A 144179-nucleotide genomic window follows, 5' to 3' on the forward strand; every position below is an offset into this window, starting at 1 on the left:
CTTTACCAAGGGAACTGACACAGCTCCTTACCATGACAGACCCTGGCTTCTGCTGATAACAGTCCGGTCTTTGGTCAGGAGCACATGGTGTCCATTTCTTCTAAAATAGATCTGGAATAAAGATTTATCTGACCACCATACATGTTTCCACTGTGTGATGGTGTGTGAAGCTTCATTTTGCTTGACAAAGATTTGCCAAAGTAATCCCCTGCCCATGTGGTTATATAAGCTTTTGATGAGTGACGGTTCTTGATACAGTGCTGTCTGAGGGATCAGAGATTACAGGTGTTCAGCTTAGGCTTGCACGCTTGCCTTTTATGCACTGAAATTCCTCCAGATTCCTTGAATTGTTTAATGATATTATGCACTGTAGACAGAGAAAAGTACAAATTCCTTTTAATCTTTCTTTGAGGTACATTATTTTTAAACATTTTAATTATTTTCTCACACATTTGTCAACAAACTAGAGATCCTTTGGCCATCTTTACTTCTCAAAGTGTCAGCCTTTTGTGGATACTGCTTTTGCACTAAATCATGGGATTTGAACTTTCAAACTTTCAGTTGATAGCCCAAAGCTCTACCCACTAGGCTACCACTGTCCAAAAAATCAGGGGAGAGTGCGAACGCAGTTCCCCACTATCAGAAATTATGCAGTCGAGATTCCCACATTTGGGGAATTCGCAGGGGTCAGCACAACCAGAGTGCAATGGTGAACCACCTTCTTGATCATGGTCTCGCCCCTGCCAGGTAAGTAATGGATGTATATTAACAAATGAAATAAAGTTGACCAGACAAAACATAAAATATACTGCATCCCGACTGTTTGCAAAGAAATAAAAGTGAATGTTAGAAACACTGCATTTTTTTATTTGCATTTCCCATACTGTCCAAACATTTTCTGACTTAGATCATACTATGCAACACAGACCATAGTAATAATTTTGGTATACAATCTCCAATAAGGATCACTATGTGTAACAATAATGGTCATGGCCAGAAGGTGACACAGACAATAAATTAAGCATTAAAACATGGCACCAGTCTAAAAGAACCAGCTGACGGTCCTCTAATAAGTCAAAGTGCACACTGCAGGCATAAAGATTATGTAAGTAACGGAGGGTTAGTTAGTTACTTACATAACCTTTATGCCTGCAGTGTGAACGTAGCCATCATGCAGACACCCTATGGCTTGATCCTCTGAGAAATCCTGAGCATAATTCCATTAGTTTTGTGATTACAGGGTTGAAGAATATAAAAGAAAATCACAAATGCAGAGCTGTATCTGTTTGTACAATAAATTATTAATTACATGTTGGGCAGAGCACACTTCATCTCAGGACAAATGCAAAAACAATTTCATTAAGCTACAGAGATTACAAAAGAGGTGAATGATGCTGCATTCTGATTCAATGAAACACAAATGGGCAATTCATTTTTTAAAAGAACATACACTGATCAACCATAACATTAAAACCACCTCCTTGTTTCTGCACTCACTGTTCATTTTATCAGCTCCACTTACCATATAGGAGCACTTTGTAGTTCTACAATTACTGACTGCAGTCCATCTGCAGTCATGCTGTTCTTCAATGGTCAGGACCACTACAGAGTAGATCTTATTTGGGTGGTGGGTCATTCTCAGCACTGCAAGGACACTGACATGGTGGTGGTGTGTTAGTGTGTGTTGTGCTGGTATGAGTGGATAAGACACAGTGATGCTGATGGAGTTTTTAAACACCTCACTGTCACTGCTGGACTGAGAATAGTCCACCAACCAAAAATATCCAGCCAACAGCACCCCGTGGGCAGCGTCCTGTGACCACTGATGAAGGTCTAGAAGATGACCAACTCAAACAGCAGCAATAGATGAGCGATCGCCTCTGGCTTTACATCTACAAGGTGGTCCAACTAGGTGAGAGTGGACAGTGAGTGGACACGGTATTTAAAAACTCCAGCAGCGCTGCTGTGTCTGATCCACTCATACCAGCACAACACACACTAACACACCACCACCATGTCATTGTCACTGCAGGGCTGAGAATGATCCACCACCTAAATAATACCTGCTCTGTGGTGGTCCTGTTGGGGTCCTGACGATTGAAGAACAGGGTGAAAGCAGGCTAAAAAAGTATGTAGAGAAACAGATGGACTACAGTCAGTAATTGTAGAACTACAAAATGCTTCTATATGGTAATTGGAGCTGATTAAATGGACAGTGGAGGTTTTAATGTTATGGCTGATCAGTGTAGTTTAAGATTACAGATTGTGTGCATGAACAATTTTATCTCCACATTTTCAGATCTGTGTTTTTGTCTGATACTTGTTTCAGAACAATTAAGTTTGCTTGATCTCCCAGTTTCTTGCAAGCTAGTCTGGCTAGCAATATCCACAAAGTGTCTAAGTCCATTAGAGCTACTGAATGTGCATTCCAAATACTGACTGTGTAAATGTTTCCAGTCCTCAGGCAAAAGGTGTTTACAAAAATTAAATTATCTTAATTTAAAGAGAAACGAATGGAAGGTGAAAATGTAGCAACCAAAACAACCTCAGTGCTGGGAGTAAGCATTTTTAAAAAGATGTATCACCAGCGGGCAACCTGACTGGCATAGTCCTCAGTGGTGGCCACCTGTGGTTGGTTTTCTTCAGATTGCTTTTTACTCTGAAGGACCTTCTGCTCACGTTGTGTGCGGCGCTCCTCGCGTCGCTCCATCCTTTCTTGTTGGTGTGCAAACTGCACACGCTGTAAGAATAACTCCTTGGCAAACTCATAAAGCTGAACATCCATGAAGTTAAGTTTCTCAATTTGGTGGCGCACGTCCTGGTGCAACTCCACGCTGGCAGCACGTGTGGTGTTAAGCTGTGTAAATGCGGAAATGAAGCGTAGGCGAAACGTGCGCTCAAACAGGTACTGCGTCTTGCGTTGGAACTCGGTCAGGCCATAAAAGGCCATGTTCTTCAGGTTGGTCATGGCACTAGCGAGCAGAATGGCTCCACGCTCCTGCTCACCCATAGATGACAGGTTGTAGCAACCGACCAGGCTTAGGTCGGCCAGCATGCGCACCTGCCGGTTGTTGGCTAGATTGTGGGGGCATGCCATGAACTCGGCAAGGGTCACGCCTGACCAGTCGTCACCGGTGTAGCACGTGGGCAGCTCGGCCGGTGTCGGTGCACGTCCGTCGCACATGTGCAGTGACGTCTTCCAGGTGGCACCACGCTGCACGTGCTTCCACTCGCTCAGGTAGCGTGACACTGGATCACGTAGCATGGTGATGTAGTAGAAGTTCCTGCAAAGAACAAAGTAAAGTAATAAGTGTTTGGCATCTGCAATAAGTCTCAGGGCTTTGTGAAACCCTAAGGCGAAAAATTATTAATTGTGATGCGGCATGTTTTTCAAGAGCAATTCACAAACTAATTTAAAGGAGAGCAGCTGTTATAGAAAACATTTTAAACACATCATTGCACCTCCTCCAGAAATCCTTAAAAAGCTAATGAACATGAAAAGTGATAACTTTCATAGTAGTCCTTCAGCAGTGCACACAGACAGCCAAGAAGATTTTGTATATTATTATGAAGGATTTTTTTTTTTTTTGCAATTTTCCCCCCAATTATCTCGCTAATCTAGTCGTATCCAATTACCCTGATTGCATTACGCTTCCTCTGTACCGATACTACCCTCCACTGCTGACTGAGGAGTGCTGCAAGTGACACACGCCCCCTCCGACACTTGTGGAGTACCGACTGCACGAGACAAGTTCATATGTGGATCAGCCAAGCCGAATTGCATAGCCGAGATTCGAAACAATGTGTTTTTCGAAATCTCAGCTCTGGTGTGTTAATGTATTTTACCGCAGAATGCATGGGTGAAAAAGGGTTCCGTCTCTGGATGCCTATGAGCCACCCCAACCTATCAACTGCCTGTCCTCGCTGGAATTGCCCCGGCAGAGGTCAGACAAGAAGCGGCCACATTGGCCCTCGCTCGGAAGGCACAGATGAGTGAATCACACCTCCTCCACAAGATTGTCACAGAGACACCACAGCACATGCGCCTCAAGTCCCGACGCCCCTTTGCCACACATGCCCAGGAACTGCTCCTCACAACACCAGTTGACATCTTCAAGGCTTCCTGGGTGAAGGCAAGATGGAGGGACCAGTGGATGGCAGCAGGGCCATCTTCACACTTCATCACTATATTAAAGATCCAACAGATGTTCCTGGCCAGCACCTCACCCGTAAGGAGTGGACAACCCTTAATCGCCTGAGGACAGGGGTGGGACGCTTTGGAGCAGCAATTCAGAAGTGGGGTCTTGCAGACAGTGCCCACTGTGAATGTGGGGACCCATTACAGACAGTGGAACATGTGATGACCAGCTGCCCCAAATTCCGGCCACCAAATGGCGCTCGTGGGTTAATGGGTCTGGATGACAAAACACTAGACTGGCTAGCAACAACGGAGCTTAAGTTCTAAGGACATACGCCAGAAGAAGAAGAAGAACGGTTTATCGATTGGTTTTCTGTTTTGTAGTGATGCCCATATGAAGCCTTATGAAGCCTTGAAGCTTTCCATCCAGAAAAAGGTTCATTTCTCGAGGCTTCATGTGCACACAAACCCCCCTGCTGGTCAAAAACTTTACTGTCATTTCAACTATTTGTGATGGCGTCTTGGCTGTCTTGCAGTGTCAGCATAGGAATAATCACTGCCAAGAATAGAAATAAAAACACCTTAATTAGATTTTGTGTGGTTTACTCATTTATTCAAACAGTTTTTGATGTGTATAGTAATAGAGGTCTATTAATGTAAAAAAAAAACTTGTCCGTTTGATTTCAGTCAATGTTTAAATACATCCTATGTTTAAATAAATACAATAAATAATAAGAACATGAGATGTTTATGTTATGTTGCAGTGTGCTTATGAATACTAAGGTGATGGTGACTTCATTTTTTTTTAATTATTATTCATTTTATTATAACACACGCATTTTGCGGGGATCCATTGCACTTCATATATGTTCATAAATTACGCCAAATCTCGAACCACTTCTTGAACCAGCGAGGCTTCAGACGTCATCAGTGACGTCACTCGCCCTTAATGACACATGCCTCGATACGTGCTTCATAAAAGACTTCCTGAACTTCTTGACACACGCTCCAAAGCCTCGGCACAGAACGTCCCATCACTACTGTTTTGGTTTTGTCTGCTTTGGATTTTGGCCTGCCTACCTGGTCCTGACCCTGTTTGTTTGTGACTACTCTTGTGAACCAATAAACCTTTTTAATTACTATGTGCTATAAAAAAAATGTTTCTATTTACAATTTTTATTTTTTGTTGTTTTACCATATAGCATTTCAGTATCAGTTTTGTGGTACTTAACATGGTAACGGTTTTCTTGCCATATTAACAACATGTTCTTATATGAGGTTAATTACTCCTCATAAGTGTCATTGAATGAAAACCTTATTTACCACAAGAAGCAGAGGGCGTTGGGTGTGAGGGCAATATGTCGGCCACTAGCCTGTAATTACTGTAGAGCTATCTGCAGCTCTTTTCTGGTTTTTCCTCCTGGAGTGGCTGAAGTGCAGACACACTCTAATTAGGCTGTCTTGGGCACAAAAACACATGCAGCATGTGTTGTCGGAACGAGCCAACTGAAGGGAAAAAAAACTGCTGAACACCATCAGTGTCACACCACCTTAACCTCAAGCCGTTCCAGCCCTGCTGCCTGCTGGCATTTAGAATGAAGAGCAGTAGAGTGATCTCACTGAAGAGCAGTATCAATGTTTTGACAGTTAAACTTTTCTTGTGCTGATAAGTGTGCAATTATTATCTTCTAACTGTAGCTTAAAGATTTAGAAAAAAATTTTAAGGCTACATTTGTAAAAAAGTATCTGGACACTTCTTTTCATTTCTGAGCTTTGGTTTTGTAGCTATATCCATTGATAGCAAGTGTATAAAATGACATATATAATACATACTTCCAATTTTGTGGCAACCGTCTGTAGAAAAGATCTTTCCTGTTTCAGTATGGACTACGCCTCAGTAGTGAGGTCCATAAATTTATGGTTTTGGCGGTTTGATGTGAAGGAACAACAAAGGCTTGCACAAAATCCTGACCTCAACTCCAGCAAAGACATCAAGTGAGGTTCATGTCTAGTCTAGTCTAATCGAATATCATTGCCTGACCTGACAAACCCTCTTTTAAAAGAATGGGTGCAGATTCAACACAATGCTATAAAAAGACTTGACAGATGCTCATGGTTTTAGAACAGGAATTCCAACTAGCTTATAGTCAGGTATCTATAGGTATCTATAGGTATCTATAGGGCAGTGATAGCTCAGTGGTTAAGGTACTGGACTAGTAAACAGAAGGTTGCTGGTTCAAGCCCTGCCACCACCAAGTTGCCACTGTTGGGTCCCTGAGCAAGGCCCTTAACCCTCAATTGCTCATTGTGTTCAGCTCATTGTGTAAGTCGCTTTGGATAAAAGCGTCTGCTAAATGCTGAAAATGTAAATGTAATGTAAATCTATACACCGGTCAGGCATAACATTAAAACCACCTCCTTGTTTCTACACTCACTGTCGATTTTATCAGCTCCACTTACCATATAGAAGCACTCTGTAGTTCTACAATTACTGACTGTAGTCCATCTATTTCTCTACATACCATTTTAGCCTGCTTTCACCCTGTTCTTCAATGGTCAGGACCCCCAGAGGACCACCACAGAGTAGGTATTATTTAGGTGGTGGATCATTCACAGCCCTGCAGGTGACAATGACATGGTGGTGGTGTGTTAGTGTCTGTTGTGCTGGTATGAGTGGATCAGACAGAGCAGTGCTGATGGAGTTTTTAAACACCTCACTGTCACAACTGGACTGAGAATAGTTCACCAACCAAGAATAACCAGCCAACAGCGCCCCATAGGCAGCCCCCTTTTGACCACTGATGAAGGTCTAGAAGATGACCAACTCAAACAGCCGCAATAAATGAGCAATCGTCTCTGACTTTACATCTACAACTAGGTAGGAGTGTCTAATAGAGTGGACAGTGAGTGGACACGGTATTTAAAAACTACAGCAGTGCTGCTGTGTCTGATCCACTCATACCAGCACAACACACACTAACACACCCCCACCATGTCAGTGTCACTGCACTGCTGAGAATGATCCACCACCTAAATAATACCAGCTCTGTGGTGGTCCTGTGGGGGTCCTGACCATTGAAGAACAGGGTGAAAGCAGGTTAGAAAGCATGTAGAGAAACAGATGAACCACAGTCAGTAATTGTAGAACTACAAAGTGCTTCTATATGGTAAGTGGAGCTGATAAAATGGACAGTGAGTGTAGAAACCAGGAGGTGGTTTTAATGTTATGGCTGATCGGTGTATATTCAGTGTTTACAGTGCCTGCCCATATTATACACAAAACAGAATCATTGCTAAATGTCTCTTTACTCAAAACATTAACCAGGTCTGGGCTTCTATGTTCAGAGCACAAATATAATCATGAGATAGTAAAGCAAGCATCACTTTGAACCCTTCTCTGCCAGGTAAATCATGTAAACCTTGTTAGGTACAGTCATGGCCAAAAGTTTTGAGACAAGTCAAAGCAACTTTACATAACCCAGGACCAACATACCAAAAATCCCTGTTGAGCAAGCCAAGGGCAAGGGCAACAGTGGTAAGTTTTTTGGCTGATTTGCTGACCTTTTTGACACCCGGCAGTCCTCCAAAAGCCTTTGCCTCACTGTTGGTGTAGATGCACTCACACATGCCTGCTGCCATTCTTGAGCAAGCTTTGCGCTGGTGGTGACCTTATCCCAAAGCTGATTCCTCTTTTGGAGACGGTCCTGGCACTTGCTGGACTTTCTTGGGTGCCCTGAAGCCATCTTCACAGCAATTGAACCTTCCTCCTTGAATTTCTTAATAATCCAATAAATTGTTGATTTAGGTGCAATGATGACTGCACGTGTTTTCTTGGAGGTTACCATGGTTAACAGAAGAAGACAATGGCTCAGTCCTAAATCACATACTTAAACAGTACGTACTAAATTGGGGGCAGTTCACGGTCGGTAAGGCAGTACGCTCTTTCAGTACGCAAGTGTGCAGTATGCACGCAACTTCAGACGTACTACGTACGCCATCTTACCAATGTCACGTGATGCATGACATCACATCGCCTCAGTGATAACAATTTAAAAATCAGACAAAATTAGGCCGCTCAGGTGGCGCAGCGGTAAAATACGCTAGCACACCAGAGCTGGGTTTTCGAATACATCGTATCGAATCTCAGCTCTGCCATCTGGCTGGGCTGGGCGGCTGCATGAACAACAATTGGCTGTTGTTCATAGGGTTAGAGGCAAGTCGATCATGGGTCCTCATAACTGGTGCAATTACAACCCCTGCTGGATGATTGATGGCGCCTGCACAGGGCTGAGGAATAATGCTGATCAGGGTGTGGCTCTCCGTGCACAATGCTGATCAGTATATATGAACTTGACTCGTGCAGGTGAAAAATGCAGTCTGTACTGAGCATGTGTCGGAGGGGGCGTGTGTCAGTTGAAAAGCGTACTCAGTCAGCGGTGGAGGGTTGAATCAGTGGAAGAGCAATCAGGGTTATTGGACACGACTAGATTAGGGGAGAAAATTGGGAGAAAATAATGTTATTTAGGGCTGTACACAAGCATAACATTTTTTATTTTATTTTGCAGCTCCAGTTGAATTATGGGATAGATTAGTGGACTGCAAGTGTGCTGTGTTTGCATACTCAAAAATGGCTGCCCATTCAGTAGGTACAGTGGGTACTTTTCGAGTACTGTTTAATGATTACTACGTATTCGGACACACTACCTGCTCTTACGTACTGCTCTTGTGTACTGTACAGTATGGAAGTATGCGATTTCGGATGCAGTCAATGATTTCAAGCACCCCCCCCTTCCCCCAAAGCAACCAGTCTGTCCTTGTTAACACTTTTTCCTGAGCTAATGAGATCACTAATATGTTGTTAGCAGGTAATTTTGAGACAGGGCTGAAATGCAGTAAAAATGAGGTTTTTGTGATTAAGTTCATTGTTAATGGCAAGGAATGACTTTTTTATGGCAATTGATTGAAAACCATCCTTTGAATTTCATGCTATTACTGTTACTTTTCCAATTACTCTTCATATCATTGTCATCTACAGACCACCAGGCTCATTGGGAGACTTCATAGAAGAGCTGGATGTTCTTCTGAGTTTCTTCCCTTCAGATGGAACTCCTCTGACTCTTTTTGGTGACTTTAATCTCCCTACACTTCAGTCCTCCTGTCTTCTTCCTCTTCTTTCATCTTTCGACCTCCTCTTTAACCACAGCCCTCCGACACACAAAGGAGGCAATCTTCTGGACCTGGTCTTCAGCCGTCCAGCTTCTGTTCTGGACCTCACCGTCACCCCACTTCACCTCTCCGACCATCACTTTGTGTCCTTCTCTCTCTATCTCCCAACTCTCTCTACCTCCAACCACACTTACACCCTTAAAACACGCCCCAATCTTCACTCTTTATCTTCCTCCCTGCTGATCTCCAACATCCTAACTTCACTATCTAACCCTGACATGCTTGCTACCCTTCCACTCAACTCCGCAACTAATACTCTACTCTCTTCTCTTTCAACATCCCTCGATCAGCTCTGTCCTCTTACCCTCAAACGAGGAAAACCTTTTCACCCTGCTGCTTGGCTTTCAGATGCATTGCGCAGCAACAGAAGAGAATTAAGGGCAGCTGAGAGAAAGTGGAGGAAATCTAAGCTCGGCGTTGATCTCCACTCCTACCACAATCTGCTGTCCAGGTTCTCATCTGGCGTGACTGCTGCAAAAACATCTTTTTACAAAGCCAAGCTTGAACAATCTGCTGCTGACCCACGTAAGCTTCATGCTATCTTTTCCTCTCTTCTGAACCCTCCCCCTGCTCCCCATCTGCTTCTCTCACTGCTACTGACTTTGCAACATTCTTTCAGGACAAGATTGACAAAATCAACCAATCCTTCTCTCCGACTGACCCACTTTCAACTGACCCTCAACCCACCAACACACTCACCAGCTTTACCCCACTCACCATGGATGAGGTTACACAGCTCCTCTCATCCAGCAATCCCACTACATGCACACTCGACCCTATACCATCCACCATCCTCAAAGACATCTCACAGGACCTAATCCCCTTCATCACACCCATCATCAACAACTCCCTGACATCAGGTGTTGTCCCTACTGCTTTTAAGAAGGCTCAGGTCATTCCCCTTCTTAAGAAACCTACACTAGACACTACAGACATTAACAACTACAGACCTGTCTCACTCCTCTCTTTTCTATCCAAAATACTTGAACCGATGACAGTTTGGCTGCTTTGGCTGCATGAAGCTTCTCAGTAACAGCTACAAGTGCTGTTTCCGTAGAATGCGCTGCCTTGAAGCCCGACTGGTACGGATCGTGGAGGTCATTCTGAGTGAGAAAGGCAGATAGTTGGTTACCTCTGCAGCCTTCGACACAGTGAATCACAGCATTCTCCTGTCCACTCTCTCCAACCTTGGAGTAACAGGTTCATCATGGCAATGGATGACCTCCTACCTCGAAGGGCGCTCCTACCAAGTGTCATGGAGGGGATCCATAACTCCCCCATGCACTCTCTCAACCGGTGTTCCTCAGGGCTCTGTACTTGGCCCACTTCTTTTCTCTATCTACACCCGCTCTCTGGGTAAGGTCATAGCCTCTCATGGCTTCTCCTACCACTCCTATGCAGATGACACTCAGCTAGTTCTGTCATTTCCTCCTTCAGACATGCAAGTCTCAGCTCGCATCTCAGCATGTCTGCGAGATATCTCACAATGGATGTCAGCTCATCATCTAAAACTTAATCCCAGCAAGACAGAGATGTTGCTCATTCCCGGAGATCAGTCTCCAACCCAGGACCTAGTCATTTCTCTGGATGACTCCCAGATCAGACCATCTGATAAGGTAAGAAGCCTTGGTGTTGTCCTGGATAACCAGCTGATCTTCTCTCCTTATATAGCCAAAATGACAAGATCGTGCCGGTTCCTCCTGTACAACATCAGGAAGATTCAACCATTTCTCTCCAGGGGAAGCTACCCAGATTCTGGTCCAATCACTTGTAATCTCACGATTGGACTACTGCAACTCCCTCCTGGCAGGAGCTCCCATGTCCACTATTAAACCCTTGCAGCTCATTCAAAATGCAGCTGCCCGTCTGGTTTTTAACCAGCCCAAACACTGCCACATCACCCCACTGCTGCGTTCTCTTCACTGGCTTCCTGTAGCTGCACACATTCAGTTTAAAACACTGATGCGCGCCTACAAAGCCAAAAATGGACCAGTCCCAAGCTACCTTCGTGGTCTAATCAAACCCCGCTCTGTACCACGCAACCTCCGAGCCACTAGTCTCGCTCGACTTGAGCCTCCACCCAGGACTAAAGGAAGACAAGCATCAAGGCTCTTCTCTGTTCTAGCACCCAAGTGGTGGAATGAACTTCCTCTGTCTGTCCGAACATCTGAGTCTCTTGCTGTCTTTAAAAAACGATTAAAAACCCACCTTTTTACTAATCACTTAAGCTGACTTGTACTGATTTACTAAAAAAAAAATTCCATTTCCAAAAAACAAAACAAAAAAAAAACACTTTGGTTCTAACAGGTTTCAGCAGATTTGTGTTCTTTGACTGTTGTTTACTAAAACTTGAGAAACGAAATGTTTACTATGGAAGCGCTTCTGTAAGTCGATCTGGATAAGAGCGTCTGCTAAATACTGAAAATGTAAAACCAAAATTTGTATCACAACCACAGTGTTTGGTTGAACAGTCTTGCAAAGCATCCACACAAATGCAGTAATTATTGTACCACATACTGTGTGCTTTACTCAGCATGCTTCAATCCGTTCAATAAAAGCTACAGCAGATCTCAGAAACATCCTTATTATAGTAAAACAGGCATCAGTAACAGAGTGCTGTGTTTATGTGGCCTGATATGATGAACAAACTATAAAAATTAAACATTCACGAATACAGTTGAAAAAGCTTCTGTAATTATCTGTTTTACTACATTAAATGCTCATTAAATGTGGTCTGATCATGATTCTGGTTGTAATAGATGCTCTGGATAAACTAATGACACAGTTTAACTTTCATTCCAAAACTAATTAAACCCTGTTGTTCATTAATTAGTCATTATAGAACTTATTAGGACTTGGCTCTCCCCAACGAAAATGTCGATACTAAATTTTAGCTTAGATAAACATTCATTCAGCTGGACTGAAATAAAAAAATATGTGTTTTTGACATACACTGATCAGCCATAACATTAAAGCCACCTCCTTGTTTCTACACTCACTGTCCATGTTATCAGCTCCATTTACCGTATAGAAGCACTTTGTAGTTCTACAATTACTGACTGTAGTTCATCTGTTTCTCTGCATGCTTTGTTAGCTCCCTTTCATGCTGTTCTTCAATGGTCAGGACCACTACCGAGTAGGTGTTATTTAGGTGGTGGATGATTCTCAGCACTACAGTGACACTGACATTGTGGTGGTGTGTTAGAGTGTGTTGTGCTGGTATGAGTGGATCAGACACAGCAGCGCTGCTGGAGTTTTTAAATACCATGCCCACTCACTGGTCCAACTTGTAGATGTAAAGTCAGAGATGATCGCTCATCTATTGCTGCTGTTTGAGTAGGTCATCTTTGAGATCTTTATCAGTGGTCACAGGACGCTGCCTACGGGGCGCTGTTGGCTGGATGTTTTTGGTTGGTGGACTATTCTCAGTCTCAGTCTATTGCTGTGTCTTATCCACTCATACCAGCACAACACACACTAACACACTACCACCATGTCAATGTCACTGAAGTGCTGAGAATCATCCACCACCTAAATAATACCTGCTCTGTAGTGGTCCTGGGAGAGTCCTGACCATTGAAGAACAGCATGAAAGGGGGCTGTCACAGGGCAAACACACACACATTTACCCACACATTCACATATAATGCAATTTAGTATGTCCAAATGGCTTGACTGCATGTCTTTAGGAAACCCACACAGGCACGATCGCTCCGCCTGGGATTCCAACCCAGGATCTTCTTGCTGTGAGGCAACAGTGCTACCCACAGAGCCACTGTGCCACCCAGTGTGTTTTATTTAATTGTGTTTATTATGTTATTATTTATTTTATTAATCTATTAAATTGATCCTGGTAATAATGAATAATTAGAAGAGTTGTCCAAAAACTTCTGGCCATATTGTAAACTTTCAATACAATTTTAAACTCCTCCATAAGTTATTGTAGGGATTCAGGTCAGAAGAGGCAATGCAGGCCTTTATATTCTATTCTATTCTATTCTATTCTATTCTATTCTATTCTACTCTATTCTACTGTATTCTATTAATTATATTATATTATTATATTATATTATATTATATTATATTATATTATATTATATTAATTATATTGTATTATATTGTATTATATTATATTATATTTTATTATGTTATATTATATTATATTAATTATATTAATTATATTATTATATTATATTATATTATATTATATTATATTATATTATATTATATTATACTATATTATATTATAATTTATTATACTGTATTTTAATATTGTATTATATTATATTGTAATTTATTATATTATATTATATATTATATTAATGATTATTTTTATATTATATGCTTTTGAGTTATTGTAGCTTTATGCTATGTTTTTGTTTTGTTTAAATGTCCATGATTATTTTTGTGTTTAATAATACTAAAAGTTGATGTGTCTGATGTGTCCAGCTACATTTGCTTAATTCATGTTTCTTTTATCTGTACATTCTAGACCAGGAATGTTCAAACTATGGTCTGCGGGCCATTTGCAGCCTGTTACTATTTTTGAAATGGATCTCAAAGTATTTTAGAAATGAAATTAAAGTTAACCCACTATTAAGCAGGTTTTAAAAAACTACTAAAGCTATTTGAACTCTGGGTGTTGCTACCACACAAAACAAATCTAAAACGCTTTCCATCTTCTTTCTCCCAACTCAAAACATTGATGTTACACATGCACTAGTGAAGATTTCTACTCGGGAACATTTATCATCATCAAGGTTCTTCAGTATCACAATCCCATTTAACTAATAGGAAGTTAAGGCCGCTCAGGTGATGCAGCGGTAAAAACACACGCTGGAACCAGAGCTGGGATCTCGAATACATGGTACCGGCTAAGGCTGAGCGGCCACATGGTCAACGATTGGCCTGTTGTTCAGATTTGGGGGGGACTAAGCCGGATGGGGTTTCTCTCCCATGACGACCTCTGCTGGCTGATTGATGGCGCCTGCACAGAGATGAGAAAAGAGTGCTCTCAGGGTGTGTCTCTCTGTACACAACGCTGAGCTGCACTGCACTCGTCAAAGTGTAGGTGATAAAATGCATACGGCATGCTGCCCACGTGTCATAAGGGGGCGTGGGTTAGCTTCGTTCTCCTCAATCAGAGCAGGGATCAGCATTGGTGGAGAGGAAGCATGACGCAGTCGGGCAATTGGACGCGCTAAAAGGGAGAAAAAGGGGAGAAAATGCATAAACATATATATATATACAGTGGGGGAAATAAGTATTTGATCCCCCTTACAAAGACTTGAACAGTCTATAATTTTTATGGAAGGTTTATTTTAACAGAGAGAGACAGAATATCAACAAAAAATCCAGAAAAAAAACATTAAATAAAAGTTATAAATTAATTTGTATTTAATTAAGGGAAATAAGTATTTGATCCCCTACCAACCAGCAAGAATTCTGACCCCCACAGACCGGATATGTGCCCATGAGGCACACAAATTAGTCCTGTCCCTGTATAAAAGACTCCTGTCACAGAATCAGTTTCTTCCGTTCAAATCTCTCGACCACCATGGGCAAGACCAAAGAGCTATCAAAGGACGTCAGGGACAAGATTGTAGACCTGCACAAGGCTGGAATGGGCTACAAGACCATCAGCAAGAAGCTTGGTGAGAAAGAGACCACTGTTGGTGCGATAATTCGAAAATGGAAGAAATACAAGATCACAGTCAATCACCCTCACTCTGGAGCTCCATGCAAGATCTCACCTGGTGGGGTAAGAATGATTCTGAGAAAGGTGAGGTAGTCCAGAATTACACGGGAGGAGCTTGTCAATGATCTCAAGGGAGCTGGGAGCACAGTCACCAAGAAAACCATTAGTAACACACTTCGCCGTAATGGATTGAGATCCTGCAGTGACCGCAAAGTCCCTTTGCTCAAGAAGGCTCATGTACAGGCCCGTCTGAAGTTTGCCAATGAACACCTGAATGATTCAGAGAAAGCTTGGGAGAATGTGATATGGTCAGATGAGACTAAAATTGAGCTCTTTGGCATCAACTCCACTCGCCGTGTTTGGAGGCAAAGAAATGCCCGGTGGGGATGGTGTTCTTGGGGTCATATCCAGCATTTCTCTGCTCCCAGCTCCCTTGAGATCATTGACAAGCTCCTCCTGTGTAATTCTGGACTGACCTCACCTTTCTCAGAATCATTCTTACCCCACGAGGTGAGATCTTGCATGGAGCTCCAGAGCGAGGGCGATCGACTGTGATCTTGTATTTCTTCCATTTTCGAATTATCGCACCAACAATGGTCTCTTTCTCACCAAGCTTCTTGCTGATGGTCTTGTAGCCCATTCCAGCCTTGTGCAGGTCTACAATCTTGTCCCTGACGTCCTTTGATAGCTCTTTGGTCTTGCCCATGGTGGTCGAGAGATTTGAACAGAAGAAACTGATTCTGTGACAGGAGTCTTTTATACAGGGACAGGACTAATTTGTGTGCCTCATGGGCACATAACCGGTCTGTGGGGGTCAGAATTCTTGCTGGTTGGTAGGGGATCAAATACTTATTTCCCGTAATTAAATACAAATTAATTTCTAACTTTTATTAAATGTTTTTTTTCTGGATTTTTTGTTGATATTCTGTCTCTCTCTGTTAAAATAAACCTTCCATAAAAATTATAGACTGTTCAAGTCTTTGTAAGGGGGTAAACTTACAAAATCAGCAGGAGATCAAATACTTATTTCCCGCACTGTATATATATATATATATATATATATATATATATATATATATAAGCTAATAGAAGTTAAGAACCTTGAAATAGTCTTTGTGTAAAAAAGACTGTGGTCTGTGAGGCAGATTTAATTATTTGGATAATATTTGGATATTTTGTTGGTTTTGTGTGTTTGTGTATGCGTGTCATGAAGTGGTGAGTTACAAAAACGTATAATTTTGAAGTTTCACCCAGAAGATTTCAGGCACACTTGGAAATTGAGTTCAGAGAGAAGTGTGTATGTTTAATTCAAAAAAGTATAATAATCTACCCATTAGGATTATGAAATGGTGAGTGAAATTGGCAAAATCTTACACAACACTGTTAAAGATAGATCATTACTTACTCAAATAAAAATGACGTGTAACTGTTAGTAATCAAGTAGGTCTGTTATATTTTTATTTGTTTTACTGAGTCTGGAACTGTCACGAATCCAGCCTCTCTGTGCTCCTGGAGTGCCACGCCCCTCTCTCCGGGAGCACAGGTTAGGGGAGTGTGTGTTTTGCTCTCAGTCTCAAGCCAACGACCCTTTTGTGATTGGTCTCCGGTTAATGATCCACAGCTGCACCCTGTTCAGGGAAAATGCTCAGGGCATTTGAGGATCATTCAGTGGGGACTAATTTGGTATGGTTTGTTATGGTCTTGTCTAGTCCATGCTCATACTTCTTGTTTATGTTCTTGTTTAAAGTCTTGTTTATGTTCATGTTTAGCATTGTTAGCTTAGGTTCAGGATAGTTTAGTCATGTTATATGTGTTTAGATTAGCGTTAGCAGTTAGCATAGCATTTTAGTTTAGCTTTAGCATTGTTCATGTGTGTTTAGATTAGCATTAGCATTTATATTAGCAATTAGCTTAGGTCATGTGTTAGTGTGTCTTGTCTTGTTCAAATCTTTCTTGTGTAACTTTGTCTTGTGTTTTGTTATTATTAGCATCTCTGCGTGTGTGTCCACCCCCTCTTGTGACATCTGGCCCATCGTTACAGGAGCCTCTGTTTGCATATATTTTACTCCATCTGGCCCTCAACAAGAAAGGTTTGAACACCCCCTGTTCTAGACAGATATTAAACACTTATGCACATAATGTATATGCAATGATGCTTATGTGAATTGATGATAGTGTTCTATTTATACCAAATCACTTATGTGAAAGCTACAGACTACTATTATTAAACACACAGATGGCTTCAAGCTTAATAACTTTTAACAACCAAAATAAATTAGTCAGAACTTTGCTATTAAGCATTAAGATTATTACAACAGCAAGGTACTATTTTCCTCCACGGATTGGTGCTTTAATGCCAGTTATGACTGAATATAAAAAAAGGTTTAATTAGCCCTATGGAAAGTGCTAATCAAAGCTTAAAGAAACTAAGTAGTGGGTAATGTGTTTTCTTTCCTTTTCCCTTCTATAAAAAAAGGATATATATAAGTACATAAATATCATTTAGTTCCTAAACTCTTAACAACACTTAACTATATGGCCAAAGACATGTGGACACCTGACCAAAAGCTTGTGTTGTGACAATTTTTTTCTTGCTATTTTGTTTATGCATTTTCCCCTTTTTCTCTCAATTTAGCATAGTCAATTCGTCTTCCGCTGCTGGAGACTGCGGTCGTGTCCAAGGATGGTATATTCACATGCCTCACGCTCCCTCTGATGCGTGTGCAGGCCACCAACCCCTTCCTATTTGCCCCATTCTGTGAATTTGCACATGAGGCCAGTTTTCGCACATGGAAAGCCACGCACTGATTCCTGTGTTCCTACACTTTCTGTACAAGCGCCTCAGGCTACTAACCAGAGTCCTTACACAGTGGCTAAGACCCCATCCACATTCAGTCTGGTCTTTTTCCCACCCGGCAGAATCTAAATGGCCAATTTTGTCTGCTGCAGGCATTGCCAATTATGCCTGCCCAGCCGACCTGTAACAGAGCTGAGGTTCGAACTCTGGAGTTAAGAATCTCAGCACTGGTGTGCTAGCGGATTATCCCGCTGCGCCTCCCTGGCACCAAGTTTTGACAGTTTCGTTTAAAAAAAAATAATAAAGACATTTGTTAGCCCAGGCACTGATGTTAGACAAGAAGATATGGCTTGCACAGAACAGTAAAGAGCTTTCCCCAAATTGTTGCCACAAAGTTTGAAGCATATAATATATATTTTATTTATAATGGGTTTTATACACTTGCTAGAAATTGATGTGGCTAAAACACAACAACTTTTATTGTCAGGTGAGTCAGAGCTTATCTAGAAATAGTTTACCAGCAAACAACAATCAAACTGTCTAAAAATGAAACATTGAGCATTATGTTTTAGATGCCTGACCAGGTGATAGCACCACTGGAGGTTTGAACCCTAGCATAATTTTTTACTGTGATACTTGAGCACCCTGACACATAACGAACAATTCCAACCCCAAATCAAAAAAAGTTGGAACAGTATGGAAAATGCATAAATAATGAACAACATAAGGTTTCTTACATTTACTTTGACTTTTATTTAAAAGCTGGGGTCAGTCATGGTATGGGGTTGTGTCAGCACCCCTAACAATGGTAAATTAAACTTCTGTTATGGCAGCATTTGGGAATTGTTTAAAATTACCTTGATTTCTGCATTCTGTTACATTTCTTAGGAATGATATTTCAGTTTTTTCAAGTCACGCATATTAGCCTACGCAGACTGATTTCTCTTTTTTTTCATAATATTACGTACAGTAGATGGTAAAAGACTAAAATTATTTGTAATTTTGCACTGACATGTTTATTCTCAGCATATATATTATATAAATATAATATATTTATTAGGGCTGCCACACGATTAAACATTTTAATCGATATTAATCGCGATTAAAGAACCAAGTTAATCACGATTTATCGCGTTCAAAAATATCAAAGCACAATTTAAACAGTTATGCACATTTTTATTGCAAGAACATGTTTACCAATAAAAAAATCAATAAAATTATGATCAATTTATTAAATCTAAATTATTTTTAGAAAGCCAGCCAATGCCTACGTATACAGAGTTGTTAACAGCTACCCATCTTTCAGCCAGTTATTTAAAATGACAAGTCTGTTCACATTATCTGACAAAAGTGAGGATCTTTTCCTGTTTATAACCCTGCCACTGAAAACAGGTGCATATGAACCATCTTTAGATGCAACACCAGTGGCGTTAACTAGGAGCTCATGGGCCCCAGTGCAAAAAAATAAAAAATTAGGCCCCCTTAACAGATTGCATATGCTGATCAGAATGAATTCAAAGTACTCACTCAGAAGTTACACTTCAAGTCCAAAGAGAAAGAGAGGAAAGAGAGCCGCCCTCTGCTGGCTGGTCGGTGGCGCCTGCATGGAGACGGGAGGGGGTGCGGTGGAGTGTGTGATCCTCCGTGCACGGTGCTGTGCCACGCTGCACTCGTCAAGTGTGGGGGATAAGATGGTCAATTGGCTGTGCACGTGTCGGAGGAGGCGTGGAACAGCCTCGTCAGCCCCGATCAGGAGCAGGGACCGGCATTAGTGAGAGGATGATTGATGGGATGAAATTGTACGCATTAAATTTTTTTTTTTTTTTAAAGCATCAATTAATAACTGTAATTTTGTCTAGTGATTTCTCACGCTTTTTGAAAACAAAAAATATTATTTAAAATAACCTATATTTCGCAACATGAAGCAGCAGCAGCTGGAGTAATTTGTAACTGGAAAAGACCCGTGTTATCGCTACAGTATAAACACAATGTTACTGTGTTAAAGCAGCGCAAATTACCATAAAGACTGTATTTACGTGGCACAAACATAGCCCAATAAAAATAGTTTGATTAAAAATTTTAATCTTGATTAATGTTTTTCATCGCTATTAAAATTTTAACGCGTTAATCGCGTTAATTAACAGCCCTAATATTTATATAAAATATGTATTTATTATATATTTTATAAATGTATTGTGAGTATATATACAGTATATACCAACCAGGCATAACATTATGACCACTGACAGGTGAAGTGAATAACACAGTGATTATTTCTTCATCACGGCACCTGTTAGTGGGTGGGATATATTAGGCAGCAAGTGAACATTTTATCCTCAAAGTTGATGTGTTAGAAGCAGGAAAAATGGGCAAGCGTAAAGATTTGAGCAAGTTTGACAAGGGCCAAATTGTGATGACTAGACTCTCCAACACTGCAGCTCTTGTGGGGTGTTCCCGGTCTGCAGTGGTCTGTATCTATCAAAAATGGTCCAAGGAAGGAACAGTGGTAAACCAGTGACAGGGTCATGGGCGGCCAAGGCTCATTGATGCACGTGGGCAGCGAAGGCTAGCCCGTGTGGTCTGATCCAACAATATTCATTGTGTTATGTTATGTTATATTAAAGTTATCTTACTCTTTTTATTACACTACTCCTGCCTCTCGCTTTAGCTCACAACCCCAAATCTTTCCTGTTTTACAATCTGTAGCTTAGGATCCCTTTCGTCCCTCAGAAGCGCCACAGAAGTTTGCCCAAGTAATACACAAAGATGTGGAACATGGTGTGGAGTCTGTATGACTTTTTTGCTTCTCCTCCATGACAAGACAAAGCATACTGTACAACCCTAAAAACATGCATTATTTGTAACAGATCTCATCCTCTAATGGTGTTTCTGCTCTCTCTGACAGACCATAATGGAAAAGCTCTCAGTATGTTGTTCTGGCTCTTTAATGATGACGGAATGGGGACATTGTGTCACCTGGGGGAGACAACAAGAACAAGGAAACCATCTTTGTCTTGACAGGAGTCTAGTGTAGGGGGCACATAACTTGGAAAAGTCTCATGCTGGAGTCTGGACTGTCCTCAGAGTTGACTATTTCTGAAATGATTTGAAAAGAACAGCTTTGCTACAGAATTCTGCATTGTAAGGAAAAGTTTGTGAACCCTTTAAAATGACCCTGAAAAGAGTGTAGGACAAAGTATTTTGCAATTATCACACTAAAACACACAATGGGATGGGTATGCACATTCTACAGTGGTTTCCAGCCTTGCTCTGCACACACTAATGCCAAGTTCACACTACACGACTTTCGGAGCTGTCAGATCGCTGTACAGTTCAAACTACACAACTGGATCTCTTGCAATCGGGAGTCTTTTAAGTCATTGTGGTTTTTATACTACATGACTGATCAGTGATAGGGGGTCACACACTACACGATCTACAATCAGGAGGAATCTCTGATGAGTCTGTCTGGTCTCCCAAACTACTGATTTGTCACAAAACACACACGAGAAGTGACGAGGGGTTTAGTGATAAATGTCCAAAAATGCACGTCAACAATAAGCGAGCGATCAAAGTAGTTTGTGCGCTGATGTGCAGCATAAAAGCAAAAAGGAAAAATAAATGAATCAGAGTGGATTGGGCTACGCGGCCAATAGGGATTGTCTGTTCTGTAGTAAGTTGGAGGTTAATAAATATTTTTGCAATGCAGCGATGGTATTATGGTTTGGCTTGGATGATAAGATCACAAATACTGTAAAGCTTGTGTGTGTGCCGATATATTCTGATATATTCTGATATATACTCCGATATATACTCCTACCCTGGGTTTCCCCTAACCCCGTATCTTGCGTTCTCATTGGCTGTATTCCGACATAGCACTCGCTGCCACTCGTAACCTGCTCGCAACACCTAGATATTTTTTCTTGAGTCTGTTGGTGAGCCACTCGGATGGAGTCGTTGAACTGTTCACACATAGCAATTGAGAGCAGATTTTCAAGCCCCGAGCGAACATCGAGTTGCTTCCGAGCTGCCACATCTAGCAGCAACCAGTCGGCAAGGGAAAATCAGGGCAAAAATCGTGTAGTGTCAACTAGGCATAAGATTTCCCTAGACCAGGGGTGGGCAAACTTTTCGGCTCAAGGGCCACACTGGGTTTTAAAAATTGACAGACAGGCCGGGTGGGGGTTTGGAACTAATCTAAATTCACATTCAAACCTTTATTTTCATGATTAAAGGATGCATTTTTGAATATAAATAAAACGGCAGACTCATCCTATTATGTGCACATTTACACATGCGTGAATGTGATTTTTTAATGTATTTTTTTTATCTTTGTTTCTACTTGGTGTATTGCCATCCAAACAAAACCAGTTCAGCGTTTTAAGCAGCACTTTCGACATAAGTTAACGGTTTATGTGTGACATCTCAAACCAGCCAAGTGGTTAGATCACGCTGGTGCGATAGGCCACTCCAGAGGGGTAGTGGGGCTTAGTGCGTTGGCAAATGTGACGAATGAATATCTGTGTGTAGACCAGATAGACTTGGCTTTAGCAAAGGTCGGTAGTGTTTGTCGGTAGTGTTTGTTCCATCTAGTGGAATCAATTAAAACGCAGGGTATTGCAGGAAAAGGTGAAATTAATGCGGTTTTAGGACAATTTTGTAAATACTCAGTGGGCCGGATTAAATAGTATGTGGCCCGCAGGCCGTAGTTTGCCCACCACTGCTCTAGACACTTTTGTATTTTTTTTATTTATTTCACAATACAGTAATCCCTCCTCGATCGCAGGGGTTGCGTTCCAGAACCCCCCGCGAAAGGTGAAAATCCGCGAAGTAAAAACCATGTGTTTATATGGTTATTTTCATAACCCGATTCCATCAGGTTTAGCATTTAGCATCTTGTCATTAAAACCAATGGATTGAGGTAGCACAACACGCTAACATGTCAATATAACATCTCCCTTCATGTACCGATTACGGTTACATTTCCTGACAAGCCCGAACTTGCAAATAAAATCACTCGGTACAAGTTTATACAACTTAAAAATCAGTAATATTTTATTTACGTTTGAAAAGAACTCCATTTGTTTGTCCGCACCGTCAGCCATGTTTATTTTTCTGTAAGAGAAGAGCACCCGACCCGCAATGAATTCTGGGATTGCCTTGATCACTAAGGCAGCGTCGGATGCTCACTCGTTTTTGAGTGAAAATAACGTTGAAATGTTGAAGGATTTGGAACAGCCTCCTTATTAGAAGCGCACAGGATGACGTGAAATGCGTCTATGTAGAGAGCTCCCTAGCTTTTCGAACACACCCCTTGTCTGCAGAAATCCGCGAACCAGCGAAAAATCCGCGATTTATATTTAGACATGCTTGCATATAAAATCCGCGATAGAGTGAAGCCGCAAATCTTTGCTTGTAAAGACTGAGCCTTTGATGGATCCTCCTTTTACATCCAATCATGATTATGACTCTTACCTGTTTCGAATTAACCTGCTTAGTGTGGGATGTTTCAAAACACTGTAAATTAAATATTCTGTAAACTCACTCTTATTTTGTGTGCTGCAGGCATTAGATTCTTATGCCTTATATGTTTATGTACAGTGTATCACAAAAGTGAGTACACCCCTCACATTTCTGCAGATATTTAAGTATATATTTTCATGGGACAACACTGACAAAATGACACTTTGACACAATGAAAAGTAGTCTGTGTGCAGCTTATATAACAGTATAAATTTATTCTTCCCTCAAAATAACTCAATATACAGCCATTAATGTCTAAACCACCGGCAACAAAAGTGAGTACACCCCTAAGAGACTACACCCCTAAATGTCCAAATTGAGCACTGCTTGTCATTTTCCCTCCAAAATATCATGTGACTCGTTAGTGTTACTAGGTCTCAGGTGTGCATAGGGAGCAGGTGTGTTCAATTTAGTAGTACAGCTCTCACACTCTCTCATACTGGTCACTGAAAGTTCCAACATGGCACCTCATGGCAAAGAACTCTCTGAGGATCTTAAAAGACGAACTGTTGCGCTACATTATGATGGCCAAGGCTACAAGAAGATTGCCAACACCCTGAAACTGAGCTGCAGCACAGTGGCCAAGATCATCCAGCGTTTTAAAAGAGCAGGGTCCACTCAGAACAGACCTCGCGTTGGTCGTCCAAAGAAGCTGAGTGCACGTGCTCAGCGTCACATCCAACTGCTGTCTTTGAAAGATAGGTGCAGGAGTGCTGTCAGCATTGCTGCAGAGATTGAAAAGGTGGGGGGTCAGCCTGTCAGTGCTCAGACCATACGCCGCACACTACATCAAATTGGTCTGCATGGCTGTCACCCCAGAAGGAAGCCTCTTCTGAAGTCTCTACACAAGAAAGCCCGCAAACAGTTTGCTGAAGACATGTCAACAAAGGACATGGATTACTGGAACCATGTCCTATGGTCTGATGAGACCAAGATTAATTTGTTTGGTTCAGATGGTCTCAAGCATGTGTGGCGGCAATCAGGTGAGGAGTACAAAGATAAGTGTGTCATGCCTACAGTTAAGCATGGTGGTGGGAATGCAATGGTCTGGGGCTGCATGAGTGCAGCAGATGTTGGGGAGTTACATTTCATTGAGGGACACATGAACTCCAATATGTACTGTGAAATACTGAAGCAGAGCATGATCCCCTCCCTCCGGAAACTGGGTCGCAGGGCAGTGTTCCAGCATGATAATGACCCCAAACACACCTCTAAGACGACCACTGCTTTATTGAAGAGGCTGAGGGTAAAGGTGATGGACTGGCCAAGCATGTCTCCAGACCTAAACCCAATAGAAAATCTTTGGGGCATCCTCAAGCGGAAGGTGGAGGAGCACAAAGTCTCGAATATCCGCCAGCTCCGTGATGTCGTCATGGAGGAGTGGAAAAGCATTCCAGTGGCAACCTGTGAAGCTCTGGTAAACTCCATGCCCAGGAGAGTTAAGGCAGTTCTGGGAAATAATGGTGGCCACACAAAATATTGACACTTCAGGAACTTTCACTAAGGGGTGTACTCACTTTTGTTGCCGGTGGTTTAGACATTAATGGCTGTATATTGAGTTATTTTGAGGGAAGAATAAATTTACACTGTTATATAAGCTGCACACAGACTACTTTTCATTGTGTCAAAGTGTCATTTTGTCAGTGTTGTCCCATGAAAAGATATACTTAAATATCTGCAGAAATGTGAGGGGTGCACTCACTTTTGTGATACACTGTATATTTTATATTTCTCCCATTTTTCTCCTGACTTTAGTGCATCCAATTACCCAAATGCATTATGCTTCCTCGCCCTGATTGAGGAAAACAAGACTGACACACGCCGACACATGTGCAGTAGCCGACTGCATCTTTTTACCTGCAAGAGGTGAGTTCATATGCGAATCAGCTTTGTGTATGGAGAGACACACCATGATCGACGTATTATCCCATCAATCAGCCGAGGTCGTAATTGCCTCAGTTATGAGCTCCCTTCTGACTTCCACCCTGTATGAACAACAGCCAATCGTTGTTCATGTAGGCGCCCAGCCGGATGGCAGAGCTGAGTTTTGAACCGACGAGTTCGAAATGTCAGCTCTGGTGTGCTAGCGTGTTTTACTGCTCGCCATATCTCCTTAGTACTTTTATTGGTTAAATAACGATTCTTTTTACCATGTCCCAACTTTAGCGGAAATGGGATTTGTATAAATTTGAAGTATTTAAGTAATTTACTTGATCATATTAACATAACTATGTTATGTTAAGAGTTAGGAGTTAGATTACCAAACAGCATAAACACAGAGAGCTAGCTTAATACAATCAGTAAAGTTTGCTAAAGGGAAATGCATTACTAACCTAGTCTCTGCTAAAACACAGAAATGCACTTTATGGTCATGACATTATTTTTTTGGCTCAGCACACTGAGCATTTAGTAAAAAAAATAAAATTATAGCTGTACAGGCTGTACTGTATAGTCATTGCAGTACGTTGCATTACAGATACAGGGATAAACTTTAGCAGTATTTACACTGAAATGTGTGTGTGGATTTTTTTTACAATTACATATTTGTTCTGTGACTGGGTCTATTAGTTTAGTATGTCTAAGTTTGTGTGCTAGGTTAGCAGTTAAACCTACAGACCAAATGATTTTACTGAATAAATTGGGTTTAAACTTGTAAGTCGTATGACTGCATTTGTAGAACTTACATTATTCTCTATACTTCCTTAACCTCCTATAGACCTGTATATAGATTCAGCCCTGTTACATTTTTAATGCATAAATTTAATACAATTACCCCTCCAGTCATTTAAGATCATTGAGGCTGGCACATTATTCGGTTAGAAGAAATTACCCTGGCACACAGCCCAGCACTGTGAGCACTCGGTGTGATTGGATTCTCCCCCAACCTCACTTAGCATCCAAAACATACAATTTGTATTTCTTTTATTAGGCTTTAAACGGTTAGGCTGTCAGTGTGAGAATCAGTGGTCATCCCTTACACTGCCTATTAGAAATACATGCATGGAAGCTGCACTCACAGGCTGTAAAAAAGGAGTGTGTGTGTGTGTGTGTGTGTGTGTACCAAAATATTTTATCAACTACAATCTTGTCACAAAGATAAATAATAGTAGATCCTCTCATTTACATTCTTGGCATTTAGCGAATGCAGACTTACAGTCTAAGCAATTGAGGGTTAAGGGCCTTGCTTAAGGGTCCAACAGTGGCAACCTGGCAGTTGTGGGGTTTGAACCAGTGACTTTCTGTTTACTAGTCCAGTACCTTAACCACTAGGCTACAACTGCCCAACTGCAGCTCATGCTCCATCATGCATGGCTGAGCCACTCAAGGAAATTTTGAGACTTGCCCTATATGTTTTCATATGTTTTTATGTTTAGTAAGCTTTCTTTTCCTGCCTCTGGGGCATCACCCTAGAAGACCATGGGTGTGGTTTTAGCTGGGTGATTAGCCAAAGTGCTTGTTTTTTGCCAAACACACTGCTTGCTGTTATACCCAAAGAGCTTTATTTGTATTTTATCAGACCAAAGAATCTTTTACCTCATTTTGTCAGAGTGCTTTAAATGCAAACTTCAAGTGTGTTGTCATATGTCTTTTACTTAACAGTGGCTGTCATTGCCTGATATATGGAGTTCTGCAGAAATAGTTCATTGTCTTACTTTTGTCTGACTTTTGAATCTTTTATAGGGACCATTTGGTTCTTTTGTACTTTCAAATGCCCAATTTGGACAAAAGGCCATCTTTAGAAATGTTTAAAGTTTTGCCAAGCTTTTTCCATTTCAGAATGATTGAGGGCCACTGTTGTCCTGGGACACTTAAAGCCTTAAATGTCATTTTATATTCCTGCCCTGATCTCTGCCTTTTACAAATGGATGGTGGAGAACCATTGTTAACAAAATATCTGGTGGGTCAATAAAGGACTCATAAATGTAACACATTTAAGATGAAAATGAGTCATTTGGGTTGTACTGAAAAAAAAACACATTTCATGCTTAAATCAATAGAGCAATACAAGTCCCCAAGACAGCAGAGGTGCACGTTACTCGGCACAGAGATTCTGAAAGCCACACTTGCATGAACAGATCAGGAGGCCAATTCTGCCACATTAGGCAATTATTGATGTAAGCTTGAGAGAGGGAGAGAACACGGTGGCACTGACCCTTATTTATCATCATTCATGATCAAATCTGAGAATGAAATTAGTACACACAATCTCTGATGATTTATTGGTGCATTAACTCACCTCATAATCATCAAGAATCATCATGTGCATTAAAAAAGAGCATCATCTTTATCAGCATCATTAACAAGTAATACACTGATCAGCCATAACATTAAAACCACCTCCTTGTTTCTACACCGGTACCGGTCATTTATTACCGGGCCGCACAGAAAGAATAAATAATTAGAGATCGATACATCAGCAATGAAAACACTGCTTCCATTTCCAACACACAGGTGTTTATTATCTCATATCACCCCCAGGTGGAAGCAGAGTCTCTTTTCAGCGAAAAAAGCTCATTTGTGAAATTGACAGACTTTTGTCTACTTTTGAATCTGCATTCTTTGTTTTGAATGTGTATTCTTTATTTCAAGTCTGTTTTCTTCATTTCAGGTAAAAGGGACCCAAACAAACTGCTTTGTCCTGGTCAGGGTTGCACTGAGTGAAATGCAGTAACACACCCCAGACAGGACGGCAATCCTTCATAGGGCCTTGGCCATCCCTTTCTCAGACATAGCCAATCATATCTGTATATAGACACTCAACCAGGCAACTGCACTGCTGAGGATTTGAACACTGGATCCCAGTGCTAGTGCCCTACACTAGCTTTATACCCAAGTGTACATAAAAAATATAAAAATAGTTTAGCCTGAGAGTAGGCCAATTAACCAGACATTTCCTTGACAGAGTTGGGACAGGGTTGTGGTATGCATGGACAGGGTGGGTACAAGGAAGAATTTCTATAAGGTGTTTTTGATTATGCATACGCAGCAGTATAACCATTTAAATGTATTTATTTTAAACTATACAAATGACACACAGTTGTGTGTTACATTCATATGCTTCTTACTACTTCACTGGATATCCCATTCAAAAGGTACCGCTGATGAGAACAGATTATGAATGAAGAGCTGTGTTTAATCCTACAATCGATAGTGAAGTTTCCTGAAGGGCAAATGGACAGCAATCAATACAGGTTACCACCCTGTTAAGACCTGAATCACAGCCAAGCAGATGGCTACTGTAACCAAAGCCATGAAATGCCCTCAGTTAGTGAATTAGTGACTTAAGTCTGGTGAAGTTACACAACATTTGTCCCAATTACAAGGAGCACAAATTGCCAGGTTAAGGCAGCTATCAAGTAATTCATTGAGACACGCATAATCTTATGGTGCAGTGTGAATATAACATTCATACTATCCACAATGCCTAAAATGGTCAGAGACTCATGTTCCCAGCATTTGCTTTTATTCTATCACTTACCAACCTCTACATACAATTGGCACATACACTTATAGGTAAGGCCCTACCTAATTTACGGATGTAAAAATCACGTCACGGACCATGAAATTAGTCATTTCCCATTAAATATTGAACATTTTGCGTAGCGTATAAAATATGAGGCGCACTACGCAATATGAGGCGGCCCTGGCAATCATACGGCAATTACGTTATTGTAACAGACTTTCTGTGGTGTAGTGTGCTGACAATGTTTGACGTATGTGTTAACATACTGAGTGCATTTTGTCCCTTTTGGGATTCCATAGTTAAAGGAAAAGTGTGCTTCTCTACACACATGATCATCTCTGTACTGCACCAGTAAAGTATTATGCTCCAGAAAGTTTGTCTCTGTACAGTTTATTTCTTTCTTTATAAACTCAGCAAACTCTAAAGATGCTCGGTTACACTAGCAATCGTTTAGACAAAATGTCCAAGATGTCAAAGTTTAAGTCTAAAGTAGCTAAGAACACAACTTGTAACTGAGTTTGGAAAGCTCTCGACCAACTGTGTGGGCGCAGAGGGTAGGGGATGTGAAAACAAGGATGAGTATCTTGGTATTTGAAAGGGAGCTGTTAAGGTAGGCTGTGGTGTGTGTTGAAGCTTTCATTGATTCTATCATTCAATTTCTGAGTGTTATTTAATGACTGCCGTGAAATGGCACTTTAAAAAAAAAAGAAAAAAAAATGAGGTCCATAAAATTAAGCACATTTTCCTGTGAACTTTAGTAGGACCCTACTTATAGGCAAACATGGACAGCTATATGAACACCCTTTCTAATTATTAAGTTTAGGTGTTTCAGCCACACCCTTTTTAACAGGTGTATCAAATCAAACAGGTGTATCAAATATTCTATGCTTTCAAATGTGTGGCTCAACAATTAAAAACTGCCAATTTTTATTATGAAGTGTGAATTAGCCATACACATAATGAAGAGGTTTGTTTGAGTTCCCGAAGATCCCCAAGGATCACAGCTTAGAAATTGCAGACATTAGTTTGTTTTACACATCACATTCCACTAATGAAGCTTTACCTCATGGTTTAAATGGCTCATACATAGGTCCCTACTAAATTCACAGGACATTGTGCTTAAATTCACAGACCTCATTTTTCAATAATCACAGATTACACGGATTTTTTAAGAAAAACGCCACATTTCACAGCAGTCACTAAATAACACTCATTAACTGAATGATAGAATCAATGGAAGCTACAATACACACCACAGCCTACCTCAATAGCTCCGTCTCAAAGACCAAAATACTCATCTGTGTTTTGACACCCCCCTCTCTGTGTCCACAGAATTGGTTGGGAGTTTTCCAAACTTAGTTACCCGAGTTGTGTTTTTAGCTGCTTTAGACTTCAACATCTTGGACATTTTGTCTAACCAATTGCTAATGTAACCGAGCGTTTGCTGAGATTATAAAGAAAGAAATAAACTGTACATAGACAAACTAATGAAAGCATAATACTTTACTGGTTTGTTCTTTTGAACACAAACTACAGAGAGATGATCACGTGTAGAAAAGCATATATCAAACATTGTCCAAACAGCACACTTCACCACAGAAAAGTCTGTTACACTAACGTTATTGCTACAATAAGGTATGATCGCTAGGGTTGCCTCAAATTGCGCCTCATATTTCATACGCTACGCAAATGAAAATGTAAATCACTAAACACAAACCTTAAATTTTCAATTTTACAGCAAATTGCATATTACATGGGAGACGGCTCATTTCACGGGCAACGGGCCATTTCACGCTCCGTGGCGCAATTTTTTTGGCCGTGAATTAGGTAGGGCCTTACTCACACATAACATACATACACACACAGTAGCACATATCATTCACATATAATGTCAGACATAAACAACTGAATCCAAAGAGTTTATACTCATTGAAACAGCTGGCTTTATATAAACATTCATGACTTCATATCAATTTTGTAGAGAGCAGCATGCTATTCAAAGCCAAGTCAGTAGGACCAGCAATCTGATTTTGACTAACAGAAATTGTTTAGAGCTATTTACTAACAATTAATTCCTTTGGAAATGTTTTAATGGTTGTTGTCTGTTAGTGACTGACAGTTTCCATCAGCTACCTAGTTCAATTTATCACATGCCAGCTACCAATCTGGAAATGTAAGGGCTCAAATAAGGCCTGTTCAAAGGACATGAACCCAACCACCACAACTTTTTTAAATTCTACCGAAGTGTCACTATAGGTTGTGGACGAGCCCAGGTGATACTAAATATCTTAGTTTGAAATTTGAAACAAGAAGAGTTGAATCTGTGAAAGGGTGTATGTGCTGGTACATTTAGGTTATTTAGGAAATCAGCCATTTTCAATCTATAAATACAGATTTAATGGACTTTAAAGCTGTATGGGTGATGTTTTTTAATGTGAACAGTACAGCACTAGCTGGATGAACTGCAGCTCCAACTCTACAACTTTAGTGTGTCAATAAGACTTAATAACTGAACAAGGATTTATTAAAGCTACAACTAACAATCCAATCTCTGCTTTTTGCATATGATTATAATGGGTTTATAAGAAATAGTAGGGTTCATTTATTTGTTTACATCTGTTAATTGAATCATAGGGGCAGTTGTAACCTAGCGGTTATGGTACTGGACTAGTAAGCAGAAGGTCGCTGGTTCAAACCTCAACGCTGCCAGGTTTCCACTGTTGGGCCCTTGAGCAAGGCTCTTAACCCTCAGTTGCTTAGACTGTATGCTGTAAGTCGCTTTAGATAAAAGCGTCTGCTAAATGCTGAAAATGTAAATGTAAATAAATCGCAAGTTCAAATCTCAACCCTAGCACCAGCAGGCCAGGGGCCTATAATGACAATGACTGGCTTGTCCTCTCCAATGATTGGCTGTTAACTTTGAATAAAAGTGTCTGCTGTAAATGTAAAAAGAAAAATCAGTAGTGGATCATATCACAACAAATATTTGTTTCACCACTAATGTGTTACGTTGCCTAAAACAACATGGATCTTGCACATAGTCATGTGACAGAAATTGTGGGCCAAGCCTAGGTCAGCTTGCTGGTTTTAGCTGATAACCAGCCTTAGCTGGTTAGGGTGGTCAGGCTGTTTATTTAAGGTTTTACAGTAATTTTGGATGCAGGTTAAGCTGGGAGACCAGCTGGATAACCAGCAAAGCACACTACACTATCTTTTTTAGGCTGGATACCCAACCATTATAGGCTAATTAAAGTTAATTTTGAGTAGGGCTAAAGCTTGCCAGTTGTGAACGCTTGCATAAAAAGGCAGAATAATTATGCATAGATTTAATTTGCTCATTTTATGACTGAATTGCTATTGGTTTAGTTCCAGATATAATCTGATTCTCATTCATTTGATATTATTATGGTATTGAAATACAGAGTTGGACTGCTAGATCACTAGACCGCTGATGAAGGTCTAGAACAGTGGTCCCCAACCACCGGGCCGCAGACCGGTACCGGTTATTTATTACACAGAAAGAATCAATAATTAGAGATCGCTACATCAGCAATGAAAACACTGCTTCCATTTCCAACACACGGGTGTTTATTATCTCATATCACCCCCAGGTGGAAGCAGCGTCTCTTTGCAGCGAAAAAAGCTCATTTGTGAGCAGTACAGTTATTTTATTTTCAATCCCTCGGAGCCCCCAACCAACATTTCGTGACATCTTCAAGCATACCTGTGTAGCTTTGCTTAATGGCCTCTTTTTACAGATTATGCATCACTTTTATCTAACTATTTGCACTTAACCTATAAAAAGACTAACTGGTTGGATGCTGCAACACATTCAGCAGTTAATTTCCTGCTCTGCCTTGTCCTTCAGCCTGGAGCTGGGTCCTCTAAGACTAATTACTGTAGAGCTTCCATACCTTCTATATCACTATTTCTTTCCCTTTTTCTCTAATTTTTTAATCTGTTCCTAAGTTGCTTTTCCATTTTCTTTATTCTTTTCTCTCTGTTCTGGTTATTTGCTGGCTAATGTTGGACCTGTAGTTCTGGTAGTGTTTATAATCACCACTCTAATAATCTACAGCATGTGCTTCAGAGAAAGATGATCACTTTGCTAAACAGGCAGCACAAATGAATGTTTTGATAATTACTTATATAAATTAGTTTTAAATTGATTCTCTAGGTAAATGATCCAGTATAATTGAGAATGCATAGCAGTATGTTTATCTCCTGTTTATGTGTTAGGGGTGATTAGAAACCTGTGTTTAATCAGAATTTCCTATTAAGAGTTAACTTATTTTAAAGCCCATTATATTTTAAACACATTAACTTTGCCCCTACAGATGTTTACAGAGTAATTTACTGCATGTGTAAGTCTTATTATAACAGCACAAATATTTAGAGGGCATGCTTTATACATTCTTAGAATGTTCAAATAAACATCTCTACTGTGTTTCTACTGTAGATATAGCTGTATTGTACCCGGTTTCTCATACCCAGGAAAACAATCTACAGTATCAGTAAAGATGAGTAATTAGTACACATGCCAGTTAAGTACAACCCCAAATCAGAAAAAGTTGGGACTGTATGAAAAATGCAAATAAAATAAAAATGCAGTGTTCCTTACATTTACTTTGCCTTTTATTTGATTGCAGACAGTTTGAACCCAAGATATTTCATGTTTTATCTGCTCAACTTCATTTTGTTTGTTAATACACCTCCATTCCTGCATTTCAGGTCTGCAACACATTCCAAAAAAAAGCTGGGATGGAGGCAATTTAGGTCTAGTAATGTCATTAAATGATTTAAGAAATCGGGAGGAATTTCAGTGTGTGAAGGCCAAAGGCGCAAGCTTAAGTTGAACACCTGTGATCTTTGATCCCTCAGATGACACTGCATCAAGAACCGCCACTCAACAATAGCTGATATAACCACATGGGTGAGGGATTACTTTGGCAAACCTTTGTCAAGCACTTCAATACAGAGTTACATGCACAAATGCCACTTAAAACTTTACAGTGCAAAAAAGAAGCCTTATGTTAACCATGTCCAGAAGCGGCGTCGACTTCTCTGGGCTCTAAGGAATCTAGGATGGACCATCACACAGTGGAAACATGTATTGTGGTCAGATGAATTTTTAGAAAAAATGGACGCTGTGTCCTCCGGACCAAAGACTAAAAGGACCATCCGGACTGTTATCAGCAACAAGTCCAAAAAAGTAATTTACACTTCTGTGATGGCAGCATTAATGCAGAAAAGTACATTGAGATCTTAGAGCAACATATGCTGCCTTCAAGACGTCATCTTTTTCAGGGATGTCCATGCATTTTTTAATAAGACAATGCAAAACCACATGCTGCACATATTACAAGGGCATGGCTGCGGAAGAAGAGGGTACGAGTACTGGACTGGCCTGCCTGCAGTCCTGACCTGTCCCCAATAGAGAATGTGTGGAGAATTTTGAAACGAAAAATGCGACAACGACGACCCGTACTGTTGTACATCTTAAGACAAAATAAAATGGGACAAAATAAAAGCTGAAACACTAAATCACTTGGTCTCCTCAGTGCCAAAATGTCTTTTAAGTGTGGTGAAAAGGAAAGGCAACATTACAAAGTGGTAAATGCTTTACTGTCCCAAATGTTTTTGGAATGTGTTGCAGGCCTGAAATGCAGGAATGGATGTTTATTAATAAATGAAATGAAGATGACCAGACAAAACATGAAATATATCAGATTCATCCTGTCTGCAATCAAATAAAAGTCAAAGTAAATGTAAGAAACTTTGTGTTTTTTTATTATTTGCATTTTCCATGCTGTCCCAACTTTCTGATTTGGGGTTGTACAATATTTATGATACATTCCTTATTTCTGATTGGCTGGCAAGTATGTATTAATTTCTTAAATGGAACAGCTCATAATCTGAAGTGTGAAACGTTTCAACTTACTAAAACACAATATAGTTAATACACCATGATAAACATGGACTTAGGGCTGGGCAATATGACCAAAAATTTGTATCATTGTATTTTTTAAGATTCTGACAGTTTCACAGCATATCATGGTATTTTTTTTTATGACTTGGACTTTTTATATGTCTGTTATTTATTCTACTGTCATAAGTACATAGAATATAAAACAATTAAATTTCACCATGTTTATAGTAAAGGTTTTGAGGACTATAAGGTTTGCTTGGCCCTACAAAATAACACAATATATGATGGAATCAGTACTCGTGGAACAGTTGCAATAAATAAAATTTTTATTGTTTATTTAATACTTAAGTATTATACAATTACCCTTAGCTCTCCCGTTAACAAATAAAACTGACGTTTGCAAACTCCACTGTACAACTTGACCACAGGTCTGTTTTAGAAATGTGGATGACTTTAAATATCTCTGCTTTCAGTTTGCTTATAACGTTGGTTTAGTGACTGACCTGAAGTATTTTCGCCCCGTAATCCACTGTTTTAATTATTGCTCCGAAAGCTTCTTTCTCAACTGTCTATAGTATAGAGGAATCATATGTGGATTGTTACTGTGTTCGTAATGTCGTTGTTTGCAACAACTGTGGCTCGATAAACCGTCCAGTATACAGTGTTTTAGTCTGTTCTAAACTGCAGACACCGCTCATTTATTTGGCATGTTCTTCCGGTGCATATTTGGTCTTCCTCTCTTCATCCTGCATCTGTTTTTGTTTATTTTTTTCACCAAATCGAGGAAACCTTTCTCATTTGTTAACACTGTCATGCTACCTGGCTAACTCAGGAGCTGTATCTAATCTGCACAACACTCCATAGCGCCTTTAGTGGCGAACAATATTATATAATTTGCTGTCTACTGAAGCCTACAGCTGTTGCATTAACTATGCTACGGTATGGCGGTATTTGAAAAATCCATATGGTATGAGGAATCTTAAGACGGTATACCAAATGAACCGTCATACTGCCCAGCACTACATGGACTTAATGATTCTTATTATAGGAGCAGTTTAAAAAACAACATTTTGCACTACTTTGCACTACATTTTGCAAAACTAGACACAGTTGCTAGCTAGTTCTATCAAACAATAATTCAAGTAAACAAACATTATACTCTGGACACAACTCTTCATTTATTTAATGACATTTTACCTAAACCAAACGGGCAGCACGGGGGCTAAGTGGGTAGCACTGTCGCCTCACAGCTAGAAGGTCCTGGGTTCGATCCCCAGGTGGGGCGGTCCGGATCCTTTCTGTGTGGAGTTTGCATGTTCTCCCCGTGTCTGCGTGGGTTTACTCCGGTGCTCTGGTTTGCTCCCACAGTCCAAAGACATGCAAATGAGGTAAAGTGGATATACTAAATTGTCCAGGACTGTGCTCGATATAACCTTGTGTGAACTGACGAATCTTGTGTAATGAGTAACTACTGTTCCTGTCATGAATGTAACCAAAGTGTAAAACATGACGTTAAAATCCTAATAAACAAACAAACCTAAACCAAAAACAATGTATCAAAAATGTAGATTAAAAATTTTCTATTTTCTATTGTCATTGTTTTGTGATGACACTTCTTTTTTTAGTAGTGGTACTGAAAGGGATGAACGAGAGAGGGGGGTAAAAAGAGAAATAAAAAGAAAAAATTAAGTAGTGCAGGTCAAAACAACTTTGAAATTGTATGCAATGTCAGAAAGGACATGAAACACCACCAGTCACCAGAGGGCATAGTCACCAGTGTTGTAATGACTCCACCAGAACTACACCATTTCTTATCTCATTAAGGGCTAGGGCTGCAGGGCTGGGTAGCAAAGCCTTGCCATTTACACAGCAATCCTGAGCGTTTTTAATTGCCAATATTAATAAACCAATCACTTACACCTAACAATCAAACAAAGGCATCCGCAGAAAAAATTGCTATGTTTTGTTTTGGCTTTAAAAAATGCTTTAAATATGTCTATAACCACATTTTTATCATATATGCTTACTCCATTTAAGGTAACAATGACTATATTTTCACACCCAGGCTCTATAAAGCTCAAGTGACTTTTTACCAGCTGGGTCAGGCCATTAGCAATGGCTCGAATCGAGAATTATGTTCACATTTAATATAATATTTACTCATATAAAAGTACCTCACTAAACTCATCAAATACACACAGAATATTGCTAATGTAAATGAGGATTTTTCCCAATTGTTAATTGTTAAAATTGTGGACAAAACGTAATGTCCAGTCCATGTACTGTGCTGCAGCCATCCAGGAGCTGTTTCATGTTCGGGGTCAGGTCCCTCTGTGCGGTCTTGTTTGACTGGCAGCTGGGGACACGCAGACACAGCATGTTGATTCTTCAACCTCTCAGCTCACAATCGCCTCTGCCATATGCTGCCCTGTGCCATGTGTTCATAAGTATTAATTTGTTTCCTACTACAATGGCGGATTAGGGCCACTGTAAAAAATATTTGTAAGTTTTAATTTCGAGAATAAAGTCGAAATTATTTCAAGAATAAAGTCGAAATGATTATGAGAATAAAGTCGAAATGATTATGAGAATAAAGTCAAAATATTATGGCTAAAGACTGTGCAGCCGTCGTAGGTTTGTCAGTTCAGGGAAGCATTGGTCTCAGTACCTGAATCAGCATGCAAGCGCTAAGGACAGCCTCCAACGTGCATTACTGTGGTTCTCCAATAACCCTTAATTATTTTTGGGTCATTGTTTGTAGCCATACGGCTTTAGTTTATCATCCGAGTCCATATGCTATAAGGCGTTGGGGCCCTGGGTAAAGTATTGGAGACGACGCTGAGCACACCGGTGGCGCACGTTCTTCTAAATAAACACAGTTTATTGCAAAGCCGTTTTAGAATCCTTATGCTAATAACAAACTGGTGCTGATGTGCAGGAGATTGAGGATTTCTTTATTTGTGAAACCATTGTATCTTACATATTACAGCCTCTCATAATTTTATATTCATATAAAGTCCCACACAAATAGAATTAATGAAGTATTTAAAATAATAATGAACACTCTCTTTTAATTATGCTATATTTCCATTCATTTACAACATTTATTCTGTTTTTAACCTACTGTCAAATTTTTAAAACTATCAGCTACATAAACAGCACTAAATATTGTTCTTTTTAAATACACTTTTTAAAAGACAATTTACAGTTTCAAATATTGTTATGGCTGGGGACCAAACTATTTTTAGACTTTTAAATGGGATCACTGTCCAGAAAAAGATGTGAACCTTGATACAAAGATCTAGAAGGGTGAGAGATATATTCAGGACCATGGAGAGAGACTGGCAGGCTAAGTTAAAGACTAACTAAAAAAACTGAAGTTAAAAAATGTAATAAGCGCCACAGACATGATTGGCTAACATCTGCTGGGTCGGAGGGCCAAAGAGATTATTCATCACTGCTGCAATTGTGACCTCTGCTAGCTGAGAGACCAGGGATAATGGAGAGCAGAGCATGACTCTCTGTACACTATACTGGTTTCTGTGTTAACTTTCCATGTTCAGGGTCATACCTCTGTAGAGGTCTGCAGCAGTGGAGGAAAGATATAACCAGGGTAATTGGATATGACTAGTTTGAAAGAAAAAGGGAGAAATGCATAAGTACTATACTTAATAGGATTTCAATTATTAACAACATTAATGGTGGTGTAGTAATTTATCAAATTTATGTAATTGTGTTTTAAATTCACAATGATATTAGCACACATGCACATAAGCTTTGTATTATACCAACACTAAGCCTTTCTTTTACCAGATCCACAAAGTCCACATTCGAATCTAACATTTTGAAATCTAACAAATTCGAATCTCAGCTGGGTGCCTACAAGGACACTGATTGGCTTGCCTTAGGGGTTGGATGCTTGAAGGGGTTCCTCATAACTTGTGCAATTACAACCTCTAATAATAGATAATAGAGATCAGTGTGTGACTCTCCGTGAGCGAGACTAAGCCACATATGAACTGGTTTAGTGCAGTTTGAAAAGATGCAGTTGGCTTCTGCACACGTCAGAGGGGGTGTGTGTTAGTTACGGCTCTTCTTGGTCAGGAGTGTAAGTCAGAAGCAGTAGAGAGGAAGCAAAATGTAATCAGGGAATTGGATATGACTAGATTTGGAGGAAAATTTGGAGGGGAAAAGTCTGATTCTGATGTCATACACATGCTCTGTTTTTACATACAACAAAACTATCATTGATCATTCTTTACAAAGCATTTTTGCACTGAAGACCTAATTAATTTGCTTGGGTTGACATTATTATATTATACTATTATATTTATATTACAGGCATCTATCTGCACACAAGGCAGTAAGCTGTAGGCACAAAATATAGGAGCTCTGTGCCTCATAGTTTTTACCGCCAAGATCCACATGATCCGCAAATCTAAACTTTTGCTCCCCTTCTGTACACTGCCTCATATTAAAAATTAATACTGCTCATCTGCCTATTGATTTGTTAGCCAAGATTTAGTGACCAAGATTCAGTGGTCTTGCTTTGATGTCTTTGTGATCCTAATCTATAGAAGATTAGATCGAAATTTTGAGGGGTTTGCAACATAAGCTTATTATTTAAGGGGATTAACTGGGCTGCATTCACGTCTGCATGAAATGGATTAGTTCACCTCATCTTTTCAACAGCCATTAAACATCTTAAGTTTATCTTTAATTTTAAATGTAACTTTCTTTAGCATTTGGAAAGGAGTAAGTCACAAGGCTAAAGAAAAAATGCATGTGTGGCTGATTAAATGGACATTCTTATAAAATATTTTGTTGATTTATAAGAAATATGTGGGGTTTTACCGCTGTTTTGAACCAGCCAATAACTGCCATTATCTCGTGTAAATCAAATACTGTCTTAAGATGTGCAACAGTACAGGGTCGTCATTGTGGCATTTGTGCATGTAACTCTGTATTGTAGTGCTTGACAAAGGTTTGCCAAAGTAATCCCTCACCCATGTGGTTATATCAGCTATTGTTAAGTGGTGGTTCTTGATGCAGTGCCATCTGAGGGATCAAAGATCACGGACATTCAGCTTAAGCTTGCACCCTTGCACTGAAATTCCTCCCGATTCCTTGAATTGTTTAATAATATTATGCACTGTAGAGGGAGAAATATGCAAATCTTTTCCAATCTTTCTTTGAGATACATTGTTTTTAAACATTTCAATCATTTTCTTAAATATTTGCTGACAAACTGGAGATCCTCTGATCATCTTTGCTCATCAAAGACTCGTCTTCATTGGATGCTGCTTTTGTACCAAACCATGATTACAATCACCTGTTGACATCACCTGTTTGGAATCACATCAATATTTAGTTTTTTCACCTCATTACTAGCCCTAAATTTTCCTCGTCCCAACTTTTTTTGGAATGTGTTGCAGGCCTGAAATGCAGGAATGGATGTTTATTAACAAATGAAATGAAGTTGAACAGACAAAACATGAAATATCTTGGGTTCAAAGTGGCTGCAATCAAATAAAAGTCAAAGTAAATGTAAGAAACTCTTCTTTGCATTTTTCATACTGTCTCAACTTTTTTCTGATTTGGAATTATAAATAAAAAAAAATTTAATCAAAACGAGACGAATAATGTATATTTGTTGTGTCATGGGTATCTCAAATGGTATCTATCCACACTTAAGGTTTTAAAAGTGAAACTTTTTCCGATAATTAAAAATTAGAAACCCGCAGCAAACAGTAAATATTAGATTTTACCTAGAACACATACTCAAATATTGTACAAATACTGAAAATTTTCTGTACAGGTGCTTTGTTGATGCAGCGGTCCAACACAGTAGCACACCACTGCCAAGTGTTTGAACTCACAAATTTGAATTTGTGTGGCTAGGTGTCCACACAAACATAATTGGCCATGTTTGATGGAGGTAGGTTTGGGTGTGGTAAAATATGAGATCTTCATGCCTGGTCTGAGTGTGTGAGTGGGGAGGAGGAGTCACATAGTGCCTAGCATGGTTCTACATATGCAATATGGCTCTGTGTGTGAACCCAACACTGGCAGGTGATAAGGAGCGACAAAATTGGAAGCTATTACAGCCTCCACTCTTCTGTAAAATGTACTATAAAAATCGCTTATCTGATTACCTGTGTCTTGATAGCAGCAGCTAATCATCCGCCTTGGGCCTGGAGCTCTCAAAGAGCATTGATGTCATTGAGTATGAAACTCTAGTCTCATCAATAAAATTGCTGTGTTGTAGCCCTCTATGCTTCTGTATGTAAGAAACATTTAGATCTATTTCTTTTAAGCTACTCAGTAGTCCAAAACATCCAAATGCCCTCTGGTTGTGAGAGTAACTCATAAAACCAAAAAAGTGATCAGGTGTCTCATGTTGCAAAACACAATGGCTGCGTCCGAAATCGCATACTTAAACAGTAGGTACTAAATTCGAGGCAATGCGCACTGCTCGGCCGGTAAAGCAGTATGCTCTTTCAGTACGCAAGTGTGCAGTATGCACGCAACCTTGTACATACTTTGTCCACCATCTTACCAACGTCACATGATGCATGACATCACATTGCCACGGTTATAACCATTTAAAAATCAGACAAAATTAATTCTGTCATTCTCCACAAAGCTACTCATAACGTTATTCAGGGTTGTACTTAATCATATTTTTATTTTTGTCTTACTCCGCACTGTCGCCGCATGGCTCTGCGTATGTAATATGGCTCTGTGTGGGAACCCAACACTGGCAGGTGATAAGAAAGTGACAAAATTAAAAGCTATTACAGCCTCCACTCTTCTGTAAAATGTTTGTAGCGTGTCTATGAGAAGGTTTACTTATTAAATGAAATGCATTTATTTAGTGGTCCAACTCACAACAGAGTGGTTAAATGGGTCTGAGAACTGAACAATATAAACAGGTCACTTTCATTCAGAAAATCATAGTTATCATGATATATCTATATATACAGTATCTACATATCTATTTATTAGGAATTTAAAAAACAAATGACATCACTTTTCTAGAGTCACCTTCTGATGCATTTTACTAATGTCACACTAACTTTTTAATGTTATTAATGTAAAAAAAAATGTTTTTGGTTGAGCATCATCATAACATGAGAATCTTCTTCTTCTTAAAGCTTCTTTGCGAGTCCAAAAAGTTGGAAATCAGATGGCGCTAAATCTTGACTATAAGCTCTCTCTCAGTCTCTTAGACACGACCAGTTACTACTCCTCCTGTCCTCACCGCTTCCAACCAAAATATAAAAGTGTGGAAATTTTTTGAAGATCCCTCGTATATATTCAATTAAACATATTTTTCTTTTTTTTTTTTTTTACTAAATGCATATTAAGTAGATGATCTTTTAGCTTTCCTCTTCATCTCACCGTTAGCTCGCATTCTGAAAGATGTCTCCTGCTTCTCAACCATATTTGTTTTGCCCAGAAGCTGTGTCTCAAATCACTGTATTGTACAGCTGGTTTAGCATGTAGAACATCCTTTAATGTGAGCTTATGCATGAGCAAGATGTTCAATTCAATAAATATTAATTTTGCATTTCTTTCTTGAGTGGCAGTATTTAAGACCACAGCACTACAAAGCTCAGTCTACTCTAAAGAGAGTTATCAGCACTCCGGCAGCTTCTCATTGATGGCAGACCTGTTGTTTAGTGGATTCTGGGATAACATATGACCATGCCAATTTCTTCCTAGCTTTAGGTAAGAGTTTGGCTTTCTTTTTACCCTTTATACTCTTGCAATGATCTAAAATTATGTACACTCAAGCCGGAAAGTCTGCACACCCTTTTTCATCTTCTCCACATTTTATTACATTACAGACTCATTCTATAATAGATTTCATTTTTGTCACAAAATTCTACACAAAATAGCCCGCAATGACAAAGTGAAAGCAGGTTTTTAGGCATTTGTGCTAATTTATTAAAAATCTAAATGTAAAATATCATATGTACACAAGTGTGCACACCCTTTGATATGACACCCAAAAGTGAGTTGAGGTGCATTTTATTTTCACTGAAACTGCTTGAGTTGTTTCTACAATTTAATTGGAGTCCACCTGTGGTAAATTTAATTGATTGGACACAATTGGGGATTGCCAACACCTGCCTATATAAGGTCACACAGTTGACAGTGCACATCAGAGCAAACTCCAAGCCATGGGGTCAAAGGAATTATCTGCAGACCTCAGAAACAGGATTGTGTCAAGGCATAGATCTGGAGAAGGGTACATAAGAATTGCTGCAGCTTTACAGGTCCCAAACAGCACAGTGGCCACCATCTCTCGTAAATGGAAGAAGTTTGGAACCATCAAAAATCTTTCTAGACCTGGCCGCCTGGCCAAACTGAGCGATCGGGGAAGACGGGCCTTGGCCAGGGAGGTGAGGAGGAACCCGAGGGTCACTCTGACAGAGCTTCAGCAGATTCTTGGGGAGATGGGAGAACCTATCAGAAGATCAACCATCCAGGTAGCACTCCACAAATTACGCCTTAATAGTAGAGTGGCCAGACGGCACATGACAGCCCGCTTGGAGGACTCTCAAACCATGAGAAACAAGATTCTCTGGTCAGATGAATTGAACTTTTTGGCCTAAATACCAAGCGTCACGTCTGGAGGAAACCAGGCATCACTCATCACCTGGCTAATGTCATCTCTACAGTGAAGCATGGCGGTGGCAGCATCATGATGTGGGAATGTTTTTCAGCAGCGGGAGGGGGGTGACTAGTCCTGATAGAGGGAAAGATGAATGCAGCTAAGTACACCGAGATCCTTGAAGAAAACCTGATCCAGAGCACTCTGGACCTCAGACTGGGACAAAGGTTTACGTTCAAACATGACAACGACCCGAAGCACACAGCCAAGAGAACAAAGGAGTGGCTTCGGAGAAAGTCTGTGAATGTCCTTGAGTGGCCTAGCCAGAGCCCAGACCTGAATCCAGTCAAACATCTGTGGAAGGAGCTGAAAATGGCTGTGTACCGACGCTCCCCATCCAACATGATGGAGCTTGCAAGGATATGCCAAGAGGAATGGGCAAAAATGTCCAGAAACAAGTGTGCCAAGCTCGTAGCTTCTTTCCCAAGATGCTTTGAAGCTGTAATTGCTGTAATTATTGGTGATTGAGTGTAGATGTTTGAGGCAAAAAAAGAACTCAATCTATTATAGAATGAGTCTGTAATGTAATAAAACGTGGAGAAGGTGAAAGGGGTGTGCAGACTTTCCGGCTTGACTGTATACCATGATAAAGAATTAGGCTTTATTGCTTACTTCTGGGTATAATTAAACTAGCTTTATTTGTATGTGCACGTTTGAGGTCATCAGCTGCAGTCTGCATTAACTAAAAAGGAATTGGCAGGCCATGCCACACTGTGAGATTATTTTAAACCCAGCTAAATTTGTCATGTATTTTACAAAAACCTCCAACAAACACATGAAAGAACGCTTTGGATTAACAATTGTGTGTTCCAAACATCAAAGAAAAAAGAACAGTAAATCAAGGAAATTCCAAGACACCCATGACATGCATGTAAGTGTATGTAAACTTCTGACCTGACCTGTACACGCATAGCCTTACAAACATTGAAGACACACTGATATACATATGCAGCTCCACACCGCCCACACAGACCACATAAATCATCTCAATATAGCACCCTGGTTGCCGAAAAAGAGCATGACGCATGACACTAGTGCCTGTGCATCTGGTGTCTGCTCTGATTCTAATTCCACACCACAGCGTGACAGGCCGAGCCATATAACTGGTGTGTGTGCATCAATGTCTGCGCAGAAAGCCCACCAGGCCGCTCCTCCATTCTGCTCTGGTTCTTCCTTATCTCATTACCCACATCCTTCCTCCAGCTAACAGCCCGCTCTCTCCTGAAATCATGACAAGTCACAATGCCATCACAGAAAAATTTCTTCATTTTAAATCTCTGCTCCCATATCCTCCCCATGCTACATTGATTTCTAAAATATGGCGATGACTCGAGAGCACCCCTAAAGTAGTTCTTAATGGGAGCCATCAGTTGACGCTTTTAGTGTTCCAGTAATAAATATGAAATACAACATTGAACTGATTCATGAGGTCGATTCTTGAGATGGCTGTAACTACATACCCCAGGAAAAAAAAACACTGTGATCTGGATGAGAGCAATCCAATCCAGCAGCACTAAAGCATCTCAAGTATGAAGTGAATCAATATCTCGTAGTGTACGCGGGAGGATAACCCACAGAAATGACTAGGTCTGGCCTGCTGAAATGAATATGACCCAGATCAACTCTAAAAGTCAATATCTGCTGGCTTTTCAATGTTTTAGAAACAGCAGTGCAAATTACAAGGGCTCTCAGGGGGCCAAGATCTTTAGTCCCAGGCAGAGCCGCTTAGGTATCTCCAAAATTAGACTAAAGATAGTTCATGTCTATATATAGAAGACCACAGCTCTGGTCTGCAATACTCCTTGACCAGCTTGGATGTCATGCATGAGGCAGTGGTTGACAGTGCAGAGTGGGGGAATTGGACATGTCTAAATTACTATAAAAATCGCTGATTACCTGTGTCCTGATGGCAGCAGCTTATCTTTAGCATTGGGCCTGGGGCTCTCAAAGAGCATTGATGTCATTGAATATGAAACTCTAGTCTTATCAATAAAATTGCTGTGTTGTAGCCCTCTATGCTTCTGTATGTAAGAAACATTTAGATCTATTTCTTTTAAGCTACTCAGTAGTCCAAAACATCCAAAAGTCCCTTACTTGTGAGAGTAACTCATAAAACCAAACAAGTGATCAGGTGTCTCATGTTGCAAAACACAATGGCTGCATCTGAAATCACATACTTAAACAGTAGGTACTAAATTCGAGGCAGTGCGCACTGCTCAGCCGGTAAAGCAGTACGCTCTTTCAGTACGCAAGTGTGCAGTATGCCGCTCAGGTGGTGCAGCGGTAAAAACATACGAATACATCGTATCGAACCTCAGCTCTGCCTTCCGGCTGAGGCTAAGCGGCCACATGAACAACGATCGGCCTGTTGTTCATATGGGCGGGACTAAGCCGCATGGGGTCTCTCTCTGTCAGACTGGTGCAATTATGACCTCTGCTGGCTGATTAGAGGCGCCTACACAGAGATGAGGAAAGAGTGCTCTTAGGGTGTGTCTCTCCGTACACAACGCTAGGTGGCACAACACTCGTCAATGTGTGGGTGATAAGATGCATACGGCTTGCTGCCCACATGTCGGAGGGGGCGTGGGTTAGCTTCGATCTCCTCGGTCAGAGCAGGGATCGGCATTGGCAGAGAGGAAGCATGATGCAATTGGGCAAAATTGGATGCGCTAAATGAGGAGAAAAAGGGGAGAAAATGCATTAAAAAAAAAAAAAGTGTGCAGTATGCATGCAACCTTGTACGTACTACATCTGCCATCTTACCAACGTCACATGATGCATGACATCACATCACCACAGTTATAACCATTTTAACCATCACAAAATTAATTCCACAAAGCTACTCATAATACTATTCAGGGTTGTACTTAATCATATTTTATTTTTGGTCTTACTCCGCACTGTCGCCTCACAGCAAGAAGGTCCTGGGTTCAACCCTCAGGCGGGACGGTCGGGATCCTTTCTGTGCAGAGTTTGCATGTTCTCCCCGTGTCTGCATGGGTTTCTTCCGGGAGCTCTGGTTTCCTCTCACAGTCCAAAAACATGCTTAATTGGAGACACTGAATTGCCCTATAGGTGAATAGGTGTGTGTGTGTGCATGTGTGTCTGCCCTGCGATGGACTGGCACCCCGTCCAGGGTGTTACTGTGTGCCTTGCCCCTATTAAAAAGCTGGGATAGGCTATGATTGACTATGTCTGTGGTGTGGGTGGCCAAACAGCCTAGCCATCTTAGTTCAGTTTAATTTTGTGTATTTATGATTTGTGTGGATTCTGTTAATTTAAGTTGTCCTCCAGGCCGTCCAAGGAGGATGGGGTCCTGGCTGAGTCAGGTTCCTCTCAAGGTTTCTTCCTGTATTTTTAAGGGAGTTTTTTCTTGCCACTGTCACCCTCGGTTTGCTCAACAGGGGTTTTTGGTCTGTTGGTCCTGGAGCCTGTAAAGTCGCTTTGAGACAACGTCCATTGTAAAAAGCGCTATACAAATAAAATGGACTTGACTTGACCTCTTTGTTAGTGGCTTTATAGCCACAGTTTTATTCTACCTTGGTTAAAGCATCTGGGTTCTGTTCCATTCCTGCCAGTGCAGGACTTCACCTTCCACTTCAGTAGTAACCTATGACACCCATATACAGCCATTTTTTGCAGTTCCTTTTAGCAAATATTCCCATTGACTTCCAAATTATCCTCAAAACCACCCAAGCAGGGCAGAGATCCGTACTGAGTCTGGTTCCTGTTAAGGCTTCTTCCTTTGTTCACTGTTGCCCTTGGCTGCAACAAAGGTTTATGGCACAGTTTATGGCATTAAGATTATTTTTTACTGCAATGTGTCGACACACTCACAGCAATCCCATCTGGTACGATGTCCATAAGAGCTTATACTCGTGAAATTGATTACTCAGCACACTCAAGTGATTTTCTAGCTGCATCACAGACTGCAACTCTAAAATTCTCCAAAGTGTCATGGTTTTATTGTTTCCTCTTGGTGTTGTGTGTATTGGTGTGTTTTTTGTCATCTGATCTCATTTCCCCCACATTTTGTTAAAAACCCTATTTCCAAAAACGTTGGGACACTTATTTCCAATTATATATTTATATACTTATATTTCCAATGTTTTCCCTGTTTAATTTTACTCAATTTTGTATAAATAAACTAATTAAGAATTTGATTCCTGCAACACACTCAAAAAAAGATGAGACAGAGGCAAAAAAAGAATGAAAAGTTTATAAAATATACAAGTTACATCACTGCTGAGCCACCAAAGGCTCAGACTTTGCAAGTAAACCCTGGTCATGGCTAAACACTTTTGTTCATTTCATTTTTATGGAGTGTTTTATCCTGGTCTCTTTGTGCTCCTGGAGCTCATGTTTATGTGCCACGCCCCTCTTTCCAGGAGCACATGTTGGAGGTGGTCTTGTTTTTGTTTCCAAGTGGACACAGCTTCACAATGATTGGTCAAGGAAGCTAATGATCCACAGCTGCTCCTAATTTCAGGTGTACCGCTCAGGGTGTTTAAGGGAGCAGCTGTGGATCATTTGCTGGAGGCTATTTTGGTTTGTTAGGATTGTTATGGTTTTGACTTTGTCATGGCTTATTGTTTGAGAAAATTCTTGCTCTTGCTCATGCTCTTGTGTAGAAGTCTTGTTTAGGGTTGCAGTCTTGTTAATGTTTGGTGGTAGCCTGTGTTAGCTTAGCTTAGGGTCTGAAATAGTTTAGTCAGGTTTCATTCATGTTTAGTTTAGCAGTTAGCTTAGCTAACTTAGCTTTCTTGTCTTGTCTTTTGTTATTATTAAACACATTGTTAAACATCTCTGCGTGTGTCTGCCCCTCGTTTCTCGCATTAGCCCATTTGTTACAAATACTGTGAAATGAGTGATTTAATTTCAGGGAATGCCATTTCCCTTCAGACATAGCCAGTCATGTCTGTGTAGACATCCAACTGTCCAATAGCACTGCTGAGATTCGGTACTGGGCTAGTGTATCGAGTGATGTGTCGCTCCAGCACCTCAACACTTTTGTGCTCAGATGCTGGAGTGTTTTTGGAAATTGGTCTTTGTAATTGGATGTTATTGTTCTCATCTGATGTTCATAAGCTCTTCAGGTTTTTCCCTTTATGGTTAAGTGTTGGGTATTATTGGGTTATTATTATTATTAGGTGGATTTTTAAGCCATTATTCTTTTTTTAATTACAAATTGTTTGTTTTAGTCTACATCCTGGTCTTTATTGTTGTCTATTTCCTAGGTTTTAAATATGGATTTGGAATGTGCGGCTGTCTAAAATTAATTTGTAGCTTGACTATGTTTACGACTACACCATGTCTTACTTCATTCACTTCATTGCACCACATTTTAGACATTTAATCTGGAAATCTAGAATCTTGGAGCGAAAGTCTAACTCTGCCAACCAAATCCTCCCACATAATGTATCCTCGCCTAACACATTGCTTTATACCTAATCTGTGGTGTGAAAGTAACATAGACTAGATGTTCAAGCTAAAAACAGCTAAGGTGTTCCACCTTTAGGCAAAAGACTTACTGTATAGTTCCTATTGTACTGTAACCCAGTGCTGGGAGAGAGATGGATATGGGGATCTTCTCCATTTACCATTATCACCCACATTAACACAAGAACTCTTATCCCCTGTATCGTAGTTTATCACCAGTGCCTTAATGTTTTCTCGCTCTCAGCATCAACTGCACCTCACCAGGTCATGTTTCATTTCAGAGTAGGGGCTTAGATAGCGTGGGTGTAATATGACCTAAAGGAAATGGACTCTTTATGGATCCCTTTAAGTGCAGCCAGGCACACGTGGTTAAACACAAATTAATGAGGTGGAGCTGCATGTCTGAGCCAAAAGTGTTGCAATTTATGTCCACCTTATAGCGGGAAGGACCTAACCCCTAAACGTCTCCAAAGGATTGTAACATTTTATGCCCAAAATAGTGCAGTTCCATTTTAGGAAGCTCTAGAATGATGATTTCGAAACTGAATCCTATAGTCTGTGATACAAGTGCTACAGATAATATACAAATCAATCTAAGGTGACATTGAAACATCAGCTATGTGCACTGAAACAAAAGAATAGTTTTATAAAGCACAGAAGATGTTTTTATGGTTACATTTTAATAAAATAAAAGTCTTTACTGCATAATTGCTACATGATTGTTTATAGTGTATCTGATATGAATGTAAAGCCCAATTGTGAGTGAGTAAACAAACAAACCTTTTTTGTCTAAGTTGCTTATATTATTTATTTATTTATTTATTTACTTATTAGGATTTTAACGTCATGTTTTACACACTTTGGTTACATTCATGACAGAAACGGTAGTTACTCGTTACACAAGATTCATCAGTTCACAAGTTTAATGTCAAACACAGTCATGGACAATTCTGTATCTTCAATTCACCTCACTTGCATGTCTCTGGACTGTAGGAGGAAACCCACACAGACATGGGGAGAACATGCAAACTCCACAAAGAAAGGACCCGGACCACCCTACCTGGGGATCAAACTTAGAACCTTCTTGCTGTGAGGCGACAGTGCTACCCACTGTGCCGGCCCTTATTTTGTTTAACATTATTTTTAGTACCATCTATGCTGAGCACATTGTTCAGGGGCATGCAGTGCTCTTTCATGCTAACCCACCAGTTCTGAGATTTGGGTTCGATCGCCCTATATGATTGGCTATGTTTCGGGATGGAGGGGGGTGGGAGGTTACATTGATGCTCTTTCAGGGGTATTCCTGCTTTGCGCCCTGTGTTTCCCAGTGGAACCAGGCCCACTGCAAACCTGACTAGGATAAAGCAGTTAATAAAAATGAAATTAACAAAGTGAACTATTCAGACTACTATCTCTGACATCAGTGGAATAAATCTAGTATTGCATTTAAATCTAGTACCTGATATTATTATTATAATTACAGTGGACCCTTGACTTACGAATTTAATTGGTTCTCAAGAGCTGTTCTTAAGTCAAAATGTTCGTTAGTTAAACCTATTTTTCCCATAAGAAATCATGTAAATAGAATTAATCCGTGCCAGACCTCCCAAACCCCCCCCCCCCCCCTTACCTAACCTTTCTAATGTCTTAAATGGTCTTTTTTGTTATAAATACAAGTATATTTCCCCTTAATCTTAAATTATAGAATAGATAGTACTGTAATAAACAATAATGAACAACAATACACATTAGTACTGTACTGTACATAAAAACACCACATCACATTTTAGTACAGTGCGTGTGCTGTACCATACACCATAATACATTGTATCTACCAGAAACAACAATAACTCTCATATTTCTCTATTATCTCCTTCTTTATTTCAATAGTGTTGTATTTTGTGGGTGTAATTGCACGAAAGAATATCTTACCAATATCTTATCTCTCTTACTCAATGTCCCATCTGTCTGATACACAGTAACAGCTACTGGCAGGAGTAATTATACAACACAATAAATGTAATAGATTTGTTCATTTTCTCACCACTACACTTTCTCTGCTCATTCTTTGGGGCCATTTTAATATTGAATTTTACAAAATATAAAGAAAACACCAAAAAAACACCGTCCGCTGTCCGAATGTTCGCTCACTGTATATATATACTGTATATATATATATATATATATATATATATATAGAGAGAGAGAGAGAGAGAGAGAGAGAGAGAGAGAGAGAGAGAGAGAGAGAGAGAGAGAGAGAGAGAGAGAGAGAGAGAGAGAGAGAGAGAGAGAGAGAGAGACGCTCGGAGTCAACTTGTGCGTGACATCACATGTTTGCGAATTTAGGTTCGTAATCCGAAATTTGTTCGTACGTTAAATTGAAAAAGATCGTTTGTAATCCAAAATGTTCGTATGGTAAACCATTTGTAACTCAAGGGTCTAATGTATAATAATTATTATAGGTCGAATTCTTAAGTTAACTTGGCTGACTCAAACTCTGGAACACAGAAACTCTTCTCTCTAAGGCTTCAGGCTTGCCTAGTTCTTTTAAAGCCTACTTATTCAGCCTTAAGCCCAGTACATATTTCTTCCAGTTTCTACAAAAATCTCCCTGGCTGTTCTCATAAAAAGACAGAGAGGTCAGCCTAAACAGTCTTATGAGACTAAAATGAATGTACAGACTGTACAAAGGCCGGGGTATGACAGCTGCAGAAAAAACAAAAAACAAAGTTCTAGTTCCCGAAAGCGAGACAGATTTACTCCTCCATCCCTTCCTTTGGGCCTCACTTCTTTGACATTAACAACAGTAGTAATAGTTCATTCAGACATAAAATTGATTTTGTAATAACAAACAAGAGTAATCTGGTCCTCCCATGCAGTGTTAATCAAATTATTTCCAGGAACAAGGCAGGATGATGAGATAAAAAAACATTTACTACTACCTGTAAATCTGAGTTGTCAGCCAACGGGTTGTCCTATTAACACTAAACCCTGTTCAATAGCTAATTAAGGCAATTACTCTAGGAATGATGCACCATTTAATCAGGAATAGCTGAGCAACTTGCAGTGTTGGCTTCATTATCACTCCCAGATCTTACTTAGTTCTTTTCACATACAAGTGGAAGCAATGCCAACTCATATAGTTTTGACCATGAAATCTGATTAGTTAAACAACATGTCAGTAATACACCAACAAGGCATAACATTATGACCACTGACAGGTGAAGGGAATAACACTGATTATCTCTTCATCACGGCACCTGTTAGTGGGTGGGATATATTAGGCAGCAAGTGAACATTTTATCCTCAAAGTTGATGTGTTAGAAGCAGGAAAAATGGGCAAGCGTAAAGATTTGAGCGAGTTTGACAAAGGCCAGATTGTGATGGCTGGATGACTGGGTCAGAGCATCTCCAAAACTGCAGCTCTTGTGGGGGGTTCCCGGTCTGCAGTGGTCAGTATCTATCAAAAATAGTCCAAGGAAGGAACAGTGGTAAACTGGCGACAAGGTCATGGGCGGCCAAGGCTCATTGATGCACATGGGGAGCAAAGGCTGGCCCGTGTGGTCCGATCCAACAGACGAGCTACTGTAGCTCAAATTGCTGAAGAAGTTAATGCTGGTTCTGATAGAAAGGTGTCAGAATACACAGTGCATCACAGTTTGTTGCGTATGGGGCTGCATAACCGCAGACCAGTCAGGGTGCCCATGTTGACCCCAGTACACCGCCGAAAGCACCAACAATGGGCACGTGAGCATCAAAACTGGACCACAGAGCAATGGAGGAAGGTGGACTGGTCTGATGAATCATGTTTTCTTTTACATCATGTGGATGGCCGGGTGCATGTGCGTCGCCTACCTGGGGAACACATGGCACCAGGATGCACTATGGGAAGACGGCAAGCCGGTGGAGACAGTGTGATGCTTTGGGCAATGTTCTGCTGGGAAACCTTGGGTCCTGCCATCCATGTGGATGTTACTTTGACATGTACCACCTACCTAAGCATTGTTGCAGACCATGTACACCCTTTCATGGGAACGGTGTTCCCTGATGTCTGTGGCCTCTTTTAGCAGGATGATGCTCCCTGCCACAAAGCAAAAATGATTCAGGAATGGTTTGAGGAGCACAATAACGAGTTTGAGGTGTTGACTTGGCCTCCAAATTCCCCAGATCTCAATCCAATCAAGCATCTGTGATGATGTGCTGGACAAACAAGTCCGATCCATGAAGGCCCCACCTCACAACTTACAGGAGTTAAAGCATCTGCTGCTAACATCTTGGTGTCGGATACCACAGCACACCTTCAGGCAAAAGGGGGACCAACACAATATTAGGAAGGTGGTCATAACATTATGCCTGATCGGTGTATGTAATGCCAGCATGATTTAGTTGTCCATAACTGTATCACTCCGCTGACCCCTGGTTGCAAAGTAATGGTAACAGTCATTTGAACTATGGTTAACAGTATAACATAAATAATGAATGGATATGACAGCATGGCACATCCCCACCCATCCCCCCCAAAAAAAGCACATGACCATGAAATGCATTAACAGGTTTCCCATAAATTCTTTTAAGATACCACTGTAATGCTATTAATAAAAAATAACAATAACAACAAAAATAACAATGACAATAATAATAAAGTTGATTGTAATAATAATGATAATGTTTCAGCAAGATGCTCATTATACAAAAGCTATGCTTAAATTTAATATTGAATGTAACTAAATACACTATCCACTGTGCTGAAATTTTAATTCTATTGCACTGAAACACTAGCCTAGCTAAATGTTTAGTAGTTTCTTTATTAAGCTGGAAAACTCTTTCAGCAGTAATTAAATACCTTGTTCTAATAAAACACCTTTAAAATTATAAACACCCTCCTGTAAAATTAAAATAATATCTCAACTGCATTAAAATCTTTTGGGGGTGCTGAAATAATAATAATATTAATAATAATAAAATGAATAATAATAATAATAATAATAATAAAATGAATAATAATAATAAAATGAATAATAATAATGTGTCTGCAAGATGTTCATTATAAAAGAGCTATGCTTAAATTTAAAATTAAATGTAACTAAATACTCTATCCACTGTGCTGGAATTGTAATTCTATTGCACTTAAATACTAGCTAAATAGTTAATACTTTTTTTAAGCTGAAAAACTCTTTCAGTAGTAATTAAATACTTTGTTCCAATAAAACATCCTTAAAATGTTACATAAACACCCTCTTGTCAAATAAAAATAATATCTCAATTGCATTAAAATGATCTTTTGAGGGTCCAATTCACTAGAATACTTTAAGTGAGATCAACACATTTTATTTGAGTGTTTAACAGGATCTGATGATTTGTTGTAGCATGATGAGAATAGTACAATAATAATAATAATAATAATAGCAATAATAATTATAACAATGACAATAATAAAAACAATTATAATGTCGATGGATATAATACTAATAATAATAATAATAGGTGTATAATAGAGTTACGTTTGGGGCTTTATGCAGACCACTGGAGTTTCTTAATACTACTACTACTACTACTAATAATAATAATAATAATAATAATAATAATAATAATAATAATAGGTGTTTAATAAAGTTAAGTTTGGGGCTTTATGCAGACCACTGGAGTTTCTTAATACCAAACAGTGTTGTTAAAATATCATTTATTTTGGACAACTGATTGATTTTACACACCTGAACTCATGTGATAATATTGCAATTTCATAATATTGTGCAGCAGCGCTTCATCAAAGGTGTATAATAATAATAATAATAATGTTTCAGCAAGATGGTCATTATATAAGAGCTATGCTTAAATTTAAATGTAACTCTATCCACTGTGCTGAAATTTTAACTCTATTCTACTGAAACACTAGCTAAATGGTTAATAGTTTTTTAAGTTGAAATTTACGTTGTTCCAATATCTGGGTCCTTTTTGTGTGGAGTTTGCATGTGGTGAATTCTTGCTCACTCACTCACTCACTCACTCACTCACTTTCTTAACTGCTTATCCAATTAGGGTCATGGGGAGGGGGGTGGGGTGCTGGAGCCTATCCCAGCTTTTCAATGGGTGCAAGACACACAGTAACACCCTGGACGGGGCGCCAGTCCATCGCAGGGCAGACACACATACACACCCATTCACCTATAGGGCAATACAGTGTCTTCAATTAACCTGACTACATGTTTTTGGACTGTGGGAGGAAACCTGGAGCTCCCGGAGGAAACCCTCACGGAGCCACCGTGCGCCCATGTGTTGAATTGGAGATACAAAATTGTCTGTAACCAAAATGTGTAAAACATGACGTTAAAATCCTAATAAATAAATAAATTGTTCCAATGAAACACCCATTAAATAATATCTGAACTGCATTTCATTGATCTTTTGAGGGTGCTGAAATGTCTAATGCACTAAAATACTTTCTTCATGGTGCTTAAATACTGTACTTAAATACTTTCTCTCCAGTGCAACATAATTGTTGTGTGCTACAACCTTTGTGGTCTCTACTTGCTTTGGTGGAACAGACAGCACTTAGAAGGACAATGTCAGTAAGTAGAGTAAGATCAATATTTAGAGCTTTGATAGCCCTAGATGTAGTCCAGAATTAGAACTACATTATTAAAGCATGTGTATTTTAGCCTTTTATTAAAGATTTTTTCACTATCTACTTGATGTACTTATTTATTTCACTCAAAATGAGTGTTTAAGGTTCTGTGTTAATGCATAATGATTGGAACAGCCTGGCTTAACGACTAAAACATTTGGAGGTTCACTTGTCAGTGCACTCTAAGTGCTATTTCCAAGCCCGGATAAAGTAAGGAGGGTTGTGTCAGGAAGGGCATCCGGCATTTGGTATTGCTACCATGTTTTCGCCCGAGTTCCCTGCACTCTCAGTTAAATGTCACTCTTTCCTTTCACGTCTGGCATCAATAAAAGCAGCATGTACAGCAGAAAACATCTCTCACCCAACTCTTGTCCATCTGCACTCATGAATTTAAACTAGAAGAAGACATGCTAGCCCTGCAAGGAGGCAGATTTAAAATTCACACTGTATTCATTGTGACATTGACTATGAGTTATATAAAAAAATAAAAAATAAAAAATAAAATGTAGGTATCTGTACTTTACTTGATTACTTGTGTAACTTAATAATTTTTACATCAGCTTTTTAACTGCAGTTTCCTTCGGGATCAATAAAGTGTTATCTTATCTTATCTCTCTTATTAATCTATTTATTTATATATTTTATCTACATATCTATTTTTATTTAAGCCCCTATTTAGGCACATAATAAAATCAGAATCTGGATGTGAAACAAAAAAGGGGAAAAGGGGTAAACCTGTGATTGGCTGCTTTCACGATTTTATCCCCAACCAGTGGTGTTCAGGCACAAAATACAATTATTATTATACAGTATTACACTGATCAGCCATAACATTAACACCACCTCCTTGTTTCTACACTCACTGTCCATTTTATCAGCTCCACTTACCATGTAGAAGCACTTTTTAGTTCTACTATTACTGACTGTAGTCCATCTGTTTCTCTGCATGCTTTGTTAGCCCCTTTTCATGCTGTCCTTCAATGGTCAGGACTCTCCCAGGACCACTACAGAGTAGGTATTATTTGGATGGTGGGTCATTCTCAGCACTGCAGTGACACTGACATGGTGGTGGTGTGTTAGTGTGTGTTGTGCTGGTATGAGTGGATAAGACACAGCAGTGCTGCTGGAGTTTCTAAACACCCCACTGTCACCGCTGGACTGAGAATAGTCCACCAACCAAAAACATCCTGCCAACAGCGCCCCATGGGCAGCGTCCTGTGACCACTGATGAAGGTCTAGAAGGTGACCAACTCAAACAGCAGCAATAGAGTGTAGGTAGGAGCATCTAATACAGTGGACAGTGAGTGGACACAGTATTTAAGAACTATGATCCACTCATACCAGCACAACACACACTAACACACCACCACCATGTCAGTGTCACTGCAGTGCTGAGAATGATCCACCACCTAAATAATATCTGCTTTGTCGTGGTCCTGTGGGGGTCCTGACCATTGAAGAACAGGGTGAAAGGAGGTTAAAAAGTATGCAGAGAAACAGATGGACTACAGGCAGTAATTGTAGAACTACAAAGTGCTTCTATATGGTAAGTGGAGATGATAAAATGGACAGTGAGTGTAGAAACAAGGAGGTGGTTTTAATGTTATGGCTAATCAGTGTATACTTTAATACTGTATAATTATACTTTAATACTTTACAATAGTGGCTGTATAATAAAAAGTTCATTTTAATAAAATTTTCATGCATTAAGGGAGGTTGATACACTTCCATTGTAGCATACCCCCCTCCCATTAGCACCTTTTATTAAGCATAAATCAGTTTCTCAGTTTAATGTTACACGATTTAAAGCAAACAGGATTAAAAGCTACATTATTTTAGCTGGCTAAGTTGTGTGAAAACATAATTGCACCCTCCTAATTACTGCATATTTGTCACACTCAGTGATTTCAGATCATTAAATAAAAATATTACACAAAGCAATGTTGATTTAAAAGAATTCATAAATCATGATTTCATGTATTAATACAATAAAGAAGGGCTGGGTGGTGTGACCAAAAATTTGTATCACAGTATTTTTTAAGATTCTGACAGTATATAAGAATGCAGTGACACTGACATTGTGGTGGTGTTAGTGTGTGTTGTGCTGGTATGAGTGGATCAGACACAGCAATGCTGATGGAGTTTTTAAACACCTCACTGTCACTGCTGGACTGAGAATAGTCCACCAACCAAAAATATCCAGCCAACAGCGCCCCGTGGGCAGCGTCCTGTGACCACTGATGAAGGTCTAGAAGATGACCAACTCAAACAGCAGCAATAGATGAGCGATAGTCTCTGACTTTACATCTACAAGGTGGACCAACCAGGTAGCAGTGTCTAATAGAGTGGATAGTAAGTGGACACTAATTAAAAAGTCCAGCAGCACTGCTGTGTCTGATCCACTCATACCAGCACAACACACACTAACACACCACCACCATGTCAGTGTCACTGCAGTGCTGAGAATGATCCACCAGCTAAATAATACCTGCTCTGTGGTTGTCCTGTGGGGGTCCTGACCCTTAAAGAACAGGGTGAAAGCAGGTTAAAACAAAAGTATGTAGAGAAACAGATGGACTACAAAGTGCTTCTATATGGTAAGTGGAGCTGATAAAATGGACAGTGAGTGTAGAAGCAAGGAGGTGGTTTTAATGTTATGACTGATCAGTGTATATTAACAAAGTAACTTAAAAGTATATTTAAAAAGTAACTGCCCCCTTAATTACCTCCCTGCAGCTTCTTTAACAGAAATGACTGGAACTAAACACTTTTCTGCAATTTGATATTTGTCCTTTATTACTGGTAAAAAGACTCAGATCTTTAGCTAATCCAGTTCGAAACCTAAATCAGTCATTCATTCCCATATAAACTTGCTTTCAGAGCTTGCTGCATAACCCGGTTACACAACAGCTTCAGCTCTTGGACAGATGTCCTTCCATTTTTAAGTCGTCATTCTATCAGAAATGTCAGGAAGCTGCAATTTCTTTTGGTTGTACATATGACATTATACCAACTGCTTGTTCATGGCAGTAGAGCACTAGTGCAAATATTAAAAGAAGCACTGATGTTTCTCTTGGTTAGCGGTTTTCTTCTTGCTACCACACACACACACACATACACGTCTCTTTAATCTTGTAGAGTCATGAGTGCCAGTTTAGCTGAGACTTGACATGTCTGCAGCTGTTTATGTGTTTTCTGAGATCTTGATTTAGCTAGTAATATTTGCTGAGCCATTTCAGGAGTTTTAGCAGGTTGTCAATTCTAGGTAGATCAACCATCATTCATTGATGTATTTGAAGGCTTATTTTATTTTCTTGTTCTGTTTGGTGCACACATTTAGAAGGTTTTGAAACCATTTGTGCAGTGGGACAGGGTTGTAAATGTACTTGTAATTGTTATTCATTTGTCATTTTTGGTTAGAGCACTCAATATAAAGAAAATCAATCAAGTGATAAATAATAAAACATACTGACAAATTAAAGCCATCTGTAAACTGTTGTCTCTTGTCTGTTTTCTGAGTCTGCCCTCTGGCAATTGTTTATTTAGCAAGTCAGAAATGATGCCTGCAATCCATAATACTTTTTGGTTGACGTCCAACAATTGGGTCAGGTGAGAGTTACATTGCTTGACTGTAATGAACTGTGACTTGTATAGCAGACTAGCACAGCACCGTGGTGCACAGATATGAACACAATGTTTGAAAAAGTGCACACATACCACCATTCCTACAAACTCTGATCACATAAGCACAAAAGCACTAAATTTAAACATAATATTGCATGGCTGTCACATTTTTTAACTGCAGCCTCACCCTTGTTTTAATAAAGAAGTCGCACTGTATGGTGTAATTATTCTGTGGTTCAGGTGTAAAGAAATAATGAGTATAAGTGTTCTACAACCCCAAATCAGAAAAAGTTGGGACAGTATGGAAAATGCAAATAATAAAAAAACAGAGTTTCTTACATTACTTTTGACTTTTATTTGATTGCAGACAGGATGAACCTGAGATATTTCATGTTTTATCTGCCCAACTTCATTTCATTTATTAATAAACATCCATTCCTGCATTTCTGCAAAGTACTGTGTTCATTTGGCATCTTCTGCATGTGATGTTCCTGCTGATTACATTTAATGATTAATTTGTGTATTGCGTAATCAAATCCAAACATCTGGCTGATTTGTCTATTTGTCTATTCATATAACTTACAAATATTTTATTTTATTCAATTTAACACAAGTCTATTTATTCACACTCGAACCAGGGGATGTAGGACTGCGTTAAACTAGCCAATCCAGCTTCTGCTTTGCTATATAATGTGTTTTGAGAACTGTTAAGAAACCAGTGTGACCAGAGAAAACCCATGCAGATATGGAAAGCCAGAGACAGCGATCAGAGACAGAAATTAAGCCCAGGCCATGGAGATTCATGTTGTTGTGAGGCACCGTTCTGCCAGATGCACCATTTTGTTACCACTTAAAACTAATTTTTTGGACTCGCATCCACATGCCATGGCTGCATCAGTCAGAGCCCCAGTTATACATGATCAGGTATACCATATTTTATTGGCAAAATGCAATACCCTAACTGTAAATTATTTAGAAATACAACCCCAAATCAGAAAAAGTTGGGACAGCATGGAAAATGCAAATAATAAAAAACACAGAGTTTTTTACATTTACTTTGACTTTTATTTCATTGCAGACAGGATGAACCTGAGATATTTCATGTTTTGTCTGGTCAACTTCATTTCATTTCTGGCCATTCCTTTTTACCACACTTAAAAGACGTGTTGGCACCGAGGATACCAAGTCATTAAGTGTTTTAGGTTTTATTTTGTCTCATTTTTCCTGCAAACACATCTTAAGATGTACAACAGTATGGAGTCGTCATTGTCACATTTTTCGTTTCAAAATTCTCCACACATTCTCTATTGGGGCCAGTTCAGGACTGCAGGCAGGCCAGTTCAGTACTCGTACCCTCTTCTTACACAGCCATGCCTTTGTAATGTGTGCAGCATGTGGCTTTGCATTGTCTTGTTGAAAAATGCATGAACTTCCCCGGAAAATTTGACGTCTTAAAGGCAGCATATGTTGCTCTAAGATCTCAATGTACTTTTCTGCATTAATGCTGCCATCACAGAAGTGTAAATGACCTTTGCCAAGGGCACTGACACGGTCCCATACCATGACAGACCCTGGCTTTTGGACTTGTCGCTGATAACAGTCTGGACGGTCCTTTTCATCTTTGGTCGGCTTACGCTTGCGCCCTTGGACTTTACGCACTGAAATTCCTCCTATATTCCTTGAATCGTTTAATGATGTTATGCACTGTAGAGGGAGAAATATGCAAATCCCTTCCAATCTTTCTTTGAGGTACATTGTTTTTAAACATTTCAATCATTTTCTCACACAAATGTTGACAAACTGGAGATCCTCTCTCTGATCATCTTTGCTTATCAAAGACTCAGTTTTTCCTGGATGCTGCTTTTGTATCAAACCATGATTACAATCACCTGTTGACATCACCTGTTTAGAATCACATCACCTCATTTCACCTCATTACTAGCCCTAAATTGCCCCCGTCTCAACTTTTTTGGAATGTGTTGCAGGACTGAAATGCAGGAATGGGGGTATATTAACAAATGCAATGAAGTTGAGCAGACAAAACATGAAATAGCTTGGGTTCAAACTGTCTGCAATCAAATAAAAGTAAAAGTAAGGAACATTACTTTTTTTTTTTTTTTTGCATTTTCCATACTGTCCCAACTTTTTCTGATTTGGGGTTGTATTCTAACTTCACCAATATTTATAAAGGTCTATAAAGATATGATTGGGGGGGTGTTGTACTATAACCACCATACCTGTAAAGTTAATTTAGCACATTGGTATATTCCTTTGGAAAGGGAAAATAACTGTAGTCAGTAATAGAATTTTAATAATCACTGTTGCCAGTTTGGTGCCACCTTGTTGTGGAAGAAACAACACAAATTTTTATTAACACAGTCATAAAAGCAGCTGCTAAGACATGCAGGACGATCAATTGCTTCTTGTGTCTTAGTCAATATTTAGGCTCTCGGGAGCATTACTCATCACAGCATCCAGTACTAGATATCATATAACAGTGTGGATCAAACACTGTATATGACACTATGACACATGACAGAGTTGGTAGGGTCATACAAAATCAATGACTAACCTTACAAATGCTCTTTTGTCTGAGTCGGTACGAATTCATCCAGACACACTTCAAAATCCTATGGAAAACCTTTACAGTGAAGTGAATTGATAGGAGTCCAAATATATTTTGCCATATAGTGTAACTGAGTAAATTTGCCTTGTTTTCAGGTGAAATCAGACCCCTGTGACCCTAGCCTGAGTGAATCACTTAGTAATTATTATTATTATTATTATTATTATAGATTTTTGATGAAAAGGCGCTGCACAATATTACCAAAATATTGAGTTCAGGTGTGTTCTTAATTAATAAATACTGTATAAAACGAACATGATCTGCTCAACTCCATCACTGGGTACCAGGCACATGCACAGACATGTTTTAAAAAAAACACACAGTAGGATATTTAACTTATATATTTATTTTTGTTAACACAATCAATACACATCTAATCAAATAACTTTAATAAATTATCAAATTGCATAAATAAATGAAAAACAGACAAGGCCATATTGTGGACGCTTTTTAATAACCAAGCAACTGATACTGATACATCTCCCTCATTTGCTTTACTGGTAGATGGCCTAATCCAGGATAAAACAGAGCTGCTACCTGAGCTGCTTGCTGTAGTTCCTTTTCTTTCTGCTTTTGTAACCTTTCTTTTCCTGGCATTATGCTGCAAAATTTGTAAATGAGATAAATCAATGTTGTGCATAATAAACAAGAGTGACTTACTGAATCTCCATAAAGGGGAGAACACAGTATACATCATTTTACTGTTTTCTGACAGAGTTGAAGCATTACACTAATAATATACCATTACTAGTCTCAATTTACCTCACCAGACTGTCATGTAGCTCAACTTAAGACCTACCTTTGATTTCAAATCAGAAACCCACTTTGGGTAGTTAATGTTAACAATGGGCCTATTATTATGCCAATAAAATTAAATTGACAGCTAAATAACATTTTCCTATTTATTCATCATTTTTTGTATGCTGTTCTATACCATAGAGCATTATATTTAGCCTTCTACATGTTTGTATCTATTTTCAACACTTTACTGTGAGAGCTACTTCACATTCTCCTGCAAAATTTTTGTGCTCATGCTTTTTTTTTCTTCAGGCTTTCACATCAAAATAAGTAAGATTTTAAATGAAACAGAACTAGTGAACTTGTCTAATTTGTAAAACAGTAAAACTGTCTTTAAATTCTCTGTCTGTCTGTCTGTCTGCTGCAGTTTGTCCCCCTCCCCCTTCATTAAACATGGCAAACGTCAGTAAACAGCTGGACAAGGCTTTGAAATCACGTATTTCATGACTCGAGTACAAAACGTGTAGGCTATGCGTTATGCATGGATGCTCTTTGTATGAAACACTGATGCAGCGGGTCAGAGGAGAAGTGTGTAGCAGCGGTTTGGCCTGGCACTCAGCACTGCATGAGTGCTAACCGGAGGAGGAGGAGAGAGGGGCAAGGCGGGAGTTTGTGCGCGCCGTGGATTAGATCGGGGCAGAATTCTCACAAGAACTCAAATAAATGCCCATTAGATATCAAAACACTTTTGGGGGGAATTGATGATAGAGAGGGTAATTTTTATTTTTAAATATTGATAAATGTAAAAAATTGGGCTCCAGCAGAAAGCGCACTTTTCTCATCCAGGGCAAAAGGGCAGGTGCTTGAGCACCACTAGGGGTCTATCTGTGCACGTGCCTGCTGGGTACCACACATACACACTTGTAGGACATGGTTACTAAATCATGCCTTCCATCTGGTGGACAGAGGTGCAGATGACTGATGTGTCAGTTCCTCTTAACTGATGGTCACAGGTTTCTTATTAGGCATTTATTTGCTTTAGGTCAACGTGTCACTATGTAACTGCCCTGGATGAAATAGCTGCCCCAGACATGATGTGTTGGCCCTTTTCTAAGTGTGCCCCACATTTAGACTCATGCTGGGTGTGAGCGGCACCAGTTCAAAAAATGTGGAAGGTTAATTGGCTGTTCTAAGTAAGATAAAGGGAGACTGGGCAATTAAAGGTGAGATTGTAGGGTGCCCTGTAAAAGATGAGCATCATGTTGAGGCTGTATTTCCAGCCTGCACATAGTGTTTCTTACTTATGCCGAACCATCCACGACCCTGACCAAGTTGAATCTGAATTTAAGATTCTCTACATACTTACAGTAGTTTTTCATTTTAAAATATTGAGTTCAGGTGTGTTCACACCCTTTGCTAACAGATGTATAAAATCAATCAGTTATACAAAATAAATAATACTTTAACACTTAAACACTGTTTGATATTAAAAACCCAGTGGTCTGCATAAAGCCCTGACCTAATCATCCAACATCAGCGCCTGACCTCACAAATACCCCTTTGATTTGAAGGGACACATAAAAATCTCAGACACACTCCAAATCTATTTGGAAAGCTGTTACAGAAGATTGGAGCTATTATACTAGCTATATATATTATACAACTGTTTCTGCACTTTGCACTCAGTCAGCAAAGATCCATCAGATAAAACACAGAGGCAGTAAGTGTTAAATGAATTTTAAAGATTTAAGACACCACTTTTCTTCTCTAATGCTCCACCCTCCTCTCTAAAATATTGTGCTTACAGAGATGCAAGTACATTTATTCCAGGTCAAAATGAGAAAATATGTAAGCAGCCAGTTATGCTCAATTTCCAGCTTCCACATGAGTTCCAGACTCTGCAAGTTTCAGCATTGTGTACCACTAGGGCTGGGCAGTATGACCAAAAATTTGTATCACAGTATTTTTTTTAAGATTCTGATGGTTTCACAGTATATCACAGTATGTTTTTTTTATATGTCTGTGGCTTATTCTACTGTCATAAGTACATAGAATATAAACTGTTTTAATTTCACCATGTATACAGTTAAGGTTTTGAGTACTATATAGTTTGCTTGGCCCCACAAAATGACACAATATATGATGGAATCAGTACACATGAAACAGTTGCAATAAATACAATTTTTTATTGTTTATTTCATATTTAAGTATTGTACAATTACCCTTAGCTCTCCCTTTAACAAATAAAACAACCTTTGCAAACTCCACTGTACAAGTTGACCACAGGTCTGTTGTAGAAAAGTGGACGACTTTTAATATCTTCGCTTCCAGTTCACTTATAACAATGGTTTAGCAACTGACCTGAAGTATTTTCGCCCCGTAAGACACACCTGAAATCCACTGTTTTAATTATTGCTCTAAAAGCTTAATTCTCGACTGTCTATAGAGGAATCGTGTCCTTGCATATGTGGATTGTTACTGCGTTTGTAATGTCATTGTTTGCAACTGCCATGGTTTGGCAAACCGTACAATATATAGTGTTTTAGTCAGTTCTAAACTGCCAACTTGCCTCATTTATTTGGCAGGTTCTGCCAAAGGTGCATATTTGGTCTTCCTCTCTTCATCCTCCATCTGTTTTTTCAGGTATTGTTTTTGCTGCACAGCTCAACCGACCAATGTTCAATTCTTCACCACTGCTTAATCTCAATCTGCATGTGTTTGTTGCTGTACTGTAATTTTCAGCCACCTCCCAAAAACACCTCAGTGGGCAGGCTGTTCACTTCTCCTTGCACCCACTATTTATGGAATATGCTCCAATATCCACTGTGTCCCAGATCAGCAAAAAGTGGATTTAATGAATACATGAATGAATGAATACAAAGTTACAGCACCAGCAGTGATAGTGGAGCACATCTCTACAAGCACTATGAATATAAGACAGTTGGCTTTTGTGAAAATTTGTCCTGGATTGTCAGCTTGCACAAAATAAATCTGTAACTGGGGATTCACTCCACTCCACTATTACCTTTATTCTACTGGAGCTTTTGTTCCTTTTTAATAAAGGTGTGTGTGGAAATAGGGCAGGGTTCTCTACGAAGGAAGATTTTGATAAAGAACTCGACTGTGTATGATTAAAAAATATACAAAACAAACATGATAATTTCAACTTCATCACTTGGTGCCACACACATGCACCTGTTGGCAATGGTTACTAAATCATGCCTTCCACCTGGCGGGCAGAGGTGCAGATGACTGACGTTCCAGGTCAACGTGTCACTATAGAACCGCCCTGGATGAAGAAGCTGCTCCAGTCACTATGTGTTGGCCCCTTTTTAAGTGTGCCCCAGATTTGGACTCTGGATGAGTGTCATGCTAAGGCTGTATTTCCAGCCTGCACATAGTGTTTCTTACTGATGCCCACCCATCCACGACCCTGACCAAGATGAAGCAGAATTTAGGATTCTCCACATCAAGGGTGCCCACTACGTCGATCGCGATCGACCAGTCGATCACAGTGCACACTGGTAGATCGTGCCTCATTCAAACAGGTCAACGTGATTGACATGAAATGTGGCCACTGTTTATTTAATTTGCCGTATGTTACCATAGGTACGCCTGAGCCCGCCTAAAGCACTGCAAATCTACAAAGTTTTCATTCATCAGTAGCCAGTTTGCGCCATTTTTGCATTTTTCCTTTTAGAAACCTCCACTGTTTGTAAAGATGAGTGCGCAACCAAGCACAAAGAAACCAAAAACGGTTTAGTTCTGGCAAGACCACTGGCAAGACCACGATTCTGGCGAAGACGTCTGTTTCGTTCATACGTGGAAGAAGCTGACCGAGAATATTCAGATCTCATTTAACCCTACAATCTGACATTCATATGAAGTCAAGAGCCTCTGCTGGACAATTTTGAAACCAGTGCTGTGCCACATATTTCACAACATTTTTTGGATCAATCTACTTGTGTGAATCAGCCTTTTCCCCACATGAAAATAATTAAGTCTAAATATCGGTCCAGCCTTACTGATAAACACAATTGGCATCAGCAGCTATTTTCCAGACTACATAAACCTGGCTGACACCACTTAGTTCAAATCATCATTGCCCTGTGATGCTGAATATCAATATAGTCAACTGAAGCACATTTAAAAGAGCTTCAAAGCTTTGAGACTTCAAAGTTATGAGGCCAACCTTTTTAAAAAGTAGATAGCGATGACCTGTCGACTGAAAATCTCAAGCCACAAAAGTGTGGGCACCCCTGCTCTGCATACTAAGTTTTTCATTTTTGTCACTTTGTTATTTGAAGGAATTACATAAGATTTCACATCAAGCTAATTGATATTGCAATTGCATAGCAATAGCAAGGATATAGTAAGAATTTACAATCTGGAGCCATGTGGTTTATTATAACAGTGATGTAAATTTAAACAAGACCTCCTTTCATAAGCATGGGAATTGAGAAGCAACTGGATCTGTTTACTGAGGCCATGCTCAAAGCTTGCATTAAGCTGGTAGCCCACTATTCACAGCCTATGGAGAAATGTGTGGATTTGAACAAGGAACAATATTTGTCACTATGAGTAACACTAAACAACTTGGTGGTGTTTTTCCTAACAGCAGTGTTTCAGAGGCCATGTTTTAATCTAAATGAAGGTACACTAAAAACCAGAAATAATAAATGATAATTCATGGTGTGGAAAAGCATGGGATCATTCAGAGTAACAGTATTATCAGAATTTTAGCAAGGGAGGCAAGACAATAACAACAGAAGAGGTGTGAACAAAAACCATGCCAACAGATGCTGGGTTCTCCAGGCCTGCTGAGAAGATTAGGCTTCATGAAGGTGAATTTGCTAGCTGGCTTGCTGTGTGATGCCCTGCTTGCCTTCCTGCTACACAACGTACCTGTCAGCCCAGTTGTGCCAAATAAAGAAATATGACATTTCACTATGCGGTCAAGATGAATCATGTCCAGAGTGATTTATTGTAAAGATAGCTTTGGTTAGGCTGACTGCTTGCAATTGAAAAATAACATGCAGCAAGCTTCTATGCTGGTATTCTCCCTGTCACTGTTTGATCTATTGATCTGTCAAATGAACACTGGGGTTCTGATGAGAGAAGAAGACAGAGAGAGACAGAGAGAGAGAGAAATTTACAACACCTATACAATCATCCAGAGTAAAAATCTGTTTCATCTCACACTGAAAACATGAGAGGGATTAACTTTCAAAGTGAGTAAATGTGTATAAAAATGTAACGTTTGTTAAAAAATTTAATAAACCATTCTTGTCAGGGTCACAGTGCCCTGGAATCACTGGGCACAATGCAGTAACATGCACAAACAGCATGCCAATCCAACCCCCTTAGAACAATTTAAACCTGGTAGTGGGCTAGTGTAGTTTAGCACTGTGTCACCCGAGTGGCCTATTCATCTAATATATGTATTCCTATTCGTCTACTATATGTATTAGGATGGATGGATAGATAGATAGATAGATAGATAGATAGATAGATAGATAGATAGATAGATAGATAGATAGATAGATAGATAGATAGATAGATAGATAGATAGATAGATAGATAGATAGATAGATAGATAGATAATTTGGACCCTTAAACTCAACGTTAACCCTAAACTCAACGTTTTAGCTTCTTTTTTTATTTATTTACTTTCAAATTAACAATAACCAGCCGCTTTGCTCAGCGCTTGGCTGGAGCAGTGCAGTAGAGCGTCATCAAATTCACTCTGAAAGCTCCACGTGTATCTGCGTTTAGCTGGATTTTCCTCCTGTTTCACTTTTAAACCTTTGTTACAGCTCGGGGTGCTAAGAAATTGTAAGAATTAGCTTTTTTTCGAGAGTCAAAAAGCTTATTGTTAAAAAAAGAAAAAATTCATGTAATGTATTAAAAGAGCGACATAGAAACACTAAACCTCTCTTAATTATTACTGCTCATAAGTTCTCTCCACTAATGAAATTCCTCACTTGTTTTAGTACAATAAGTCACTTTAAGCTTTGTGCATCGGCACACTTCATAAGAAATAACAGCTCAGCCGACGGGAAAGCTATTTTGCCGCCTCTCATGTGAATGCACCTTTACTGAACAGCATACGGTATTCCAAGATTAAGCATCTCCACAATTAAGAAGTGTAAGGAAACAATAAAGAAGTAAAGGTAAAGTGCAGGTTTTATTGTATTTTTTTCAATTGTATTTCAGTGCTTTTTATATTATATTTGTGTCAAAATCAACCCCATTATTTAACATAAACCTAAAATATATGCAGTTTCATGGGACCATGAAACACATAAAAAAAAAATTCCATACAACCCTGTGGGAAAAATACCTTGAAACTCAATGCCTTTTAAACCCAACACCTTTCAAACTCAACACATACTGTATATACATATGTACACCGATCAGCCATAACATTAAAACCACCTCCTTTTTTCTACACACACTGCCCGTTTTATCAGCTCCATCTACCATATAGAAGCACTTTGTAGTTCTGCAGTTACTGACTATAGTCCATCTGTTTCTCTGCATGCTTTGTTAGCCCCCTTTCATGCTGTTCTTCAATGATCAGGACTCTCGCAGGACCACCACAGAGTAGGTATTATTTGGGTGATGGATCATTCTCAGCACTGCAGTGACAATGACATGGTGGTGGTGTGTTAGTGTGTGTTGTGCTGGTATGAGTGGATAAGACACAGCAGTGCTGCTGGAGTTTTTAAACACCTCACTGTAACTGCTGGACTGAGAATAGTCCACCAACCAAAAACATCCAGCCAACAGCTCCCCATGGGAAGCGTCCTGTGAACACCGATGAAGGTCTGAAAGATGACCAACTCAAACAGCAGCAATAGATGAGCGATTGTCTCTGACTTTACATCTACAAGGTGGACCAACTAGGTAGGAGTGTCTAATAGAGTGGACAGTGAGTGGACACAGTATTTAAAAACTCCAGCAGCGCTGCTGTGTCTGATCCACTCATACCAGCACAACACACACTAACACACCACCATGTCAGTGTCACTGCAGTGCTGAGAATCATCCACCACTTAAATAATACCTGCTCTGTAGTGGCCCTGTGGGGGTCCTGACCATTGAAGAACAAGGTGAAAGTAGGTTAAAACAGTATGCAGAGAAACAGATGGACTACAGTCAGCAATTGTAGAACTTCAAAGTGCTTCTCTATGGTAAGTGGAGCTGATAAAATGGACAGTGAGTGTAGAAACAAGGAGGTGGTTTTAATATTATGGCTGATCAGTATATATGTGTGTGTGTTGCGTTTGTTGCTTACCTCTCAGAAATTATTCTAAACTACCATATTGTGCTTTTGCGCTCACCAGAGTGGTTAGGAACTTAGAAGCAGTCATCCATCCCTGACTTCTTGTTTCACCGGGATATTAATAATAATAATAATAATAATACATTTTATTTATATAGCGCTTTTCAAGATACTCAAAGACGCTTAATAAGTCACAAGGAGGCCAAAGTCTTAATTAACATTGGGTAAATCAAAAAATGAATAAATAAAATCAGACACAAGTGTGTTGATCTTTTCAAAATCAGGCATTACAAAACTGGACTTTTACCAAATGCACAGTATGAAGGACAATTAGGATAAAACATTATGACCATCCCTAAAATGTGCACGGCAATGCCTAATACATAACACTGGCGAATTGGTGCTTTAGTGCAACATAGGAGAAATCTTAAAGGTAAGATAAAGCTGTAAGTAAAATTGGTCTGAGATTTTTGGCAAACATGTTAAATGCACTCGCTGAATAAATACATTGGTTGACTAAGTGCTTTGTATCTAAAATATAATAAAAAATCAGCAGCTGAATCAGATTCATATTTGTCAGTGCAGCAAGAATTTGACAGTGGTGTGAAAAGAGCTGTGTGAAGTTTCTGGCAAGACCTGCCTCATTACTCTGAGTGCCTTTTTTCATTTCAGCATCACTTCATTAAGTTCTACAAGGAAAATGTTTTAGCAAAAGATGACTAACCAAAGATGGCTTGATTCACTTTACCTACTAATAAAAAAGTAGCAATTCAATCAGCCAAATAAATACGATTTTGATAACAACAGCTCACATCCAACTGCTCACAAAATAAACCTAAATGAACACCTTTTCTCTCTTTTTAATTACATTTTTAGTTCCTGCTGTCAGGAAGAGAACAATTGTTTGAGCAATGTAACAACACTTCGCTCTCAGGCAGCACTTAATTATCAAGCCAACTGGATAACAGCTTTGCAATAGTGCCAATAATGATCTGGATTAATGCTACATAAAACACAATCTCCAAAACCCAGCTGCATCAAGCTCACCAGGGCATATTCAGACTCAACACCTAATAAAGGATCTCATAACGTTCAGATAAGGCAGGATTCAGCCAAGGCCCTGCGGCTGTAAATCCCTCACGTTAAGCTTCCGCGAACGCATCCGTGGTAAGCCATAACCTGCAGGAGCTTGCTTTATGACCATTTTTATTTCTACTAATCAATGAGAAGGAAAATACTAAATCAACAAGGGAGCAAGAGGAGCGTGATGATATAGATGTTGATGAAGGCGTGAGGAGAAAATAATTAGACTCTTAAAGCTGTGAACTGGGTTTCATTACAGACACGTCTACAAGTCATAAAGAAAACACAGCAAAGAGGAAGGAGAGGAAGTTGGAACTGTTAGGAACTGTTACTGAAGTGAGTAAGACTTCTCCAATCTGATCAGAGCCCACACAGACGTAATTGCAGACCCCTCTGTGTTGAGTATAAAATATAATGCAATGGTATTACAGTGACAGGAGCACGTCATCACTTGTTCAATGAGAGTAATAATGGGCCATTGCTGCTGCTGCAGGTTGCTCATTACTCTTATTGTGTGTGAAATCAGCAGCTTGTTGATTTACTTGTGCCCTGACTGCTGGGGTGAGCCAGGGGCAGCACCGAGTTAATATAGGCCTGACACAATTGAAATTTTGGCTGATGATTAAAGGGAAACATGGCTGTTTATGTAGAGTGCAGTTTTAATGGACCAACCTGACAAATCATGCTATCGGCATGGTACACTGTTACAGTATTTTAAACTTAACTGCCTTTGTCAATCATCTGCACCTCCATGCCACTGACAGACATAACTGCATGTCAGGTGGGCACTGAGGTGCAGATGTACAGTTCCTTTCATTAGGCAGGAACTGGACTGCTTATATTGCTGGGAGAGATCTCTAAATACACCCTAACGCTGGCAAAGGAGGTTTTACACAACGCAGAAGCTTTTATGCATATCAGTGGTGCATCTCAGAAAGGTGCATTCTCAGTATGCTGTATGGTCCTCTCCCATAGAGTCACACTATGCCCTGTGTTCCTACACTACTCAGACCAGTGGCTCAGGTAGACAGCAAGAGTCGCTGTTGCAACATCAACGACCAGTAACCCCATCCTATCTTCCCTCCTTCAAACCAGGCCAGTAGCACCTTGAACTTGAAAGCTTGAACTCTTTGTTGGTATAGTACATTTGACTAATGTGCCACATGAATGTCCTTAAAACATTTTCAAAAAACTGTATTGCATTTCTGTTTTGTCATGGATCATATGATAAAACTCCCAGGTGCTAAGATTGCAGGAAAGTCTATCTATCTAAACAAAGGTTTATCTATAGTCCATTCTCAAAAAAATTGCAAATATATTACTTTTCTTACATTGTTTTAAATCTTTACCTAAACACTCATGCTTAGCACAGTCTGCATAAAAGAAAACAAGAAGAAACTGCTGCGTAGGTAAACAAATATAAATCAATTCAAGCTGCTTAAATGTTATAACCTTTGTGCAATTGACTGAGTTAATTAAGGCATAAATAGCAAATCTTTCATTTGTGCCAGCACAGAAAATACTTATGATTATATTTCTAGACAGGTTTGATTAGTGCTGACTATGCCGGTGCTAGGGGGCACAGTCCCAGAGTATGGCATTGCTGGGAGAAGAATAGCTAAGTGCTTTAAGTAAATTGGGCATTTAGAGCTAGCTGTCTATTCTTTGACTGACTGATTATTTCTGTCACTACATTTACTTACTGTTAGTAAGTATTATATGTTATAATCAAGAACAACACTTTGGCTTATTGGGTGAAAGATTCCGTGTGGAAAACCAGTTCTTTTGAAATCTCAATTTTAATAAATCCAACATCAAAGTTAACCTATTCCCTGAGGAGTTAATCTTTTTCCATTTGACTCCATCAAGAAAAACTAGACTCATTTGTTCACTGCTCTTCATCCTCTTTAAACCTGTATAAAATCAAAAACATCATCAAGCTAAATAGTTTTTACCATATCAACTTTATACAACCCCAAATCAGAAAAAGTTGGGACAGTATGGAAAATGCTAATAAAATAAAAATGCAGTGTTCCTTAGATTTACTTTAACTTTTATTTGATTGCAGACAGTTTAAAGATATTTAATGTTTTGTCTGCTCAACTTAATTTCATTTGTTAATATACCTCCATTCCTGCATTTCAGGCCTGCCACACATTCCAAAAAAAGTTGGGACGGGGGCAATTTAGGGCTAGTAATGAGGTGAAATGTGATTCCAAACAGGTGATGTCAACAGATGATTGTAATTATGGTTTGGTACAAAAGCAGCATCCAGGAAAGTCTGAGTCTTTGATGAGCAAAGATGGACAGAGGATCCAGTTTGTCAACAAATGTGTGAGAAAATGATTGAAATGTTTAAAAACTATGTACCTCAAAGAAAAATTGGAAGGGATTTGCATATTTCTCCCTCTACAGTGCATAATATCATTAAACGATTCAAGGAAACAGAAGGAATTTTAGTGGCCAAGGGCGCAAGCTGAAGCTGAGCGCCTGTGATCTTCAACCATCGGCAATGCATCAAGAACTGCCACTGAACAATAGCTGATATAACCACATGTACAAGGGATTACTTTGGCAAACCTTTGTGAAGCACTACAATACAGAGTTACATGCACAAATGCCACTTACAACTTTACAGTGCAAAAAAGAAGCCTTATGTTAACCATGTCCAGAAGCGGCATCGACTTCTCTGGGCTCAGAGGCATTTAGGATGGACCAAGTGGAAACGTGTATTGTGGTCAGATGAATCAGCATTCCAGTTTTTTTTTGGAAGAAATGGACCCTGTGTGCTCTGGACCAAACACGAAAAAGACCATCCAGACTGTTATCAGCTAAAAGTCCAAAAGCCAGGGTCTGTCATGGTATGGGGCATGCTAAGATGCTTAGATTCACCACTTTGCCAAACTTTGTGTCGGGAATTAATTTTGCCAGTTTTATAATAGTGTTCCTTAATAAGCAATTTTAAGATTTTAAGGTGTATTACCCCCATATTGCATAATATCGTTAAAAGATTGTGAAAAGGGTAAAGCCTCAAGTAAATCACTATGACGTTTGATGCCTTGAAATTAAAATTAAAAACCAGCATGATGCTTTGATGAATTATACCACATGGGCTCAGTACTACATTGATAAGAGTGTTCCTTTGTCAACCACTGGCTGTAAGCACATTGGAACAAAGAAGTGTACCTGTCCAGACTGTGTTGTTCTCTGTGGTTCTATATGGATGTAAAAGCTAGATAATGAAGAAGCAGGACAGGAAGAAGATCAATTCCTTTGAATTTCTTTAATTATGGTTTGTTTAATTAAATTGTTAGAATATTGTGCTTCAGTGGCACAGCAGTCTATTACGTTAGCCCACCACGACAGTTAGAATTTCAGTATTGCTATTGGCTATGTCTGGGGTTGCAGTAAGATGGATGTTTACGGTGAAAGGTGTTTAGTGCTTAATTTACATTCACATTTTCGGCATTCAGCAGATGCTCTTATTCAGAACGACTTACAGAAGTGCTTCCACAGTAAACATTACCTAGTCTAGTTTTAGTAGACAACAGTCAAAGGATACAAATCTGCTGAAACCCTTTTAGAACCAAAGGTTTTTTTATGCAAGAATTAAATAAGAGCATAAGTAAGTACATGTCAGTTTAAGTGCTTAGTAAAGAGGTGGGTTTTTATCGTCTTTTGAAGACAGCGAGAGACTCATACCCCTTGGTTCCGTTCCGGTTCCTGGACTTGATTTTGAACCGGTTTCACGTGTTTCCACCGGAAAAAAGAGGTTCCAGACAGCGAACTTGCGTTCTAATCTGGCACCACAGAATACTTGTTTTTTCAGCGCGAACCATGACGTCATCTGTGGGCGTGTTACAGTGTAGAGGTTTGGAGTGGACGTTTTCACATGAGACATTATAACTTTATATAGCATTTAAACCACTTTCATTTTCTAAAGTCACCTAATTACATTTTGAGCCAGTTTGCCGCTGATATTCGCTGATATTTTCAAAGCGATGAACTGTGTGATATGACTGAACTGGACAGAACAAACAACGCTAACGTGAAAAATAAAGCGTAATGTGGCTTGTTGTACTAAAACAATGACCGATGAATTTGAGCAGCATAGAGCTCTTATAACCTGTAATAACGGAGTGAAGTTGAGTGTTTCTGTGTGGTACTTTTAGTATTTTTACTTTTTGCGGATTCAGAACATCGAGCTGCAGAACCACCACACGTGTTTTATTAGCCGAGCGCTGAGCAAATCGGCTATTTGCACCGAGGGTCTCGGTGAGAGCGAAGCGCAAAACACTTCTCACGTCAATGAACTAAAGAAAACAACAACTGCAACAAACACGTCTACGTCTTCTTATCACCAACAGCTGAGCAATGCTTTTTACATAAAAACGAACATCTGTAACAACAGCACAAATCCCCACAGGTAATCTACACGCTCCACCATCATGTTACAACTCTTTACTTTCGCTGTATAACGCCCACCGTTGATGACACAGGCTTGGTTCCTAAAAACTGGTAACGTGGGTCGGTTCTCTACAAAAGACCAAGATTCGAAGAAACCTGAACAGAACCGGTTCAAGAACCATGGTTCTTTTGGTGGAAAAGCGCTATCAGATGTTCAGACAGACAAGGGAAGCTCGTTGCACCACTTGGGTGCTAGTACAGAAAAGAGCTTTGATGCTTGTCTTCCTTGAGTTCTGGGTGAAGGATCAAGTTGAATGAGACTAGTGGCTTGGAGGTTGCGTGTTACAGAGTGAGGTTTTATTAGATCTCAAAGGTAACTTGGGGCTGGTCCATTTTTGGCTTTGTAGGCGAGCATCAGTGTTTTAAACTGAATGCGTGCAGCTACAGGAATAAACATGTGTAGGTAACACAGACATCATTCTTCACTTTTAGTATATGTGTTGTTTCTCATTATTCTAGGACTTATTTTTAAGACCCATTAGTTTTACCAAACCAAAAAAGCTTAACAAAAAACAAACACTGTCATGCATGAAGGGAACAAATACCAAAAAAAGCATAACACTAGTGATAGCTCGGACATACCTGTTGAGAATGAGGGTGGTTGGCCAAGCAACACCACATATTGAGTTTTGAATTATACTAACACAAGGGTAGCTATGGTTCAAAGCAAGGTAAAAATATACTGCAATGGAATGTGATCACTGTACACAAAGAACTGTGTTCCTGTAAGATGACTTATAGATGATACATGAAGGTTCTGATTGATCAGGGTGGTACCTGGTCTAAACGTTTTATTAGATGCCTGTATGCTACATGTATGTATTAGTGAAACATGCATCAGATCATATTTTTTGGCCATAATCGTACAGGGCTTTAACAGGACTAAGACTAAGCATATCATGCATTTTCACACTCTCATATTATCATGATTCTATCCTGAGCCCTGCGGATAAGACAACTCTCAGGGGTTGAGAAAGAGACTTACCATTGCTCTGCTTTCCTCGCACTCTCTCCCTCAGAATGCCTGCTGATATGCACTGACAAGACTGACCTTTCAGGCTCCTGCTTCCTGACTGCTCTGAAAAGGCCAAACCATGCAAGACAGACCACACTGACCACTCTTTAGTGCCAGCTCCCAGCATACCCATCTCTGAGCACTCATTAAATAAATGCCTTGAGCCCAGCATGTAACATATCTTCAGGGAACATAATCCAACACCTTGCCTTTCCGGAATCATGTCTCCAAATACACTGTCCTAAACAGGTAGTAATCCCCCTGAATGATTAGATATTATCATTGTTACAGATTATACACTCATCAGCCATAACATTATGACCACCTCCTTGTTTCTACACACACTGTCTATTTTATCAGCTCCACTTACCATAGAGAAGCACTTTGAAGTTCTACAATTACTGACTGTAGTCCATTTATCTCTACATACCTTTTTAACCTGCTTTCACCCTGTTCTTTAATGGTCAGGACCACCACAGAGCAGATATTATTTGGGTGGTGGATCATTCTCAGCACTTAGTGACAATGACATGTGGTGGTGTGTTAGTGTGTGTTGTGCTGGTATGAGTGGATCAGACACAGCAGTGCTGCTGGAGTTTTTACATACCGTGTCCACTCACTGTCCAATTTATTAGACACTCCTACCTAGTTGGTCCACCTTGTAGATGTAAAATCAGAGACGTTAGCTCATCTATTGCTGCTGCTTGAGTTGGTCATCTTCTAGACCTTCATCAGTGGTCACAGGACGCTGCCCACGGGGCGCTGTTGGCTGGATATATTTGGTTGGTGGACTATTCTTAGTCCAGCAGTGACAGTGAGGTGTTTAAAAACTCCATCAGCGCTGCTGTGTCTTATCCACTCATACCAGCACAACACACACTAACACACCACCACCATGTCAGTGTCACTGCAGTGCTGAAATCATCCACCACCTAAATAATACCTGCTCTGTGGTGGTCCTGTAGTGGTCCTGACCATTGAAGAACAGCATGAAAGGGGGCTAGCAGAGAAAAAGCATGCAGAGAAACAGATGGACTACAGTCAGTAATTGTAGAACTACAAGGAACAAGGAAGGTGGTTTTAATGTTATGGCTGATCGGTGTATGTTTGTCATTCAGGTTGATCCATAAATGATGCATTATGTCTCCTTAAATAAAAACAATTAAATATGAAAAGTATTCATAACCTTCTGAATTTGGAAGTCGCCTCTTATCTCATGTAAGACATTACACTGTAACAGAGACTGACCACAGAACAAATTAAAATACTCAAGTGAAGCATACAAATCAGGTCAGGGATCTCAGTCTAGCGCAGATTTGGATACAATACCACCCCAAAGGCACTATAAATCCCTCTGAGCTTAATTCAGTCAATCAGATAGGAGTGGAGATCTGTCAGGTTGCTTAACTGAACTTGGTCAACAAACTAAAAAGGCACTCATTGAAATGGTGACATCGCTGCCACTTTGGCTGTCAGTGACCGCAACTGAACTCAGTCTCTGCCAACCTGGGTCAACCATATCCACACAAAAATGGCCTTGAAAGATGTTTCACAGCGGTCTATTACACTAGCTCACCATTGCTTAGGTCTTGGTGCACTATTGACTGGCTGGGAATCTACACAGACATTACTGACTATGTCTGAAGGGGGAGGATAGGAAACCTGGACCCACTGTGACTCTGACCACGATGACCTCTGAGCTTAGTTTAGTCCATCATATAGGAGTGGACATTTGAAACTCCAGCCAAACCACTTAAGTCAGGTTGCTCAACTGTACTTGGTCAACAAACTAAAAAGGCAGTTGTTATAATGACTACTGTGACACCAGCTGCCACTTTGGCTGTCAGTGACCGCAACTGAACTCAGTCTCTGCCAACCTGGGTCAACCATATCCACACAAAAATGGCCTTGAAAGATGTTTCACAGCGGTCTATTACACTAGCTCACCACTGCTTAGGTCTTGGTGCACTATTGACTGGCTGGGAATCTACACAGACATTACTGACTATGTCTGAGGGGGGAGGATAGGAAACCTGGACCCACTGTGACTCTGACCAGGATGATCTCTGAGCTTAGTTTAGTCCATCATACATAAGTAGAGATCTAAAACTCCAGCCAAACCACTTAAGTCAGGTTGCTCAACAGTACTTGGTCAACAAAATAAAAAGGCACTCATTAAAATGACTGTTGTGACACCTGCTGCCACTTGGGCTGGGCATCTACATAGACATTACTGACTATGTCTGAGGGGGGATGATAGGAAGGCCGAAGCCCTGTGATGAAAACCTGGACCCACTGTGACTCTGACCAGGATGAACCAGTGATTGAAAATAAAAAAGGGCGCTCAGGTGGCGCAGCAGTAAACATGAACAATGATTGGCTGTTGTTCATACAGGGTGGGAGTTAGACGGGGATTTTTCATAACTGATGCAATTACTACCTCTGCTGGCTGATTGATGGTTCCTGCACAGAGACGAGGAATAATGTGTTGATCAGGGTGTGCCTTCCAGTACACAAAGCTGATATGCATATGAACTCGCCTCGTGCAGGTGAAAAGATGCAGTTGGTACTGCACACATGTCGGAGGGGGCGTGTGTCAGTCTCGCTCTCCTCAATCAGGGTGGAGATCAACATCAGGAGAGAGGAAGCGTAATGCAATTGGGTCATTGGATGTGCTAAAGTTGGGAGAAAAAGTGAAATAATGTCGGGAGAAAATGCATAAACAAAATAATGTGTGACCCAACACATTATTAAAAAGTCTGGTGGTCTGACAAGGCTAAAAAGAAACATTTTTGGTTGTAACACCACATCCCAACTGGAAAAAATTGTGTTGGTAGCAGCATAATAATGTGCTTTATAGCAGCGAAGACTGCAGGTCAGAATGAAAAGGAAAATGTGATGCAAAAGGCACATTAGAATAAAAGCTTTGCAGCTCAAGAACATTGTGTGAAAAGTGTGTGATAGAACTGGATATGAGTAAGGGACTTCTTATAATCATATAATGTATTTTCACATATTTAGTAATCATTAAGTGTAGGATGTAAAACACATATTCAGTAAGATGGTTTTAAGAGCGCTGCAACCAAGGTGCTGGTATGAGTGGATCAGACACAGCAGCGCTGCTGGAGTTTTTACATACCGTGTCCAATCACTGTGCACTCTATTAGACACTCCTACCTAGTTGGTCCACCTTGTAGATGTAAAGTCAGAGACAATCGCTCATCTATTGCTGCTGTTTGAATGAATCATCTTCTAGACCTTCATCAGTGGTCACAGGACGCTGCCCACGGGGCGCTGTTGGCTGGATGTTTTCGGGTTGGTGGACGATTCTCAGTCCAGCAGTCAGAGTGAGGTGTTTAAAAAACTCCAGCAGCGCTGCTGTGTCTGATCCACTCATACCAGCACAACACACATCAACACACCACCACCATGTCAGTGTCACTGCAGTGCTGAGAATAATCCACCACCTAAATAATACCTGCTCTGTGGTGGTCCTGTGGGGGCCCTGACCATTGAAGAACAGCATGAAAGGGGACTAACAAAGAAGGTAGAAAAAAAGATGAACTACAGTCAGTAATTGTAGAACTACATAGTGCTTCTATATGGTAATTGGAGCTGATAAAGTGAACAGTGAGTATAGAAACAAGGAGGTGGTTTTAATGTTATGGCTGATCGGTGTATGTTCTTATTTTTGAATAACACGTGTATGTTTCAGGGCATCCTCCTAATGATTCTCTTGTGTCCGACTCCGATGAGGAGGGCTTGGCAATAGGGTATAAAGGACCTATGTAAAATTACTTAGTTGTTCTTACTGTACTATGCTTCTATGCTGTATGTAAGAATCCACAATTGTGCTTTCATTAAACTTCAATCCAGCTAAAAAGAAACTCTTAAAATAAATTTTTAGTCGATCAGATAATCTCTAGGTTGTGACCTTCATTTGTGTAAATAAAAAGTAGAGGCTAAATCCTTTTAAGGCATTGTATATTTGAGGGGAAGTAGACAACATAGGATATAAAACATTTAGAAAGGCCCAGTTGCAGAGGAGAGATGAAAATTTCATAAAGTCACCACTTAGAATGGCGGTTGAAAAAGTGCAAGGCATACTTATTGTCAAAAGCAATTTATTTGTGGTTGACAGGCTTGTTAGGAGGTAAAAATACACAGACAGTAAATGAGGACACTTAGGAGTCTGGAACGAGAAGGATGAATTAATGTTGCAGTTGGCAAAGAAGACCGCCGCACTTTCCCAGAGGAAGAAGCTACTTGGCACTGCAGATATGAATCATACGTCTGAAGTCTTGCAGTTTGGGCTGAGGTCGGATTTCATGTTCAAAAAAAGGTATTTCTCAGCCTGGGACACACCATTTTTTAGTGGCAGCCACTTTGTTATCAGCAGTTTGTTATAATAACCAAATTTCCGTCATAACAGGTTGCATTTAGGACAATTACTGACTCCTATTTGCAGCATGCCAGCTTAGCTTTCAGCAGAGCAGCTAATTAAACAAGCATTTTCTTGGCAGCAAAATAAATGGACTCTGAACAACAGAAGAAAATTAAGAGTTCCTTGGGAAAAGAGCTAAATTGATTCAGAGGCATTTAAGTCTAAAAGCCATAGTTTATAAACTGGCATTTTGACAGAATGCTGTAACCGTTCCAATTGCTTCACATACATTACATTATTGAAAATGCAATCTTTTTCTTTTAGCGTATACCCTAAAAAAATCATAGAACCATTACTGTAGTGCGATGGCTCTCTAAGTAATATAAACACCAATGTTTATAAAGCAAACAAAAGCTTAGAACACAACAGCATTAAAGGAGAAAGCAAATACAGTAATTTGAAAAACGTTACATTTTAAAAATGCTTCATTCACTGAAGCAAAACAAAATTTAACAAATGATGCATTATTAAAAATGCAGCATTAACTAAAACAAAACAATATTTAAAAATCGATGCATGTTGAGGCGCTCAGGTGGCGCAGCGGTAAAACACGCTAGCACACCAGAGCTGACACTTCAAACTCATCGGTTCGAAAATCATCTCTGGCATCCATCAGGCTGGCCACCTACATTAAACAATGATTGGCTGTTGTTCAAGGCGCCTGCACAGGCACAAGGGATTATATGTTGATCACGGTGTTGTTCTCCGTACACAAAGCTGATATGAACTCGCCTCGTGCAGGTGAAAAGATGCAGTTGGCTACTGCACACGTGTCGGAGGGGGCGTGCGTTAGTCACGGCTCTCCTCAGTCAGGGTAGATTTTAACCATGCTTCATTAAAAAAATGCTGCATTAACTGAAATGCTTCCATCCACTAGGGGTGCTTAATAATTTTAGATGTTGACACTGCAACAAAAGCATAAGCAAAGCAAGAAGTAGATGAAGACTAAGCACTAGTAGAAGAACGGAAAATCTGATGTTGGTGTAACAAAGCTAAGCTTTCTGATGTAGGCAGTTTGGCTGTACAACAGCTTTTTTGCTTTGCTCGTTATTTTTGTTGCAATGTCAACAAGTACAACTATTAAGAGCCCTAGTAGCTAGAAGCATTTCTGGAGTGAGTGACCCTTTTTAAAATGCAACGTTTTTAAACTGTAATTAGTTTCCGTTAATGCAGCATTTTTTAAATGTTTCTTGTGTCATGTAAAGTAGCATTGTTTGGTTTTAAGCCTTTGTTTGCTTTGTAAATGGCTCACTGTACTACATGGTGAGCCAACAATATGTTAACACTTGAATGGTGGAAACCATTTATTCACAAAACATACTTCATATGTGTAAGATGATTTACAGGACAGTCTCAACCTGTTCAGCATCATGTTCAACACACAAAAACCAGCGAGCAACAGTATTTACCATTTTAAGTCCGGACACACATTTCGCGGGGAATAGATCCATTAGTGTTAACATAATTTTGACTGTCATTTTGTTGTAGTGCTGAGCATTTTAGAAACTGCAGACATGTAACTAAGAATATTTTGCTTCCAATCAAAATCACTTTTTAAGCTGTAAATAGATTTTAAAGGTGGGTGCCAGGCAATGCTATCAACACATTTGGCTGTGCCTGAGAGAAGAAGGTTAGAAATTGTTTTACTGACACTGTGTAACTACTTTGCTGTCTGGTCAAGGCACCTGCACTAGTAAATAAACAATCTGTGGAGTGCTTAGCGTGCTTCTGTATTTAAGGGTCACCAAAGTGGATCATACTGGTCCACATATCTGATTAGGCACAGTTTTACACTGGATGCCGGGCGGCACTGTTTTCCTCACAGCAAGAAGGTCCTGGGTTCGATCCCCAGGTGGGGCGGTCCAGGTCCTTTCTGTGTGAAGTTTGCATATTCTCCCTGTGCCTGCATGGGTTTCCTCTGGAAGTTCTGGTTTCCTCCCACAGTCCAAAGACATGCAAGTGAGGTGAATTAAAGATTCACCTCACATTTTTTTTGTGTTTTTGTGTAGCGAGTAACTACCGTTTCTGTCATGAATGTGACCAAAGTGTGTAAAACACTCACTCACTCACTTTCTTAACTGCTTATTCAGTAAGGGTCGGGGGTTGTGCTGGAGCCTATTCCAGCTTTTCAATGGGCGCAAGGCACACAGTAACACCCTGGACGGGGCGCCAGTCCATCGCAGGGCAGACACAAATACACTCACACACCCATTTACCTATAGGGCAATTCAGTGTCTCCAATAATAACTAATAAACTCCAGATCTCAGCGGTAGAAGGCCAGGGTATATAACTCCAGTGTCACCAAAGCACCCATTAATTGAAATAAAAATGTATTTTAATCAACATAAATGGTGACGTTACAAGTACTTGAATAGTTTAAATGTGTCTATTTTGCTTTCTCTACATACACCGATCAGCCATAACATTAAAACCACTTCCTTGTTTCTACACTCACTGTCCATTTTATCAGCTCCACTGACAATATAGAAGCACTTTGTAGTTCTACAATTACTGACTGTAGTCCATCTGTTTCTCTGCATGCTTTGTTAGCCCCCTGTCCTGCTGTTCGTCAATGGTCAGGACTCTCCCAGAACCACCAACCAAAAATATATCCGGCCAACAGCGCCCCATGGGCAGCGTCCTGTGACCACTGATGAAGGTCTAGAAGATGACCAACTCAAACAGCAGCAATAGATGAGCGATTGTGTCTGACTTTACATCTACAAGGTGGACCAACTAGGTAGGAGTGTCTAATAGAGTGGACAGTGAGTGGACACGGTATTCAAAAACTCCAGCAGCGCTGCTGTGTGTGATCCACTCATACCAGCACAACACACACTAACACACCACCACCATGTCAGAGTCACTGCAGTGCTGAGAATGATCCACCACCTAAATAATACCTGCTCTGTGGTGGTCCTGTGGGGGGTCCTGACCATTAAAGAACAGGGTGAAAGCAGGCTAAAAAGGTATGCAGAGAAACAGATGGACTACAATCAGTAATTGTAGAACTATAAAGTACTTCTATATGGTAAGTAGAGCTGATAAAATGGACAGTGAGTGTAGAAACAAAGAGGTGGTTTTAATGTTATGGCTGATCAGTGTATATACAGTCCATAAAGCTCCACTTAAACCTTCTGCATTCAGAATGATCTCCACAAGCACAGACTGAAAAACCTTTTATAGAATTGTTCAAATGTCTCCCAGGCTAACAGTAATCTGATTATGATGCATAATGTCTGTAGTCCCCCAGTGCTGTTTCACACAATGTGTTTGTTTTCAAATAATACACTTTTTTAACAACTACTGCTAAAGAAAACAAGGCAGAAGACTTGAAGGCAAATGAATCTTCTGTCTGCTCTTGTTAACAGGATCTCATTGCAAGAATACTGAGGGTAAAATCTCAAGGAAAGAACTGGTGACTTGACATTTAAAAGTAACATTAAATCTCCCATAACCAGGTGATATTTTATATAGCGAGGCTGCAGTCTGGAAACATGATTTTCTTTTGCTTCGAGTGGGCATTTTAATTAGGCTTTTTCAGATGGATCGTTTGCAGTCTGGTTTACTTTCAAGCTTGTTAGCAAGAAGTTACCTGTACATGACTTTTATGATTATGTATAATTATAGAGTGAGTATGCATATCAAACATGCATAATGCAATCACGAGTGCAAAGCCTGATGATTTAAATGGTGGAGGTTCTGGTTTAGTGCCTGAATTCTATAGGGGACGTATTTCTGCATCCTAATACTCTGAAACTACTGATGTAAAATAGTCACAGTAAATAAAAACTGTTTGCTATTGAGGTGCTCTGTTCTGGTCTGTTCTGTTTGCCCGCCACCACTTGGATCTGGGGTCAAATCCCAGCAGACCCACCGCAATCCTGACCAAAATAAAGCGGTTAATAAGTATGAAATAATAACGTACCCTGTTTGCGCTGGTTGTAGGTGTACAGTTTGAGACTAGAGCTATTTTTTATGCACAATGTGTGTTCATCCTCCTCCAGTCTTTTATCAGTGGATACGTTCTGATCACACCAAGCTGCTGGCTATATGTATAGAGAAGCATGCAGAGAAAATATATATATATATTGTAGTTCTACAATTACTGACTGTAGTCCATCTGTTTCTCGGCATGCTTTGTTAGCCCCCTTTCATGCTGTTCTTCAATGTTCAGGACTCACCCAGGACCACCACAGAGTAGGTATTATTTGGGTGGTGGGTCATTCTCAGCACTGCAGTGACCTGCCATCAATCAGCCAGCAGAGGTCGTAATTGCACCAGTTATGAGGAGTTATGTGGCCGCCCAGCCCAGCCAGATGGCAGAGCTGAGATTAGATATGATGTATTCGAAATCCCAGCTCTGGTGTGCTAGCGTGTTTTACCGCTGCGCCACCTGAGCAGCTGGCTATACATTTTTTTGGGCTGGAGTGCTATTCTCCTCCTAAAAATCCCAACAACACTGCTGCACCTGCTACACTCATATCCGTACATATCAACACATATTTACATTTGTGGCACTTTCATCCAAAGTGTCTAACAACTATAACAATGCAAGCATTTAGGGGTTAGGGACCTTGCTCAGGGGCCGATCTTTGCCATCTAGGTGGTGGTGGGGCTTGAACCACTGTCCAAGTAATAGTCCAGTAGCTTAACTGCTGGGCTACTATGAGGTATAGCTCATAAAAAGGTCAGTGAATGTATACAGGGTAGGTGCGCTTAATAAAACAGCCAATGTGTGGGTTTTGTTTAATTAAAATGTGTTGTAATGTTTATTAGGCTGAAAATCACCGCTAATTTAAAGGAAAGAAAACTATAATATCTCTTAGTTCTGGAACAGCAGGAACAGTTTTTGGACTGAAACAGGACAGATGTGGGGGTTTTTATTTTTACAAAGTGTGCACATTCTGTATGCATTAGACCCTCATTATACACAGTAAACAACTCAAATATCCTTTTAGCAGCTCGAGCGTGCAGACTGGCACTGTCAAAATTATAAATGGGAATACTAAAGTGCGCGCCGCAGCTCAGCTTGGCTTTATGACGCCTCATTTAAAGTTCATTACCACATATCCTCTCCATCATCTGAACACAGAATCCAAGCATGTTACTGTGTGAAATTTACTACAAAATAAACTGCAAATAATAATGAAAGTTTTCATTTAATATTCAGTCACTGCAGCACACTCTGTGCAGGGTTTTACATACTTCCAGCTTACATCTACAGTTCATTATCTGATCAGTTACACTTACCATATCAGTATTAAAAATCAGTGACGTTAGCTCATCTGTTGCTGTGCACAATTTCAGCCTAATCTATTCGTGCAAAACGACTATTGTATGATTAGCACAGACTAGAAATGTGTTTTGGGATAGTGGACCATTCTCAGCAGAGCATAAGTGACAATTGTTTTATCTCTGGATAGATGGATGGATGGATGGATGAATGAATGGATTCAGATGAATCAATATTCTATATCTTTTTTAAAAATAAATAGACACTGTTCTCCGGACCAAAGATGAAAAAAAGGACTATCCAAACTTTAATAAAGAACGAGTCCAAAAGCCAGGGTCTGTCATGGTATGGGGCTGTGTCAGTGCTCTTGGCAAATACAATTTACACTTCTGTGATGGCAGCATTAATGCAGAAAAGTACATTAAGATCTTAGAGCAACATATGCTGCCTTCAAGGCAATCTTTTCCAAGGACGTCAATGCATTTTTCAACGAGAAAATGCAAAACCACATGCTGCACACGTTACAAAGGCATGGCTGTGAAAGAAGAGGGTACGGGTATTGGACTGGCCTGCCTGCAATCCTGACCTGTCCCCAATAAAGAATGTGTGGAGAATTGTAAGAAACACTGACAACAAAGTTTTCTGTTTGCATTTTTATACTGTCCCAAAGTTTTATGATTTGGGGTTGTAAATGATAATATAGTACCAGTGCATATATACCAATGCCAATACCAGGAACCAATTACATCATTAGATTAGGCAGAGGGGTAGTGCAGGTGGTGAAATGTGTGTGGCACAGCAATATGAGCATTGAAGACCCAATTCAACTTTTGTCTCTGATCACTGTTTGCAAGCAGTTTTGCATGTTTTCCCTGGTCTGTCTGGGGTTCTCCTCACCTCCTGAAAAAATACAACATACCGAAATATGGATTGGCTACTAATTGCCCCTAGCAGAGAGCTGAAGTGTTGTCTGTGTTGCATTGTTGTAGTTTGGCTTGTAATTCAGAGTGTATTCCAGCCTTCATAGAATAACCTGGTTGGTAAAAACTAATTAATATTCCTTCATTACTTCTTTATTAGTGTAATTTTTAAATGAAAACCTGGCATTTAATTTTCCCTTCATCATTTAAAACTACTTCTTGATCAGGGTTGCTGTGGTTCAGGAGCCTACCCTGGAAAAAAGAACTGGCCACAAGATGTGAGGGAAAGCATCCTGCACATGGCGCTGATCCTGGGTGAATCTGGAGTATCCAGTACAGTATTCACTTATACTCAATCTCTGCTTATGTAATTGGCAGTATACACTCACTCCATTCATACTGACACAAACAAATCAACAAACTGGCTCTGGAAGACCATACTGTAACATCATCTGTTCGACCTGCTGCCCTCTGGAAAACGCTTTAGGTCCATCACATCCCAGACAAACAGACTAAAAAACAGTTTTACCACAGGGCCATACGGGAACTGAACACTTCCAAACCACACAGTGACAACTGACTCTAATAAAACACTACACAATTGAACTAAACAATCACAACAAAACACTGGACACCTTTAAAAACACAGCACAATGTTCCACTACACTCTGTCCATATTTATATTTATTACGACTGCACTATTGTTTCTAAAGTGTGCAATATATTCAGTGCATTTCATGTTTTGTCTGCTTAACTTCATTTCACTTATTAATAAACCTCCATTCCTGCATTTCAGGCCTGCAACACATTCCAAAAAAAGTTGAGACAGGGCAATTTAGGGCTAGTAATGAGGTGAAAAAACTAAATAATTATGTGATTCCAAACAGGTGATGCCAACAGGTGATTGTAATCATGGTTTGGTACAAAAGCAGCGTCCAGGAAAGGCTGAGTCTTTGATGAGTAAAGATGATCAGAGGATCTCAACAAAGTTTTAAAAATGTTTAAAAACAATGTACCTCGAAGAAAGATTGGAAGGGATTTGCATATTTCTCTCTCTGAAGCCTCATGTTAACCATGTCCAGAAGCGGTGTCGACTTCTCTGGGCTCTGAAGCATCTAAGATGGACCATCACACAGTGGAAACGTGTATTGTGGTCAGATGAATCAGCATTCCAGGTCTTTTTTAGAAAAAATGTATGCTGTGTGCTCCAGACCAAAGACAAAAAGGACCATCCAGACTGTTATCAGCAACAAGTCCAAAAGCCAGGGTCTGTCATGGTATGGGGCTGTGTCAGTGTCCTTGGCAAAGGTCATTTACACTTCTGTGATGGCAGCATTAATGCAGAGTTTAATGAAAAGTACATTGAGATCTTAGAGCAACATTAGCTGCCGTCAAGACCTCATCTTTTCCAGCGACATTCATGCATTTTTCAACAAGACAATGCTAAACCACATGCTGCACACATTACAAAGGCATGGCTGCGGAAGTAGAGGGTATGGGTACTGGACTGGCCTGCCTGCAGTCCTGACCTGTCCCCAGTAGAGAATGTGTGGAGAATTTTGAAACGAAAAATGCGACCCCGTATTGTTGCACGTTAAGACGTGTTTGCAGGAAGAATGAGACAAAATAAAACCTGAAACACTAAATCACTTGGTATCCTCGGTGCCAAAAGGGATGGCAACCTAAAAAGTGGTAAATACCAGTACCGAGTTTCTGAACCAGATACTAATTGGCCACCTTATCTGCACCCTGGTGGCCGAACTATGTGTGGGTGGGTGGGTCTTCATACGCTGTGTAAGGACCCTGACCGGCGGAAGAGACACCTGTGCAGAATGCAGGGGCGAGAAGAGGAGGGCTGTGCACATGTTGGAAGAGGCGTGTACAGCGACGCCAGATTGAGCGGCAAACCACCCAAATTAGGGATATGCTTTTATATATTATGGCAAGCCAAACAGGAAATATATAGCAAATATATAGCAAACCCTGGAATGAAAACCAATATATATATATATAATATATATATAATGAAACTGATATATATATATATATATATATATATATATATATATATATATATATATATATATATATAATGAATACAGATATATGTGGAATGAAAGCTGGTATATATATAATGAAACTCGATATATATGGAATGAATACATACATGTACATATATATATCAGTTTTCATTTTATATATATCAAGTTCCATTTTATATATATCAGTTTTCATTCCATATATATCTAGTTTCATTTTATATATATCAGTTTCATTTTATATATATCAGTTTTCATTTTATATATATCAAGTTTCATTTTATATATATCGAGTTTCATTTTATATATATATAAATAAATCACTAAATGGGGAGAAAATGCATTAAAAAAAAGTGGTAAATGCTTTACTGTCCCAACTTTTTTTGGATTGTGTTGCAGGCCTGAAATGCAGGAATGGATGTTTATTAATAAATGAAATGAAGTTGACCAAACAAAACATGAAATATCTCAGGTTCATCCTGTCTGCAATGAAATAAAAGTCAAAGTATTATTATTAGTATTATTAGTATTATTATTTGCATTTTCCATGCTGTCCCAACTTTTTCTGATTTGTGGTTGTACTTCTTGTTTGTTTGTTTGTTTATTAGGATTTTAACGTCATGTTTTACTCTTTGGTTACACTCATGACAGGAACGTTAGTTACTCATTACACGAGATTCATCAGTTCACAAGTTTTAACATCAAACACAGTCATGGACAATTTAGTATCTCCAATTCACCTCACTTGCACGTCTTTGGACTGTGGGAGGAAACCGGAGCACCCGGAGGAAACCCACGCAGACACGGGGAGAACATGCAAACTCCACACAGAAAGGACCCGGACCGCTCCACCTGGGGATCGAACCAAGGACCTTCTTGCTGTGAGGCGACAGTGCGACCCACCGTGCCGCCCTGTACCTCTTGTACTATGTTTACTTATTGTATGTGTAAACGCCGTTGGATTGCTGCTCAATTTCGTTGTACACTGTGCAATGACAGTAAAGGCATCTTATCATATCTTATGTGGTTACTGGTACTGCACATTGGCACACTGGCACACAGACAGGCTTACTTTTTGCGTTTGGGAGCGCGCTTCCTCTCCATGACGGCTGGTACACAGTTGGTGAGCTCGGTCCAGTCCGCGTGCAGTCCGCAGCTCCAGCCGGTAGAGAAGCGCGAGAAAAGCCATGACTCATCTCTGCCGGGACGCCTGCACGCGCACTTTTTCTGCCCAGCCTGGCAATCACACGGCCGCTCCAAGCGCATGTTGCGCACCAGGTGCCGACCGAACGTGGTGCCGCCGGTCTTCTGAATGTGCAGGAACACCAGCACATCATCCCCTTTCATGTCGAAGTTCACCCGGCGAGCCTGGTCGCGTTCGCTGAAGTTAAACTTGGACGCTTTCGGCGCTTCGTATTGCGCGTGCGGTGGAGCGCTAACAAACGCATGTCGCGCTCGCGGTTCTGCCCCGCTCCCAAAGTGGCACGACTGGCTTCCCGCAGGGCAGATGTACTGATAACCTATCATTACAAAGAGTACAGCCAGGACCGGGATCAGCACCACTTTATTCGGTTTCTCGTTCATGCTCAGGAGTGAGGAGTGTCTCTGAGACCGGTGTGAAGAATCATTACCCCTCTCATCAGCACCAGCAGCATCTCGTCCTCGAACACAGCCAGGTTTGATCTGGAGCAAAACCTTCATGATACATCTTGGCGTGGTCAGACTGTAGCAATCACATCATGCGTCCGTCTTTTAGTCTCCATCTGAAGCTCTGAAGCTCAACAAAGTTTGCAAAGACACAAAAGGGTTACAGATGCGCACGGAATGCGTAATTCCTCCAGCTGCTTGCACAAACCTTAATGCGTTTAATGTAGTGTAAAAAAAATAAAAGTAATTATTACTTCCAGTAGAGAAACACAAAAAGCTTTCAGTAAATCACATCATCCCATCGTTGCTGCTTCATGCTAATGGAGAGACAGGACTGTCTAAGCACGGATCTACAGCATCTTTCTCTCTTTCTTCACTCCAACCCACCCCAAGTGATAATAAAGCTGCCTAGTGCGAGCTCCAAGGTTGCCAGATTGAGCTGCAAACCATCCAAATTAAGGACATGCTTTTACTGCCTTAATTCTAGGAAGCCGAGAACCAGACAGGGGTCCACAAATATTGTAACCTCTATACAGTGGACCCTTGGGTTACGAATGGTTTACCATACGAACAATCTTTTTCAACTTAAAGTACGAACAAATTTCGGATTACGAACCGAAATTCGCAAAACACGTGACGCCACGAACAAGTTAACTCTGACCGTCTCTCTCTCTCTCTCTATATATATATACAGGTCCTTCTCAAAAAATTAGCATATTGTGATAAAGTTCATTATTTTCCATAATGTAATGATAAAAATTAAACTTTCATATATTTTAGATTCATTGCACACCAACTGAAATATTTCAGGTCTTTTATTGTTTTAATACTGATGATTTTGGCATACAGCTCATGAAAACCCAAAATTCCTATCTCAAAAAATTAGCATATCATGAAAAGGTTCTCTAAACGAGCTGTTAACCTAATCATCTGAATCAACGAATTAACTCTAAACACCTGCAAAAGATTCCTGAGGCTTTTAAAAACTCCCAGCCTGGTTCATTACTCAAAACTGCAATCATGGGTAAGACTGCCGACCTGACTGCTGTCCAGAAGGCCATCATTGACACCCTCAAGCAAGAGGGTAAGACACAGAAAGAAATTTCTGAACGAATAGGCTGTTCCCAGAGTGCTGTATCAAGGCACCTCAGTGGGAAGTCTGTGGGAAGGAAAAAGTGTGGCAGAAAACGCTGCACAACGAGAAGAGGTGACCGGACCCTGAGGAAGATTGTGGAGAAGGGCCGATTCCAGACCTTGGGGGACCTGCGGAAGCAGTGGACTGAGTCTGGAGTAGAAACATCCAGAGCCACCGTGCACAGGCGTGTGCAGGAAATGGGCTACAGGTGCCGCATTCCCCAGGTCAAGCCACTTTTGAACCAGAAACAGCGGCAGAAGCGCCTGACCTGGGCTACAGAGAAGCAGCACTGGACTGTTGCTCAGTGGTCCAAAGTACTGTTTTCGGAAATCAAGGTGCCAGAGTCTGGAGGAAGACTGGGGAGAAGGAAATGCCAAAATGCCTGAAGTCCAGTGTCAAGTACCCACAGTCAGTGATGGTCTGGGGTGCCATGTCAGCTGCTGGTGTTGGTCCACTGTGTTTTATCAAGGGCAGGGTCAATGCAGCTAGCTATCAGGAGATTTTGGAGCACTTCATGCTTCCATCTGCTGAAAAGCTTTATGGAGATGAAGATTTCATTTTTCAGCACGACCTGGCACCTGCTCACAGTGCCAAAACCACTGGTGAATGGTTTACTGACCATGGTATTACTGTGCTCAATTGGCCTGCCAACTCTCCTGACCTGAACCCCATAGAGAATCTGTGGGATATTGTGAAGAGAAAGTTGAGAGACACAAGACCCAACACTCTGGATGAGCTTAAGGCCGCTATCGAAGCATCCTGGGCCTCCATAACACCTCAGCAGTGCCACAGGCTGATTGCCTCCATGCCACGCCGCATTGAAGCAGTCATTTCTGCAAAAGGATTCCCGACCAAGTATTGAGTGCATAACTGAACATAATTATTTGAAGGTTGACTTTTTTTGTATTAAAAACACTTTTCTTTTATTGGTCGGATGAAATATGCTAATTTTTTGAGATAGGAATTTCGGGTTTTCATGAGCTGTATGCCAAAATCATCAGTATTAAAACAATAAAAGACCTGAAATATTTCAGTTGGTGTGCAACGAATCTAAAATATATGAAAGTTTAATTTTTATCATTACATTATGGAAAATAATGAACTTTATCACAATATGCTAATTTTTTGAGAAGGACCTGTATATACAGTGAGTGAACATTCGGACAGCGGACGTTTTTTTTCGGTGTTTTCTTTATATTTTGTAAAATTCAATATTAAAATGGCCTCAAAGAATGTGCAGAGCCTCGGTTTGAAACTCGGTGTTGCCTCCGGTCGGCTGGGCGCCATCTAGCAGGCATAATTGGCAGTGCCTGCAGCAGATACTAATTGGCCACAGTATCTGCACGGTGGGGGCCGGACTATGCGTGGGTGGGTCTTCATACGCTGTGTAAGGACCCTGATTGGCGGAAGAGACGCCTGTGCAGAATGCATGGGCGAGAAGAGGATGGCTGTGCATGTGTCGGAAGAGGCGTGTACAGCAACGTGCTCTCCTCGGATGCAATCTGGTATCTCTGGTAGCAGCAGAAGACAAAATTTAGTGCGCTAAATTGGGAGGAAAATGGGGAGAAAATGCATTAAAAAAAAAAAGAATGTGCAGATGAAGCGCAGTGGTGAGAAAATGAACAAATCTATTTCTATTCGTTGTTGTATAATTACACCTGCCTGTAGCTGTCACTGTGTATCAGACGGAGGGGACAGTGAGTGAGAGAGAAGAAGGAAATCGCTGAGTAAAGTATTCTTTTATTCGTGCAGTTACACCTACAAAATACAACACTAGTGAAATAAAAAGGGAAATAATAGAGAAATATGAGTTATTGTTGTTTCTGGTAGATACATTTTATAAAAAAAAAAGAAGGAAATGTATTATGGTGTATAGTAAAGAACACATACTGTACTGAAATGTGATGTGTGTGTTTATTTACAGTACAGTACTACTGTGAATTGTTGTTTATTATTGTTTATTACGGTATTATCTATTCTATAATTTAAGATTTAAGGGAAAATATACTTGTATTTATAACAAAAAAGACCATTTAAGACATTAGAGAGGTTACAAATAAATAACTGTTGGCCAAAACTTAACGTGACTTATTGTATTAAAACAACGAGCAAGGAATTTCATTAGTGGAGAGAACTTATGAGCAGTAATAATTAAGAGAGTTTTAGTGTTTCTATTTTATCATTTTTAATACATTAAGTCATGTTAAGCTTTTTTTTTTAACAATTAGCATTTTAGACTCTCAAAAAACGCTGATTCTTACAATTTCTCAGCTCCCCGAGCTATAACACAAGTTTAAAAGTGAAACAGGAGAAAAATCCAGCTAAACACAGATACATGTGGAGCTTTCAGAGTGATTTTGATAGTTATTTCACACAAATGCAAATTCGTCTCATATTCGCACTTTGTTGATGTCTTATTGCACCGCTCAAACACCGCTGAACAAAGCGGGTGTTCATTGTTAATTCAAAATTTTATAAATCATTTAAAAAAAAAAGATGAACACTGAGCTTAAGGGAAATGTTGAGTTTAAGGGTACACATTTCTCGATGAAGGGCATTGAGTTTCAAAGGTTTTGAGTTTAGGGGACGTTGAGTTACAAGGTACTACTGTACCTGTATAATCACAACACACTACTATACTACACACTAAAAGAACACACTACTATACTACACTACACACTACTATAATGAACAACACACTACTATACTACACTACACAATACTATAATGAACAACACACTACTACACACTACTACATGTGAATAATTACACAAGTAAACAGGCATGTTTTACATGTAAACTCCATAAACAACACAACAGAAACAGAAAAAAAAAATTGTAATTAATTTTTTTATTTTTTATTTTGCACCTAGTATTAACAACAGACTGCTATTAAAACTAATGTTAAATGGTAAATATGGTCTAAGTGTAGAACAGAAAAAAGTCTCTTAATAGAAACAATATAAATAAATGAATAAAATAATCAGCCATAACATTAAAACCACCTCCTTGTTTCTACACTTACTGTCTATTTTAGCAGCTCCACTTACCATATAGTAGCACTTTGTAGTTCTACAATTACTGACGGTAGTCCATCTGTTTCTCTGCATGCTTTGTTAGCACCCTTTCATGCTGTTCTTCAATGGTTAGAACTCTCCCAGGACCACTACAGAGTAGGTATTATTTGGGTGGTGGACCATTCTCCACACTGCAGTGACACTGACATGGTGGTGGTGTGTTAGTGTGTGTTGTGCTGGTATGAGTGGATCAGACACAACAATGCCAGTGGAGTTTTAAAACACCTCACTGTCACCGCTGGACTGAGAATAGTCCACCAACCAAAAATATCCAGCCAACAGCACCCCATGGGCAGTGTCCTGTGACCACTGATGAAGGTCTAGAAGATGACCAACTCAAACAACTCCAGCAGCGCTGCTGGGTCTGATCCACTCATACCAGCACAACACACACTAACACACCACCACCATGTCATTGTCACTGCAGTGCTGAGAATGACCCACCACCTAAATAATACCTACTCTGTGGTGGTTCTGTGGTGGTCCTGACCATTGAAGAACAGCATGAAAGGGGGCTAACAAAGCATGCAGAGAAACAGATTAACTACAGTCAGTAATTGCAGAACTACAAATTGCTCCTATATGGTAAGTGGAGCTGATAAAACGGACAGTGAGTGTAGAAACAAGGAGGTGGTTTTAATGTTATGGCTGATCAGTGTACATCCATTCCTGCATTTTCAGGAATGCAACGTATTCAAATAAAATTGGAATGGGGACAATTTAGGGCTAGCAATGAGGTTTGAAAAACTAAATAATGATGCGATTTCAAACAGGCAATGCCAACAGGTGATTGGAATTATTATTTGGTACAAAAGCAGCATCCATAAAAGTCTTGAAGGAGCAAAGATGGGCAGAGGATCTCCAGTTTGTCAACAAATGAACTATACTGCACCCTGTACTGCTGCACACCCTACAATGTGTTTGCAGGAAGAATGGGACAACAAAACACCTGAAAAACTTTATCATTTAGTATTCTCTGTGCCAGAAGGTCTTTTAAGTATTGTGAGAAGGAATAGCAACATTATAAAGTGGTAAATGCTTTACAGTCCCAACTTTTTTTGGAATGTGTTGCAGGCCTGAAATGCAGGAATGGATGTTTATTAATAAATGAAATGAAGCTGAACAAACAAAATTTTTTATGCATTTCCCATACTCTCTACACCTTTCCTGATTTGGGGTAGTAAATGTGGAAGCCAGTAAACTGCTTCTTTAGCATCTTTGTGCTCCACTTTCAAACAAGTTTTTCTCACAGCATGTGACTTAATTGTGTCAAGTTTTTAGGCCTGAATAGCTTAGTGTATCTAACTCTTAGTGCTGTATTAAAGCTGGAAACATGGTGGGGGGTATCATCAGGTATTTTTGAACACCCACATCATAGTCCTCTATAGTACACAATGCATTATTACCACTCTCCTATTTCTTTCAGGATTTTATATTTTTAGTGGCTGCACAGTTGGCACCATATTTCAGATTCTCAGACACTTTGTATTATGAGGCACATGCTCCTTTGTTGAAACTGAGTTGCACGAGACCATGTAGCTTTTGCAGAATTTTTAAAAAGTAGTGCCATCATTGTCATGTTGCTGAAAAAGCATCCACTTTGCTGACTGTGCTGCTACTGTCACTCCTATCAGAATATACAGATCATTTCTTTGCCTTCATAAAATGTGTGTCTGTTCTAGTTGTAGATATCTTTTCAAATTCGTATGAGAGCTCATTCTTCACACTCACAAGAGTGCTGACACCCTTTCAACACACTGTGCTGCATGACAGAAAGAAAAGTCTCCAGCAGGCGTATATGAAAAGGCAGTAATTTATTAATTTGTCGTTTAGGAATTTGACAGAGTTTGTCACTAAAAAAAGAAGCAGAAAGATAATCGAATAAACAAACCCAGTGGTGAGGCAGTTTTTAATGACATTAATAAAAAATGTTTACATTTTAAACTACATCAATAAAATGAATCTTATTAAAAACAAGTGCTAGCACACCAGCACCGAGTTTCTGAACTCCTCGGTTCGAAACACCGGTCAGCTGGGCGCCATCTGGCGGGCATAATTGGCAGTGCTTGCAGCAGATACTAATTGGCCACCGTATCTGCAGGGTGGGGGCCCAATTATGTGTGGGTGGGTGGGTCTTCATATGCTGTGTAAGGACCCTGATTGGCAGAAAAGACGCCTGTGCAGAATGCAGGGGCGAGAAGAGGAGGGCTGTGCACGTGTCGGAAGAGGCGTGTACAGTGACGTGCTCTCCTTGGATGCAATCTGGTATCTCTCAGCAGCGGAAGACAAATTTGAGTGCGCTAAATCGGGAGGAAAATGGGGAGAAAATGCATAAAAAAACAAGTGCTGAAGGGCGTTCAGGTGGCGCAGCAGTAAAACACACTAGCACACCAGATCTGACATTTCGAACTCGTTGGTTCAAAACTCAGCTCTGCCATCAAGCTGGGCTGGGCGCCTACATGAACAACGATTGGCTGTTGTTCATACAGGGAGGGAAGAGCCAGTTGGGGACCTCATAACTGATGCAATTATGACCTCTGCTGGCTGATTGATGGCGTTTGCACAGAGTTGAGGAATAATGCAATCAGGGTGTGGCTCTCCATACACAAAGCTGATCCAGAGCATATGAACTCGTCTCGTGCAGGTGAAAAAAGGAGGGGGTGTGTGTCAGTCTCGGCTCTCCTCAACCAGGGTGGATATCAACATCAGTAGAGAGGAAGCGTAATGCAATTTAGTAATTTTATATACTAAAAAGTCGGGGGAAAAAGGGGAGAACATGCATAAACAAATGAATTTATTTGTAAATTATGGTGGAAAATAAGTAGGAGAATTTGCACAATCGGTGGCTGACAATACTTTTTGGCCCCACTGTATATATATATATATATATACATATTACACACACACACACACACATATATATATATATATATATATAAAAGCTGACTATAAGCAAATTACATGAATTAGTGAGGTCATATTACATAATTGGGCGGCACGGTGGCTCAGTGGGTAGCACAGTCGCCTCACAGCAAGAAGGACCTGGGTTCGATCCCCAGGCGGGGCGGTCCGAGTCCTTTCTGTACGGAGTTCACATGTTCTCCCTGTGTCTCCGTGGGTTTCCTCCAGGAGCTCTGGTTTCCTACCACAGTACAAAAACATGCAGTCAGGTTAATTGAAGACACTAAATTGCCCTATAGGTGAATGTGTGTGTGTGTGTGTGTGTGTATGTGTGTGTGCCCTGCGATGGACTGGCGCCCCGTCCAGGGTGTTACTGTGTGCCTTGCGCCCATTGAAAAGCTGGGATAGGCTTCAGCACTCCCCCCCTCCCTTACTCTAATTGGATAAGCGGTTAGGAAAGTGAGTGAGTGAGTGAGTGAGTGATATTACATAATTACATCATTACAATTACATATTTTATAATTACAAAAGTCTTCTCCACACCGCATTGTCAACAGCTGTCTCATGCATGATATCCATGCTGTCTGGGAAGGACCCCCGGACACTTGTGGAGCCCTTAGACTCATTCTTTTTACCAGCAACAGACAGATTCTTCTGTGTTGGCTCCTTGAGCAAAAAGTAAAAGTTACTGTTGCTGCAGCAGCAAAAAGGTGATACCTCATGGTGGCTTTTTTTCTTAAGACACAGTGTAGCAACTCATAATGTAATAACTACATGTAATGTAATAACACAAATGTAATAAAAGCTCAATATTTTGCACCTAGTATTAACAACAGACTGCTATTAAAACTAATGTAAAATGGTAAATATGGTCTAAGTCTAGAACAGAAAAAAGTCTCTTAATAGAAACAATATAAATAAATGAATAAAATAATCAGCCATAACATTAAAACCACCTCCTTGTTTCTACACTCACTGTCCATTTTATCAGTTCCACTTACCATATAGAAGCACTTTGTAGTTCTACAATTACTGACTGTAGTCCATCTATTTCTCTGCATGCTTTGTTGCCCCCTTTCATGTTGTTCTTCAATGGTCAGGACTCTCCCAGGACCACCACAGAGCAGGTATTATTTAGGTGGTGGATCATTCTCAGCACTGCGGTGACAATGACATGATGGTGGTGTGTTACTGTGTTGTGTGGATCAGACACAGCAGCACTGCTGGAGTTTTTAAACACCTCACTGTGACTGCTGGACTGAGAATAGTCCACCAACCAAAATATCCAACAAATAGTACCCCATGGGCGGAGTCCTGTGACCAACAATGAAGTTCTAAAAGATGACCAACTCAAACAGCAGCAATAGATGACTTTACATCTACAAGGTGGTCCAACTAGGTAGGAGTGTCTAGTGGACAGATAGAGTGGACAGTGAGTAGACACGTTATTTAAAAACTCCAGCAGCGCCACTGTGTCTGATCCACTCATACCAGCACAACACACACTAACACACCCCCACAATGTCAGTGTCACTGCAGTGCTGAGAATGATCAACCACCCAAATAATACCTACTCTGTATTGGTCCTGGGAGAGTCCTGACCATTGAAAAACAGGGTGAAAGCAGGCTAAAACAGTATGTAAAGTAACAGATGGACTACAGTCAGTAATTGTAGAACTACAAAGTGCTCCTATATGGTAAAGTGAAGCTGATAAAATGGACAGTGAGAGTAGAAACAAGGAGGTGGTTTTAATGTTATGGCTGATGAGTGTATATACAGTATTTAAAGAGAAAGAAAGAGGTAGATTGATAAATTGTATGATATTATAATACAAATATACAAATATGATATTATTTATGGTTATATAATAAATTATATAATAGACCTTCTGATTTGAATTGTTAGTAAGAAATGCTGTTATTTGCATGTATTTAGTTTGCTGCGTTACACAGATGATTGTCAATGAAACGCTTGATTGGCTTTCTAACGAGTTTGTGTTTTACTTCACAACCGGGAAAAGTTTGGAGGTTTTTAATTATAAGCACATTTACAAAATAACGGATTATATTCCTAATGGGACACACACTTATAAATATAATAGCATCTGGAACAACATAAGCTGCGGTAAGCAGTATTATGGATTTTTTGCTGTGTTTGGGATTTTGGCCGCTGTGCCGTAATTTGCAATGAAAACAAAACGTCAGTTTAAGCTTTTAACTGGTACCTAGGAAAGTAAAGGCACTAAGTAAAACGGCAAAATACAGTCGGTAATCTGTTGTTGTTTTTTATCTGAACATATTATTTGTTTATTTCTATGCTACATTTCCAATATATGTTTTGTGTATATTATATTGACTCGTGACTTGACTAGGACTCTAGCCTAAAGACTTGTGACTTAACTTGGACTCTAGCCTAAAGACTCATGACTTGACTCGGACTCTAGCTCAAAGACTCGTGACTTGACTCGGACTCGTATTTTGTGACTTGTGAACATCTCTGTCACCTAGATGGCCTCTTTGACTCCTCGCCCAAAACCAGCGTTCCTCCTTGTCAAGGTTCAGCACATCTTCATTATTACATGAGTGGCCGCTGGCCTGCAGGTGGGTGTAAACTGCAGAGTCCTGGCCAGAAAAGGTCGATCTTCTATGCTGGGCCATCCGTTTTGCCAGTGGTTTAGTTTCCCCGATGTACGATTCCCGGCAATCCTCCTGGCACCTAACAGCATACACTTTCTCACCATCTTACAATGCCGTGATAGGAGCTATACCACAATCATATGTGAAAGACACACATGGCCATTGTAATTAATTGTCATTGTGATTTGCATATGGACCTGATCACCTTTTCCATTTTATGCAAATCAATTGCATATAAGGTTGGGGTATCCACCACCAGCTCAGACTGAAGAAGTGATTCAACTTTGTGGATTTGTGTACCTGGATTATTGAGCATGCATCAAGAGATCAATTTGCCATGTTTACTTATTTGACTTGGATGGTTATTTAAGCATTAAAATTGTATGCATTTGTGGCTTGTTTGTTCGGTTTTAATGAGAAAAAAAGCTAGATCTGTAAGTAAAACAGGTATTCTAGTGAGTGAGTTTACACCAACCGTAACATACTGCATATTATAAAAAACAAACAAAAGCACTCGATTATTGACATTTATGTCATGCAAAGAAAATGCCAAAGACTCATTGGTATTTCTTAATCACAAAATAACCAACAGGATAATTGTAGTTTAATGGTTTATACAGTGGTACCTTAAAACTTAACGTCAATTGGTTCTGGGACTGGCGTTGAGTTTAAAAGACTTTGAGTTTCAAGGTATTTTTTCCCATAAGGATGTATGGGAAACCTATTAATGCGTTCCGTGGTCCCCTGGACTTGCATATATGTTAGGTTTAGGTAAAATAATGGGGTTGTTTTTGACACTTATACACTGAAAATAACACAAATATAATATAAAAACACTGAAATAAAAAGCTGATTCTTAAAATTTTTCAGAACCCCGAGCTGTAACACAAGTTTAAAAGTGAAGCGGGAGGAAAATCCAGCTAAACACAGATACATGTGGACGCTTTCAGAGTGAATTTGACAGTTATTCCACACAAATGCAGGTTAGTCTCATATTCGCACTTTGATGTCGTTTTACTGCACCACTCATCGCTGAACAAAGCGACTGTTCATTGTTAATTTGAAACTAAATAAATACATTTTTTAATGCCTTTTCTCCCTTTTTCTCCCCATTTTTAGCATGTCCAATTTGTACCCTATTGCGTTATGCTTCCTCTCTACTGGTGCTAACCCCCGCCCCTGATTAAGGAGAGCGAACTGACACACGCTCCCTCCGACATGTGAGCAGTACCCGACTGCATCTTTTCACCTGCATGAGGCGAGTTCTCATGCCAATCAGCCTTGTGCACGGAGAGACACACCCTGATCAGCATTATTCCTCGTCTCTGTGCAGACGCCATCAATCAGCCAGCAGAGGTCGTAATTGCATCAGTTATGAGGTCCCTCTCCGGCTCCCTACCTGGATGAACAACAGCCAAACGTTCATATAGCTGCCCAGCCCAGCTGGATGGCAGAGCTGAGATTCGATACGATGTATTTGAAATCTCGGCTCTGGTGTGCTAGCGTATTTTACCGCTGCGCCACCTGAGCGGCCTAATAAATACATCTTTAAAAAACGAACTGAACACGTTGAGTTTAAGAGTACAAATTTCTTGACAAAGGGCATTGAGTTCAAAGATTTTGAGTTTAGGGGATGTTGAGTTACAAGGTATCACTGTAAATGAATATTGTGTATTTAAAGGGAAATAATTTAGCATTCGTTACTATTACGCCACTACATGGCTGATTAAAAAATTAAAATGCAAAAAGCAGTAATCAAATCATCTCATTGCTGGGAACTACAGTGGAGAAACATAAGTGCAGATGCTTTTAAGCAGGTCTACTGCATGCCACAATTAAGCAATTAACATTCCACTATGCTCTGAGGCACGTATAACATGAGCAGGCCCACATGCCTTTGATTTTAAATCAATATGGCAGGAGTAAAAGTCTTAAGTGTCTTTGAAAGCGTGATGCATAAGATGTGGAAAAAGTAATGGGTAAATCATCTGTTATGGCTAATCTTAACCCAGTAATACACCTGTGAATTTATAGCAATGTATAATGGAGCGTTCCTTACCACCACCATTAAATCACCAATTAAGGGAATATCTTTTGGATAAACTGTTTTCCATTTGTCCAGTGTGCACTTACAGATGCATGTGTGTGTGTGTGTGTGTGTGTGTGTGTGTGTGGATGCCTTGTCCACACCAGCATCTTCAGTCAGTCCTGTAGGCATAGCATAAAATCTAACTCTAATTATGGCTTTTAATTTTTAAGGCACACATGGCCATTGTTGTTATGCAAATCAACTGCATATAAGGTTGGGGTTTTCACCACCAGCTCAGACTGAAAAAGCCACTTGGATGAGTGACGAAATGTATCACTACAACAAACTTGTGTCCAGATGAACGGATTCAACTTTGTGGATGGCAAATTAAAAACACTTGGATAGACATACACACTACATACACTGGTCAGATAGCTGTGAGGTTTTTTATGGCTTTTAATTCTACACATCTTTGGCCTGGTTAAATCTCCACTGCTTTTGTGGACTTCAGATGTACTGAGTGTTCTGCAACATTTACTAAAATGTCTAACATGATTGTTTCATCTTTGAAAGGCTTTAAATAAATACATCTGATATTTGGTCTTGCACCTATTTCTTTCCTACTTGTTTTACTATACAGTAGATTTAAACAATACATACCACAAGCAAGTCACCAAAAGCATAATACCACAAGTTTTCATCCAAACACTCTCTGAAACTGCAAAACAAGTCTGCATGATCCTTATATAGGACTAGACAAATGTCCTTAGATTTCCAAGACCTGTCAGTTATACACCAATAGTCTACAGTCCAAGGAAGCCTGAATATTTGCATTGTTATGAGGGATCTTCAAAAAGTTTCCTTACTTTTATATTTTGGTTGGAGACGTAAGGGTGGGAGGAGTGGTAATTGGTCGTGTCTGTGAGACTGAGAGAGAGCTTATAGTCCGGATTTATCGCCATCTGATGCCCCCCTTTTTGAACCACTCAAAAAAGCCTTAAGGGGAAGGAAACTTTCATGTGATGAATGCAGAGGTGCATCAGTGGCTACACGCTCAACCAAAAACATTTTTTTGCTGAAGGCATTAAAAAGTTGGTATGACGCTGGTAAAAATGCATTGAAAGGTGACTGTGTAGAAAAGTGATGTCATTTGTTTTTAAAATTCTTAAGAAACAGAGTTTAAAAAAATGCGGAAGCCGCTCAGGTGGCGCAGCGGTAAAATACGCTAGAACACCAGAGCTGACATTTCGATCTTTGCTCTGCCATAGGGACCTCATAACTGCTGCAATTACGACCTCTGTTGGCTGGTTAATGGTGCCTGCAGAAAGTTGAGAGATTATGCATTGATCAGGGTGTGGCTCTCCGTACACAAGGCTGATCCGCATATGAACTCGCCTCATGCAAGTGAAAAGATGCAGTCGGCTACTGCACACGTGTCAAAGGGTGTGTCAGTCACGCTCTCCTTAGTCAGCAGTGGGGATCATCATCAGTAGAGAGGAAGCATAAGTAGGGGAGTTGTAGCCTAGCGGTAAAGGTACTGGACTAGTAAGCAGAAAGTTGCTGGTTCAAACCCCACCATTGCCAGGTTGCCACCGTTGGGCCCTTGAGCAAGGCCCTTGAGCAAGGCCCTTGAGCAAGGCCCTTAACCCTTAATTGCTTAGACTGTATACTGTAAGTCGCTTTGGATAAAAGCGTCTGCTAAATGCTGAAAATGTAAATAATCCAATCGGGTAATTGGATACGACTAGATTGGGAGGGGAATTGGAAAAAATGCACAAAAAAGTGCGGAAACTTTTTGAAGAACCCTCGTACATAGAATAATAAACAATTTACTACAATGTACCAATGACAAATCACATTAGTTAACAACAATCATGACTTTACAATAGATATAAAATACCATAATTTGTATATAACAGATTATTATAAATCATGAATAATATTCTCTGATGCTTTTCCAGGGGCCATCTAAGTAAAAAAGACATGTTCTATCATATGAGCAACAAATGATTCTAGTCATTAACAAAAGTCTGACATTGCTCAAGGTGGGTTGTACTGCTTTAGGAAATCAGTAAGATATGCAGATGCTAATGCACTAGTGCTTTAGGCACCTATTAAATATCAGGACTTGAACTTCCTTATATGTTTAGTGTGACTCTATACTCTATACTGTTTATCCTGTGCTGTTTAGCACTGTCATCTCACAGCAAGAAGGCCATGGGTTTGATTTCCAGGTGGAGCGGTTCGGGTCCTTTCTGTGTGGAGAGCGGCCTGGGTCCTTTCTGTGTGGAGTTTGCATGCTCTCCCTTTGTTGGCATGGGTTTCCTCCGGGAGCTCCGGATTCCTACCACAGTCCAAAGACATGCAAGTGAGGCGAATTGGAGATACAAAATTGTCCATGACTGTGTTCGACATTAAACTTGTGAACTGATGAATCTTGTGTAACCAGTAACTACCTGTCCTGTCATTAATGTAACCAAAGTGTGTAAAACATGATGTTAAAATTGTAATAAATATATATGTATTTCATTGTTTGCATGAGCAGAGAACAATTTCAACTTGAATTGTAAGTCACTTTGAGCATTTTTATTTTCAGAGGATGATTTAAAATCATTAAGGGAGGTTATAGCAAAGCAGTGAGAAAAATATTGAATGAAGTGTTCACTATTCTGTGAGTTTCTCTGGCCATGCGTCAGGAATGAGATTAAGTAAGGCTTCTGAAAAATCGTATGCTGTACTTAATAAAAACTCGAGAAACACTCTTTTGTGTCTGTTCATATGTTTTTACCTTGAACAATACCATAAACATGGAATTCTTAAAAATTGTCACAATATTCTTTGGTATTAAGAAAAAAATTTTCTTACGTTTTCACAGATATTAATTAACATCCTGCAAACTAAAAAATCTAACATTTGCCTGTTGTTTTATATAAGCTAAATTGAAATCTGTGGTTCATTGTTAATCTGAACAATTTTAAACATGTAACATTGACAATAAACTTTTTTTTTGTTAAAATTACAAAAGCTCCATCCGGAGCAGGTCCTTCAACTTGTATACATAGTGAGATGAATTGTCTTACAATTCATTTTAGTGCATCTCCTCTATAAGTTAACAATGCATGCATGCTTGGCCATTCACATGATCTAAAAATAAACAGGATTCATCAAATTAGCTGACCTGTGATCACCAATCCCCTAGACAGCACTGTATCAAGAACTTTGGCAAACCTTTATCAAGCACTACAATGTAGAGTTACATTCAAAAATGCTACCTAAAACCTTACTGTGTAAAAATGTAGCCTTATGTTAACCATATCCAGCAGTGGTGTTGAGTACTCGGTTGCCATCTGGGATAGACCATCACACAGTGAAAATGTCTAGTGTGTTCAGACAAATCAGTATTTCAGATCTTTTTTGGAAGATCTGTGTGCTCCGGATCAAAGACGAAAAGGACTATCCAGATTGTTATTAGCAATAAATCCAAAAGCCAGGGTCTGTCATGGTATGGGGCTGTGTCAGTGCCCTTGGCAAAGGTCATTTACACTGCTGTGATGGCAGCATTAAATTGCAAAAAAGCAAAAGCAACATATGCTGCCTTCAAGTCTTTTACAGAGACACCCATGCATTTTTCAACAAAACAAAGCAAAACCACATGCTGCACACATTACAAAGGCATAGCTGAGGGAGAACAGGGTATTGGTACTGGACTAACCTGACTGCAGTCCAGACCTATCTCTAGTAAAGAATGTGTGTAAATTTTTTAAACAAACAATGTGACGACAACCCAGTACTAAAGATGTGTTTACAGGAACAATGAGACAAAATACCACCTGAAACACTTTATCACTTGGTATCCATAAGTGTCGTAAGAAGGAATGACAACATTTCAAAGTGGTAAATGTTTTACCATCCCAACAGTACAGGGTACAGTGCAGTAAATTTGTTGACAAACTGAAGAGCCTCTGTCTATCTTTGGTCCTTAAAGGGTCAGCCTTTTCAGCCTGGTGGATACTGCTTGTGTACCAAATAATGATTACAATCATCTGTTTACATAACCTGTTTGAAATAGTATAATTATAAAAAATTTTAAACCTCATTACTAGTTCTAAATTGTTCCTATCCCAACTTCCTTTGGAATGTGTTGCAGGCCCGAAATGCAGGAGTGGACGTTTATTAATAAATGAAATTAAGTTGATCAGACAAAACATAAAATATATTGAGCTAATGCTGTCTGCATTAAAATAAAAGTTAATATAAAAACATTAGCATTTTCCAAACTGTCCTAAACTGTGGGGTTGTAAGTTGTATTTCGTGTGTTTGTTTTTACCTACAGTTTTATGTAATGTGCTGTATTAGGTAACCCTTGCTCTCTCGTGTAAGAGTCAGTCAAATAGGTCTGGATTAACATCAAGAGCAAATTTTCTTTAATAAAATAGATAAATTGTTTCCTAGTGTTTCAACCCTGACTTTATCGACGCCACTATATATTTACAATATACGCCGATCAGGCATAACATTATGACCACCTTCCTAATATAGTGTTGGTCCACCTTTTGCTGCCAAAACAGCCCTGACCCGTCGAGGCATGGATTCTGACACCTTTCTATCAGAACCAGCATTAACTTCTTCAGCAGTTTGAGCTACAGTAGCTCGTCTGTTGGATCGGACCACACGGGGCAGTCTTCGCTCCCCACGTGCATCAAGTGAGCCTTGGCCGCCCATTACCCTGTCACCAGTTTACCACTGTTCCTTCCTTGGACCACTTTTGATAGATACTGACCACTGCAGACCGGGAACACCCCACAAGAGCTGCAGTTTTGGAGATGTCTAGTCGTCTAGTCATTTTTCCTGCTTCTAACACATCAAATAAATCAGGATAAAATGTTCACTTGGTGCCTAATATATCCCACCTACTAACAGGTGTCGTGATGAAGAGATAATCAGTGTTATTCACTTCACCTGTCAGTGGTTGTAATGTTATGCTTGGTCGGTGTATATGGTAAACATGCATCTGTCTTAACTGTTTTGAGTGTTACAGACATTGAACTCTAAATGTGTGTGCATTTATAAAGCCATTTCTTTGTAGTTTTCTCTGATAAAGGTTCAGGAGAATTAAATCAAAGGTTCTTGTTTTTATTGTTCATGTTACACAAACTGAATTAAATGAAATTAGCTAAATCACTGGCTTCACGCCAATGCTAATTCTAAAACAAAAAATTACAAAAATGTATAAAAATACACAATTTTATCGTTACAAATAAAAGTAATAATAGTATTTGTATTCTTATTCTTATTCTTTTTCTAAAAAAAGTCGAGTGTCCAGCAATTCGGCTGAATATCAAATCGCTCCTGTATGTCTCCTGTATACGTGTACTATACATAATAAAATGTAATTTCTTAAGCACACTACGTAGTGCACTTAATGTTAAATTAATACCCATTTGAGATTCATCCTGTAGCATCGTTCGCTTTAACAGTTAGCCGTCCTTACCGGTGCCTGAGACTCAAGCAACAGCGGTTTTTTTTCACAAAAACATTAATGTAACGTTTTGTGGACATGAAAGCAAAAATGGACGTAAGGAATAAATAAGAACAGCGCGAACATTTTATGTTTTTTAGTTGCAGCAGAGAAACTGGTAAATTCGTTTTTAAGTGGCAGGACCCTTCAATGGCGGCGTCCAGTGAAACCGGGGTAAGATAGCGGCCAACATTGTTTAAAGAGTAAAATAAAAAACACAGAGAAATAAATTCAGTAATGTTTATATTTCAGTTTCAAGTCGTGTTTATAAACTATAGTGGTGCAGTTAATGCATGCAAATAAATGATATGGTATATAAAGTCAGCTTTATAGTACAGTTGTTATGTGTTTTCAATGAAACTGCTCTTATTCTCCGTTTTATTTAAGCTTCATGTAGTGTTTATTTTATTCGTGTTGTGTTAAATAAAACATGGAGCTAGTGTTCAGTAAGACTGCAGTTATTACATGGATGCCATGTTATAGTTCTGTTCTGCTACGTGGCAGTGTTTAGTTTATATCTGACGCCAACGTTCTAATTCTCATGTGCAACACAAAGCATCCGATAGTGATGAAGACAAACAGATCCAGTCTGATGTGTAGAACTGCTACTGACCATGTAACATCAGACATCCCAAGTTGCAAAAACTCATTTCAGGGAGGTACCCCCGGACCCGGACCTCGACCCCGACCCCCCAAGCCCCAAAAAAAAAAAAAAAAAAAAAAAAAAAAAAACTCTCGCACACACCAAAGGATATGGGTGATAATAGATAATAGATTTATGTTCCCTACATAGTGCACTATATTAGAAAGAATTTATGTTCCTTACTTAGTGCACTAGATAGTGTACTAGATAATAGACTTATGTTTCTTACATAATGCTTTAGGTAGCGTATTAACTGATTTAGGTTCCCTACATAGTGCACTAAATAGTATTTTAGATATGAATTTATGTTCCATACGTAGTGCACTAGATAGTGAATTAGACAATTGGTTTATGTTCCCTATAGTGCACTATATTGTATATCAGGTCACGGATTTATGTTCCCTACATAGTGCAATAGATAGTGTATTAGATAACGCATTAATGTTCACTACATAGTGCACTAAAGTATAACTAGATGATGATTTGTGTTCCTTACATAGTGCACTACACCGTATATTAGACAATTGATTTATGTTCCCTACACAGTGTGCTAGATTGTATATCAGATAACGGATTTAATACGCGATCGGGGAAAAAAGTCTGTGTCGCGTGCGCGTGCGTGTGTGTGCGCTCTTGGCCGCTCGTTCTAGATTCCGGGAGATTTTATCTGACTTGCGGGCAACAGGGAGCCGCTCTGTATATGCAGGAGACTCCCGGAACTTCCGGGAGACTTGGGATGTCTGTAACATTTACATTTACATTTTCGGCATTTAGCAGACGCTTTCATCCAAAGCGACTTACAGTTGTGACAGTACACAATCTAAGCAATTGAGGGTTAAGGGCCTTGCTCAAGGGCCCAACAGCTGCAACCTGGCAGAGGTGAGGCTTGAACCAGCAACCTTCTGATTACTAGTCCATTAACTTAACCACTAGGCTACAACTGCCCTTCATATGTCTGTTTAATCAATTTATTACAAGATTATTAAGTCATATTAATACATCAATGCGTCATAGGTAGAGGTGGAAAGAGTACTAAAATATTGTACTCAAGTAAAAGTACTATTACTTTGATGAATTTTTACTTAAGTACGAGTGAAATTACTAGTCTAAAAATCTACTCAAGTAAAAAGTAACTCATAAATGCAACTTTTCACTAGATGCGATTTTTTTTAAGCTTTTTTTTTTACTCAGTAACGGATGTTATTTAAAATGTAGCGAATTACAATTCTTAATACAAAACATAAGTAAAAGTAAAATTACTGGTTGTAAAATCTACTTTAAAAAGTACAAATACACAAAAAAACTACTCAATTACAGTAACGCGAGTAAATGTAATTCGTTACTTTCCACCTCTGGTCATAGGTATTGTATTTCATCACTGAGATGTCAAATGACATAACAGCTCAGAATAAGAATCACTTTAACAGCATGGTATGACTTGCTTTAGTCATAATTTAAGATTGTAAATCACAATTCTGAGACACCAAGTCATTTTGTGGTGTAAATGGGTTTCCATTTGTTTTACTGATCTGTTTAAAAGTTAACACAATCTGTCATATTTTACTACACACAGTACCAGAACAGATCCAATGTACAGACCTTGCACTTACCTTGTAGCAGCTACATGTGTTTTTTTTGGATTTAATAAAATAAAATCCACTTACAAGTCAAAAGTCGTATGACTTTGTGATAGGAAACTTCATTCTAAGTGATGGTGATGGGATATCAAGTGATTATTAAACAATAAGTAATGACTATGGGATACTACATGATAAGTATAAGATAGTAAGTGATGAGTATGTGATGGGAGTGTAAATAGGAGATACTGAGTGATTGGTACTCTCTTTAGCACTGATTAGATCTCAGACCCATTTTTGTTCACACCGCAACTCATTTAGAACTAGGCAACAGCTATGTAAAAGTGATTTATGAGTAGTGTGTTCCAAATTGCTTTTCATTTTGCTTAATTTTAGTGGACTCTCTGCTTGCTCTGATTTTGTCTTTACTGTCATACAGCACTGCACTGAAAACAGCAGAACCCCTGTACTTTTGTGCTTTGCAAAAAAAACCTGACGTTTAATGTGATCGTCATTCCAGATATCCAAAAGTGCCGTGCTCTCTTCTTTATACCACATGATTTCGCCTGCAGCCGTTTTCTCAACTTGTTTTTATTACTTGAGTATTATAGCTGGTTACGGCAAACCTCAAGGTTTTAAGCATGATTAAATGGATCGAGCCAAACTGAGACCTTTTTGGAAGGTGATCCAAGTTCGGTTAGTTTTTGGGTCATTTGGAAGGGTCTCAGTCAATTTAATGTGTTCATGAATGTCGAGTCCATCTCAGATGTTAAAATGCTCGAAGTTTGGAAATGCTTTACATCACAGCTGTGGAAAAATAGTCCAAAAAGATACTGTCCCATTCAAAGAAAGTTACCAAGTAATAAAGCGTTATTATGAATTGCTGCAGTATTATTGTGAGATACTTTCTCATTTTGACTCTCTGTACAAGTTTGTATCAGTCAAGTAAAGAAAGGGCGGCTCGGTGGGTAGCACTGTCGCCTCACAGCAAGAAGGTCCTGGGTTCGATCCCCAGGTGGGGCGGTCCGGGTCCTTTCTGTGTGGAGTTTGCATGTTCTCCCCGTGTCTGCGTGGGTTTTCTCTGGGAGCTCCGGTTTCCTCCCACAGTCCAAAGACATGCAAGTGAGATGAATTGGAGGTACTAAATTGTCCATGACTGTGTTCAATATAACCTTGTGAACTGATGAATCTTGTGTAATGAGTAACTACCGTTCCTGTCATGAATGTAACCAAAGTGTAAAACATGACGTTAAAATCCCAACAAACAAACAAGTAAAGAAAATGATATTCCATGCACATTACTGAGCCAACACTAATGAAAACACGTTATATTTTTGCTACACACAGTACATTAATAGATTCAGTAAAATGTTATTATTGTTAGTATGTAACAAAGCTACATGTGTGTTTTGCATTTAATGATAAATTCAATAGGGTTCAGTGATTGTCTCTTCAGACACTTAATAAAAGTGATAAACATGATCTGATCGCTTAAGTGTATTTAGTCAGGCAATGAATTAGGGCATCCATACTGTAATATTAATAGATCATTAGAGCTATTTTGTAAACTGACGCATAACAATTTAGATGATCTCAAATCAACCATTTATAACTCATTAATTTTAAGAAAGGTTTGGAAAAATGATGACAGTCTTCCTTCATACAGGGCTCCAACTAAACATGAAGAGAGTTTGTAAGTAAAATGCACACTAGGTTTGTAGCATCAATCTGTAAACTAAGCGGAGAAATATACTTCTAATATACCTTTTTACCTTTTTATACCTTTTTTGATAAATGTTATTTTAATGTTATTTTATACATACCACAACAAGTAGTTTTGGATTTAATCAGCTGAAATAGTTTATAATTCATATAAAATATAATTTATATAAAAGCCATACACATCAAATAAAGAAAAATACAATCATGCTTCTAAATCTGTATAACTAACTGGCAAAATGTTGGCTTGACTGTTGAGGAGATCACTATGGGTATAGGTTGATACCCAGAGCTTTAATATCAGAACTAAATTGGAAATGGAAAAAGAAACATGGCCATGACCTATCTAGTATGTATTTAATAATATGTCCAATAAATGTATGTACAAGGAATATAAGCATAATAAAGTGCCTTCTGAATGTATTTTATCAAATCCAATGAAACGATCCATTCCCTTGTTTACTCTCCTTATAATAAAGGTTGACTCAAGTGTTTATATTTTAATTCCAATTTATTAACCTATAACTGCCCAGCCTGATAAAATGATGATGAGTAAAATAAAGTGTTTCTAAAGCAGGAAAATGGACATGTCCTGTACTCTGTATCTACATAACCTCTATTAAGCAATCCTATTTTTAAGAAGTTTTGCACAAATCAAAATAGTTCATTTAACTTTACAGAATAAGACGATGAGGGTCCTGTGCTTGCTGCTTGTCCTGGTCCAGCTTCATTATGCATACTCTGCATCAAAAGGAGTCACAGCCAGCCTGAAAGCCAAGTGGCCTGTTACCCCTGTTTTACTGGAGACATGGTAAGTTGTTGGGAATGCCATGGTGCAAGAAGTGCTTTTATAAGCTATGTTTGTTTCACAGTTGTCACAATTTTGATCTCTTCTCAAATATTAAGTGAGTTTATTGGTGATGATGGAAATGAAAAGTTTTGGCAGTTTGTGGAGACTGTGAAGGAGCTAACAGTCTACAAACAGGGGGGTAAGTCTTTTTTTTTTCACTTTAAATTAAATTCACTAGCATGATCTAGAGACCTTCTTTACATTGCCAGAAATGTGTATTTAAATGATTTTGGGTTATCTAGCCCAAACCCATTTATTAAATTAAATCTGGTTAAGTGATCGATTAATTGAACTAATGGGCCATTTGTGTTTCCACAAGGGCTAGCTCATAAGTAGTTTTTTTTTTTATTAATTAAAAGGATTATTTGAGAACTGAATCTTATTTAAAGATTGAAACCATTAACTGTGGCAATTATGCAAAAAATCTGACTTTGTCTCATGAGTCTTATATTGCACTCTCCTAAAGCAGCATGTTAATGACCTAATAATGATCTACTGTACTAAGTAATTAGTGTATTTGTTCCAACTCTTTAGAATCTGTCCGATCATACTATAACCTGATCATTAAAAAAGCTGGCCAGTTCCTGACTGATCTCCAGGTGAGCCTGCTGAAGCTCACGCTGTCACTCAGAGCTTACTCACCTGCTGTACAAGCATTCCAACAGGTGAGACACATCAGCACACACACACACACATCTGTCCAAGCTGGAAATGTTTCATTAGCATGTTTGTGAGAGTCTGACAGATTGATAAAGAATACATATAATTTTTTATATTCATTTATATGGAATTGTTAATAAAGGAGGAAAATAAAGGAGCTAAATGCTGATATGTAAAACAATAGCACTGGCGCCATAAGAGGATGCTAGCTTGTTTTAGGTGTTTTTTAAATGTATTCATATTTGGTTTTGCTTTATTTCGTAATTTTGTAGATTGCTAGTGATGAACCTCCTCCTGAGGACTGCTCTGCATTTGTGTCCATCCATGGCCAGCACACTTGCAGCACCAAGGAAATGAAGAAGCTGCTGAAAGGTGCTGCAGGCAGGTAACAATCTTTTGACTGTGCTGGTATTTCTATAAGCAGTTTTAGCAGTTTTGTTCCATGGTCTATTTAGAGCTACATTTGAATCACATTTAAGTGTGGAGCAGATGTGTGCTACCTGAGTCAAAATGTTAAAGGTTTAAGGTGGTATATTCCTACAATATAGCTACATTTCTACAAAATCACATCACACTATGTGTGAAATCTCATATTAAAATTGTGTCGATGCCACTGATGCTTTAGTAGAATCAGAATCTTTATTATTCACCAAGTGCCAGATGTACAAGGAATTTCTCTTGGTGCAGGTGTCAACATACACTGATCAGCCATAACATTAAAACCACCTCCTTGTTTTTACACTCACTGTCCATTTTATCAGCTCCACTTACCATATAGGAGCAATTTGTAGTTTTAAATCTACTGACTGTAGTCCATCTGTTTCTCTACATACTTTTTTCACTGCTTTCACCCTGTTCTTCAATGGTCAGGACCCACAGGACCACTACAGAGTAGGTATTATTAAGGTGGTGGATCATTCTCAGCACTGCAGTGACATGGTGGTGGTGTGTTAGTGTGTGTTGTGCTGGTATGAGAGGATCAGACACAGCAGCGCTGCTGGAGTTATTAAATACCGTGTCCACTCACTGTCCACTCTATTAGACACTCCTACCTAGTTGGTCAACCTTGTAGATGTAAAGTCAGAGACGATCACTCATCTATTGCTGCTGTTTGAGCTGGTCATCTTCTAGACCTTCATCGTTGGTCACAGGACGCTGCCCACGGGGCGCTGTTGGCTGGATATATTTTTGGTTGGTGAATTATTGTCAGTCCAGCAGTAACAGTGAGGTGTTTAAAAACTCCATCAGCATTGCTGTGTCTGATCCACTCATACCAGCACAACACACACTAACACACCACCACCATGTCAGTGTCACTGCAGTGCTGAGAATGACACACCACCCAAATAATACCTACTCTGTAGTGGTCCTGTGGGGGTCCTGACCATTGAAGAACAGGGTGAAAGAGGGCTAACAAAGCATGCAGATGGACTACAGTCAGTAATTGTAGAACTATGAAGTGCTTCTATGTGGTAAGTGGAGCAGATAAAATGGACAATGTGTGTAGAAACAAGGAGGTGGTTTTAATGTTATAGCTGATTAGTGTATAAACATAGAATAAACAATACAACAGCGACATAAACAGTACAGCATCAGACAAAGTGCATATGTGCATTGACTACATAAGGGAAAAATGTGTGATGTGCAGCATGTATGATAAATCTATGTGCATCTGTTAAAGCGGATGGATGTGGGAATAGTCCTTGTGCAGTATAGTGATGGCCTGGGGAAAGAAGCTGTGGAGGTGGTGGTTGGTCAGAGTCCTTAAGGCTCTTACTCTCTGTCTACGCTGAGATTAAAACCACTGGAAAAGGAGTGACCAGGGTGCGAAGAGTCAGCCATAATCTCTCCTGCCCTCTTCCTCATCCTAGAGGAGTATAGATCAAGGGTGGAAAGACGACAGCTGATGATTTTCTCTGCACATCGCACTGTACGCTGTAGCTTACGCATGGTGTGCAGAGATGCCAAGCCGAACCAGGCGGTGATTGAAGATGTGATGACTGACTTATTTATAGCAGTGTAGAACTGAAGCAGCAGTGCTTGAGGCAGCCTAAATTTCTTAAGCTTTCGCCTTCTTCATAGCTGCAGTGCCATGCCTGTTCCTTTTGAGATCCTGGTGAATGGTTGTTCCCAGGAATTTGACAGTGATTCTGTCATTATTGGGTATGAAAAGAACTTTAATAAAAAGCTCAGTTGTTTATTTGCAAGGATGGGTCAAAGTTAAGAACAATGCCCGTCTGCATGACTACAAGAATACATGTAGGGATTTCACAATCTACAGTACATAACATTATTAAAAGGTTTGGAGAATACAGAGACATCTTTGTCCATAAAGAGCAAGACAAAAAACTGCAGTGCCCTGTTTTTCTTTTTAAATTCATTTTGTCCCTTTTTCTTCCTATTTTTAGCGCATCCAATTTTTACCAATTGTGTTATGCTTTCTCTCTACTAGGGCTGGCACCGATCCGATACTCGGTATCGGTATCGGTCCGATATTGGCCCAAATGGTTGAATATTTAAACAAAAGCAAGTGAAATATGTTGAGATGTGGTGGTCAACCGATGTTGTGATGTTCTTTTTTTTTTCTCCACTAATCTAATCGTGTCCAAATACCCTGATTGCATCCTCTATACTGATTCGACCCTTCACCGCTGACTGAGGACGCCTCTCAACAGACATACGCCCCCTTCGGCACGTACAGTCAGTACAGACTGCATTTTTCACCTGCACGAGTCGAGTTCATACACCGACGGGCACTGTGTACGGAGGGCCACACCCCCATCAGCATTATTCCTCAGCCCTGTGCAGGCGCCATCAGTCAGCCAGCAGGGGCCGCAGTTGCACAAGTTATGAGGACCTATGATCCGACTTTTTACCCCTAACCCTATAAACAACAGCCAATCGTTGTTCATGCAGCCGCCCAGCCCAGTCGGAAGGCAAAGCTGAGATTCGATACGATGTATTTGAAACCCCAACTCTGGTGAGCTAGGGTACTTTACCGCTGCGCCACCTGAGCGGCATGTTTGTGCAAAATTAATGGCGCTGTTGTTTTGTCAAACTCATGCCACAGAAGGTCAGTTGATGTTCATCTAACTGTCTTATATTTACAGACCAAAGCCGTACCTGTACAAGAATGATCACAAGTACCCAGGGGTCAATGGGACGGATCTGCCAGTTGCCATTCTTTATGCAGAAATTGGCACCAAAAAGTTCAACACATTCCATAAGGTCCTCGTTGAGAGAGCTAAGGAGGGGAAGCTGACCTACGTGTTGCGCCATTTCATTGCAGTGAGTTTTTTTCAGTTAATTCTGTATTTTACAGACACGGTTGTAATTGAGACTAATGTTTGATGGATTGCTTCTTTTCCACAGGAGCCAAAGAAGCAGCACATGCTTCTGTCAGGTTATGGTGTGGAACTGGCTATTAAAAATACCGAGTACAAAGCTGTGGATGATACAGAAGTAAAAGGTACATATGATAGCATCCTGCCAACAATAAACAACTTATTTATTGCCAAGCTTGTTGTTTGTTGTCTAAATTATCGGTTTTGTTTCAGATTCAAAAGCAACTTTAGAGGAGGATGATACTGACGAGGTCCAGGGGTTTTTGTTTAGAAAATTAAAGTAAGTAAACTTTCTCTAACACACGAGTTTAGCTTTCTTTAGAAAAAGTAAAACATGCCAGGGTGCTCGGCTGGCACAGCTGAGTAATGCATTAACCCATCACCATGGAGACCTGAGTCAGAGCTGGTTTGATGTTAACTAGACATAGTTGTCCATGTCTGAGTCACGTCCGTGCAGAAGCATCAGCAACATGTACTGTCTGGTTAAGCCGCCAATTGGAGCAGTGAAGGAATACAGAGTATAATATGTTTCTTTGTACATGTTCAAGCTTTCTGACATAAAAGTGATTAAAGTTTGTTTAAAGTTATATTATTATACTTATGCTGCTTGCGGGCGCCTTTACTGACAATGATTGGCTCGTCAGTAGGGACTGCTGGAGGCGATTCTTCATAACTGCTGCAATTGCGGCTTCTGCTGTTCAATAGCGCTTGCAGATACGGGTGATAATGGAGATCAGTGCGTGACTTCATATGAAGAAGAAGAAAAAGAAGATATACTTTATTTGTACAGTACAATGAAATTCTTTCTTCGCATATCCCAGCTTGTTTTTTGGAAGCTGGGGTCAGAGCGTAGGGTCAGCCATCTTACGGCGCCCCTGGAGCAGACAGGGTTAAGGGCCTTGCCGCCAATCTTCCGGTTGATAACCCAAAGCTCTACCCACTAGGCTACCACTGTCCCAATGTGTGATATGTCAAGTCAAGTCAAATTTATTTATATAGCGCTTTTTACAATAGACATTGTCTCAAAGCAACTTTACAAAATCCAGGACCAACAGATACAAAAACCCCTGTTGAGCAAGCCGAGGGCGACAGTGGCAAGGAAAAACTCCCTTAAAATTACAGGAAGAAACCTTGAGAGGAACCAGACTCGGCAGGGATCCATCCTTCTTGGGTGGTCTGGAGGATACTTTAAATGAATAAGATTTACACAAATCATACAAACACAGAATTAAAATGAACTAAAAGTTATAACTAGCAATAAATAAATAAATAAATAATAATAGAGTTTTTATTCAGTCCAGTCTGTAATAAAGTCTGTAGTGAGTTCTTGACATTCTTGGTGCAAACACGCCAGGATCCCGTCACATCCGGCAGGAGCAGCATTGTTGGCACAATTAAAGATTAAAGATATGTGATAGTGAGCTTCAGATTTACCCCCCTTGTAAAGTTGAAAAGAGGCAGTCGGCTACTGCACATGTGTCTGAGTCGGTCAAGAGTGGAGGTCAGCAGCAGTAGAGAGGGAGGGAAATGTGATCAGGTGATTGGATATGACTAGACAGGAGGAAATTGGCGGACAAGTGCAAGAAATAAATAAACTAATGTTGTTATCATCAAGACTTTTGTTGTACTGTACACCTGTATATGTATATGGGTCATTCCTGGGATTGAGTGCCTTTTGGACCTTAAAGCTTTTTAAAAATGAAACACTGTTTTAAATTGTTGTATATGTTTTATTATGAAAAGGACATGTTATACTTTTCCAAACTAATATTGGTCAAGCTCAAGCAGACAAACTGTAGGTTTTATTAAAACATTTTTATGAGGTCTCTGACCCAGAATGTCCACCTTGTTACAGACAAATGCGTAACTGTTGTGTTTCTGTCTTTCAGCTGCACTTAAGGCCATTCTTTAAAGGATGCACACATAATATCAATATTTCTGTTATTATTATAACCAAACTGAATAATAAAGCTATATAAATTACACATGCACCTCATATACACTGTGACGTCCACCTTGTTACGTATTAGGTTGTAACAGGGTGGACATTCTGACATAAAATGAGCCATTAGCTAGCGAGTGAGCAAAACCATGCTAACATAAAAGTAAATTCAGACAAAGAATTCTCTGCTTTTTAGTATGATTATTTTTTAAATGATCAAATCGTATTGCTTTTTCTTATATGTCCCATAACAAGGTGGACATGTTATGGTCGACCATATAAGACTTTTAGGATAAAATGTGGAAAAAACAACATTAAAATGAGGAGTTAGCCACTCATCTTCCACGGTTGTTTTCCCTCCAAAAAGATCATGTGAGCTCCAGGAAATGATGTCAGTATGCAAAACAGCTCTTTATTTTAAAAGACAGCAGTAAGAGATAACAGGGTGGACAGCAGCTTGAGGGACGTGTGAAAAACCCTTATAATCAGCAATAAAATGAAACTCATGAAGAAAAAAAAGGTGGCGCTCAGGTGGCGCAGTGGTATAAACACACACTGCAACCAGACTGGGATCTCGAATACATCGTATTGAATCTCAGCTCAGCCTTGCCGGCTGAAGGCTGAGCGGCCACATGAACAACGATTGGCCGGTTGTTCAGGTGGGCGGGACTAAGCCGGATATGGGTCTCTCTTTGTCAGAATGGTGTAATTACGACCTCTGCTGGCTGATTAGAGGCACCTGCACAGAGATGAGGAAGGAGTGCTCTTAGGGTGTGTCTCTCCGTACACAACGCTAGGTGGCACAACACTCGTCAATGTGTGGGTAATCAGATGCATGCGGCTTGCTGCCCACGTGTCGGAGGGGGCGTGGGTTAGCTTCGATCTCCTCAGTCAGAGCAGGGATTGGCATAGGCAGAGAGGAAGCACGATGCAATTGGGCAATCGGACGCGCTAAAGAGGGGAAAAAAAGGGGAGAAAATGCAAAAAAAAAAAAAAAAATCCAAGGTTTACAGGGACTTAAGCAAACCTTTTAAACAGTATTGAAAGACTGAGAGATTTTTATGATTAAACCTCATATATCCATCACTAAATCATAATGTACAACACTGGGAACATGGGAAAACCTCTGATATCTAAGAGATAAAAACAGTATGTATACAGTCATTTTATTTGGGGGGGGGGGGGTAGAAAACATTGTGTTTAGTATTTGAAAGTGTTAATTATTTCAGTAAGATGTTTAGAAATTTTATTGTTTAAAATATACTTAATAAATACAGTAATCAGTACTGGGGACACAAAAGGCACCGAATTGTAGGAATGACCCATATATCAGTGGTCCCCAACCACCGGGCCACGGACCGGTACCAGTCCGTGGGTCATTTATTACTGGGCCGCACAGAAAAAATAAATAATGTAGACATCCGGCCCGCAAGCCATCCCCAACCGGCCCGCATGAGGTCAGTGGCAATTAAAAATCAGACGTAAATAAATGTACATCACACATGCAATTCAACAGGATTGTTTTTATTTTGATGGGACCGCTATTTCTTTCAGTTTCCGCAAGTTTCGATTTACGTGTGTGCAAGGCGAGTGTATTCAGCTTCATCGTGATGTGTCGGCGAACAGAACTGAGCACGACTGACAGAGACAATAGAGTTTTTTAACAAGACATGAACTTCAAAAGTCAGGTGTAAAGCTGTTTAAGGATCACAATTGAAATCTAGGGTTTATATCACCGTTACGGTACTAAACACAGAGAAATACAAGAACTTGAACGATGCAGAGCGTCACATCTGAAGCTTTGCTAACTAAACTGCAAACCAACACAGAAGTTTTACACATTCAGGACTGGAGCAGTTAAGATTAGCTTTGTGATATCCAAATAGCAATAGAGGAGGATATACTTTATTTGTCATATATACATATACGTGTACAGTACAATGAAATTCTTTCTTCGCATATCCCAGCTTGTTTGGAAACTGGGGTCAGAGCGCAGGGTCAGCCATTGTACGGTGCCCCTGGAGCACACAGGGTTAAGGGTCTTGCTCATGGACCCAACAGTGGCTGCATAGCAGAGCCTGGATTTGAACCGCCAGTCTTCCGGTTGATAGATCAAAGCTCTACCCCAATAGCACTTTGTGTAAAGTAAATGCACATTTTGTTCACATTTGTTTTCAAGAAAGTTGATTAAATAGTGAAATAATGTTGATGTTTTTACTCTGCCTGCTTTTCATTTTCTGATTGTAACATCTACTCTTAGCAGTAACAGCTTATCGGAACTGTAAAATGTAGGCAATAAAAAGAAATCTTATTAATATTGAGCAGAATAAAGTTCACCCTATTGGACTGCTTCCATTTCCAACACATGGGTGTTTATCGTCTCATATCACCCCCAGGTGGAAGCAGCGTCTCGTTGCAGCGAAAAAAGCTCATTTGTGAGCAGTATAGTTATTCCATTTTAAAATCCTCCTGCCGGTCCGTGAAATTATATTTGATATAAAACCGGTCCGTGGTGCAAAAAAGGTTGCCATATATGACAAATAAATGTGTTTTATGTGTTTTATGTGAAATCCTATTAATTTAAAAACTGCTGATTTATTCAAACCATATCATATAAATAATATTATGTGAATCTTCTACACTTCGTACAGTAGATTAAAAAAAAATCTACACAACCCTGTCAAAATGTCAGGTTTTTGTGATGTAAAAACATTGGACTGATGAATTATTTCAGATTTATTTTCACCTTTTGTACAAGTGTGATGAAAAATGCTGAAACCCCAATGATAAAATGATTGCTTTTTGAAATACTAATGATTGATCACAGATAGTGCTGAATAATCCAGAAATGATGCAAAAACTGTCCAAGATTACCTTCTCTGAACTTTTTCTGAAATACTGTCTTTGGATTGCAAAAATGAATATAAAACATCAATTATTCATGTCTATAGAGAATCTCATCCTGAACTGCAAGAACAATTAGGGGAACTGAAGAGGCATCTGCTGGAGAGCAGCAATGACATGTCTCCTCTCAAAGTGTGGGAACTACAAGGTAGGTATACTTTTTATTATCGACCCTCTCTTAAGCATTCAGTACTGGGCTCTGTGAAGGACCAAACTTCGGGCAAATAAGGAGATCTGTACTCACTCGAAAAAGTGTCTGGATGATAAATGGAAAAGCCATTTTCCTGCTGAGTTTGGTGCAGCAATCTGTTCCGCTCATGTGTGCTGCCTGCTGAAAAGATGCTAATGGCCAGCACCAGATTTTCATGGTTGTACTTGTTCTGTGACAAACCTAAACACAGCTGATGATTTATAATAAAACAGAAAATAGACATTATATTAAATACAATCCCAAATCAGGAAAAGTTGGAATGTTATACTTTTACTTTGACTTTTATTTGATTGCAGACAGGATGAACCTGAGATATTTTATGTTTTGTCTGCTCAACTTTAATTAATTTATTAATAAACATCCAGTCCTGCATTTCAGGCCTGCAACACATTCCAAAAAAGTTGGGACAGTAAAGCATTTACCACTTTGTAATGTTGCCATTCCTTTTCACCACACTTAAATGACGTTTTGACACCGAGGATACCAAGTGATTTATTGTTTCAGCTTTTATTTTGTCCCATTCTTCCTGCAAACACGTCTTAAGATGTGCAACAGTACGGGGTCGTCGTTGACACATTTTTTGTTTCAAAATTCTCCACACATTCTCTACTGGGGACAGGTCAGGACTGCAGACAGGCCAGTCCAGTACCCGTACCCTCTTCTTCCACAGCCATGCCTTTGTAATGTGTGCAGCATGTGGTTTTGAAAAATGCTTGGATGTCCCTGGAAAAGATGACGTCTTGAAAGCAGCATATGTTGCTCTAAGATCTCAATGTATTTTTTCTACATTAATGCTGCCATCACAGAAGTGTAAATGACCTTTGCCAAGGGCACTGATACAGCCCCTTACCATGACAGACCCTGGCTTTTGGACTTGGCTGATAACAGTCTGGATGGTCCTTTTCGTCTTTGGTCCGAAGCACACAGCGTCCATTTTTTTCCAAAAAAGACCTGGAATGCTGATTCATCTGACCACAATACACGTTTCCACTGTGTGATGGTCCATCCTAGATGTCTCCAAACCAAGAGAAGTTGAGGCCGCTTCTGGACATGATTAACATAAGGCTTCTTTTTTGCACAGTAAAGTTTTAAGTGGCATTTGTGCATGTAACTCTGTATTGTAGTGCTTGACAAAGGTTTAGTGAAAGTAATCCCTCACCCATGTGGTTATATCAGCTATTGTTGAGTGGCGGTTCTTGATGCAGTGCCGTCTGAGATTGAAGATCACAGGCGCTCAGGTCAAGCTTGCGCCTTTGGCCTTTACGCACTGAAATTCCTCCCGATTCCTTGAATCGTTTAATGATATTATGCACTGTAGAGGGAGAATTATGCAAACTATCTGCAATCAAATAAAAATCAAAGTAAATGTAAGGAACACTGCATTTTTATTTCATTAGCATTTTCCATACTGTCCTAACTTGTTCTGATTTGGGGTTGTATATAACATACAATATATATTTTTATATTTGTTCCTATAAACCTTTGATAAGCTTTGATGCTGTGACACAACCATCCTTCTAAAGGCGCCTTGGCATCGTTCCACAAACTCCCCTATCTAACGTTGCCCCTTTTTTAATTTGCTTAGATTGTGTTGAAGGCTTTAAATTAGGAATTAGTTTATATTGTCTTGTCTATTATCTATAAACATTAAGTATGTACTGTTTGTACTGTTTTCCATTAAACACCCAAAGACTTGTTTGGTTGACTTCTGGTTTTATTTGCATTTTACCTTCTGTTATAACTTTTTTGGAACTGTGGTTGTCAGTTATTTTTAACAGAATGTTAGTATTACCTAATATTTGGAGAAATAATGAACTGATTTGATTTAAAATCTGAAATCTATCAACAGATTTGAGTTTCCAGGCAGCAAGCCGGATCATGTCTGTGCCAAAGTTTGATTCCCTGAAACTGATGCAGGACCTCAGTCAAAACTTCCCTAGCAAAGCAAGGTAAAAAAGAGTTTTATTTATGTAAGACTAGATAAATGTGAAAGATCTTGTTTTAACAGCTTAGTAATTATTAGAAGAAACAAATATATGTAAGATTATTATGAAATGTGTATGTAATGAAACACTGTAACAGAGTTGGTCACCTGGCTACCTGCATAGATAAAAAAAAAAAACTCATTTACAATCCTACAGTGCAGGATGCTTAACTAAGGTAGACCAAAACTGTAACTAAAAAGCCACAAAAAAATAAGTGAAATAAGTGAACAAAGTAACAAATGAAAACATCTGCAGCCCTCAACAATGTACACTGATCAGCCACAGTCCACTTACCATATAGAAGCACTTTGTAGTTATTATTTAGGTAATGGATTATCCTCAGCACTGCAGCTACAATGAAATGGTGGTTGTGTGTTAGTGTGTGTTGTGCTGGTATGAGTGGATCAGACACAGCAGCACTGCTGGAGTTTTTAAATACCGTGTCCACTCACTGTCCACTCTATTAGAAAATCCTACCTAGTTGGTCCACCTTGTAGATGTAAAGTCAGAGACGATCGCTCATCTATTGCTGCTGTTTGAGTTGGTCATCTACTAGACCTTTATCAGTGGTCACAGGACGCTGCCCACAGGGTGCTGTTGGCTGGATATTTTTGGTTGGTGGACTATTCTCAGTCCAGCAGTGACAGTGAGGTGTTTAATAACTCCAGCAGTTCTGCTGTGTCTGATCCACTCATACCAGCACAACACACACTAACACACCACCACCATGTCAGTGTCACTGCAGTGCTGAGAATGATCCACCATCTAAATAATACCTGCTCTGTGGTGGTCCTGTGGGGGTCCTGACCATTGAAGAACAGGGGGAAAGCAAAGTAAAAAAAAGTTTGTAGAGAAACAGATGGACTACAGTCAGTAACTGTAGAACCACAAAGTGCTTCTATATGGTAAGTGGAGCTGATAAAATGGACAGTGAGTGTAGAAACAAGGAGGTGGTTTTAATGTTATGCCTGATCGGTGTATATAGGAAAATAGGATCAAGCAGAAATAAAAAGTGGTTGGTTGTTTGGGAAAACCAATCTTTAGGAATAGAGGAAAGAGAGGAAACCCAGAGCCAGCCAAAGACGGCACCCCATCCCCATCAACGGTGGCAGTCAATATGTAAGGTCCGCTCCAGAAACGGGACATCACCCCACCTCTGGGGCAATTTGCTTTTCCAGGTCAGGTTATTAATAGCCAGTGGAAAACCTGACCCGGCAAACCCAGGTGTCACAGTTTCAGAGAACAGCAAGTTTGCCCACAGTGGAGTTGGCAACACTGAGAAGAAAACCATAATAGGAAACCTTCCATATGGAGCAAATCAATGCTTAATGAGACAAAAACAGGTGATTTTCAGTTTAAGACAAACTCAAACTAAGATCAACCTCTGCACCTCCTTGCCCCCTTTGCTAGCCATAACTGGGATGGCAGATGAAGCAAGATTCTGCAACCAGGTCCAACTGGTCCTGTTGCAAGCCCATTTGTAGATTTATTGAGGGATCTTAAGTAAAGAGTAACTCGCTGCTTTTTGAATGTTTCAGCAAATATTAAAAATGATTCAGTACTTTACCATAGTAAGATTCTAAAAAAATAAAAAATGGTGCTTTTAAAGGTGCACTTCACTGTTTACAAGGTTTGTTTGTTTGTTTATTAGGGTCTTAGCGTCATGTTTTTACACTTTGGTTACATTCATGACAGGAACGGTAGTTACTCATTACACAAGGTTCATCAGTTCACAAGTTTATATCAAGCACAGTCTTGGACAATTTAGTAACTTCAATTCACCTCACTTGCATGTCTTTGGACTGTGGGAGGAAACCGGAGCACCCGGAGGAAACCCACGCAGACACGGGGAGAACATGCAAACTCCACACAGAAAGGACCCGGACCGCCCCACCTGGGGTTCGAACCCAGGACCTTCTTGCTGTGAGGCGACAGTGCTACCCACTAAGCCACCGTGCACCGTGAGCTGCAGCATTAGCTAATGTGTCATAATATCATAACCTCCTATAATTCGCCATTTAGCAAATGAGTATGTCGTGTGGGCGGCATGGTGGCTCGGTGGGTAGCACTGTCGCCTCACAGCAAGAAGGTCCTGGGTTCAGTGCCCAGGTGTGGCGGTCTGGGTCCTTTCTGTGCGGAGTTTGCATGTTCTTCCTCTGTCTGCATGGGTTTCCTGCCGCAGTCCAAAAAACATGCAGTCAGGTTAACTGGAGACACTGAATTGCCCTATAGGAGAATGGACTGGCGCCCCGTCCAGGGTGTTACTGTGTGCCTTGCGCCCATTGAAAAGCTGGGATAGGCTCCAGCACCGCCCCACGACCCTAACTGGATAAGCGGTTAAGACAGTGAGTGAGTGAGTGAGTGAGTGAGTGAGTATGTTGTGTTTATTTTTTGGATTAAGGGGCTTTGCCAACCCAGCATTGTTTCAAAGGCATGTGCATTCATACATTTGACATTGGCATTTAGCAGACGCTTTTATCCAAAGCGACTTACAGTAGTGTCACAGTATACTATCTAAGCAATTGAGGGTTAAGGGCCTCAAGGGCCTAACAGTTGCAACCTGGAAGAGGTGGGACTTGAACCGGCAACCTTCTGATTGGTAGTCCAGTATCTTACCCACTGGGCTACAGCTGCCCTAGAGGCCGTAGATCATTAATTGGTTATAATAATAATTGTATACAATTGGTGTCATGAGAAATAGATTATTTAAACCATCTTGGCTTGTGCAGCAGCCCCTGAATGTTTATATTGTGTGATAGTGATTTTGGGTGTGTGTGTGTATGAAAAGTGCTAAGTTAGGTTTACTGTGAGTCAGGTCAGCAGATATAGCACCTTCAAGTGTGCAGATTTTGGAGATTAAAACTGGGCTTTTATGGCTGGCCTGGGATTTTGGAAAGCGCTTATGATGACTCTGCATGTTTTACTGTCCCCACAGATCACTGACGAGAGTGGCTGTAAACCAAGAAATGAGAAAAGAAATTGAGGAGAACCAAAAGGTGCCGTTTCATAACTGGTTCTTAAGGAAAACATATTTTTTGTGGTTTTAAAATCACTTTTTGTGGTTTTAAAAATAATCTAGATTTCAATTCTTTTATTGTTTTTTAATAATTATCTAATTTTAATCATGTCCACAATGGGCCCAGAGCCTGAATGCTGGTTACACACATGCTTATTCACTCACACACAGGGCTAAATGAATACAACCCCAAATCAGAAAAAGTTGGGACAGTATGGAAATTGCAAATAAAATAAAAATGCAGTGCTCCTTACTTTTATTTCATTGCAGACAGGATGAACTCAATATATTTCATGTTTCATCTGCTCAACTTCATTTCATTTGTTAAAATACCTCCATTCCTGTACAGTAAAGCATCTGACCACAGTACATGTTTCCACTGTGTGATAGTCCATCCTAGATGCCTCAGAGCCCAGAGAAGTCAACACCGCTTCTGGACATGGTTAACATAAGGCTTCTTTTTTGCACTGTAAAGTTTTAAGTGGCATTTGTGCATGTAACTCTGTATTGTAGTGCTTGACAAAGGTTTACCAAAGTAATCCCTCACCCATGTGGTTATATCAGCTATTGTTGAGTGGTGGTTCTTGATGCAGTGCCGTCTGAGGGATCGAAGATCACGAGCATTCAGCTTAAACTTGCTCTCTCTCTCAGTTTCCTCCCGATTCCTTGAATCGTTTAATGATATTATGCACTGTAGAGGGAGACATATGCAAATCCCTTCCAAACTTTCTTTGAGGTACATTGTTTTTAAACATTTTAATCATTTTCTCACACGTGTTGACAAACTGGAGATCATCTGATCATCTTTACTCATCAAGGACTCAGCCTTTCCTGGATGCTGCTTTGTACCAAACCATGATTACAATCACCTGTTTTGAATCACATCATTATTTAGTTTTTTCACCTCATTACTAGCCTTAAATTGCCCCGTCCCAACTTTTTTTGTAATGTGTTGCAGGCCTGAAATGCAGGAATGGATGTATGTTAATAAATTAACTGAAGTTGAGCAGATTAAACATGAAATATTTTACATTTTCAGCATTTAGCAGACACTTTTTTTTTTTTACACAATCTAAGCAATTGGGGGTTAAGGGCCTTGCTAGAGGGCCCAACAGTGATAACCTGGCAGTGGTGAGGCTTGAACCGGCAACCTTCTGATTACTGGACCAGTACCTTAACCACTAGGCTACAGCTTCCCTATATATTGGGTTCAAACTGTCTGCAATCAAATTAAAGTCAAAGTAAATGTAAGGAACATTGCATTTTTATTTTATTTGCATTTTCCATGCTGTCCCAACTTTTTCTGATTTAAGGTTGTACAATCAGTTCACCAACTGGTACATTTTTGAGAGGTGTAAAAAACCGTAGTTCCTCCCCATAGACAGTGACCAAAACTGGATGTGTGAATCAATCCCAGGTCCCCAGGACCCTTGTGCCACTGTGCACATTTTATAACCTTAATGACCTTGAAGATTATTATTTTTTCCCTGTTAGCATTGTGATGTTAAACTGATCTCTGTTCTGCAGCAACTGGGCGAGAAATTGGGAATTCACCCCGGAGATGCCAGTCTCTTTATAAACGGGATTCACATTGATCTGGATGTTCACAACTCCTTCAGGTGAGGGTTTAGAAGGGGCACTATATATTTGTATATAACGTTTAAGTTCTTTTGCAGTTTTAGATCAAGTGTGTATACAATAAAGCACTAAGCTTTAAAGGTTAACATAGAGCAGTTGTCTTTCCTGTCATGTGACTCATAGTAAAAATCTAGTAATAAATAATGATGACTTGGATTAATTTTTTTGGTTTGACCCGCCTTTAGTGGTCTATTTTTATATTAATTGTTGGCTGTCATTTTTTTTTCTGAAGACATATAGTAATTGACATATTATTATTTTATTATATTATAATAAATAGAAATGTAATTATATACTATACCTCTTTGTTTCTACACTCACTGTCCATTTTATCAGCTCCACTTACCAATTAGAAGCACTTTGTAGTTCTACAATTACTGACTGTAGTCCATTTGTTTCTCTACATGTTCTGTTAGCCCCCTTAATGCTGTTCTTCAATGGTCAGGACCACTACAGAGTAGGTATTATTTGGGTGGTGGATGATTCTCAGCACTGCAGTAACACTGACATGGTGGTGGTGTGTTAGTGTGTGTTGTGCTGGTATGAGTGGATAAGACACAGAAGCGCTGATGTAGTTTTTAAACACCTCACTGTCACTGCTGGACTAAGAATAGTCCACCAACCAAAAATATATCAGCCAACAGCGCCCCGTGTGCAGCGTGCACTGATAAAGGTCTAGAACAGGGCCAACCCCCCCCAGGTTTTCTCACTGCCCCCCAAGCGCAACGCAAGCAAAGGCTTTTTTTTTTTTTTTTTATTATCTCTGAACCTGTAACAGGGCGAGCGGAGTAGCGCAGTTGGCAGAGCACATCGCGCATATTTTTCCGCCCCAGGTTCGAATCCAGCTTAGGACGAAACTAGAGTAACACAATCAGGGCTGGTGCTATGGGGGCACTGGGGTGAGCATTGACCTGCCCCCCCCAACTTTACATCTACAAAGTGTCTAATAGTGGACAGTGAGTGGACACAGTATTTAAAATCTCCAGCAGTGCTGCTGTGTCTGATCCACCCATACCAGCACAACACACACTAACACACCACCATCATGTCACTGTCACTGCAGTGCGGAGAATGATCCACCACCTAAATAATACCTGCTCTGTGGTGGTCCTGTGGAAGTCCTGACCATTGAAGAACAGGGTGAAAGCAGGTTAAAAAAGTATGTCGAGAAACAGATGGACTACAGTCAGTAATTGTAGAACTACAAAGTGCTTCTATATGGTAAGTGGAGCTGATAAAATGGACAGGAGGTGGTTTTTTTGTTATGGCTGATCGGTGTACATATGGAACTGGGAATGACTAGAAGAACCCCTTTCCAAAGGAAAAATAGTCATTTAAGTACAGTTGATCATGTACAATGAAGCTACATAATTAATCACACAATGTGTTTGACTGCTTGTGCTATGAAATGCTTTTTTTATCAGACATAATAACAATTACGTTTTGTAGTGAACTGGTTTTTCTCGTCTCCTTGCTACTCTTCCATGATTTCCATTTTGACCTTGTCTGCATATTTTCAGCTTTTTTTTCTGGTGTGTTTTAAGTCCAGCTGGATAGTTGGTTATTTTATAAACAACAGCAGCAGCAGATCATGTTTCTTCCAAACGTTCATTTGTCAGCTCTTTTAGATTTTTAAAAGTGGCATAGTCTTCCTGTAACGACTTAAAGGTGACTGCTTGACCCTAATGGTGAGATTTATTTTTTTCATAGCTACCAAAATCAAGGCTGGTTGTATTTAAGTAGCTTAACTGGCTTGCTGTGTTTGTCAGACGTCATTTAAAAACAAAATTCTTTAATTATGTGATTATATGAAATCATTAATTTTTTTTGCTCCACTGTGCTCACAGACACATTGGACCCAAAACATAAAATAATTCCTTATCAGTTAAAACATGCCAGTATATCCTTTGTACAAGACCACTGTACAAGACCACTTCACTTTTTTCTTTGCAGTATACTGGACATAATTCGAGAAGAGGCAAAACTCTTGGAGGGGCTTCATAACCTGGGCATCAGAGGAAACAGTGTGAGTAAGTTTCTGCGCTTGCCTGTAAGCACTGCGGAGGACAGCTTTGCTCTGGACATTCGTCACTCTGCTGTAATGGTGAGAAGAAAAATCCTTTAAGTTTGTTGAAGTTGCAGACACTGTTCAGGACCCAGACTAGTAGTTTAAACGAATTGCTTATTTATGAAATGGCCAAAAGTATGTGGATACCACTTCTTCTAAATTAGTTAGCTTTGTCAGCCATACCAGTTGCTAACAGGTCTATCAACTCACCGTTATATAAGGAAGTATGGTTCATTACAGTTTGGGCTTTTTTGTTTCAGCATGACTACACCCATGTGCTTGAAGTGAGATTTATAAAGACAGAGCCATGACTGCGACCCCATCAAACATTCTATAGATTATATAAACATCAGTTGTGAGCCAGGATTACATGTCCAACTGTCCATCAGTGCCTGACCTCACAATTACTGTATTGCCTAAATGGTGCACACATCCCCAAAACCTCAGTCTAAAATCTTAGACTGAGAAGCCATTATAGAAGAAGGGAGGCTGTTGTGGCTGCAACTCCATATTATTGCACATTTTAAAATAGGATGCTGAATCTTAATGACCACATACTTTCGGCCATATATTGAATCTAAATGAACATGATATTTCTAACATCATTGAAGTTAAGAATGAAGATTATAACTGTAGAATATGTTTGGGTTTACTTTAATTGTTTTCTCAATTACAGTGGATTAATGACATTGAGACTGACTCTACATACCGAAACTGGCCCTCGGGTCTACAGGAGCTTCTCAGAGCCACGTTTCCAGGCGTTATTCGACAAATTAGAAGGAACTTGTTTAATTTGGTACGTAAAAATGTATTTTTTTTTGTATGTTTTTAGCATTTAGCAGACGCTTTTATCTAAAGCGACTTACAGTACTGTGACAGTATATTGTCTAAGAAATTGAGGGTTAAGGGCTTTGCTTAAGGGCCCAACAGTGGCAACCTGGCAGTTATCGGGCTTGAACCAGGGACCTTTTAATTACTAGTCCAGTATCTTAACCGCTAGGTTACAACTACCCTATGCAGAAGTCCGTTTATTTAAATCTGACATGTTTGTGGGTCGATCTGTATAGCTGAATGCAATCTGCTACACCTCCTCCGAGTTTGAATCTCAGCTCTGCTTTGGTTGGCCGGGCATCTAATCAGACATGATTGGCAGTGTGTCTGTTGGGTGGTAGAGACAGTGGTCGAGAAGGGATTACCTAATTACTGCTGCAATGACGACCTCTGCTGTTCAGTTGTGTCTGCATAAGGGATGGTTCAAGAGTCAAGAGAGTCAAGAGAGGTTTATTGTCATTTCAGCTATATACAAGTACATATTGAAACGAAACAACGTTCCTCCAGGTCCAAGGTGCAACATAGAACAAAAGTGCAAGACAGTACAGTACAGTGCAGGTAGACAACATTACAATACGATAATGCTTAAAATAAGTAAAGGAAGAAAAGACTAGAGACAAGTGTGGGTTAGTACATGGTACTGAGTAAATAATGGTGAGGTAGATTATACACAAGTTGTGTGTGCCAGTCAAGTTAAGTCAGACTCATTTATATAACGCTTCTTACTATGAACAGTGTCTCACATCAACTTTATCCCTGCTGAGCAAACCAAGGGCGACAGTGGCAAGGAAAAACTCCCTTAAAAATTACAGCAAGAAACCTTGAGAGGAACCAGACTCAGCAGGAACCCATCCTTCTTGGGTGGCCTGGAGGAGTTCTTGATGGCGGATGGCTGAGCGTGACTCTCCAATGTACTCTTTGTTTGCAAAACTGCAGCCTGGACGCCCAGGTGGCGCAGCGGGATATTCCACTAGCACACCCGCTGACATTCTTAACACCCCGGTTCGAATCTCGAGTCTGCTGCCGATCGGCTGGGCACCAGCAAACAAAATTGGCCACCGATTTTGCTGGGTGGGGAAAAGGCCGGACGTAGTGGGTGGGGTCTTCAAACACTGTGTAAGGACCTTGGTTAGCAGACTGAGGCAAAAAAGAAGCGGTTGAAGACCCTTGCGCAAGCGTCGAAAGGAACGTGGAGCAGGCAAATATACCCTCCTCGAATGCAAACCCCGGCAGTGGAAGACTAATTGGCTACGCTAAATTGGGAGAAAAAGGGAGAAAATCCATAAATAAATAGAAAAAAATACTGCAGCCTGTGAGACCCTATTTCTAGCAGGTGAAAGAAGCAGCCAGTGGCAGCGTGTGTTGGAGGGAGTATGTGTCAGTCTACAGCCCTCCTTGGTGTCAGGTGGGGAAGGGGGGGTTCAGTGGGAGCAAGGTTGCAATTAGATGCAACTAGAGTGTGTTAGTGGGAAAAATGTATAAATTGGAAAAAGGTCTTTGTAAATTAGATCACATTAGATCACATCTGTGTGTAATTGCAGTGTAATTGTCTAGCTCATCACAACAAAACCCCAGGGTTAACTCTTAATAATACTACGACCTGGTTGGGCTCTCCTCATGCATACATGTCTGCGGAACGGAAGGCTGTACCTCCTTGCTAAAGCTACAGCAAGACTTGATTTTGGTTGAGATGAATGCATAAGTGGTAATACCTGAAAAGAAAATGCATTTTGCATGCATTTGCTCTTCTCGTCCGTCATAGGGGTTGTGCATGCAGCAGAATAAAACAAGGCACTGAAAATAACTAAATTGAGATGCAGAAAGAGAAAAAGCTGGGAAGAAGAGGTTGCCTTATAATGATCTGCAGAATTTTTTGTTGTCTGGGCGGTCGTCTTCTTAGACATGATTGGCTGTGTGTCTGTTGAGTGGTAGAGACAGTGGTCGAGAAGAGTTTCCTTATTACTGCTGCAATAATGACCTCTGCTGACCAGTTGAATTGTCTGCATAAAGGGTGGTGCAGTGTGCATTAGTGCGCCTCTCTCCAATGTACTCTCTGTATGTGATACTGTGGCCTGTGAGACCCCATCTCTGTTTCTCTGAAAGAAACAGTCAGGGAGCACATGTCAGTCTACAGCCCCTTTTGGTCGGAGGTGGGGGGGGGGGGGGGGTGTTAGCAGGAGGAAGGTAGCGATTAGAAGAAACCAGATTGGGTGAAAATGGGAAAACCTTTATATATATATATATATATATATATACAGTGTATCACAAAAGTGAGTACACCGCTCACATTTCTGCAGATATTTAAGTATATCTTTTCATGGGACAACACTGACAAAATGACACTTTGACACAATGAAAAGTAGTCTGTGTGCAGCTTATATAACAGTGTAAATTTATTCTTCCCTCAAAATAACTCAATATACAGCCATTAATGTCTAAACCACCGGCAACAAAAGTGAGTACACCCCTAAGAGACTACACCCCTAAATGTCCAAATTGAGCACTGCTTGTCATTTTCCCTCCAAAATGTCATGTGATTTGTTAGTGTTACTAGGTCTCAGGTGTGCATAGGGAGCAGGTGTGTTCAATTTAGTAGTACAGCTCTCACACTCTCTCATACTGGTCACTGAAAGTTCCAACATGGCACCTCATGGCAAAGAACTCTCTGAGGATCTTAAAAGACGAATTGTTGCGCTACATGAAGATGGCCAAGGCTACAAGAAGATTGCCAACACCCTGAAACTGAGCTGCAGCACAGTGGCCAAGATCATCCAGCGTTTTAAAAGAGCAGGGTCCACTCAGAACAGACCTCGCGTTGGTCGTCCAAAGAAGCTGAGTGCACGTGCTCAGCGTCACATCCAACTGCTGTCTTTGAAAGATAGGCGCAGGAGTGCTGTCAGCATTGCTGCAGAGATTGAAAAGGTGGGGGGTCAGCCTGTCAGTGCTCAGACCATACGCCGCACACTACATCAAATTGGTCTGCATGGCTGTCACCCCAGAAGGAAGCCTCTTCTGAAGTCTCTACACAAGAAAGCCTGCAAACAGTTTGCTGAAGACATGTCAACAAAGGACATGGATTACTGGAACCATGTCCTATGGTCTGATGAGACCAAGATTAATTTGTTTGGTTCAGATGGTCTCAAGCATGTGTGGCGGCAATCAGGTGAGGAGTACAAAGATAAGTGTGTCATACCTACAGTCAAGCATGGTGGTGGGAATGCCATGGTCTGGGGCTGCATGAGTGCAGCAGGTGTTGGGGAGTTACATTTCATTGAGGGACACATGAACTCCAATATGTACTGTGAAATACTGAAGCAGAGCATGATCCCCTCCCTCCGGAAACTGGGTCGCAGGGCAGTGTTCCAGCATGATAATGACCCCAAACACACCTCTAAGACGACCACTGCTTTATTGAAGAGGCTGAGGGTAAAGGTGATGGACTGGCCAAGCATGTCTCCAGACCTAAACCCAATAGAACATCTTTGGGGCATCCTCAAGCGGAAGGTGGAGGAGCGCAAAGTCTCGAATATCCGCCAGCTCCGTGATGTCGTCATGGAGGAGTGGAAAAGCATTCCAGTGGCAACCTGTGAAGCTCTGGTAAACTCCATGCCCAGGAGAGTTAAGGCAGTTCTGGGAAATAATGGTGGCCACACAAAATATTGACACTTCAGGAACTTTCACTAAGGGGTGTACTCACTTTTGTTGCCGGTAGTTTAGACATTAATGGCTGTATATTGAGTTATTTTGAGGGAAGAATAAATTTACACTGTTATATAAGCTGCACACAGACTACTTTTCATTGTGTCAAAGTGTCATTTTGTCAGTGTTGTCCCATGAAAAGATATACTTAAATATCTGCAGAAATGTGAGGGGTGTACTCACTTTTGTGATACACTGTATATATATATATATATATATATATATATATATATACAGTATACTGTATATACTGTGTATATATATATGAAGAAAAAATATAAATAGAACTATAAAATAACATTGTGTTTATCATTAAAATAATTATTAATCCCTCTGTTGATCAGCAGTTTTATCTCAAATATTGGAAATACATTTCAGTAGTTCACAGCAGTGTAGTTTATTAGTACATCATGAAACAACGGTGGCTTGGAGGGTAGCACTGTCACCGAACAGCAAGAAGGTCCTGGGTTCGATTCCCTGGTGGAGTGGTCTGGGTCCTTTCTGTGTGGAGTTTGCATTTTTTCCCCGTGTCTGCCTGGGTTTCCTTCGGGAGCTCCAGTTTCCTCCCACAGTCCAAAGACATGCAAGTGAGGTGAACTGGAGACACGAAATTGTCCATTGTGTTTGACATTATGTAACACTCACTTGGTCTACTTTATCAAAAAGAATGAGGTTAACAGATTTTTAAAGAGGGGGGGGGGGATGTCTTCCTGATAGTAAGAATACCATTATCAATACTTTGCAAATTAGATGTTTGTTTCTCTTCACTGTGTACAGACATACCAAAAAAAAATGAGACGTTCACCACCATATTATCATAGGCAAGTTTCAAACTTTATACCATTGACCCATGTCTGTGATAAATGAAAAAAAAAATAATAAGGATGTAAAGAGTCCCTCTGCAAGTAGCTTTTAGCAGGTAAACTTAACCAGTCTCACCAATTTCCAGAAAGTCCATTGACCGTTCAATTTGATGTTGATGACAGTTCAATGATGGTTGACCCAGTTCACCTGTAATCCATTTGCATTTGACTGCCAGTCTGAAAGCCTCTGTAGGATACTTGATGACTGTGGAATAGGTCCTAAACAGTTAAAAGTTGTTGGGCACACAAAACCAGGATGACCACCGGAGTAACAAAAAAAAAAAACAGCAAATTTGAATTTGGCAGAAATCTAGAATTGAATCCAGACCAAGTTCAGCTGTAGAAAAAAGCCCTTCTGAAAAAGAAAACATAAACAGGTATAACTACATGGGTAACACACTGTTTCCTTCCAATTAAAACAACTACAAATATCCAAAAGTTACTTACGTTGGGCTAAAAGAACAATATATTTTCCCAACAAGGGAGCATAAAGATGTCCTGCATGCCACAAATTGCCACAAAGAAGCATTTTCCCTCTCAAACTAACTCTTCTTCTCCCTCTTAATTTTACACCTGAGGGTCACAGTTAAACTTGTGTAACCAGTAATTACCTGTCCGGTCATGAATGTAACCAAAGTATGTAAAACATGACGTTAAAATCCTAATAAATTAATTAATAGCACATCATAACAAAACCCCAGGGTTAACTCTTAATGATACCTTGACCTGGTTGGACCCTTATGCATACCTGTCTGAGGAAGGGAATACTGTACTGTCATAGAGGTTGTGCATGCAGCAGAATAAAACAAGGCACTGATTTTAACTATATTGTGGTGCAAAAAGAGAGAGTTGGAAAAAAACTTGATGTTGCAGAAACTTGATGTGATGTAAGATGAGTTTTTACCGTATTTTTGCAGGTGTTGTTTCTGGACCCAGCTCAGGAAGACAGTATCGAACTGGTCAAACTAGCCGAACTCTTTTACAAGCACAAGATTCCTCTCAGGTCTGGTCCCAAACTGCACTGCACTGCGTTTTAGTAGGAACAACATTTCTAGTCTAATTACTTCATATGGGACACATTATATAACCTTTTTCCATTCTGTTTCTTGCTGTAATAAAATAACTGAAGAGAAAAATTAGTCTGTGTTGGTCCAGGTCAATTATTACTAATCACACTTTGTGTAAATGGATCAATAATGATGCTGACAGGGAACTTGATTTAAGTTGCTGCTAATTTGTGCACCAGTGTGAGAGTAATTATCCCCTAACTTCTTTTAGGATTGGATTTGTCTTGATTGTGAATAACGATGAAAAAGTGGATGGATATGAAGATGCGGGCGTTGCTTTATTCAGAGTTTTAAACTACATTACAGAAGAATATGATGTAACACAGGCTCTCTTATCCATGGTGTCCGTGAGTACTAACTTTCTCATTGTTTTACTTGTTTTACCGCTTTTGAGTCTGTAGCCTGTAGTGTTTACTCTAATGTGATTTCACTGAGGCTTTTCTAATATCATTAGAATAAAAAAGGGTTTGTTTGGTGCATCAGCTCAGCTTTGAGGCAGGAACGTACATTAGTAGCTGTTTGAGATGTCAGATACAGTAAACTTATTATGTAAATGTCATCTTAATGCTTCTGCAGATGTACAACAAAGTGGATGTTGGAGATTCTCTAACGGTTGGTACTGTGACTGCATACCTGAAGAAGAAATTTCCCAAAGCTAACGCTGCCAAGATTATCGGAGTGGATTCAAGCTATGATCATAAGAGAAAGGTATGAGACATGTGCTTTTCCAAAATGTGATTTGCTTCTGTGGTACTCTACAAAATATAATGTTTTACATAAAGAAGGTGATCCGATTGGCTGAGCCATGAATGGGTTTTACAGATGCTGAGCGTTTTTTGGCTGCCAGTCAAAGGGAATTCAATTTACTTTAATCAAGTGTGTCTAAACATTGACTGGTAGTGCACATAATTACTTTAAATAGCAATCCTATGTCCGCTTTTAAAAAGCTTTTGTATTTTACAAAGCCTCACAGGGAGTCAGGATTTGCTTTTTTCCACCTTATCTGTACAAATTGACTTGAGGGAATGTTTATCAGAATGTTTTTTTGGATTTCCCCTTTTGTCTACCCAATCTAGTCATTTCCAATTCCCAATTGTGAAACCACAGCCACTTGCACAACCCCCAATCTGATTAAGGAGAGCCAGATTACCACACGTCACCTCTAAAACGTGTCCAATCTGCAGCCACTTCTTATTACCTGCCAGTGTTGGGTTCCCACACAGAGCTGGATGTTTGATAACGGACAGATTGACACACCAACACCTAATACTAAGAGAAGACCCCAGACTTTTTAAAGAATGTGAGACACCCATCACCATAAAACACATCCTCAACGAATGCCCAAAGTACAACAGTAAAAGACTACATACACTGATCAGCCATAACATTAAAACCACCTCCTTGTTTCTACACTCACTGTCCAATTTATCAGCTCCACTTACCATATAGAAGCACTTTGTAGTTCTACAATTACTGACTGTAGTTCATCTATTTCTCTACATACTTTTTTAGCGTGCTTTTACCCTGTTCTTCAATGGTCAGGACCACCACAGAGCAGGTATTATTTAGGTGATGGATCATTCTCAGCACTGCAGTGATACTATCATGGTGGTGGTGTGTTAGTGTGTGTTGTGCTGGTATGAGTGGATCAGACACAGCAGCACTGCTGGAGTTTTTAAATACCGTGTCCACTCACTGTCCACTCTATTAGACACTCCTACCTAGTTGGTCCACCTTGTAGATGTAAAGTCAGAGACGATCGCTCATCTATTGCTGCTGTTTGAGTTGGTCATCTTCTAGGCCAGGGGTCATCAAACTACGGCCTAGTAGATGCTTTCATCTGACCGGCCCCTTTAACCACAGTAGCAATACATGTTGTCTGGCCCCTGTTCATCTTTAAACTCACAGTATTATAGCGAAAAAAAAATAACAGAAAAAAACAAAAATTGGCCACCTGGAGTCTCCGTAGATTATACGGCAGCGATCCAATGGGTGGCGCTCCAAGCATGGTGGGTTCGGCGAGAGGAGCGATTGTGCGTATCAATAGAGAGATGACTGACCGCAGCCACTGCACTGCGTTGCAAAGCAGTTAAATGGAATTTCATTATGAAAATCGTTGTGTCCTGTGTTGATTTCATTAAAACTAATGCTCTTAACTACAGGCAGATTCAGGAATTATTGTCCTGTTTGGACGCAAACAATTTTACTTGGTATACGACCTTTGTTTGGAATACGACTCGCGTGCTAGTACTTGCACGGGTCAAAATGAGTCACGACACCGCGCGCTACTCTTGTTTACCTCTCGCGAGACAAAGCCACGAGCGTTAACGGTGTGCCGTATTGCTAGGCAACATCAGGGCGAACATAACATTCGCAAACTATTACACTATTTCTTGGACGAAACACCCGCTTAATGATCAGGATTACTGTTTATATTAATCTGGACATTTCCATGTATTAGTACATGACTTAAAATAGTGTTCAACCAAGTTTGTACTTTTTCTTTTCAGTGGCGTATTAATATGGAATGATGTGAGGTGGTGACAGGTGCGCTTATATCAGTGATTTTACAATGGCTTTAAACGCGGCTCAGCCAATCAGATTTTAGGACCGGAACTATCCGTTTTATACATTATTTTATACAACCCCATCAACGTATAATATGCCAATAACAATAGGATTTTTTTTCATGGGAACGGATTAATCATTTTCCCTTTATTTCTAATGGGAAGAATTCGTTTGGTATACGTCCTGTTTGGTATGAATCCAAGGATCTGGAACGGATTAAGGACGTATACCGAAGTGAGCAGACTTTATCGAAGTTTAAACACCTTAAATCTCCAACTAGATTCAGACTCACTCATCAACACTTATTAGCTATTATGACTGGCAGTAACAAATATGGAACCTGATGCTTACTGTCTCGTCAGGCAAAAGCAGACTCACAGTTCACACTGATTTTTGGGGAAACACTGTATGAGTTGGGATAATGGAAATGATTCAAATAAATAAAATGTCTGCATTATCATTATGAAGTAAAATTATACTACAGTTATACACAGCAGACAATACATCCAGTATACATAGTAATTAGCTTTTTTTGGGGTGTGTTTACTATTTCATCTGCGGTCCGGCCTCCCGAAACACTGAAGAACAGTAATCCGGCCCTTAAGTTAAAAAGTTTGAGGACCCCTGTTCTAGGCCTTCATCAGTGGTCACAGGAGGCTACCTACGGGGTGCTGTTGGCTGGATATTTTTGGTTGGTGGACTATTCTCAGTCCAGCAGTGACAGTGTGTGTTATCCACTCATACCAGCACAACACACACTAACACACCACCATGTCAGTGTCACTGCAGTGCTGAGAATGATCCACCACCTAAATAATACCTGCTCTGTAGTGGTCCTGGGAGAGTCCTGACCATAGAAGAACAGCATGAAAGGGGGCTAACAAAGCATGCAGAGAAACAGATGGACTACAGTCAGTAATTGGTCAGTGGAGTGTAGAAACAAGGAGGTGGTTTTAATGTTATGGCTGATCGATATATATATAATACAAGACCAATAAAACTAGCATAAAACACCGCTTCTTGAAGTGAATATCATAAATGTGACAACATGGCATTATAAAAACAAACCAACCATAACATTATTTCAAGAGCAGTGACGTGTTTTTACTGCCAGCGGATAACGTTTTAATAATGTTTTTCTATTTCCTTGTTGCACAATTAATGCAGCAATAAACCGCAATCATCTACATAATAAAGAACGTCTTGGACAAATAAAGCCATCAATATTTACATACACGCTTATACCTTTATCTGTGTAAAAGGGGACCAGGAAAACAGAGCCATCATTTCACTGAGCATATCCATACAGCTATTATTCCTCATACTAAACCTGCGACTGATGTAAAATAATAACTTGTTTTGCAGCAATGTTTACCCACAGCCAGCATACACCAAAATCTTAGTTCTGCCCATTAACAACACCTTATTGGTCAAAGGGCGGTTTTCTTATGCCCCAAACAAACATTGATGTACATTGCTGAATGGTTGGTGGCATGATGGGATCTATTGCAAAGCTTTGGCCAGACATAGCCAATTATAACTGTTTAGACACCCATTCAACCGATAGCACTGCTGAGATTCGAACCCGGATCTCGGCTCTAGTGGGCTGGTGTAATAGACCACTGTGTCTCCCGAGCACTCAACTAAACCATAATTATTAATAGTCACTACATAGAGTATGATCTAAAGACATTATACACTGCTCAAAAAATTAAGGGAACACTTAATCATCACTGTATAACACAAAGTCAGTTCAACTTCAGGGTTATCAGTCTGCCCAGTTAAAAAGCATAAGCGATTGTGAATCAAGTATTGTGAACGGTACCCTGAATGCTGGTGCAGTGGGCCCTGGGTTCCTCCTGGTGCAGGACAATGCCCGACCTCACGTGGCCAGAGTGTGTAGGCAGTTCCTGGACGATAAAGGCATTGATGCCATTGACTGGCCTTCACATTCCTCAGACCTGAATCCAATTGAGAACCTCTGGGACCTTATGTATCAGTGCATCCGACGCCGCCAAGTCGTGCCACAGTCTGTCCAGGAGCTCACTGATGCCCTGATCTAGGTCTGAGAGGACATCCCCCAGGACATTATCCACCTTCTCATCAGGAGCATGCCCAGACGTTGCTGGGAGTGCATACATGCATACACACTACTGAGTAACATCATGAAGTTGCAGAGATGAAATTCACAGCAATTGGATGAGCCCATGATTTCAGTGTTTTACTTTGAGTCCAGCCCTCCATAGGTTGATATTTTTGGTTTCCACTGACTGTTATGTCATTTTGTTCTTACCTAATTACACAATTTATATCAGTAAAGATTTTTTAACTTGAATCTTTCGTTCATCGAGATCCAATGTGTGATTTAAGTGTTCCCTAATTTTTTTGAGCATTGTAGAACCTACCTAGCCCACTTCCTCTGTCTGAACACCCTCCTGTGTCACACTATCTACCTGCATTTCCTACCTCCCTTATGTCAGCATCCTTCTCGATATAGAACTGTCTTTTCTGCCAGTTATAGTACTTTTACTGTACCTTTTCATACATTTGTTTTAAGTTATGTCTCAAATTTATTATTTAATAATCTAAAGGGCCAGTGATAGCTCAGTGGTTAAGGTACTGGACTAGTAAACAGAAGGTTGCCGGTTCAAGCCCCGCCACCACCAAGTTGCCACTGTTGGGTCCCTGAGCAAGGCCCTTAACCCTCAATTGCTCATTGTGTTCAGCTCATTTTGTAAGTCGCTTTGGATAAAAGCGTCTGCTAAATGCTGAAAATGTAAATGTAAATAATAATTTGATTTACTGTGTGTTATCAATGTATATATTAAAAGTAGTCGGCACGGTGGCTAAGTGGGTAGCACTGTCATCTCACAGCAAGAAAGGTCCTGTGTTCAATCCCCAGGTGGGGCGGTCCGGGTCCTTTCTGTGTGGAGTTTGCATGTTCTTCCTGTGTCTGCTTGGGTTTACTTTGGGAGCTCTGGTTTCCTCCCACAGTCCAAAGACATGCAAGTGAGGTGAATTGGAGACACAAAATTGTCCATGACTGTGTTTGATATAACCTTGTGAACTGATGAACCTTGTGTAATGAGTAACTACCGTTCCTGTCATGAATGTAACCAAAAGTGTAACCCATGATGTTAAAATACTAATAAACGACTGCTCAGGTGGCGCAGCGGTAAAAACACACGCTGTTCACCAGAGATGAGATCTCGAATACATTGTATTGAATCTCGGCTCTGCCTGCCGGCTGAGGCTGAGCGGCCACATGAACAACGGTTGGCTTGTTGTTAGATAGGGGTGGGATTAAGCCAGATGGGGACTCTATCTCAGACTAGTGCTATTACGACCTCTGCTGGCTGGTTGGTGGCGCCTGCACGGAGATGGGAAAGGAGTGTGGTAGAGGGTGGGGCTCTCCGTACACAGCGCTGTACTGCACTGCACTCGTCAAGTGTAAGTGATAAGATGTCCGATTGCTGTGCACTTGTCAGAGGGGGCGTGGAGCAGCCTCGTCCTCCCCAATCAGGAGCAGGGACCAGCATTAGTGAGAGGATGCGCTAAAGTGGGAGAAAAAGGGGAGGAAAAAAAATATTAAACAAACAAGTAAGTATTGAAAGCAGCACTAAATGTTAAAACTTGCTTTTCGATGTGCACATTTGTAATGATTTAGGCTGGAACAGTATTCTACAAAAAGAGTGGACTGGGCTCACTTCCTGTGGCTCTGTTTAACGGAGTTCCACTCAGCGCTGAAGAGATGGACCCAGATGAGCTGGAGACCATCCTGCTGCAGCTCATCATGGAGGCCACTAACTTTTTCCAGAGAGCCGTATTCATGGTAGGCTTTTTTTTTTTGGTAGCGTACCAACTTGCAGACGTTGTGTATGTTAATTTATAGAATTAGTTTATGTTTATATAAATAATGCATATAAATATATCACCTGACTGCTATGGTTTGACATCAGAAAGTTTTCCAACCATCTCAAATAAACAGGGTCAGATTTCCGAAGGCACGGATGTGGTGGATTTTTTGATGGAGCAGTCTAACGTGGTGCCACGCATTAACCCTCTCATTCTGAGCTCGGACAGAAAGTATCTGGACTTAACGGCATCTCCAGGTAACAATGAATTGCCCCCAGAAATCCTGATTGGTTATGCTTAGCATCTCAGGGCTTCTGATTGGTTTGAAAAAAAATTTTTTTGTTTAAAAATGACAGTTGCTGATGACTGGAATGATTCAACAATGTTCTCATTCCTGGACTCCAAGGACAAGACGGCTGTTGTTTCTAAGAGAATGAAGTATTTAACCAAGCAGGGTGAGAAAATGAAAGCCTAAGAAGTGCTTTAAACACAGAGATCGTCATTAAATACTATTAATTTATGCTATTCTTCTTACTAAAACAATGTTTTCATTTGTTATTCTTACTTTTTTGCTTTAGAAAGTTTCTTCTCACATTGACCACTGGTGTGTGCTGTCTTTGATGCTTGCCATTGATTTTAGCCTGTGTTTTATTTTCCGCTTGGGTAGATTTTATCGGGTTGATAAATACTTTGCCTCAAGGTCTACACTGAATCTGTAGAGCCTTGCCAGACACATTTGTAATACTTTGACAGGCTGTGTTTTTGGATATAACAACATTAAATATGTCTGTAAAT

The 144179-nt window shown here is 39.9% G+C and overlaps 2 protein-coding genes and 1 pseudogene across 2 annotated transcripts in view; 1 reads left to right on the forward strand and 2 right to left on the reverse strand.

Annotated features, from left to right (window-relative positions):
- Window positions 1-608: 608 nt before the first annotated feature.
- On the reverse strand, window positions 609-755 carry LOC134324760 (U1 spliceosomal RNA; annotated as a pseudogene).
- Window positions 756-2581: 1826 nt separating this feature from the next.
- Window positions 2582-90587, reverse strand: hs6st3b (heparan sulfate 6-O-sulfotransferase 3b). Its single transcript, XM_063006350.1, has 2 exons — window positions 90073-90587; window positions 2582-3284 (listed from the first exon to the last, which is right to left on the reverse strand). The coding sequence occupies exons 1-2, from the start codon at window positions 90582-90584 to the stop codon at window positions 2582-2584; spliced, it is 1215 nt and encodes a 404-aa protein (XP_062862420.1). The 5' UTR covers window positions 90585-90587.
- Window positions 90588-108247: 17660 nt separating this feature from the next.
- uggt2 (UDP-glucose glycoprotein glucosyltransferase 2) overlaps window positions 108248-144179 on the forward strand; it is a 76430-nt gene continuing 40498 nt past the window's right edge. The window contains exons 1-20 of the mRNA XM_063005440.1: window positions 108248-108255; window positions 112578-112694; window positions 112790-112872; window positions 113268-113398; window positions 113666-113778; window positions 116504-116681; window positions 116766-116874; window positions 116960-117017; window positions 121631-121731; window positions 123644-123743; window positions 126715-126775; window positions 128323-128414; window positions 130387-130537; window positions 131178-131297; window positions 136812-136897; window positions 137173-137308; window positions 137538-137669; window positions 143197-143361; window positions 143518-143641; window positions 143741-143839. Of these exons, the coding sequence (XP_062861510.1) occupies window positions 108248-108255; window positions 112578-112694; window positions 112790-112872; window positions 113268-113398; window positions 113666-113778; window positions 116504-116681; window positions 116766-116874; window positions 116960-117017; window positions 121631-121731; window positions 123644-123743; window positions 126715-126775; window positions 128323-128414; window positions 130387-130537; window positions 131178-131297; window positions 136812-136897; window positions 137173-137308; window positions 137538-137669; window positions 143197-143361; window positions 143518-143641; window positions 143741-143839 (2164 nt within the window). The remainder of the gene's footprint in view (window positions 108256-112577; window positions 112695-112789; window positions 112873-113267; window positions 113399-113665; window positions 113779-116503; window positions 116682-116765; window positions 116875-116959; window positions 117018-121630; window positions 121732-123643; window positions 123744-126714; window positions 126776-128322; window positions 128415-130386; window positions 130538-131177; window positions 131298-136811; window positions 136898-137172; window positions 137309-137537; window positions 137670-143196; window positions 143362-143517; window positions 143642-143740; window positions 143840-144179) is intronic.

This window comes from Trichomycterus rosablanca, chromosome 12, assembly GCF_030014385.1.
Source record: "Trichomycterus rosablanca isolate fTriRos1 chromosome 12, fTriRos1.hap1, whole genome shotgun sequence".
NCBI classification, from domain to species: Eukaryota; Metazoa; Chordata; class Actinopteri; order Siluriformes; family Trichomycteridae; genus Trichomycterus; species Trichomycterus rosablanca.

Bases quoted from the DNA above. Each gene is read 5' to 3' on its own strand.
- hs6st3b (XM_063006350.1), bottom strand. From the start codon at position 90,584: ATGAACGAGAAACCGAATAAAGTGGTGCTGATCCCGGTCCTGGCTGTA. The intron at 3,285-90,072 runs GTAAGCCTGTCT...TGTTCTTTGCAG, and splicing joins CGCGCTCCCAAACGCAAAAA to GAACTTCTACTACATCACCA.